Below are 144,179 nucleotides of genomic sequence, written 5' to 3' on the forward strand. Positions count from 1 at the left end.
AAGTAACCATGAGAAAACATGGGGTATTAGTTGTTGTTTTGGCCAAAAAAACGCAAGCTCGCAATCCACGTCACGGATCCCCACACTTGCGAGTATATGTCGGGAATATGGCCAGACAGCTCTGGAGTCCTTACCTTTGGGTAATTATAGTGCAAAATGTATTCCTATAGGTAACAAGTTTAAACTACTAAAATTAAACCCCACATGGCTTACACCTTCTGTAAAAAGGGCAATACATGACAAAAAAAAGGGCATTTAAAAAATACAAATCTGAGGGTACATCTGCAGCCTTTTTAAATTATAAAGAGCGTAATAAAATCTGTAAAAATGTAATAAAATCAGCAAAAATACAAAATGAAAGGCAGGTGGCCAAGGATAGTAAAACAAATCCCCAAAAATTCTTCAAGTATATAAATGCAAAAAAGCCAAGGTCTGAACATGTAGGATAGGACACTTAGACAGTGGTAATGGGGTGTTGGTCACAGGGGGATCAAGAGTTGGCTTAGTTACGAAATGGGTTATTCAGCTCTGTATATACAACTGAAGAAAGAGCGGCTGATGTAGCCGGTGCCAGTGCTGTTAATATATCAGTTGATATAATGAATTGGATGAATGTAGATATGGTCCAAGCTAAATAAAATAAATGTGCACAAGGCCCCGGGACCAGATGGGTTACACCAGGGGTGGGCAAACTTTTTGACTCGCGGGCCACAATGTGTTCTAAAATTTGACAGAGGGGCCGGGCCAGGAGCATTTGGAGGGAGTGTTTGGGCCGGATATACTAAAGCATTAAATGTAGTGTGTGCAAACCTCATAGCACAGTAAGAACACTACAACCCAATTTATTAACTGTCTTTCAAATGTGAAAAATAGCCCTTATCAGTTAATAAATTTGTCTCAAGGAATATGCAAGATATGGCATTTACATACTATTTCGCAGATACTGGGAGGAGGAAATGTAAATAGATTAAAATAACATACGCACTGTGATTTATCAAGAAAAAAGTTCTGTTGACTCTGTAAATTAGCTGCCAACCTCTGAGCAGTAGCTGCCCGTTCTTGTGTTGACTGCTTGCTAGCATAGTTTGCATGCTTCGTGGCAAAGTGACGGCTGATATTGTACTCTTTGAAAACCGAAGGGCTTAATGGTGACGTGAAACGAAGTGAAAATTAAAGTGAAATAAAGAGAAATACGCGCCACATTAACCCCTTAATGACCGGGCCATTTTGCACGTTAATGACCAAGGATTATTTTTTGTTTTTCCACGGTCGCATTCCAAGAGTCGTAACTCTTTTTTTATTCCGTCGACATAGCCGTATAAGGGCTTGTTTTTTCCGGGACGAGTTGTATTTTGTAATTGTACCATTTTTAGATGCTTATAACATATTGATTAACTTTTATTAACTTTATTTTAGGAGAGAATTGAAAATAAGCAGCTATTCCAGCATTAATTTTCACGTTATAAATTTACGCCGTTTACTATGCAGCGTAAATAACATGTTAACTTTATTCTATGGGTCGGCACGATTACAGGGATACCAAATGTGTAAAGGTTTTATATGTTTTTTCTACGTTTGCACAATAAAAACCCTTTTAGAAAAAAATTACTTGTTTTTGCATCGCCGCGTTCCAAGAGGCGTAATTTTTTAATTTTTCCGTCGATGTGGCCGTACGTGGGATTGATTTTTGCGGGACAATGTGTAGTTTTCATTAGTACTATTTTGGGGTACATAGGACTTATAGATGAACTTTTATTTTATTTTTTATGGGGGGAATGGGAGAAAAGAGAGAATTTTGCCGTTGTTTTTTGCGTTTTCTTTGGACGCCGTTCATCCGGCGGTTTAATTAATGTGTTCATTTTATTGGTCAAGTTGTTACGATCGCGGGGATACCATATATGTGTATGTGTGATTTGTTTTGACCGTTTTATTAAATAAAACCACTTTTTGGGGCAAAAAAGTAGTTTTATTTGACTTTGACTGTAATTTTTTTTATTTTTTTTTTCACAAACTTTAACGGTTTTACTTTTTTTTTTTTTAGTCCCACCAGGGGACTTCACTATGCGATATGCCGATCGCATATATAATGCTTTGGTATACTTCGTATACCAAAGCATTATTGCCTGTCAGTGTAAAACTGACAGGCAACCTGTTAGGTCATGCCTCTGGCAATCGCCTAACAGGCAGATGCTGAAGACAGACCTGGGGGTCTTTGTTAGACCCCCGGCTGTCATGGAAACCCGACGGCGACCCGCGATTTGTTTGCGGGGGCGCCGATCGGGAGACAGAGGGAGTTCCCCCCTCTGTCAAACACATTAAATGCCGCTGTCACTGTTGACAGCGGCATTTAATGGGTTAAACTGCCGGAATCGGCGCGTGCTTCGATTCCGGCAGTTGCAGCAGGAGCCAGGCTGTGTATAACAGCCGTGCTCCTGCCGCTGATCGCGTGGGTAAACTGTCAGTACCCGCGCGATCACAGGACGGATATATCCGTCCTCCTGCGCGAACTAGCAGCTGCTGAGGACGGATATATCCGTCCTTCGGCGTTAAGGGTCAACGGTCAATGTGTTTTGAGTGCGCCATCTATTGGGAAAACGTGGGCATTGCAGGGAAAGGGGAAAAAAAAAAGCCAGGTTTTTACTATTATTTGGACAAGTTCGGCGGGCCGGATTAAAAAGCCTAACGGGCCGTATGTGGCCCGCGGGCCGTAGTTTGCCCATGTCTGGGTTACACCCTAGAATTCTTAAAGAGCTTAGTTCAGTTATTTCTGTCCCACTTTTCATAATATTCAGAGTTTCTCTGACTGGTATAGTGCCAAGGGACTGACGCAGGGCAAATGTGGTGCCTATTTTCAAAAAGGGCTCTAGGTCTTCCCCGGGAAATTATAGACCAGTAAGATTAACATCCATAGTCGGGAAAATGTTTGAGGGGCTATTGAGGGACTATATACAGGATTATGTGACAAAAAAAAAAAAATAGTATTATAAAAGCGACAGCCAGCACGGCTTTACTAAGGACAGAAGTTGTCAAACCAACCTGATTTGTTTTTATGAAGAGGTGAGCAGAAGCCTATACAGAGGGGCCGCTGTGGATATAGTGTTTTTGGACTTTGCAAAGGCATTTGACACTGTCCCTCATAGAAGTCTAATGGGTCAATTAAGGACTATAGGTTTAGATAGCTTAGTTTGTAATTGGAATGAGAATTGGCTCAAGGACTGTATCCAGAGAGTTGTGGTCAATGATTCCTACTCTGAATGGTCCCCGATTATAAGTGGTGTACCCCAGGGTTCAGTGCTGGGACCACTATTATTCAACTTATTTATTAATGATATAGAGGATGGGATTAATAGCACTATTTCTATTTTTGCAGATGACATCAAGCTATGTAATATAGTTCAGACTATGGAAGATGTTCGTAAATTGCAAGCGGATTTAAACAAACTAAGTGTTTGGGTATCCAGTTGGCAAATTAAGTTTAATGTAGATAAATGTAAAGTTATGCATATGGGTACCAACAACCTGCATGCAACGTATGTCCTAGGGGGAGCTACACGGGGGGAGTCACTTGTTGAGAAGGATCTGGGTGTACTTGTAAATCATAAACTAAATAACAGCATGCAATGTCAATCTGCTGCTTCAAAGGCCAGCAAGATATTGTTGTGTGTTAAAAGAGGCATGGACTCGCGGGACAGGGATGTAATATTACCACTTTAAAAAAGCATTAGTGAGGCCTCATCTAGAATATGCAGTTCAGTTCTGGGCTTCAGTTCATAGAAAGGATGCCCTGGAGTTGGAAAAAAATACAAAGAGCAACGAAGCTAATAAGGGGCATGGAGAATCTAAGTTATGAGGAAAGATTAAAAGAACTAAACCTATTTAGCTTTGAGAAAAGACTACTAAGGGGGGACACGATTAACTTATATAAATATATGAATGGCACATACAAAAAATATGGGGAAATCCTGTTCCTTGTAAAACCACCTCAAAAAACAAGGGGGCACTCCCTCCGTCTGGAAAAAGAAAGGTTCAACCTGCTGAGGCGACAAGCCTTCTTTACTGTGAGAACTGTGAATCTATGGAATAGTCACCGCAGGAGCTGGTCACAGCAGGGACAGTGGATGGCTTTAAAAAAGGCTTAGATAATTTCCTAGAACAAAAAAATATTAGCTCGTCTGTGTTGAAATTTCTACCTTCCCTTCTCCCATTCCTTGGTTGAACTTGATGGACATGTGTCTTTTTTCAGCCATACTAACTATGTAACTGACCCTGGGCTATTTACCAATACGAGGGATCACGTCATTTGTCTTGGAATAAAAATGTACTGATCACGGTCTCAATTCTTCAGTGAAGCAGTAATAAAGACAGATAATCAGCCCCACAGAGATAGGTTTACAGATGATGCCCATAGAAATCTATAGAGGAGAAGGGAGGCGGAGAAGGGAGCAGCTACAGACATACACACGTGCTGCTGCTTCCAGTATTGGTGTTGTCCACACTTGCTGCGTATTTTCAGTCGGAATTGCGGATAGAAAATAACCCACGGAATACAGCAGCAAAGTGGGTGGGATTTAATAAAGGTCATCCACACACTGCGGAAAAATTCAGTCCATTAATTCACCTGCGGTGCTTTATTTTAGTTCCACAAGATGTGAATTATTGTTGCAGAAAGAGGACTGATTTCCAGCATCTTTCTGATGCACTGTATAATTTGCTGCAGAATTTCTTACAAGGGGTTAAAATGACATCACAGGAAAAACAAGAATTACTTACCGGTAATTGTTTCTAGGTGCGAATGACAGCACCCACATGAGGAGACAGCCCATCCCAGGACAGGGGACCTAAGGAGATAAAAAGGTTCAGACCCCTTCCACACCTCAGTGATTTGCAAGAAAGGAAGTACCCGGAAGAGTTAAACTAGGAATTCTGAAAGATAAAACAGAGATGAAAGGGACCCAAATCCGGTAAGTTATATCCCTATTCTGCCTAGGCCAGACTCTGTCCTTTACTCCGTGTGGAGTTCTATAGGTCAGAGAGAAGATTTTATTTGGCACGATGAGTCGGTTAACTAAGTGAGGGAATATATAGGGTGTTATCATGAGCACCAAAAAAACACAATTGCCGTTAAGTAATTCTCGTTTTTCCATCGCTCATGACAGCACCCATACTACACTAGTAGTCATCAGGGAGGGACAACAGCCTGCAGGACCCTGCTCACAAAGGAAGCATCTGCTCCAAAAAAAAACCTGCAGACGATAATGTCTAAAAAAAGTATGTGGAGAACTCCATGTAGCTGCCTTACAAATTTAAGAAAGAGAGGCTCCTGCTTTCTCAGCCCAGGAAGTGGCATATCTACAATGGGAGCAGAAGCAACCCAGGACAACCTATCCGGAAACCTGAAACATAAAGTTTCACACCTCTCCACACCTTTGTTTCCTCAGGTTTCCTGACCTGGGATGGGCAGTCTCCTCGCATGGGCGCTGTAATGACCGATGGAAAAAGAAATATCGCGAACAAACAGCCCCTGAAAAAAAACGCAGCAAAAATCCGCACTATTTTGAACGCAGGAAATGGTGCGAATTTTCTGCTAGTTGATGCGTAGATGCTGCTGAAATATTCACTACATTTGGACAAGCCATACATTTTCTGCTGTCTTACCCATTTGCTGTATTCACTGCTGAATAAAGGTCCTCCATGCAGCTTGTCTGTGTGAGAGATATAGGGGAGCAGGATCTCCTCTTCTGTGTGTGTAGTGTATAGGAGACATTACAACCGCTGTTCTCCACTCCCGCTGGAGTGGAATTAGGGGACAAATTACATATAGAAATAGTCTGCAGAGTGGAAACCAGCAAAAATAGTATTACTTCAGTGCGTGCGTGTACACACACACACACACACACATCTGAAACGAGTTAGGCTCCATGCAATTACAGACCCATTCCTTTCTATTGGCCACAGACACCTTTCAGTACTTTTACTGATAGGTTCTATATTTAGTGTTTTTTTTCAGTACGCACTCACGTCCTATTCTCGTCCGTAATTACGGAAAGGACTATGGGAGCTTCCGTAAATATGGACAGCTACGGATGTGCATCCATATACCGTCCATATTTAAGGAAGCGTTGCTATGCAACATGCTGATGACATCATATGCAACCTCCCTCTTTTTATTACGGATCCGTATATACAGCTGGAATACGGATGCAATACGGCCTGTATTTACGGACACCCTTCCGTATATACGGCTGAAACACCAATGCCTACGGATCCGTATTTACTGACAGTATTTCGGGATAGATGAAAATAAGGTCGTGTGCATGGGGCCTTACTCAGGTTACAAATAATGTGATGAGAAGTTTATATCTGGGGCATGATCCTAAAAAACAATTTAACTATTACAATCAGTCAAAATATGTATAAATTAAATTTATGTGACACAGCTTATTTGCTTTTTGATACTTTGTAAATTAAAGGAATTGTCCAGTTTGGGGGCTGTTTTTTATATTGATGACCTATACACAGGATAGGTCATCAGCATATGATTGGTGGGGGTCAGACACCCAGACCTCTGCATAAATCATCTGTTTTGGCTGCCTCCGGTCACTGGAAGCTGTGCAGGGGTAGGTGCCGGAAGCAGATTATAAACGGATGACCTATCCTGTGGATAGGTCATCAGCACAAAAAAAAAGACCCCAGACTGGACATCCCCAGTGCATATACAGTATGCAAGCTTTGCATTTATCATAAATTGTATCCCGACCAAGAAATCAAGAGTCCAATTTATTGTACTTTAGTTATACATTTATTGCTGCAGAGCAGGGCAATATTTCCATCAGCTATTCACAATTAGTCTTAATTCACCATACAAATTATCTTTCCTCCACAAGGAAAACCATCTCTCTAGGTGGCAATATTTTGAGTATATAAAATTCAATAATACAAGTATACAAAATAATCTGTGCAAGTCCAGCTTCACAATATCATCCAATAGAAAAATTATTCTATACTTAAATATTTTACACACAAGCAATAGTTTTCTGAAACATTGTGTATATATATATATATATATATATATATATATATATATATATATATATATATACACACACACACACACACACACACATACACACACAAAAAGCCAATATGTAATGTAAATATAGAGTTGTCTTGCGACCGCAAAACCATGCAGCAAACTAGTTAGCAGAAAAAAAATTCTTGTTTGAGATCACAAAGTTTAAGGCCAGATTGAACAAATCTGGCACTCTGTACGGAGTTGTGGTTTGCTACAACTGCTTACAATGATTACTTTTGTTTCATTTATGTAAGACATGTCTGTAAGGCCTCATCCACACGACCGTGTTCGGTCCATGATATACCAAGCGCATGTCGGCCGCATTCCCCGGACCGGACACAGTTCAGGGAGCCGGGCATCATAGTGATGTATGTCGCTGTGAGTCACTGCCGCCCCGCGGGACTATGGTCAAGTACTGAAAACGTGTTTTCACACCTCCCTGAACTGCGTTTATCACAGACCGAACACAGTCGTGTGCATTAAATATGCATGTTCACATTGGAACCTAATTTTGAAGTTTATATATAAGCAAGGTTGAGCTTTCTTTTCTTTATTAGACAATACAGATCATAAGTTACATCTGGTATTATAGCCCTGCATTACATTCAGGATCCAGCAAATGTAAATTTTTTTGGTACATACTGAAGCAGAAATGCATGCAGAGAGATCTGCGCTCAGAGGAGAGAAGAATTGCAAGCGCAGCCGGGGCTAGAAATTCAGTAACTGTGCAAGAGAAGTTCAAACAATTTTCAAAGTTTTTCAACCCTTCGTGTAAATTTTATCTACGTAAACTAACCCTGAATTACATCAATTTGATTTCATTTGTATCAATTATCTTAATGGGACATTTAGAATTTACTCTATATCCACTATAAAACTAGTGAAATGTAATATTCTCTATAAAAGTGGACACAGGCAGCTCATGTTGAAAACCTGAACAATTAAAAGACAAAATGGATATGCGGTCTAATACTTCGTTACATTTTTCAATAAAACTTTGACTAATACATAGTGTCCTATCTTTGTCCTGAGCGTATGTCTGGTGGTCGGAGCTGTCGCTCCCCTTCAGCCAGGAAGATCTGCATCGCTTTATAAAGCATATGCACTCCAAGCCGCCGGCGTCGTGTAGGTGTCCAAGTTTGGGCCGCTCCATAGTATACACCTTTCTTTTGATTGGTTAGCATTTTTAACCCTAAAAAAAAATAAAACAGTATACAAATCAGTATTACACATTTTTTTCCAAGCATAAAAAGAAATGTTCAAACTTTCCTTAACCCCTTCCCCGTGCTTGCATTCTGGGCCCTAATGACCAAGCCATTTTTTACGTTTTTCCATCGTCGCCTTCCAAGAGCTATAACTTTTTTATTTTTGCGTCGACATAGCTGTATAAGGTCTTGTTTTTTGCAGGACAAGTTGTACTTTTTAATAGCACCATTTTGGGGTACATATAATTTATTTATTACGTTTTATTAACTTTTCTTTGGGGGGGGATAGAAGAAAACCTGAAATTCCGCCACTTTTTTTGCGCCCTAAATCTACGTTGTTTACCGTGTGATATAAATAACACAATAACTTTATTCAGCGGGTTGTTACGATTGCAAAGATACCAAATTTGTATAGATTTTGTATATTTTACTACTTACAGTAAAAACACTTTTTTTTCAAAATTATTTGTTTTTGTGTCTCCATATTTGAAGTCATAACTATTTTATTGTTGTGCCGATGCAGTTGTATGAGGGCTTTTTTTTGAGAGTAGATGAAACTTATTGATCACTTTTTATCAAATTTTTTTAAAGTCAGGATTAACAGAAAACAGAAATTTTTCCATTGTTTTTTTTATTTTATTTTTTACGGCGTTCACTGTGCGGATTAAATAATGTAACTGCTTTATAGTAGGGGTAGTTACGGACGTGGCAATACCAAATATGTGTAACTTTTTTGCTTTATTGTGTTTTTTATTTTTTTAACAGTAAAGCATTTTGTAAGGGGAAAAAGTGGGTTTTTAATTATCACTTTTTTTTTTATTAACTTTATTCAACTTTTTTTTACTAGTCCCACTAGGACATTAATATGCGATCCTCTGATCGCTATTATAATACACTGCAATACTTTTGTATTGCAGTGTATTACTGCCTGTCCGTTTAAAACGGACAGGCACCTGCTAGGACATGCCTCTGGCATGACTTATCAGGCATTCACTACAGGCAGACTTCAGGGCCTTTATTAGGCCCCCGGCTGCCATCGGAGACACAGACACTCGGTGATCTTATCGCCGGGTGTCAGTGGTATGAGAGGGAGCTCCCTCCCTCTCTCCAAAACAACTCAGATGTGGCGCCCGCTATTGAGCACCGCATCTGAAGGGAGATTTGACAGCTCCCTGCTGTTTACTTTATTCTGATGCAGCGCCGTGAAAAGGCTATTGCATCAGAATAAAGCCAACTAATGACCGCCGTGATAAGGCTTATCGGCGGTCATTAAGAGGTTAACAGTTACAAGGTCTAAAAAGGCTAGATAATTAAATCTTCAAAAAACAGTAAAAAGTTGTTATTATATTACAATATATCATAATAGCTGTGCAACTCAGTGTATGTGCATGGGATATCCCGAACACCAGAGAGCGGTCAATCACATTGTAGTTCGACCACTCTCATGCAGTAGTATCAGCTGTTGGGACTGAAAACAAATAGGCTAAATGTTCATAAACGCCTGCTTTCGATACTAGCCAATAACACCGTTCCCGTCGCTCATTATAGAGTGAATCTGTAATTACAGCACCATGGTCCAAAAAACGTATGTTGATTGAGGAATGTAATGCAACTACATCAGTATACTTTACCACCAACTTTCTGCACGATTTAAAAAAAAAAAAACACAAAAAAAAAAACATAGGAAGCTTCATAAATATGGTGTACAGAACTTGCTTGCTGTTCAATGTATTATAGAACCCCTTCAAATTTCAAAACTATATATCAAGGATTGGGTTTCAGACAAAGGTCTGAAATTTATGGACGTCAGACATTTCAAACATACCATTAAGGTCATATATTGAAATGTAGTCTAACCCACACCTGGGCATGTGTGATATAAAGCGGCAACTATCATTACGCTTTTTAGTATTTGTATCACACGTTCTTACAGATTGTCGTTTCAAACACCTTTCTAACGTTGTTTTTGCATATCAAAGGAAATCTGCAGCTTTGTAAGTGTATCAGGTCTCAATTGTACAACCATAGCGCTAAGGCTACACAGTCTATCGGTATGGTGTGTGATTTATGGGGTGTACACGGGAAAACACCTTAGTTAGCAGCGGTTTGCGTCTGTTCTAGGTCATTTAAGTTTTTTGGGCTTAGCGCTGTTGATTCTTTTTTTAGTCTTATGCTTACAGACCTTGCTTGCACATGTTGGACAGTGGACTCTGTGCTAGATATCCCCAATAGGATGTCACCACTCTATACCGCACATATTTAAACCAGCACACTACAACACTAACACGTGTTCTCACTCGGAATGTTACAGGGCTGAATGAAGTGTTTCAACACAAAATGGTGTTTACCCATCTCAGTAGACTAAAACCACACAAGCTTTCTATACACAGACCCGCGGAAATAGGAGACTTGAATCAGTTAAAATCTCTATAGGTGGGTAAACGCACCACGACATTCTATACATAGAACTCTCAGGGGAGTAGCTATCCCCCTTCATAGATTGCTCCCATACACAGTCCATGATAGCAATTTATGTGCCAATGACTGCCTCTATAATGTGGTGACGGAGCCTCTTTAAATGATAATATTGTACTAGATTTAACATTTAGACTGCGTTCTCACTAAACATGTCCCTAGGAGCTACAATTGTTGGCTTTCTTTCCTTATATACAGGTAACTGTCCACCCAGTGCTCCAACTAGGTCGATAATAATAGAGCCCACTAAAAAGGACAATGAAATATTGCTGCCAAGGGCTTGTCCACAAGTAACTGAATTGCTGCAGAATTTTTTTGCAGCAATTCCATTGAAAGGAGCAGACTTTCCGATGCGGAATAAACGCACCATTTTCTGCGTTTTTAAATGCAAAAAATGGTGCGTATTTTGCTGCGTTTTTCCCAAGTCTGGGATGGTGACATCTCCTCTGGTCTGCAGTGGAAAGTGGACTGAATTGTGCCGTTTTTCAGATGACGTACATAAGTGACACCTTAGTCCAGGGACCAGAACCTGGAAGCGAAAGCTTCGCGATACAGGTCTACAAGACCAGGCTAAATGGTACCTAGATGCAATTGGTTGTCCGGTATTAGAAAAAAAGGGTCGGCTTTTTTCCAGAAACTGTACAACACGTGACCATACGCTGTGGCTGGTCAGGCAAACAAAGTTAAAGAGGCTCTGTCACCAGATTTTGCAACCCCTATCTGCTATTGCAGCAGATAGGCGCTGCAATGTAGATTACAGTAACGTTTTTATTTTTAAAAAACAAGCATTTTTGGCCAAGTTATGACCATTTTCGTATTTATGCAAATGAGGCTTGCAAAAGTACAACTGGGCGTGTTGAAAAGTAAAAGTCCAAGTGGGCGTGTATTATGTGCGTACATCGGGGCGTGTTTACTACTTTTACTAGCTGGGCGTTGTGTATAGAAGTATCAGCCACTTCTCTTCACAACGCCCAGCTTCTGGCAGTGCAGACACAGCCGTGTTCTCCAGAGATCACGCTGTGTCGTCACTCACAGGTCCTGCATCGTGTCAGACGAGCGAGGACACATCGGCACCAGAGGCTACAGATGATTCTGCAGCAGCATCAGCGTTTGCAGGTAAGTCGATGTAGCTACTTACCTACAAATGCTGATGCTGCTGCAGAATCAACTGTAGCCTCTGGTGCCGACACGATGCAGGACCTGTGAGTGACGTCACAGATCTGCACTGTCAGAAGCTGGGCGTTGTGAAGAGAAGTGGATGATACTTCTCATCAGAGCGCCCAGCTAGTAAAAGTATTAAAAACGCCCCGATGTACGCACATAATACATGCCCACTTGGACTTTTACTTTTAAACACACCCACTTGGACTTTTGCAAGCCTCATTTGCATAACTACAAAAATGGTCATAACTTGGCCAAAAATGCTCGTTTTTTAAAAATAAAAACGTTACTGTAATCTACATTGCAGCGCCTATCTGCTGCAATAGCAGATAGGGGTTGCAAAATATGGTGACAGAGCCTCTTTAATCCTCTCACAGTTGACCCCATCTAAACTTCTCATGACTGGCGCAACTAAGAATGAGAAATAATACCCAATGAATAGATTAGGGCCTGTTCACATCAGTGTTGGCTTTCTGTTCTGGGGTTCCGTCGGAGGTTTCCATCGGGTGAACCCCGCAACGGAAAGTGAAACAAACCACAGCTTCCGTTTCCATCACCATGGATATCAATGGTGACGGTAACATTGCTAATGGTTTCCGTTCGTCACCATTCCGGCAGGTTTCCGTTTTAACGATGGAATAGCGGAGTCGACTGCGCTATTGATGCAGTCGGAAAACCGGAAACCTGCCGGAATTGTAACGAACGGAAACCATTAGCAATGTTTCCGTCACCATTGATATCAATGGTGACGGAAACGGAAGCTGTGGTTTCAGTTTCACTTTCCATTGCGGGGTTCACCCGACGGAAACCTCCGACGGAACCCCGGAACGAAAAGCGAACAGTGATGTGAACAGGCCCTTAGTTATTTGTAGCGGAGAAGAGAATTCTCATTACTGTGAAGAGTAACTAAAAAGTATTTTTACTTTAGTGGCTCCTTCTTTGCAGGGGTTTTCCAGTCCCTAAAAATTTATGGCGTATCCTCAGGATAGGACATCAATAGCGGATGGGTCGGGGTCCAACTCCTGGGACCCCCCCCGCCTATCAACGGTTTTGACATCAAGGACAGACTGACTTTCTGCAGGAAGTACAGGTAGTGGACTGCAAAGGACTGAGGAAAAGCTATTTTCTCTGATTAAGCCCCCTTCAGAATGTTTGGGACATCTGGAAGACTTGGGATAAACAAACAACGCTCAGGCAAGGATCAGAAGGGCTGGGGCCTTCTAATAGACCGGGAAATCATGTGGGTTGATGATGATTTTCATGTGCGCGCGCTGGCCCTTCAAGAGCGGGCACGAGCACACACTACGGGACACAGCGTACCGGAGTGGAAGTGAGCACTGGCGTTTCCTAGGAAGGAGATGGGGACCAGCGCTCACAGATCCATGGCTGCGGGCGTCGGGAGGTGAGTGAACCAGACGGCCTGCGGCCATGGGAACTACAGTGTTCTAAGACTTTTAAATCACAGCCAGCAGTAACTTTTTCTGCAATTTGTGTTACAGTAGCTCTTCTGCGGGATCAGACCAAACGGACTAGCCATCATGTCCCACATGCATCAATTGGGCACTCGAGACACTGACGCCGGTTCAGTTTTCCCTTGGACCACTTTTGTCGTTTTAGGGTATGTTTACATGACCAAGTTTCAGACGTAATTCGGGGCGTTTTACGCCCTGAATTACGTCTGAAAAAACGGCTCCATTACACCGACAAACATCTGTCCATTACTTTCAATATGTTTTACGATGTGCTGTGCCGACGACCTGTCATTTTACGCGTCGTTGTCAAAAGACGGCACATAAAAAAAGACGTAATTGGAGCAGTTTTTCATTGACTCCATTGAAAAACAGCTCCAATTACGTCCGTAATAGACACCCCAAAAAACGCGAGTACGAGCAATTACGTCTGAAATTCAGGAGCCGTTTCCGCCTGAAAACAGTTCTGTAATTTCAGACGCATTTTTCGCTGTCGTGTGAACATACCCGAATTGTTATAGCTGATCAGTGTAGCCGATTGGGTAGCAGCAGTTTTTTTTTTTTTTGTTTTTCTTCTTACAGTTTTTATTAAAAACAAGTTCTAGTGGTATAGCAACCATTTCCTCTGCCACTCTCAAGGGAAATCTGTAACAAAGTTATGTTTTTTAATAGAGCCAAGTAAAAAAAATTAATGTATGATGAATCTGCCCACCTCTAAGACACATAGGGTGATGACACTTAGTGTTGGCCGTATGTGGCTGAAACCTATACCTACATGCAGTGGGCGCAGATTAAAAAAATTGATCGTTAATGGCCGCATGATTTTACAGGTAACATCGCAGTTGTACCCACAGAACTGCACGGACAATAACCATGTAAACCGCCAGGCGGTTTTACAGGTAAAAAAAATTCAGTCTTACCTGCAAAACGGAGAGGCCATGAACTATCAATTTGTCGTCCGAGCCCATCGCAGATGTGTGGTCTGCAACCGCATGTGGGGAGTACAAAAATACCCTTTTTTCATACATGGCATTGGGGGACACGTCCTAAAGCAGCCCCTGAATTGGAAAAAAGGACAGAAACTACTAGGTGGAAGAATGAGCCAATGCCACCTGCAACACCTTGCGGCAAAAGCTGCGTCCGCTGATGCAAAAGTGTTCACCTCGTACAATTTGTAAAAGGTGTGGAGATGGGAGCAAGTAGCAACCTTGCACACATGAAGATCCAAAATGTCGAAATAGAAAGCATCGAGGCACTCACCGACTTTGCAACAAATTGATTTTATTCAGGATCTTGGTCTATGATGTGGAATAAGCCTACAGCCATTTCGCGTGTGTACACGCTTTGTCAAGGCCCTCCAAGATCCAAAAGGTTGTTGGCAAACTGCCCAGGAAAACTTCAAACGGTTGGAGCGTGCAGTAACCCAGAAAGTAGGAATCAGTCCCTTAACCCGATGTGCCTTGGATATGGCTGAGCAAATCCATCAGAACATGGTCGCCTTGGTAGTCAGCAAACCCTTACGTCATTTGTCATTGATCACTAAGAGAGTGAAAAAGATCTCCCGAAAAAAAGTTAACAGACAAATGGCACGTACAGCATGGAGGGACCACTCCCTGGAATGAGAGGGTGAGACAAAAAGGAAGGATAATCTCCTCATTGAGGTGAAAGGAAGACGCCAGCCAAAAAAAAAAACACCTTGTCCTTGTGAAGAATGAGAAAGGGGGAGCCACAAGACAGACGCCGACTCAGACACTCGTCTGATGGAGGTCACCACAACCAGAAGAAAATTCGAAATAAGAAGAATCTTTGAGCGGCTCAAAGGCGAAAAGCTGAAGTGCATTAAATACCAAGTTGAAATCCCATGGGAGAGCAGGGGACCTTTTAGTTCGTAATGCAATGTGCTACATATTCACATTGGACTTGGTAGCCAGATGTCTCTGAAAGAGGATGGAAATGGCAGGGACTTTCAGGGTACTAAGGGCTAACCATAAATCCAGGCTGGACTAAAAGGAAGGGCAGTAAAAAAAAAAAAAAAAAAAGCCATGGAATGAATCGGTCTCTCATCGCACATTTAAAAAAAAAAAGAAAAAAAAAAAAAAAAAGCCTTCCATGTGCAGTGATAGATACAAGAGGACGACGGTTACCTTGTAGTGAACGTAGTTTGAATGACTTGGTCAGGCGGCACATAGGTTATAGTAGTGAAGGTTAAAAAAAGCGACACAGGTCCATCAAGTCCTACCTATAAATTCTACCATGTTAATCCAGAGGCAGGCAAAAAACCCTCATGAGAAGGATGCCAATTTCCTAATTAGCAGGAACATTTTAAATTGAAATCAAAAGAAATCCCCAGATCAATGTCACATCTCCAGAATCTAGTACTCAAATTGTAATATTATATTTTTCAAGAAAGGCATCAAGGGCCTTCTTGAACTTGCTCAATATATCAACTATCAAAATATCCTGTGGCAGAGAGTTCCATATTCTCACTGCTCTCACAGTAAAGAATCCCCGTCTGTTTATAGGAAAAAATGTTTCACCATTACAAAGAGGATGCCTCTTGGTCATGGTTAGGCCCCATGCACACGAACGTGCTTTTGCGCCCGCAATTCCCCCGAAAATCCACGTGAGAATTGCGGCTCCATTCATTTCTATGGGCCCATGCACACGACCGTGGTTTTCACGGAGACTGATCCAGGCTCATAGAAAAATAATGGAAGGGGCCATGTGCACGGCCAGCGATTTGCAGACGGCTCGCGGGTGACCATCCACGGCCGGCCGACCCGAAAATCACGGTAGTGCACATGGCTACGGTCGTGTGCATGAGGCCTTACAGTACTAGGTGTAAAAAGATCACTAGAAAGATCTCTGTACAGCCAATTATATATTTGTAAATTTTCCTTGGTCACACTTCTATGCACCTGTTCTAGTTCAGCTATGTCCTCCTTATACACAGGTGCCCAAAATTCTACACAATATTGCATGCGTGATCTGACTAGTAAATTGTATAGAAGTAAAACTATGTTCTTACCATAGGCACCTATGTCTCTTGATGCATTCCATGATTTTATTAGCCTTGGCAGCAGCTGCCTAGCACTGGCTGTTTGGGATATTGGTAGACAGTAAATTTAACCTAAAGTCTTTTTCAGTAGCCCCCTTACCATTTAATGCATAATTGTAGAATTTGTTTTCTTGGCTCAAGTGCATACCTTACATTTTTCCATATTAAACTTAAATTTGCCATTTCTCCACCCAAATCTCTCTGTAGTATTAGGGTATGTGCACACACACTAATTACGTCCGTAATTGACGGACGTATTTCGGCCGCAAGTACCGGACCGAACACAGTGCAGGGAGCCGGGCTCCTAGCATCATACTTATGTACGATGCTAGGAGTCCCTGCCTCGCTGCAGGACAACTGTCCCGTACTGTAATCATGTTTTCAGTACGTGACAGTGGTCCTGCAGCGAGGCAGGGACTCCTAGCATCGTACATAAGCATGATGCTAGGAGCCCGGCTCACTGCACTGTGTTTGGTCCGGTACTTGCGGCCGAAATACGTCCGTCAATTACGGACGTAAATAGTGTGTGTGCACATACCCTTAGATTATCTTCCTTTGTGTTGATTACTTTACATCATACTCTATATTGTGGTTGACGCGGGATGGGTATGTTGTATTAAATTTAATTCCTCCCTCCTGAACGACAGGGTAGTGTCCACCGACATTCAACACTCCCTTGATGAATACCTCAACACGACAGGGGACACCGAACCCTGCATTACATGGGAGGCACACAAAAGCGTTATACATGGAGTTCTAATCAAACAAGGAGCATGCCTAAAAAATTAATGCTACATAGCCATCACTACCCTCTTATCAGAGATTAAAACTCTAGAACGTTCACATAAATGTTCCTTGAAACGGAACATAAAATCTCCTTACTCCAAAAACGAGAAGACCTTAGGGCCCTACTGAGCTACCCTCTCAAAACGCAAACGCCATTTCTACGAGTATGGTAAGAAATGTAGAAAATCCTTCGCTAGGTCTCAGTTTCGCGATTATTATGCCACCTTGTATAATACATACTCTAATAACCCATCCACTCTCTCTAGTGACATTCGCTCGCGGATCAGAGCTTCTATAGCAGGCTCTGGCTGCCCCGCTCTTTCAGAAGACAATGTTACTACACCAGAAACTCCAATCTCAGAACAAGAACTGACCTATGCCATTAAACGTTCCTAAACGGGCAAAGCCCCCAGCCCGGACTGCTTTACGCTTGCATATTATAAAAAAAATCCTCAATACGCTGTTCCCACACCTTCTTACCTCCTGGGATTCCCTATCCTCCTCCTCGACCTTACCCCCTGATTCTCTCAGAGCACACACAGCAGTGATTCCTAAACCCGGCAAAGACCCCGCCCACTGCACCAGCTACGAACCTATATCCCTCCCTAATGTGGACTCAAAACGCTTCGCAAAAATCCTTTCCGAGCGCCTGCCACCCTTGTTGGGGGATGTCGTTCACTCGGGCCAGGCCGGGTTCATGTAGACAATACCACAAGTACCACAAGTACTATAAATCCCATTCATAGGGCTAAAAGATCGAGCACTCCACTTACGTTACGATCCACCGATGCCGAAAAGGCCTTTGACAAGGTTAACTGGATTTTCATGGAGGAGACCAGGCTCCAACTTGGTCTCAAGGCAAACATGATACGTTGGGTGCGGTCCCTGTATTCCCACCACTCTGCTAGGGTCTGAGTGAACGGCATTTCCAATATATAAAGCAACCAGATAGGGCTGCCCCTTATCCCCCCGCATATTACAGCTGACACTCCACTGTAACAGCCAGGACTGAAGCTAGCCTCCAATTCGGCCGTTTAACCCCTTAGATGCAGCGATGGTTGCTATGGCAACTGGAGGTGTAACAATGGCCTCCTTGTTTGCCTAGAACGGAAGCCTATTAGGCCCTGCCCGGAGGCGAAGCCCAATAGGCTTGCAGTCAGCGAATAGCGGACAGCTCGAATACACTGCACTATGTATGTAGTGGAGTATATTAGAATAGCAATCAGGGATTCGAGTCTCCTAGTGGGACAAAAAATAAATAAATGGTAAAATAAAAAAATAAAAAAGTTTACAATTTAAAACCACTAACCGCCTTTTGTCCCATAAGTAGTCCCTTATTATAGGAAAATACATTAAAACAAAGTGCACATTTGGTATCGCCGCATCCACAACGACCAAATAAAGATATCACGTTATTTTACCCGCACGTTGAATACCGTAAAAAATAAAAAACCATTCCAGAATCGCTGTTTTTTGTTCACCACCCCTCCTAAACAGAATAAAGTGTGATCAAAAAGTTGCATGTACCCCAAAATTGATTAAAAACCATTAAAAACCACAGCCTGTCCCGCAAAAAACAAAGACCTCTCACACCTTGCTCGCCAAAAAACTGAACTAAAAAGTGATCGAAAAATCGCATGTACCCCAAATTGATACCAATGAAAACTAGATTGTCCCATAAAAAATATGCACCAACACCGCTCCGGTGGAGAAAAAATTAGTTCTGCCATGTGGCCAAACAGCTGTTTAGGGCCACACATGGGGTATTGCTGTACTCGGGAAAAATGGAGTAACAAATTCTGTGGCGTTTTTTTTCTCCTTTTACCCCTTGTAAAAATAAAAAATTCGGCGCTAAAACGACATATTTTTTGGGAATAACATTTTTCATTTTCACTGCATAATTCTAAAAATCTATGAAACACCTGTGAGGTCAAAATGTTTACTACACCCCTAGATGTATGCCCTGAGGGGTGTAGTCCCCATAATGGAATCACTTCTCAGGGATTTCTACTGTACTGGTACATCAGGGGCTCTGCAAATGCGACAGGGCTCCTAAAAACCAAATCAAGCAAAGTCTGCATGCCAAGTAGCGCTCCTGCCATCCTAAGCCCTGCGGTGTGTCCAAACAGCAGTTATTGACCACATATGGGGTATTGCCGTACTCAGGAGAAATTGCTTTACAAGTGTTGGGGTGCTTTTTCTCCTCTTTTTCCCCTGTGAAAATGAAAAAAAATGCAACATTTTAGTGGGGGGGGGAAAAAAAAAAAAAAAAAAAAAAAAAAGATTCATTTTCACGGCCGAATTCCAAAAAATTCAGCAAAAAAAACCCCAAAAACTATATGCTCAAAATGCTCACTATACCGCTCGATAAATTCCTTGAGGGGTTTAGTTTGCCAAATGGTGTCCACTGTTTTGGCCCCACAAGTCCTCTTCAAACCGGACATGGTGCCTAAAATCTATTCTAATAAAATGAGGCTCCAAAATCCACTAGGTGCTCATTTGCTTCGGAGGCCGGTGTTTCAGTCCATTAGCACACTAGGGCCACATATGGGATATTTCGAAAAACTGTAGAATCTGGGCAATAAATATGGAGTTGCGTTTCTCTGGTAAAACACGGTCACAGAAAAAAAAATATGTAAATCGAAATTGACAAATTGTTTTTTGTACATTTCACCTCCACATTGCATTAATTCCTGTGAAGGGTTAAGAAACTTTCCAAATGCAGTTTTAAATACATTGAGGGTTGCAGTTTTTAAAATGGGGCAATTAAGGGGGGGGGGGGGGTTTCTAGTATAAAGGCCCCTCAGAGTTACTTCAGAACTTAACTGGTCCCTAAAAAAAATAGGTTTTGGAAATTTTCTTGAAAATTTGAGAAATGGCTGCTAAAGTTCTAAGCCTTGTAACGTCCTAGAAAAATAAACTGACTTTTAAAAAACTATGCCAACATAAAATAGACATATGCTAAATGTTATCTAGTAACCATTTTGTGTGGTATTGCAATCTGTCTTACAAGCAAATAAATTAAAATTTTGGTGTTTTTCCACAAATAAACACAATGTATCTCCAAATTTTACCACTATCAAAGTACAATGTGTCACAAGAAAATCTCAGAATCGCATGGATACATAAAAGCATTCCAATGTTATTACCACTTAAAGTGACACGTCAGGCTTGAAAAATTGTCTGTGTCCTTAAGGGGTTAATAGATTGTATTTTTTCTTCATCCTCCTCCACCATTGTACTGAGAGGGCCAACACTTTCAGTGTTAAGTTTTTTTATTTATGTATTTGATAAATATTTTTGGGTTATTTCTACTTTGTTCAGCAACGAGTCTCTCCGTTTCAACCTTTGCTGCCTTTGTCATTTTACACAACTTTTTTTAATTTATTGCCCTCTGTTTTATTATCGCGACCGCAGAATTTAAAGCATTAAAAAAAGGGGGGCAGCCAACTCATCGGTGCCTCCACAAAGCGATCGTTGGCTTTCAAAATGTGATTTTTTTTCTAAACAAAGCTTTTTCTTTGTAAAAGTAGTAAATTATAAAGAATTAAAAAATATATAAAAAAAAAAAAAACACGATAGAAATTTGGTATCACCTCAATAAACCGCAGAATAAAGTTACGTTGTCGTTTTTACCGCATGGTGAAAGCTATAAAAAACTAGACCAAAAACAATGGAGGAATCAGTTTTTTCCAATTTCAGCCCGCAAATTACTTTTTGCCCCCAGTACATTATATGGTACTTTAACCCCTTAATGACCGCCTATACGTGTTTTCACGGCGGCCATTAAGGGTACTTATGCCAGAGCGCCGCCTTTTCACGGAGATGCTTTGGCATAAGATAGCGCCCCACGGGAGGCGCTTAAACTCCATATACTCAGCTACGTCGGTAGCTGAGGCCTCGGAGCGCACACCGAGGACAGTTTTGTCCGGTCCCCGGTCACGTGATCGCCGTTATCACTGTAAAAACAGCGGCAGTTAGTGTTCGCTCTTCTCTCACAGAATATATTCCGTGAGAGGGAAATAGTAAAAATAAGAACCAGCACCCCTTAGACACCTGATCCCCCGTCCCTGATAAGCAAAATGGTGCACGCATGCGCAGTTAGCATATTGCCAATGCTGCCTGTGGCAGCATATGGCAAATAGTAACAGCCGGGGACCAATCTGAGTGGTCCCTGCTGACATAGTCACTGTGATATACCTATTATATTTATAAAATACAGCCAGGACATGGGCTGTGTCTTCCTCTCCCCTCACTGTAGTTGATCTGTGAGAGAGACACTATAACCAAATCCTGAGCTGTATAAGTGAAGTGAAAAAAACACAAACTTCAAGTCTGTGCCCCCTGATCACCTGTGTGAGCACAAGTGATCAGTGCGTTTTCTGGCAGCGTCAGGTTATATTACCGGTTAGCAAGTTTTACGTCTTTTTTCCTGCGCTGCTTTTAGTAGTCTATTTATCTACCGGTAGAAAAAAAAAAAAAAATATATATTAAAAAAAATAAAAAAATTTAAAAAAAAAAAAGTCAGTAGCCCGGCGGTTACAGTACTACCCAAATAATGGCTCAGAGAAGGTTTACGGTGGAGCAAGTGTACACCTGGATATGCTACGGCAGTTCAGGTAGTGACACCGACTGCTTCAGAGGTAGAACTTCTCAGACAGTGACGAGTTCTATTTCTACCTCTGAACCCCATACCCTATGGTGGTGGAATCAGTCGTCGCTGACGAATCCCCAGGTGGAGGGCCTAGTGTTGCAGGGCCTCCCGTGTTCTGGGATCCCGCAATATCATCCCCCCCCCCCCCCCCCCCCAGGTCCTGCAATCGTCAGCAACCCCAGGAATAAAAGTGGATGTTGCTAATTATACCCCTTTGGACTTCTTCCACATATTGGTCAGTGACCAAGTCCTGGAGTTAATTGTCCAACAGACAAATATATATATATATATATATATATATATATATATATATATATAGAGAGAAACATAGACCACAGCAACGGCACCAGGACTTCAGAGTAGATGAAAGCAAAAAGTGGATTTATTCACCTCAGTAAAGCAACGTTTCGGTTCAACAGGAACCTTTCTCAAGCCATAACAAACTAAACAAAGTGTCAAGTATTTATAGGAGGAGTATACATAAATTGGCAATTACATAATTAAATGCATAATACCATCAAAACATATACATAGAAATGTGTCAGTTATGCAAAACGACATAAAACATGTGCATAGTTCTCCCACTGTAAAGCATATAGATATCATGAGATACATATAACAGTGTGGTGGTAAACAAACAAAGTGCTATGATTAGGGGCAATTGTGAATGATTGGAAGCAGGCAGAGGCTCATTAAATCTAATGATATCTATATGCTTTACAGTGGGAGAACTATGCACATGTTTTATATGTCGTTTTGCATAACTGACACATTTCTATGTATATGTTTTGATGGTATTATGCATTTAATTATGTAATTGCCAATTTATGTATACTCCTCCTATAAATACTTGACACTTTGTTTAGTTTGTTATGGCTTGAGAAAGGTTCCTGTTGAACCGAAACGTTGCTTTACTGAGGTGAATAAATCCACTTTTTGCTTTCATCTACTCTGAAGTCCTGGTGCCGTTGCTGTGGTCTATGTTTCTCTCTATTTTCTTGGGGAATTGATTCACCCCCAGGTAACGAGCACATGGCCTGATTTTCTGGAAACCATTGGAGTGCTGTGTTCATCTACCATTGGACTGTATATATATATATATATATATATATAGTTTATTGCCCAGAAACCCACATCCGTCTACTCACCATGGACCCCCACTAGTGTCCGGGAGCTTACATATTTTAGGCCTAACGCTAAATATGGGGTTGGTCAAAAAAACAACTATCCGCTCCTACTGAGCATCAAGAGCTGTCCACACTACCCCTGTATTTGCAGCAGTTATGTCCCGACACCGATATGAATCCATAATGCGCTTAATGCATTATACAGATAACTCCCAAGTCCCCCAATGAAATGACCCAGGCTACAATCGGCTTATTAAATAGAGACCGTTAATTTCCCTCCTACAAGAATCTTTCCTCAAATCCTACACCCCAGATCGAAATTTATCGGTGGATGAATCCTTGATGAGCTACAAAGGCAGTCTTTCATTCCGGCAGCTCATCCCCTCCAAATGTGGCAAATATGGTGTTAAACTATATAAAGTGTGTGAGAGCACAACAGGGTACACCTGCAGTTTCTTGATTTATGAAGGCAAAGACCGCCAAGTTAATCCCCCAGGCTGCCCAGACACAATTGGCACATCCGGCAAAAGTGTGGGACCTAATGGTGCCATTCCTGCACCAAGGGTACACAGATCATTTTATAGCAGTGTCCCCCTTTTTAAATCACTCCATGCTGAAAATACAGGGGTCTGCGGGACAGTCCGTAAAAACAGTGTGGGATTCCCAAAGCAATTGGTGTCCAGACGTGTGGAAAGGAGGGTGTCAGTCGCACTGGCAAGCGAGGGGTTACTTGCAGTAAAGTGGAATGAGAAGGACGTTTATATGTTGCCCACTCTGCATCAAGACACCACGGTGGCAGTTAGAGAGAGGGGGACCAACGTGGAAAAGTGTAAGCCTATCTGTGTGACAGACTACAATAAATTCATGGGGGGTGTAGATCTGTCGGACCAGGTGCTTCAACGGTTTTTGGTGAAGCGGAAAACCAGGGCCTGCTACAAAAAGTTAGCAATCTACCTAATTCAGATTGCTACCTATAATGGGTTTGTGCTTTATAAAAAAAACAAAAACAAACAAGGAACGCTCATCTTCCTTCAGTTCCAGGAGGAGGTTATTGGAGCGTCTATTTGACTCCAATGCCCCTGGACAACCCTACGAGTCTGAGGATGTGCGAAGACTTGCAGAGCACAACTTTCTTCACCCAGTCCCTTCCGAGACACTAAGGTGCCCGGTTTGCAGTAAGCATGGAAGGAGGGGGGGGGGGGAATAGTCGCTTCTACTGCCCGGTGTGCCCATCTCAACCAGGACTCTGCAACTACCCATTTTTAAACGTACCGGACAGTTTACAATTGTCAATTTTATTTAGGGATTGCCAAAATGGGGGGAGGTCTTTTTAGGAAGCCAATTTTAATTTATATTTTAAAATTAGTTTGAGGGCTTTCCAGGTGGGGAGGAACTCTTTTGGGAGAGTTAATTAGGGATTTAATTTTTTCAGAAAATATTTTACCCCTTTCATATTTTTGATCATTGTGTTTCTTTTGACTGTTTTTATGACTATGTCCTGCCGATCAAAGCTGTTATTTTTATTAATATTTCTGCATGGTGATATCGGCATGATCTATTTTTTTTTATTTGGAGGATCACTAATAAATCGAGCTGTTCCTAATCAATACACTATGGGCTTTACTACATTCGGGTTTTCGCAGGACCTCTTGCACCCGACAATGCTTCTGGAAATACTGACAATTTTGGGGATTAGTGATCCTTTACTGTTCCTATAGATGTATAAAAAAGTATCCGGCACAACAATTTTGAAACAGAGATATTTTTATTTTGTTTTTAATGCCAGTGGCAGAGTTTCGGTCTAAGCGACCTTCATCAGGCACGGAGCCGTGCTGGAAAACTGCATAGACGAGCGCTAGTGGTGCGGATAGCGGCTGGCCGCTGTGTCATGGCGCTCCTATAGATGGTTTTGGACACTGCCCCTTTATATATACTTTAACCGATTGGTTATTTTGCGCACATGGCGGTTCCTACCTTGTCGGGCAGGGGCCTGTTATGGTGTATCATGTCACGTGGCACGTTCGTCCCTCATATAGGGATTGATGGAGCTAAAGAGACGTTTTACAACCAGTCACTGAAAAAAAAAAAAAAAAAAGCTTGTCATGACCGCCCTACAGGTGGTGTTCTACCATGTCAACAGACTGAAGTTTGCAATATAGTTGGAGACATTTTCCTCCATTTTTTTTTTTTACAATATTGCTCATCACTCCAGTACAGTTTATTTTTTTTTTCTCTGACTGATTTTATATTAGGAATTCTGTCCACAATGACATCATAATGGGACAGATGCGGGACAACTGCTTTTTTGCAAGACAGAGTCATAAGTACAGGCAAATACGAATATAGTGACATGCATGCATCCAGCGAGGGCACTGTGGCAGCATCCACAGAGGGCACTGTGGCAGCATCCACAGAAAGTGTAGTTTCCAAACTACACTTGAGGGGTGTAGTTTGTAAACTACACCAAACTCAAGGAATTCGTTTAAGGGTGTTGTGACCATTTAGACCCCCACCGTTTTTTCACAGAAGGTATTTGAATTGGGCTGTGAATTAACAAAAAATGACTTTTACAATAATATGTAGTTTTTTCTCAAAATTTTATATACAAGGAATAAAAATACCCCATTTTGTTGCCCAATTTGTCCTGAGTGCGGTAATACCCCATTTGTGGTGAAAAACTGCCATTTGGGCCTATGGGAGGGCTCAGAAGGAAAGGAGCGCTATGTGTTCTTGGGAGTCCAGATTATGCTGGATTCGTTTTCGGGTGCTATGTCGCATTTGCAGAGCCCCAGAGGTATCAAAGCAATGGAAAGCCACCAGAAGTGACCCAATTTTGGAAACTACACCCCTTAAGGTATTCATCTAGAGGTGTAGTGAGGATTTTGACCCCACCGGTATTGTGTAAAAGATAATGCGCAGCAGATGGTGCAGAGTGAGATTTGCAATTTTCTATACATATAGGCTATGTCAGTATCCGATATATTGTGCCCAGCAAGTGCCACTGAAGACATTCACCCCATAAACTGTAATGTGGGTTCTCCCAGGTACGGCAATACCCTACATGTGGCTGTTAGCTGCCTGGGCATACAGCAGGGCTCAGAAGGGAAAGATCAGGAGGATAAGCTGTGCGGAGTGCATCAGGGTAAGTAAAACTGGGGTAGATTAAAAATCAAGGAATGTACGATTTTAAAACACTTTCATACAGAGCCCTGGTTTTTCGGGACACGTGTTACATTAATATATTGTGTCCTTCCTTATCCCCCTCTTATAGCAGACTTTGCTCCTCTTTTGACCTTCTTACCAGTTTGGGGAACTTCTCGTTCTTGATAATCACCTCTTGAAATTCTGGGAAAGTTCCCCTCTGGCCTGTACATCGACGTAGCATGTACGCATTGTACAATGTCATATGTATGATGTAAACGGTCAGCTTCTTATACCACTCTCGATTTCCGCATGGCACTGTAGGGCTTCAGGACTTGATCTGACAAGTCCACCACTCCCATGTACCTATTGTAGTCCAGGATGCAGTCTGGTTTGGGGGTCTCTGTACTGGTACCTCATACAGGTGCATGGGTACTGGTGTGGCCAGGTATGGTCAATACAAGGATATCTCTTTTGTCCTTGTACTTGACACACAATATGTTGCTGCTGGATTGTGCCCTGCCCTCACCCCTTCTGAGTGTTTGCCCAAGCAGAGTCTTAGAAGAAATCTGAGAGGCCTCAATAGAAGTGCCGCATGCCACAGTACTTCTGGAAGTCAGGCACTTGAAGAGGGGGACGCTGGTATAAAAATTATCCAGGTAGAGGTGGTAACCCTGGTCCAGCAGTGTGTGCACCAAATCCCATCAAATTTTTGCATTAACTCCCAGTAAGTGGGGGCATTCTGGGGGTTGAATACTGGTGTCCTTCCCTTCATATATCCTAAATTTATAGGTATATCCTGATGCACTCTCGCACAGCTTATACAACTTCACATCATACCTTGCCCTCTTACTCACAGGTACTGGCGGAATTGAAGCCTCCCTTTACAATGTACCAGGGACTCAACAATAGAAAACACACTTCTTGGGGGTGTATGCTTGGGCAAACCGGGCAGTGAAATGGTCTACTAGGGGTCTCAGTTTATACAAACTGTCACAACTGGGGTTATCTCGGGGTGGGCACTGCTCATTATCAGCATAATGTAAGAAGCGAGGTATTGCTTCATAACGCATCCTGGACATGGCCATGCGGTACATCGGTGTGTGGTAGAACATGTCCGTACCCTGTAGGTCCTAATGGATTGCTTTTTCAGAAGCACCATGTTCAAGAGCAGTCCCCAGAACTTTCCCAACTCTGCTGCGTCTACAGGGGTCCACCTGTGGTATTGGGCATAAAATGATGTGGGGTTCTTGGTCATATACTGTTGGGCATATAAATTTGTCTGGGACACCATAAGCTCTAAGCTTTTACCCCTGGGGTGCCATTGTAATTAGGGATTTGGGGCTCGTAATGGTCTGGTGTCGGGGTGCAAATGGGTCACTAGGCTCAGGGGTTTCAACGGTTGCGGGGTCACTTCTCTCAGGGGTTTCATCTGTGGTGGTGGTAGTGGGGCGTCTCCTAGGGGGACCCTCCTCTTCATCACTGGATGAGGAGGTTGACAGACTCGTCGGATGGCGAGACTTTTTTTGTTTTTTGTCAGAGGCAAGAAACACATAGGCCTCTTTAGCAGAAAATGACCTTTGGGACATCTTTATTATTTGTGTGCTTAGACACGTGTATACAGCAAAAAAACTTTAGAAAACTTGAAACAAAATAAAAGTATACTTCCCTAACTAAAAGCAAGAGAATGCTACCTAAAACATTTTTTTTTTTTATATAGAACAAGTGGATTTCCCTGACACTAAACCTAAGTAGATTTTGTGTGAACTTCCCTGACACTGAATAATCTAGATAGGTTTAGAGCTTTCCTGGCGCTAAACCAAACTACGGTGACGGATTCCGAACACTAAACCGAACTACGGTGATGGATTCCGGACACTAAATTCCCCAACGCTGACACAAACAACTGATTTTATGTGAATTTGCCTGACGCTAAACCTAACTACAGTGATGGATCCCTAACACTAAACCGAACTACGGTGACGGATTCCGGACACTAAATTCCCCAACGCTGACACAAACAACTGATTTTATGTGAATTTGCCTGACGCTAAACCTAACTACAGTGATGGATCCCTAACACTAAACCGAACTACGGTGACGGATTCTTGACGCTAAACCTATAAACCTAACTATTGTGACTGATTCCGGACGCTAAATTGCCAGACGCTATACCAAACTACGCTTTTTGACGGTTCCCTGACACTAACTACCCCAAACTAGCTGCTAACTTTCTAAACTAACACTTTTTTTTTATTATTGTTTTTATCATATTTTATAAAGAAAACAGTAAAAAAAAAATAATCCCCAGGGACCCACAAATGTGGCCCTGAGGACTCAAAATTGGTCAGTGATAGAGATCACTGACCAAAAACATAGGCGACAAGGGGAACACAAGGACAGGAGTGGGAAGTGGATACAAGGTGGTAAAAGCAAAAAATTATATAGATTTGTTATTTTTTCTAACTGCTCTGACTGACTCTCCCCACAACCGCTCTCTACGACTAAGTAACTCCAACAGAGCGGGTGCGGCAGGATCGGAGGTCAGAGCATGAAACTATGAATGCAATTGCTGCTATTGGTCACTCATCACTGACTAACCAATAGCAGTGATCGCGGAGGCGGGACCACTACGATTGGTCCCGGCACACTGCTGATCGATAAAAATGGCGATGCATTTTCCCTATGATGTACTATTCAGTCACTGAGCGCGAACGATGCAGTCAGCATGACTGAATAATAAGTCACTGAGCGCGAAGGGGTTAATCAAAAACATTTAAAATTGTAACCTGTATTAGCATCACAAATTTAAAACCTAGATAGGATTTTGTGAGCAGGTCCCTGAATATGTAAATCCTAAATTTGTGTGGCCAAGTGCCTTCTAATAAAGGTTACAATTTTAAACATTGAGTGATAATAAACCTAGATACCGTATATATCGGCGTACAAGACGACTTTTTACACCCTTAAAAAAATGTCAAAAGTGTGGGGTCGTCTTATATGCCGGATATTGTCTACATTAGGGATGCACGTTGCAGCCGCACAGCTCAGTATAGTAATACATGAATGTATGGGAGCGCGGCTGCGGCTGTGTAATTCAGCCACAGCCCCGCTCCTGAGTCATGATAAGTTCGCGGGGTCAGGATGATGCAATGCGGCCAGCGCTGCACTAATGAGCGGCGGCACTGGAGACAGAACATGGCGGGCGCGCTACAAAACACCCCCATGTTCTGTCTTCAGTGCCTGAACTGCCGCTCATTAGTGCAGCGCCGGCCGCATCACCTCATGCTGACCGCGCGCGCACTTCCTGTCAGGAGCGGGGCAATGGCTGTATTACACAGCCGCAGCCCCGCGCTATAACGGCGGAGATCACAGAAACCTCTCATCTCCGCCGTTATTCCCCTGAATGCTGCGATCACAGCTGACTGCAGCATTCAGGGGAAAGTGAGAAGGGGGGATGCCCCTGGATCGCGTCACAGGGAATTCCTGTGACGCGATCGAGGGCCATACCATATATGGGCAGACAGCCCAGGGTCTATTGACGGACCCCAGGGCTGTCTTACCATATTTCATGTTGTTAGGACATACCCAAGTATGTCCTAACAACTGCCTGTGTATTATCCGTCCACAGGTTAATGTACTGGCACATATCTGATATATGTCAGTACATTAAAGTTTAAAAATAAAGTAAAAACAAAGTATTGTTAAATTTAAAAAAAAATACACCTTCACCTTTTTTACAATAAACATTAAAATAAAAAAATGAAATAAACACGGCTTTCATTCACTTATTAATGTGAGGCATGAGGTGCGATGAATTTACCCTCCATGTTCCTCACATTAATAGTAATTAACCCCATCATGTACCTCGCACATTAACCCAATATGACTGAGAAACATGATGGGATTAATTACTATTAATGTGAGGCGCGTTCAAAATTCATCACACGTCGCGCCTCACATCAGAAAACGGAAGAATTTTTTTTTTATTACTGTTGGCAAAAGTATCGAAATTGATATCGAAATCGCAATACTAAACGAAGTATCGGTATCGAAGTCCAAATTCTGGTATCGTGACATCCCTAGTCTACATATTGTCTACACACAGGTTGTGTGTTACCTTGTGAGCCTGCAGTCCGGTACACAGGCTCCCGGGATGCACGGAATCCGCCACGGATCTGAGGGAAGCCGGTATTAGCCGCCAGGGAACATCTCTGTAAGATGCTCTGGCCCGCCCTTTCCTCTCATTCCCTGCCTCTCAGATCTCGCGCGATGAAGCAGCCTATCTGCGCATGCGCGAGTTCAAAGAGACAGAGAGTCCTGGGTCCTGCCGCCGATGGCCATAGTGAAGCGCTCCTGCACGAAATGGTGAGTATATCTTAAATTCTATATTTTAAGGGTAAAAGTTCGAGGTCGTCTTATACGCCCAGTCGTCTTATACGCCGACATATACGGTATATTGGAATAGGTGGAGTCGAAAATATGTTTTTTGTAGCATTAAATAAATTCTACGGTTTATTAATAAATTTGACCCGCTGCCCCCCTCCTAGGTTTATTCTTTTATTTATGCACGTTGAGAATAGCAGTTAGGCTCCAACCACTAGTTCAGGGAAAATTCGAACTAGAGATCGAACAGAGGGGAAAACTGCTAAAAAATTGCAGAACACAAGTCATAATGGCCAAAACTTGTGTTATTCTTTATGTACAAAATACATATAACAGCTTATACTGAAAACTCACCTGATAGCTTAGGTACGCTTTAAAGTGGTTTTACCATAATGAATATTTATCACCTATCCGCAAGATAGGTTATAAATATCTGATCAGTGGGGGTCCGACCAATGAGACCAGCTTACCTGCGAGCCCCTAATGAGTGGATCAGTACTGCGCATGCTCGGCCACCACTCCTGCTATTTCTATGGGGCTGCCGAGCGCTATCAGAAGCCCCATCAAAATGAATGGCTCACAGAGACCGCAAGATAAACCCAGTCTCATGACTGGGGGGGGTCCCAGTGGTCTGATCCCCACTGATCAGATATTTATCACCCATCCTATGGATAGGTGATACATATTTCTCATGGTTGAACCCCTTTAACACATTCAAATCTTGATATGCCGGTTGTATTTACAGCGAAGGGCAACTGCTTATACATATAAAATGAGTAACTTACCAATTGCATCCACCATGCTGGCTTCTCTTGTGTATGCTTCTACCGGGATAGTGTTTTGGAAACAGTGCAGAGATAGCACACCTTGACCGCTTTTCCAGATATCCAGAATGTGCTGTACTTTAGAACAAGGCTAAAAAAAATAAATATATTATACTAAACAATTTAAATAAAAAATTCCTACTGCTTTGGTTCTTCATAAGTATTTTGGATGCAGCCTAAATTTACATTGGAATTGGAAATCTGGGAATGTAAAAAAAACAAAAAACACAAGAATATGTTTGGGTGAATGCTGGCACAGCCATATATATTCATGCCCCCGATACGGCTCCATCAGTGCTCGTCGACTGCGGCGGCTTGAAATAGGGGCAAGTCCCCATTTTATGAGGATGCGCTCGAGAGATCTAGAATAGGAATAGAGGACATGAGTCTCTGTTCACACGGTGTAAATTTTACGCTGATTCCGACACTTTATCCGTGAGGGAATCCGCATGAAAAACACTTCTAAAAAGCCTCCCATCGCAATCCGTATTCCGCCGCAAAAACAGGGTCGGGTAGTCACATGCTGATTATCCCCATTGGATGGGGGTAATCAGCATGCAGAAATACGGCTAATTTTACTGCAAAACCGCAGCAGAAACCCGAGGTATTGGGCACTGGATTTTACCAGCAGCTCTTTCCCTGTAATATCGTAAGATTTTCAGATAGTCTGTCAAAACCAAGAGGTTAAAGAAGCTTTCAGGCAATAACAACTTATCTTCTTACATCTAAACACTTTAGTCATGTTCAGACGTGGCAGATTTGCAGTGCGAATTCCGCACTGAAAATCTGCAGCAATTTACAGTACAATACATATGTGAAGAATTGAGGGAATGCTGGTTATTTTCAATTTTACAGGATTTTTAACAAAGGATTTCATCCTTTAACCTCTTAATGACCAGCCTATTTTAGACCTTAATGACCAAGCTATTTTTTACGTTTTTCCATCGTCGCATTCCAAGAGCTATAACGTTTTTATTTTTGCGTCAACATTTATTTTTAAAATTTGTTTTTGTGTCCATATTTGAAGAGCCGTAACGTTATTATTTTTTCACCGATGCGGTTGTATGAGGACTTTTTTTTGTGGGAAGACTTGTAGTTTTTATTGGTACCATTTTGGAGTAAATGCGACTTTTTGATCACTTTTTAATCACATTTTCTTAAAGTCAGGATTCACAGAAAACAGCATTTTTTCCGTGGTTTATTTAATTTTTTACGGCGTTCACCGTGCTGGTTAAGTGATGTAATAGCTTTATAGTCGGGGTCGTTACTGACGCGGCGATACCAAATGTGTGTAACTTTTTTTAACTTTATTTTGGTTTTTTAATACTAAAGCAGTTTGTAAGGGGAAAAAGTGGGTTTTTAATTTTAATTTTTTTCACATTTTTTTTTTATTAACTTTATTAAACTTTTTTTTTTTTTACTAGTCCCACTAGGGGACTTTAATATGAGATTCTCCGATCGCTATTATAATACACTGCAATACTTTTGTATTGCAGTGTATTACTGCCTGTCCGTTTAGCACGGACAGGCATGTGCTAGGTCATGCCTGCGGCATGATCTAGAAGGCATTTGCTACAGGCAGACCTGGGGGCCTTTATTAGGCCCCCGGCTGCCATCGCAGACAGAGACACTTGGCGATCTTATCGCCGGGTGTCAGTGGGATGAGAGGGAGCTCCCTCCCGCTCTCAAAAACCACTCAGATGCGGTGCACACTATTGAGCACCGCATCTGAAGGGTTAACCGGGTGAGAGCGATACTAATATCGTTCTCACCCGGCAGAGCAGGGACGCTCCCAGCCCTCAGCTACGTCTGGCAGCTGAGAGCAGGGAGATTTGACAGCTCCCTGCTCGGTTTACTTTATTCTGATGCAGTGCCGTGAAAAGGCGTATGCATCAGAATAAAGCCCGTTAGTGGCCGCCGTGAAAAGGCGTATTGGCAGTCACTAACGGGTTAAAAATGCATACAGTGAAATTCCCAACAAAATCGAGTGTCGAAATTTGCATGTAAAAAAAATGTGATTTTGTCGCATATTCTTTGCGGATTTGCAGTGAATTCTGCAGCAGAAAATATCTGCCACATCTGGCCTTACTCTAAGGGTACAAACATGTGGCGGTTCAGTTGCATATTTTTCCACAAAGTTTTTGCGGCAGATTTCACCCTTTTTTTTTTTAATTCGTTTTATTTAAAATGCTGCAGACAGGATGAAGGCCAAACAAGTGCACCAAGAAAAAAAAATAATAATTATGTTACATTACATGGGATACAGAAAGAAAAAAATAAATAAATCAGCAACATTCAAAAACTTATTTTTATAGTTTGTCAATAATAACACTTAAAACAACAATAAAACCTGTTGTCTATGCCATTAAAATATCACAATTATACGAGGAGTGTGCAATAGGCAAAGCGAATAAGGTTAGGGACATACTCCATGAGACAGAAGTTAATGTTCCTCTACATCAAAAGTCTCTAGAGGAGTATCTAACCAGGGACCCCAGACCTTGAAGAATTTATCCGGACATCCTCTATGTTGATATACTAATCGCTCATATGTTATCACTGTAGTAACAAGACCTCTCCATTGAGCAACTGAGGGCGTGTTATCAGCCATCCAGTGAATAGCTATAGCCTTCCTAGCCAAAAACAGGGTTTCTTTCAAGAAAATGTGCATGTAGTGTGGCCAAATCTCTTCATCTAAGATACCAAATAAAGCCACCTTAGGGGAAATGGGCACAGGGGACGGTAAAAGGGAGGATAAGAGGTAAAATATTTGTGCCCAAAAATCAGAAATATATGGACAGTTCCACATAAGATGCCAGAAATCTGCATCGTAACAATGGCATCTGTGACACTCCGTTGTGGGTATTCTACCCATTTTATGCAAATAGGGGTCAAATAGTATTGGTGTATAATATACAACTGTATCAATTTATTATTTATCGCTGGGGAAACGGACATATGAGAGCTAAACACGGCATCTTTATCTTCCAATGTAAGATCTGGAATCTGCCCCAACCATCTATCAAATACAGGCAACGGCACCGAAGTCTGCTTGGAAGAGAGTAAATGGGCGTATCGTACTGATATGAGGCCCTTAGGTCCCTGTAATTTCAAGATCCCAATAAGGGGATAGTCAGATATAACACGAATGTTCGGTGGAAACTGGGAGTGGACAGCATGGCGAAGCTGAAAGTATCTATACCACTGTACGTGAGGGAAGTCATGAGCCTCTCTTAACTGCAGGAGTGTAACAAAGAAGCCCTCAGCAAAAACGTCTCCGACTTGACCTACACCGAAGTCCTGCCAAAAACACGAGTCTGGTATGCTAAATAATGAAAGCAGGATTATTCCATAGAGGCAGTTCCGGGAGAACATCAGTATAATGTGATCTATTTTTTGCAGCGCACCATATTTTTAAAGCCATTCTATGTAAAGGGAGCAACTCTGCAGGTCGCGTAAAATGAGGGTATTCTAGGTAACTGATAAGAGAGTGTTACCCGCCACCAGAGAGGCCAGATACCTAGTCGAGTCTAACAGAGTCCCTAATGCCTCGCAACTGGCCAGCTAAATAATAAATGTGCAGGTCAGACAGTGCCATTCCCCCCTCTGCTTTGGGGCGCTGTACGGTAGTGAGTTTAAGTTTAGAACGAGAGGAGCCCCAGATGAATGTAATAAATAAGGAGTGCAGTGAAGGGAAATATGACTGAGGGACAGAAAACGGCATATGCTGCAGTATATACAAGCATTTAGGTTGGATAACCATCTTAATCAAGTTTATCCTACCAGCAAATCGACAATGGTAATTTAGACCACAACTTCAAATTTCAGGTTTGTGAGTTAGTAGTGGATCTATATTTGCAGCCATCACCCCATTGTGGTCCAGAAAATCTCAATTCCGAAATATGTAAACCGGCAAACCACTTCCAAACCACATTGTGACACTATCTGATCCAGTGGTGGAGTAGAGGCTGTATACATTATAGCTGATTTTTGCCAATTTACCCTTAACCCTGAAAATCTGTAAAAAGTGTCAAGTAAATTAACAGCCAGGCCAAAAGGACTCAGTAGGATTACTTAGGAAAAAGGACCATGTCATCCGCATATAGACCCACCACATTAGTGATCCCTCTCCACTGCACACCCGTTATCATAGGCGTAGATCGTAAACGAATCGCTATAGCCTCTATAGCTATCGCAAATAAGGCCGGTGAAAGAGGGCAGCCCTGACTTGTTCCTCTGGCAAGGGGGAAGGAGTCGGAAGGAATGCCATTAACCACTACACTACATACAGCTGGATCCAGGCTATATATTGGGGTCCAAAGCTGAAACGGCGAAGGCAGGCCCACATAAATGGCCATTCAACAGAGTCAAATGCTTTCATGGTATCCAATAGCCCATGGCATATTATGTGCCCTACCCACCTGTATGACGGTCTGTACTCACTTAGTATTAATAGTGGTAGATTTCCCTGGCATGAACCCAGTTTGATCCGGATGTATAATTGTCAATATAACCTGGTTTAGCCTTTTAGCAAGTATTTTTGATAAGATTTTATAATCTACATTAACCAAGGAAATCGGTCTATACGAGCTACAACACTCCGGATCTTTACCTGGTTTCAAGAGAACTATAAGAGAGGCGTCAAAAGATGGAGGGGAGAGAATGGGTTTCAATAGCTTTACGGAGAGTAGCCAACAATAAGGGGTTAACGTGCTCCTGATATTTTCTGTAGACCTCAATAGGGAGTCCATCAGGGCCAGGAGATTTATTAGACGCTATATCACGCATGGCTTCTTGGACCTCTTCCATGAGCAGAAAACAATCGATTCTCGAGAGAGTATGTCACCCAACTGAGTGGCAGGTATATTCTAAATCCTGAGGATGATGGTACCTCCACATATCTATCCAGCCCACATCATCTACTAACTGACTAAGCAGAGTATAAGGTGTCAAACACAAGGAAGCGCCATGTGAAAAATGATCCATATTAATATTCATCACCTGATTAAAGTCACCCATACATAAAACAGAGGAATTAGGTAATTGATGGGCAAATGCAATGGAAGCCTGGAGGATATATGCGTTCGCCTGCGGTGGGTTATAAATGCACAAAATGACAAGGTTTGGTATCAATTTCAGGATAAGCAAACACAAATCTGCCTAAAGGATCTCTACGAATCTGTACGGGGTTCCATTTCAGAGATGTGTGTATCAATAACGAGACTCCTATAGAATAGGTGGTATGACATGCCCATTGGACCCATGGCCTCTTCAAACAGTCAGATCTATCAGCAATAAGGGTATGTGCACACGAGAACTGTCTTTTACGTCTGAAAAGACAGACTGTTTTCAGGAGAAAACAGCTGCGTCGTTTCATACGTAAAAGCTCCTCCTCGTATTATGCGAGGCGTCTTTGACGCCCGTAATCTTGAGCTGCTCTTCATTGACTTGAATGAACGACGGCTCAAATTATGTTGCAAAGAAGTGTCCTGCAGTTCTTTGCCAAGGCAGTCAATTTACGCGTCGTCGTTTGACAGCTGTCAAACGACGACGCGTAAATGACAGGTCGTCGGCACAGTAAGTCAGCAAACCCATTCAAATGAATGGGCAGATGTTTGCAGACGTATTGTAGCCGTATTTTCAGACGTAAAACGAGGCATAATGCGCCTCGTTTACGCCTGAAAATAGGTCGTGTGAACCCAGCCTAAGAGGTGTTTCCTGCAAACTAATTAGGTGGGGGATTAGATCTTTTAAGTTGGGAAAAAACAGAAGTCCGCTTGGACACAGTCCCTAGGCCACGTACATTCCATGAAACACAATTCAAAGACATCACCATATCATCAGCAGCTGAAATATCTTATATAAGGCTAGTTGCCACAAGAGGGCGCCAGAACAGCAGAGGAGAAAGAAACATGAGGGCACATAACCAGGAACAATGATTCGTAGGGCATAGACCAAAGTAGTTACAACCACAAAACTAAACATGTTAACTTGTAATATTAGCCTGAAAGCAATCCTATAGCAAGACAGGAACAGGGTCGACATTCAGGTCACTGAAATGATCTGGTACCGTCAATTATGCAAGAAAACATTTTGTGGTCTCTTCTGTCTGGCCTGATGTAAAGCCATATGCCGATCTCGATAATTTAGCAGTCGGACCAGGAGTGGTCTCGGCAGGGGGCCTGGTAGTGGCTGTTTAGCGGGAACACGGTGTGCTCTTTCAACCACAGAGAAAGTGGAGAAAGCTGTCTCTCAAGTTGGTTTTGAGCCATTGTTCAATGTAAATTTCAGGAGACTGGCCCTCAGGCCGTTCAGGCAATGATGCGCAAGTTATTACGGCGCAAGCGATTCTCCAAATCATCAGTTTTAGATTGGCAAGCTTCCACCTTACGCTTAGTATCAGTGAGGGTAGTAGCAAGAGGACCAACTCTATCTTCCACCCGAGATAGTATCTTCCAACTCTCCCATACATCCTCTAATATTGTGCATGTTTTGAAGAAGCAGGTCGACATCAATCTTTATCTCATCAATTTTACCAGTCAGAGGTATTGCAGGCAACTATGGCCATCAAAAGTTGCATAGAAACTTGTCTGAAAGTGGGTTCTGGATCAGAATCCATCTCATGATGCGACTAGGAACCATCCTGTCTTTGCTTAGATTGTGAGGATCTCATCTTGCACGGAGGTGTGTGTGTGTGTGTGTGTGTGTGTGTGTGTGTGTGTGTGTGTCCAAGAGGGCTTGATTAGCCTGTTACAGCAAATGAGGCTTAAACAGGTAGTGTGCAACACGGTATAGCAGCTTGTCCCAGGTCAGGTAAAGTCAAAGAAAGTGCCCGCCGCCAGCAGTTATATATCTTACCCCCTGCAGCCACGAGGTAGAGTTCCAATGCAGCTAAGTGCAGCTCTTCCCAGCAAGGGAAGCCCTCTTCTTGCTCACCTCAGATAACATCTTCAAGCTCCAGCAGCGTAGCTCCGGTGCCAACAGACAGGCAAGAAGCAGGGGTAGTCAGGAGCTCACCCGGACAGCGGCACTCGGCGACACAGGCACTGGATATCGGGGATGGAGGTATGCAGCTCCACAATGTAAGGCCACAGACCACCACGCGGTCAGCCCACGAGCAGCACAGAGGGACGCCATCACCAGATGCCAGTCTTCTTAGTCCAGGATCACCGGAGAGACAATCTGAGTAGTTCAGCGACAGCTTAGCACCAGATCACATCAGGTCAGGATGACGGCAGGATTAGTTACGGTCCCCGGGAGCTCAGCTCATGCACGTCCTTCCATCTCAGCTGCAGAATTCACCCTTTCTAAATTGAAAAAATCCTCAACAGAAGGATTTGAAAATCTGCAGCATGCTCAGATTTCTGTTCGGCAAATGTTCTGCAGCACGTGAATTTCATTTCTTCAAATCTCATCAATGTGGATTGTACTGTAATCCACATAGCAGTACAGTACCAGCCGTAAGGATTGAGAGTAATACTTTGCAAGAAATTACACTCCTGTTTCGTTTTTTTGTCTTTGCAAAATGAGGGACTAACAATAAAACTTAGATACTAAAGATAAAACAGAAGATGCTAATCTTGCAGTTATTTCTCTGGTAACAGCAGAGATGATTCAAGCACTCTCATCCAGACCTCTGTATATTTGTGAAGTAGTAAAGTTAAGGTAAAATGTGGTTTCTAAAAAGGTGCTTAGTGGATGCTTCGATTCTTTTAAGCACCCATTGTATGTTCAGAAGAGTGAAGAGGTAAACTGGACATGTTGAATTGGCTAGCTACCACCAGGAATCTTTTTAGCCACTTGTTTTTCACCACTTTCTAATTGTAGAAGACCCTTATCTTTGGGATTTGTTATTTAAGTTAGCATGGTGTTTTGTTCCTGAAAATAGGTTTGGTTTATTTCCAGGGAACTAATATATATTGGAAAATTGTATAAATTGTAATTATATTAAAAAAAAAAAACATTTAAATTTGCAGAAACTGAATAACCCCTTCCTAACCACCCCACGTAGATTAACAGGCTGCAGCACTGGTCCTTTTGCCTGCAGCCCGTTAATCTACGTGTGCTCCTAACAGAGCACACAGGCGCTCCCCGCAGCCCAGCATCTCGCAGCACGGGCTGCTAGCAGCCTTCTTAATGGGGAAAATCATCAGGCTGGATCACAGCGGTGATCTGAACCAATTAAACCCCTTAAATGCGGCAGTCAATAGCGACCGCCGCATTTAAAGTTGTTAGAACAATATCGACATCGCGCTACACGATTGCGGGGGGCGATTGTTGCCATGGCAACCGGAAGCCTAACAAAGGCTTCCGGTCTGCCATCTATAGAAGGCGATTAGGTCCTGCCAAAGGCATGATCTAATATGCCCCCTGTCAGTGTGAATCTGACAGGTATAATATCCTGCAATACATAAGTATTGCAGGGTATTATAACAACGATCCAATAATTGGATCTTCAAGTCCCTAGTCCGTAACTGCCTGAACTATAAAAATATAATGTAATTTATCCCGCATGGTGACCGCCATAAAAAAACAATACCAGAATCGTTTTTTTGTCACTTCAGCGCCCCAAAAATTGAAGCAATAGGGATCAAAAAGTCGCATGTACTAAAAAAGGATACCAATGAAAACTTTGTTCTGCAAAAAACAAGCCCCCACACAACTTTGATGGAAAAATAAAAAAGTTGCGGCTCTTAGAATATGGCGAAACAAAAAAAAGGTAATATTTTTTTACAACCGTGCAAACACCGTAAAACATTAAAAAAAAAACAAAAAAAAAAAAACTAGATACATATGGTATCGCCGTAATCGCATCGACCCACAGAATTAAATATGTAATTTATAGCGCACGGTGAACACCGTAAAAAAAAAGAAGAATAAAAAAAACAATAGAAGTTCACGGCCTAATTGCACTAAATTCAGCAAAAAACTTCTGGGATAAAAATGCTCACTATATCCCTAGATAAAGTTTTTAGGGCTGTAGTTTCCAAAATGGGGTCACTTCTGGGGGATGTCCACGGATTTGGTCCCACAGGGGCTTTGCAAATGAGACATGACAGCCGAAAACCAATCCAGCAAATTTGAGCTTCAAAAGCCAAATGGCGCTCCTTCACTTCTGAGCCCTGCCGTGTGTACAAACAGCAGTTTATTACCACATATGGGGTAATGTCAGAATCAGGAGAAATTGCTTTACAAATCTTAGGGTGCTTTTTCTTCTTTATTCCTTGTAAAAATTGATAATTTCTACGTTTTATTGGAAAAAAAAAAAATGTAGATTTTAATTTTTATGGACGAATTCCACTAAATTCAGCAAAAACCTGTGTGGTTAAAATGCTCCATACCCCACGATAAATTCCTTGAGGTCTGTAGTTTGCCAAATGGTGTCTTTTTTTTGGGGGGGGGGGGTTCCACTATTTTGGCCCCATAAGACCTCCTTAAACCTGACATGGTGCCTAAAATATATTCTAATAAAAAGGAGGCCACAAAATCCTCTAGGCACTCCTTTGCTTCTGAGACCTGTGCTTTAGTACATTACCACACAAGAGCCACATGTTGGATATTTCTAAAAACGGCAGAATCTGGGCAATAAATATTGAGTTGTGCTTCTCTGGTAAAACCTTTTGTGTGAGGCTGGGTTCACACGACCATGTTACGTCCGTAATGTACGGAACGTATTTCGGCCGGAAAACATGGTCGTGTGAACCCAGCCTTACAGAAAAAAATGGATTCAAATTGATTTTCTGACAAAAAAAAAAAAAGGAAATTTCCACTCTACTTTGCTTTAATTCCTGGGAAACACCTAAAAAATAAGTTTTGGAAATTTTCTTGAAAATGTGAGAACTTGCTGCTAAAGTTCTAAGCCTTGTAACGTCCTAAAAAAATAAAAAGGATGTTCAAAAAACAATGCCAACATAGAAGTATACATATGGGAAATTTAAATCAGTAACTATTTGGTGTGGTATTGCTATCTGTTTTACAAGCAGACATTTAAATTTAGAAAAATGCAAATTTTCTCTAAAATTTGGTGTTTTTCACTAACAAATACTGAACTTATTGATCAAATTTATCCACTAACAAAGTACAGTATGTCACGAGAAAACAATCTCAGAATCGCTTGGCTAGGTAAAAGCATTCCCTAGTTATTACCACATAAAGGGACACGTCAGATTTGAAAAAAAATAGTCTGCGTCCACAAGGCCAAAACAGGCTCAGTCCTGAAGGGGTTAAAATAACCTCATCAGAAGACCTGCTCCCTATAGAAAATGTATCACTTATTTTTTGAGAATTAAGAATTCGTAGTGAAACAGGATTTTTGTACTTGCCAGTAAAACCCTTCTCATTGAATTCACTGGGGGACACAGTACCATTAGTATAGGCCGCTGTCACTAGGAGGCAGACTCTAGCTCCTCAGTTTGTACCAAGAGCAGTATGGGAGCAGAGAATGTTTAACACAATATGTTTCCAATGAGAAAAGCAACCTCAAGAAGCCCAAAAATGTAACCATAAAGAAATAGGGCAGGACCTGTGTCCCCCAGTGAATTCAACGAGAAAGGGAATTTACTTGTAAACACAAAAATCCTGTTTTCTCATTAAAGTAGTGACTGGGGGACACCGTACCATGGGACATCCTAAAGGGTGGGAAAAGCTATCAGCCATGCGAGCAGCGTAAACCATGGCTGCTTGCAACACCATTTGACCCAAACGGGCATCGGCAGAGGTCAAAGAATGGATCCGGTACAACCTTGAAAAAGTACGTACCGAGGACCAGGTGGCAGCTTTACAGCCCAGCAGGGAAGAAACCAGAGGAAGCGCCCACGGGGCGTCTGCTAACAAAAGCATAAGATCCACGTACCAAGCTCTGCGAAGCCAGTCTGGGGTCACCAGAATGACTGGGATTCCTGCGTCCTTGACCCTTTTCAGCAATTGAGGCAGGAGTGGAAGGGGAGAAAAAGGATAAAAAGGAGGTTGAAGGACGACCAGAGGAGAACCAGAGCATTGGCCCTGGGATCCCGGATTCTGGTGATAGAGGTGAGAGGTGAAGAGATCCACGTCTGGGAAACCCACCGAATGCAAATGAGGTGAAAATCTCTGGATGAAGAGACCATTCTCCGGTATCCAGGTGTTCCCAGCTCAGGTAATCCCCATTCCAGTGCTCTACTCCTGGGATGGGCACTGCTGAGATATTTTGTTCCACCCAGTGAAGGATCTTAGCAGTTTCCTTCCATACAGGTGTTCTCAATGAACTAGACTATCATCAAAAAGTTAATTTATTTCAGTGATTCAATTAAAAAAGTGAAACTCATTATAAAGACTTAAAACACACACACACACACACACACACACACACACACACACACACACACACACACAATCTATTTCCAGCATATATTTTTTTTCAATGTTGATCATTACAGTTAATGAAAACCCAAAAATTTTTGTCTCCGAGAATCAATTATATAAGCCCAATTTCTAAAATTATTTTTAATACCGAAATGTTGGCCTACTGAAAAGTATGTCCAGTATATGCCCTTAATACTTGGCCAGGGCTTTTATGACATGCTGCGTCACATAACATCGTGACGCTGCCTGGCATCAATATGTTGTATGAGCCGCAACTTGCAAAGGGAGCCGGAGGGGAAAAGGAGGAGCAATGAGGTGAAAAAGAGGAGCAAATCAGGTAAACAATTATTTTATTTATTTTTTTTACACTAAGGGTATGTTCACACGGCGGGGGTCCGTAACGGCTGAAATTACGGGGATGTTTCAGCCTGAAAACATCCCCGTAATTTCAGCCGTACCGGCATGTGCAGGCGCTTGAACGCCGCGTCAATTACGGCCGTAATTAGCGCTGCTATTCATTGGAGTCCATGAATAACGGCTCCAATTACGGCCAAAGTAGTGACAGGTCACTTCTTCTACGCGGGCGTCTATTTACGCGCCGTCATTTGACAGCGGCGCGTAAATATACGCCTCGTGTGAACAGACAAACGTCTGCCCATTGCTTTCAATGGGCAGATGTTTGTCAGCGCTATTGAGGCGCTATTTTCGGGCGTAATTCGGGGCAAAAACGCCCGATTTACGTCCGGAAATAGGCCGTGTGAACATACCCTAAAAGCCACACCCATTAGCAAACACAGAAATAAAATGGTACAACGAAGGTGATTAAGATTCATACCTGTTTGCCGATACCCTTGTAGTGAGTAAGTGCCTCGTATAAATGACAGTATGGCCGAGATCGCTTCCCTTTTCCTACGTAAAAAACAGCGCTGACAAAAGTACGGAAGCAATCTGGTTGAGATAGGTCACGACAACGAGAGGGGAGATTCCGAGTAACCCTAAGAAGAAAGAACTAATAAATGCCATTGTTCATAGAGAAATAATTTTATTTCTTCAAAGCACCGAATTCCTACTTAACCAGTGCTACTCCTTTTAGCTTTTTGATTTAATTAACAATAGTTGATTGGCACATATAAAACAGAAAAAAAAATGAAAAATGATTAAAACAATGGAAATGGAGTGTGTCCACCTAGCAAGTCATGTATAGTTTTTTTTAAATATTTCGACAGTGTTCACACATTGAACTAGTGTGACGTGCAGTCAAAACGTTCGGCATGTTAACACACGTTTTTACTGGGGTTTTGCGATGTGGTTATTATTAACCTTGAGGTTTTTACAGGTTAAACCATGTTAAAAACATGATTGCATGCCACAATACCGCAAAATGTGAACACAGCCTTATGTAGATTACCAACCCGCACATGTTTCTATCTTGAGTATTTGCCCCTCCACTGAGAAATTCTAACAGCTTATAAGGGTGTATTTGCAGTGTTCTATATTTTTTTTTCCAAACTTTCTATGCAGTTTTTGAAGCCAAAAGCAGATATGGAGCACAAGAGGAGAAAGTATAAAATGACAAACACTACTTCTCCCCTTATTTAAATCCACTCCTATTTTTAGAAAAACTGCATAAAAAAAACCTTAACAAAACCAGCTCAAAACCTGTACATGTGACTACACCATAGGTGCCGTTTTTAAAGCTAGAACTAGGAGCAGATAGGGGGGGGGGGAAATAAAATTAGACAAACCCCCCCTATATAAATTCCCCATCTGGTCTTGGCTTCAAAAACCGCCTTTAAATGGCACATGTGAAAGCACCCTAAGGCCGGGTTCCCACGTAGCATAAACGCTGCCGAGTTTCCGTGGAGCACTTACAGTAGCAGCAAAATGGATGAGATTTATAAAATCTCATCCACATGCTGTGGGAAAAAAAAAAAGAAAAGCTGCGAAAACGTTCATAAATTGACATGCGTTGCGGATTTTAAATCCACACACGTCGGTTTATGCTGCATTTTCGTTACATTTTTGTTCCGCGTTTTGTCCATCGAATTCAATCGGGATGTAAAGCCTGCAAAATATAGCCAAGTGTTGCGACTTTTACGGTGACACTTCTGTTCTGCCAAGCCAGACCCCTCGAATGACATCCATCCCATGAAGGCCTCATTTACACGAACGTGATATACGTCCGTGCGACTCGCGTGCTTTTCACGCGGTTCGCACGGACCTATACAAGTCTATGGGGGCATGCAGACAGTCCGTGAGTTTTGCTCACCGTGAGTGCGCTGAAAAAAAAAAACTCACGACATGTTCTACATTTCTTCGTTTTTCGCGCATCACGCACCCATTGAAGTCAATGGGTGCGTGAAAACCACGAAGGTCGCACGGAAGCACTTCCGTGCGAACTGCGTGATTCGCGCAAGAGCTGTCAAACAATGAATGTAAACAGAAAAGCACCACGTGCTTTTCTGTTTACAAACATCCAAACTAAGTGTCTTAGAGATGAGCGAACCGAACTGAATTTCACCGGGTTCGGCCGAACTCGTTTTGACCGAACCCGGCAAAAAATTTTGCGGTACGCAACGTCAGGAGACAGTCACTGTCCAGGGTGCTGAAAGAGTTACTGGTTCAGCACCCTGGACAGTGACTTCCGATCACAATATACATGAACGTGTGAAAAAAAAATAAAAAATAAGTTCTTACTTACGGATAACTCCCGGCTTCTTCCTCCAGTCGGACCTCCCGGGATGACAATTCAGTCCAAGTGACAGCTGCAGCAAATCACAGGCCAAGCACAGGCTGCAGCGGTCACATGGACTGCCGCGTCATCCAGGGAGGTGGGGCCGGATGTCAAGAGAGGGACGCGTTACCAAGGCAACGGCCGGGAGACCGGACTGGAGGAAGCAGGAAGTTCTTGGTAAGTATGAACGTCTTTTTTTTTATTCACAGGTTGCTGTATATTGTGATCGGAATTCACTGTCGAGGGTGCTGAAAGAGTTACTGCCGATCAGTTAGCTCTTTCAGCACCCTGGACAGTGACTGACGTCGACTAGCCTCATCTCTATGATGGCGGCTGCGCGAAAATCACGCAGCCGCGCATCATACACTGATGACACACGGAGCTGTCAAGTGCCTTTTGCGCACGCAAAACGCTGTGTTTCTTTGCGTGCGCAAAACACACACGCTCGTGTAAATGAGGCCTAACACACAGGATAACCCTACGGCTGGGTTCACATGACCTATTTTCAGGCGTAAACGAGGCATTTTACGCTTCGAATTACGCCTGAAAATACGGCTCAAATACGTCGGCAAACATCTGCCCATTCATTTCAATGGGTTTGCCGACGTACTGTGCCGACGACCTGTAATTTTACGCGTCGCTGTCAAAAGACGGCGAGTAAAATAACAGCGTCGTCAAAGAAGTGCAGGACACTTCTTGGGACGTAATTTGAGCCGTTTTTCATGGACTTCAATGAAGAACAGCTCCAAATTACGGCCGTAATTGACGCCTCGCAAAACGCGAGTACGAGCAATTACGTCTGAAATGCAGGAGCTCCTGAAAACAGCTCCGTAATTTCAGCCGTAATGGACGTTATCGTGTGCACATACCCTAAGGGTACACTACCGTTCAAAAGTTTGGGGTCACCCAGACAATTTTGTGTTTTCCATGAAAACTCACACTTATATTTATCAAATGAGTTGCAAAATGACTAGAAAATATAGTCAAGACATTGACAAGGTTAGAAATAATGATTTTTATTTTAAATAATAATTTTCTCCTTGAAACTTTGCTTTCGTCAAAGAATGCTCCATTTGCAGCAATTACAGCATTGCAGACCTTTGGCCTTCTAGCTGTTAATTTGCTGAGGTAATCTGGAGAAATTTCACCCCATGCTTCCAGAAGCCCCTCCCACAAGTTGGATTGGCTTGATGGGCACTTCTTGCGTACCATACGGTCAAGCTGCTCCCACAACAGCTCTATGGGGTTGAGATCTGGTGACTGCGCTGGCCACTCCATTACAGATAGAATACCAGCTGCCTGCTTCTTCCCTAAATAGTTCTTGCATAATTTGGAGGTGTGCTTTGGGTCATTGTCCTGTTGTAGGATGAAATTGGCTCCAATCAAGCGCTGTCCACAGGGTATGGCATGGCGTTGCAAAATGGAGTTATAGCCTTCCTTATTCAAAATCCCTTTTACCTTGTACAAATCTCCCACTTCACCAGCACCAAAGCAACCCCAGACCATCACATTCCCTCCACCATGCTTGACAGATGGCGTCAGGCACTCTTCCAGCATCTTTTCAGTTGTTCTGCGGCTCACAAATGTTCTTCTGTGTGAGCCAAACACCTCAAACTTCGATTCGTCTGTCCATAACACTTTTTCCCAATCTTCCTCTGTCCAATATCGGTGTGCTTTTGCCCATATTAATCTTTTCCTTTTATTAGCCAGTCTCAGATATGGCTTTTTCTTTGCCACTCTGCCCTGAAGGCCAGCATCCTGGAGTTGCCTCTTCACTGTAGACGTTGACACTGGCGTTTTGTGGGTACTATTTAATGAAGCTGCCAGTTGAGGACCTGTGAGGCATCTATTTCTCAAACTAGAGACTCTAATGTACTTGTCTTGTTGCTCAGTTGTGCAGCGGGGCCTCCCACTTCTCTTTCTACTCTGGTTAGAGCCTGTGTGTGCTGTCCTCTGAAGGGAGTAGTGCACACCGTTGTAGGAAATCTTCAGTTTCTTGGCAATTTCTCGTATGGAATAGCCTTAATTTCTAAGAACAAGAATAGACTGTCGAGTTTCACATGAAAGCTCTTTTTTTCTAGCCATTTGGAGAGTTTCATCGAACCCACAAATGTAATGCTCCAGATTCTCAACTAGCTCAAAGGAAGGTCAGTTTTATAGCTCCTCTAACAGCAAAACTGTTTACAGCGGTGCTAACATAATTGCACAAGGGTTTTCAAGTGTTTTCTAAATCATCCATTAGCCTTATAACACAGTTAGCAAACACAATGTACCATTAGAACACTGGAGTGATGTTTGCTGGAAATGGGCCTCTATACACCTATGTAGATATTGCATTAAAAACCAGACGTTTGCCGCTAGAATAGTCATTTACCACATTAACAATGTATAGAGTGTATTTCTGATTAATTTAATGTCATCTTCATTGAAAAAAAACCTATGTTTTTCTTTCAAAAATAAGGACATTTCTAAGTGACCCTAAACTTTTGAACGGTAGTGTATGTGCACACGATATCGACAATTACGGCTGAAATTACGGAGCTGTTTTCAGGAGAAAAAGCTCCTGCATTTCAGACGTAATTGCTCGTACTCGCGTTTTGCGAGGCGTCAACTACAGCCGTAATTTGGAGCGGTTCTTCATTGAAGTCAATGAAAAACGGCCCAAATTACGTCCCAAGAAGTGTCCTGCACTTCTTTGACGCTGTTATTTTACGCGCCGTCTTTTGACAGCGACGCGTAAAATTACAGGTCGTCGGCAAACCCATTGAAATGAAAGGCAGATGTTTGCCGACGTATTTGAGCCGCGTTGTCACGCGTAATTCGAGGTGTAAAACGCCTCGTTCACGCCTGAAAATAGGTCGTGTGAACCCAGCCTAAGGCCGGATTTACACGAGCGTGTGTGTTTTGTGCGCGCAAAAGGCACTTAACAGCACCGTGTGTCAGCCCCGTATGATGCGTGGCTGTGTGATTTTCACGCAGCCACCATCATTATGACACTCTATGTTTGTAAACAGAAAAGCACGTGGTGCTTTTCTGTTTACAATCATACTTTTAACTGCTGTTGCACGAATCACGCGCGTCACACGGAAGTGCTTCCGTGTGGTGCGCGTGATTTTCACGCACCCATTGACTTCGATGGGTGCATGATGCCGGAAAAACGCACAAATATAGGACATGTCGTGAGTTTTACGCAGCGGACACACGCTGCGTGAAACTCACAGTCTGCACGGCCCCATAGACTAACATAAGTCCATGAGAGGCGCGTGAAAATCACGCGCGTTGCACGGACGTATTACACATTCGTCTAAATAAGCCCTAAGTGTAGGTACGTTCACACGCCTTATTTTCGGCCCGTAAACCGCCGAAAAATTGGAAGTAGAACGCCTCCAAACATCTGCCCATTGTTTTTATAAACGGCCGCGTAGATTTGTATAGTTCCGTGCGAGCCGCGTGAAAACCACGCAGACTGCACGGACGCAAATCACGTTCGTCTGAATCCGGCCTTAGGGTATGTTCACACGCCCTATTTACGGACGTAATTCGGGCGTTTTACGCCTCGAATTACGTCCGAAAATACGGCTCCAAACATCTGCCCATTGAAATCAATGGGGTTACGATGTTCTGTTAACACTGGCTTTTTTTTTTTTACGCGCCGCTGTCAAAAGAGGGCGCGTAAAAAGACGCCCGCGTCAAAGAAGTGCATGTCACTTCGAGACGTAATTGGAGCCATTTTTCATTGACTCCATTGAAAACAAGCTCCAATTACGTCCGTAATTGACGCCGCAAAAGTACGAGCAATTACGTCTGAAATTCAGGAGCTGTTTTCGCCTGAAAACCGCTCCGTAATTTCAGGTGTATTGGACACTGCCGTGTGAACGTACCCTTAGGGCGGATTTACACGAACGTGATACATGTCCGTGCAACGCGCGTGATTTTCACACGCCTCGCACGGACCTATATTAGTCTATGGGGCCGTGCAGACAGTCCGTGATTTTTACGCTGCGGTCGTCCACTGTGTAAAACTCACATGTCCTATATTTCTGCGTTTCTCGCGCATCACGCACCCATTAAAGTTAATGGGGGCGTGAAAATCACGCACACCACACGGAAGCACTTCCGTGGGACGCGCATGATTCGTGCAACAGCAGTAAAAAGTATGATTGAAAACAGAAGAGCACCACATGCTTTTCTGTTTACAAACATACAGGGTGTCATAATGATAGCGGCTGCGCGAAACTCATGTAGCCGCGCATCATATGGTGTTGACACACGGAGCTGTTAAGTGCCTTTTGCGCACGCAAAACGCAGCGTTTTTTGCGCGCGCAAAACGCACACGCACGTGTAAATCCGCCCTTAGAGGCACAAAGAAGCTGCTTTGAATGGAAGCTGCTGAACAGATGTTATGAGGCATTTTTTGCCATGTAATTTGTACTTTTTATATGTACCTTTGGGGTAAGCATACCTTAGCGTTTAAACTTTTTTAATCCCTTCCCAAATTTGAATTCACCATTACTTAATTTTTTTTGTGGTAAGTACACCAGAATTAGTAACCGTATGTCTAGTGGATGGTGCAATGGCTGTGAACATGAAATCTGCAGCAGATGCCGACTGCAATATACAACCAATATCTCGCTACAACGGCCCAGAGCAGAGATAATTCAGATCCTGGCAGCTTAACCCTATAGCAGCTCCATCGCAACAGTGCCATTTATGTGGTTCGAAAGAGGGAGGGGGAATCCTACGGTCACTCCGTTGGTATCTCGCAACGCGATTGCGTAAAGGCCCCCAGGCTTGCCATGGCTATATGCCTATTAGGTCGTGTCAGTAAATAAAAGCATAAAATTAAAGTAAAATTAGAAGAAAAAAAAAAAAAAAAAAAACGTTCAACCCCTTCAAGCACCATGACGAGCCTTGCATTACAGCGGACACCTTGCTCCAACGGCCAGGAACAGCAATCGCGTTAGAAGACAGGGAGTGAAAAACAAATACGAAAAAAACTACATATAAACACTTTGTATCACTGCAATCATAACTACTCCTATACTAAAATTAACAATATTTATACTGCACGATGAACAATGTGGTAAACCCCCAGACGCCAAAAAAAAAAGTTAATAAAAACTAGCCCGTAAGTCATATGTACCCCAAAATGGTGCCAACAAAAATACAACACTTCCAACAAAAAGGCTCCCTCATACAGCTACATAGAAATAAAAAAAATAATGACTCAAAACGCAGGGTTGCAAAAACAGCAAGTGCTCTGTGAAGCATCCTGGTTCTGAGTTGGAAGGGTCCACTGTGAGTGGAGACTGCTGGTGTGCAGCATGTAAAACACAGGAGAGATCTCTGCTGCTGATATAAAAACAATGTAGTAAGATAGCAGCAATGTAAGAGGCTTCTTCTGTGTATTAACCCCTTTAGGACGCAGCCTGTTTTGGCCTTGTGGCACAGCTGATTTTTTCAAATCTGACATGTGTCACTTTATGTGGTAATAACTCCGGAATGCTTTTACCTATCCAAGCGATTCGGAGATTGTTTTCTCGTGAGATATTGTACTTTATGATAGTGGAAAAATTTGGTCGATAAATTCAATATTTAGTCGTGAAAATTTGCCAAAATGTCCATTTTTCTAAATGTAAATGTATCCGCTTGTAAAACAGACAGTAATGCCACATAAAATAGTCACTAGTTACCATTTCCCATCTACTTTATCCTTGCTTCGTTTTTTGAACACCCTTTTATTTTTCTAGGACATTACAAGGCTTAGAACTTTAGCAGCAATTTCTCACATTTTCAAGAAAATTTCAAAAGGCTATTTTTACAGGGGCCAGTTTAGTTCTGAAGTGGTTTTGAGGGCCTTATATATTAGAATCCCACAATAAATCACCCCATTTTAAAAACTGCACCCCTCAAAGTATTCAAAACAGCATTCAGAAAGTTTCTTAACCCTTTAGGCGTTTCACAGGAAATAAAAGCAAAAGTAGAGGGGAAATTGACACTTTTTATTGCCGAAATTAATTTGTCATAAAAAAAAATTCTGTAGCGCAGAAGCTTTTACCAGAGAAACGCAACTCAATATTTTTTGCCCAGGTGCTGCAGTTTTTGGGAATATCCAACATGTGGCCCTAGTGCCCTAATGGACTGAAACACCGGCCTCAGAAGCAAAAGAGAACCTACAGGAATTTGGGGCCTGCTTATTTTTAGATTATATTTTAGGCACCATGTCGGGTTTGAAGAGGTCTTGTGGTGCCAAAACAGTGGAAACACCCCAAAAGTGACCCCATTTTGGAAACTAGACCCCTCAAAGAATTTATCTAGGGGTATAGTTAGCACTTTGATCGCACAGGTATTTTGCTATATTTATTGGAGATAGTCTGCCTCTGGCAGCTGAGAGCAGGGAGATTTGACGGCTCCCTGCTTGTTTATTTTATCCTGATGCAGTGCCGTAAAAAGGCATATGCATCAGAATAAAGCCCGTTCGTGGCCGCCGTTAAAAGGCGTATTGGCGGTCATTAACGGGTTAATAGAAATTAACCTTTGCAGGACTGATCCTTTTTTGCTTTTCCATTTTCGTTTTTCACTCCACGCATTCCAAACGCTATAACTTTTTTATTTTTCCATGAATTGAGCGGTGTGAGGGCTTATTTTTGGCAGGACGAGCTGTAGTTTTTATTGGTAAAATTTTTTGGTACATGCAAATTTTTGATCACTTTTTATTACATTTTATTTAGAGCTTTGGTGACCAAAAAAACTGATTTTGGCGTTTTAAAATTATTTCTTACGGCGTTCATAATGCGCTATAAATGACAATTTTACTTTATTCTGCGGGTCGGTACGATTACGGCAATACCATATGTATATAGTTTTTTTATGTTTTGCAGCGTTTGCACAATAAAATCACTTTATAAAATAATTTCTTTTCTGTGTCACCATATTCTGAGAGCTGTAACTTTTTTATTTTTCAGTCAAAAAAGCTGTGTAAGCGCTTGTTTTTTGCGGGACGGGTTGTAGTTTTTATTGGTACTCTTTTGGGGTACATGCGACTTTTTGATCACTTTTTATTCTATATTTTGGGAGGGGTGGTGACCAAAAAATTGTGATGCCAGCATCGTTTTTAGTTGGTTTTTTTTTGCGGCGTTCACCGTGCAGTAAATATAACATTATAGTTTTATAGATTGGGTCGTTACGAACGCGGTGATACCAAATATATGTGTACTGTTTAACGGTTTCATTTTTTTCCTATAATAAGAGACTTTGTAAATATAAAAGATTTTTTTTTTCCTATACTTTTGTAAAACATTTTTATAAACTTTTTTCTTTACACTTTTTTTTACCTGCATCTCTGATCGCTGCTAGAATACATTACACTACCTAGGTAGTGTAATGTATTCCACCTGTCAGTGTGACATCACAGTCTACGAGCTCCGCATAGAACGGGTTAATTTAAAAAAAAAATCTGCGGCAATTAGCCGCTGATCGGCAACAGTGGAGTGTCAGCTGTCCGGGACAGCTGACGTCCTGGTTCCCGATGCACACTGTCACAGACACGGTCGCCGACAGTGTGCATCGCGAACGGCAGGGACGTCCTGTGACTGACAGGAAGTCTATCAGGAGGCTGGTCCTGATAGGCTTCCGTACACGGCAGACAGTGAGGCCATTACTTGGCCTCCGGTCGCCATGCTAGCCCGCTGCAAACCTCCCAATTTCATTGTGAGGTCTGCCGATGTGCTAGAAACCCCTAAATTGCGGCGATTGCAAACGATCACCGCACAATTTAGGGGTTAATTGCCTAAATCAGCAGAAATAAGCAGCTGATCGGCACACAGTGAAGTGCCAGCTGTCAGGGACAGCTGGCCTCCCGGTGCACACTATCGCCGACCGTGTGCACCGGGAACTGCGCAGTAACTGTACGTCCCCGTGCGCTAAGACACTGGCCACATGGACGTACAGTTGAGTCGTGTTGCGTCTAGGGGTTAAGAAGCAGCAGGAGAAAACGATTACTACTTACCCGCCTCCAAAAAGGGACAGGAAACAGGAACCAGTAATACCTGAGAGACATGATAGCAGGCCAAGAATTTCAATTATTCTTCCAACAAATTTATGGAAAAGGGTGGGGAAAAAAAACAGGTGCTGTCGTGGAGGTTAAAGAAAAATCAAACCACCGGTAAGTAATAATAATTTTTCCTTCTACACCTCCACCCGGGGGATAAAAAAGTTTTTTCAAGACTGTAAATCTTTACGGACAAAACGCAAGTCTTGGATGGACATTACGTCCAATCTATAGCATTTGAAAAAAAAAAAAAAGTGCTCGGACTTGACCAGATTGTGGCTTAACAGATCTGCTCAATTGAGGCAGAAGCACTCTCAGCCCAGGAGGTAGAAACATCTCTGGTCGAATGAACTCTAAGCAGCAAGGGACAACTGAATGTTTCTGTTCTTTCCAGCTAGATGACTTCTTACATCCAATATATGAAATTCCGCCTCCTTTTCATCTTTAGGGGAGGAACAGAAAGAAGGAAGGGATATCTCTTGTTGACCGTGAAATCTGGATACTAGCTTTGGAAGGAAGAATGATGAAAGGTCTTAGAATAACTATCTTCCAGAATGTTTAGATGACGTGGACTAGAAGAGACGAATTGTATTTCACAGACTCTGCGAGATGTAATCGCTAGAAGAAAAGCCATTTTCAAAGTCAGGAACTTTAATGAGGAATCTTTAACCCCTTCCGGCTCCTTGACGTCAGTATTAGGTCATGGTAACCATAGCGTTCGCGCTCCATTACCTAAGTACGTCTTGGGAGTAACGTCCGCTTTTTAGGGGTTAAGCTACCATCGCCAGCCTGCTACACGATAGCGGCCGGCGATGGTGACTATGGCAACCGGACACCAAAAAATGGCGTCCGGCTATGCCATAGACTGAAGCCTAGTGGGTCCTGACAAAGTCAGGACCCACTATGCTTGCGGTCAGTGAGTAGCTGATAGCTCTAATACACTGCACTACGCATGTAGTGCAGTGTATTAGAATCGCTATCAGGGCCTCCAGCCCTCAAGTGGGACAAAGTAATCCAAAAAAAAAAAAAAGGGTGTAAAAATAAGAAAATAAGTTTTAAAAGTAAAAAAATACCCCCTTTTTCCCTTATCAGTCCTTTATTATTAATAAAAATAGATAAACAAATAAACTATACATAATTGGTATCGCCGCGTCCGTAACGGCCTGAACTACAAAATTATTTCGTTATTTATCCCGCACGGTGAACGCCGCAAAAGAAAATAATAAACCGTACCACAATCACAATTGTTTGGTCACTTCACATCCCAAAAAATGTAATAAAAAGGAGGAGATCAAAAAGTCGCATGTACCTAAAAATGGTAATGATTGAAACTACAGTTCGTTACGCAAAAAATAAGTCCTCGCACGGCTTTATTGATGGAAAAATAAAAAAGTTCTGGCTCTTAGAATAAGGTAACACAAAAAGTGAATGATTTTTTACAAAACTTATTTTATTGTGCAAACGCCTTAAGACATAAAAAAAAAAAAAAACTATAAACATCTGGTATCGCCGTAATCGTATCACCCCGCAGAATAAAGTGAATATGTCATTTATAGCGCACGGTGAACGATGTAAAAAAATTTGAATAAAAAAACACTAGTAGAATTGCTGTTTATTAGTCACCACGCCACCTAAAAATAGAATAAAAACTGATCAAAAAGCCGCATGCACCCCAAGAAAACTACAATGAATTCCTCAAGGAGTCTAGTTTCCAAAATGGGGTCACTTTTGGGGGGTTTCCACTGTTTTGGCACCACAAGACCTCTTGAAACCGGACATGGTGCCTAATAAAAAAAGAGGCCTTATAATCCACTAGGAGCTCCTTTGCTTCGGAGGCCGGTGCTTCATTTCATTACCGCACTAGGGACACATGTGGGATATTTCTCAAAACTGCAGAATCTGGGCAATACGTATTAAAGGGGTTTTCCCAATCCTTTTTTTTTTTTTTTAAATCAATGCAATGTTCCTCTATTAATATATTAGTGCACTCTATCTTTTTCTTGATAATAAATGGTTTTAGTAACATTACTCCCTATTGTTTACCTTGAGAGGTTTGTTTTGCTCAGTAAGCTCATTCCTCTTCTCTTCCTGTGTTTCTCCTCCCTGCATGCACTGCTCTAGTCCCAGCATGCAATGTGCATGCAGCAGTGCACTTGCTCCGCCTACTACACCCAGCTCTACTAACTTCTGCAATCTCAGTCTTCATTTTGGTGCTCTCATTCTATTACTAATAGCACAAGCTGAAATCACTGGATATCTGCGTTTTTAACCTCTTAACGCCGAAGGGCAGATATATCAGTCCTCAGAAGCTGCTAGTTCGCGCAGGACGACGGATATATCCGTCCTGTAATCGTGCCGGTACTGAGACTGTACCCACGCGATCAGCGGCAGGAGAACGGCTGTTATACACAGCCTGGCTCCAGCTGCAACTGCCGGAATCGAAGCGCGCTCCGATTCCGGCAGTTTAACCCATTAAATGCCGCTGTCAATAGTGACAGCGGCATCTAATGTGTTTGACAGAGGGAGGGAGCTCCCTCTGTCACCCCATCGGCGCCCCCGCAAAGAAATCGCGGGTCGCCGTCGGGTTTCCATGGCAGCGGGGGTCTAACAAAGACCCCCAGGTCTGTCTTCAGCATCTGCCTGTTAGGCGATGCCGGAGGCATGACCTAACAGATTGCCTGTCAGTTTTACACTGACAGGCAATAATGCTTTGGTATACTAAGTATACCAAAGCATTATATATGCGATCAGCACATCGCATAGTGAAGTCCCCTGGTGGGACTAAAAAAAAAAATGTCAATCCGTTAAATAAAGTTGGTGAAAAAAAATAAAATAAAAATTAGTGAAAATCAAATAAAACTACTTTTTTTGCCCAAAAAGAGGTTTTATTTAGTAAAAGTGTCAAAACAAATTACACACACATATATGGTATCCCCGCGATCGTAACAACTTGAACAATAAAATTAACACATTAAACCGCCGAATGAACGGCGTCCAAAAAAAACGCAAAAAAACAATGGCAAAATTCGCTCTTTTCTCCCATTTCCCCCCATAAAAAATTAATCTATAAGTCCTATGTACCCCAAAATAGTACTAATGAAAACTACACATTGTCCCGCAAAAATCAAGCCCACATCGACAGAAAAATAAAAAACGTTACGGCTCTTGGAATGCGGCGATGCAAAAACAAGTAATTTTTTTCTAAAAGGCTTTTTATTGTGCAAATGTAGGAAAACATAAAACCTTTACATATTTGGTATCCCCGTAATCGTGCCGACCCATAGAATAAAGTTAACATGTTATTTACGCTGCATAGTAAACGGCGTAAACTTATAACGTGAAAATCAATGCTGGAATAGCTGCTTATTTTCAATACTCTCCGAAAATAAAAGTTAATAAAAGTTAATCAATATATTATAAGCATCTAAAAATGGTACAATTACAAAATACAACTCGTCCCGCAAAAAACAAGCCCTTATACGGCTATGTCGACGGAATAAAAAAAAAGTTACGACTCTTGGAATGCGACCGTGAAGAAACAAAAAATAATCCAAAAGGCTTGCTCTTTCTGAGCTTGGTGGTTAAAGTGGCTTGTGAACTAAGTGGAGTTCTAAAACCGGAGTTGAAAAGAGGAGTTGAAGCCCCAGTAAGTACTCTTCTTTTTCTTTGACAATTGTTCGCTGTTTTGGTGTAACTTGGATAATGGATAGCAAGATTGGAGGTTTTCTTCAGTGCACAGTTTGTCATATGTATACACGACTGGAGCCGGAGTTCCAGGGTGAATATCTCTGTGGCAGATGTGAGCATGTTGTTCACCTGGAAGCTCGCATTAGAGATCTGGAGGCGCAAAATGCAACACTGAGGAGGATAGACAATCTTGAGCTGAGCTTGCTGCTCACGGAGCATGCAGTTAGTGGGTTAGAACTGGAGGGTGAAGACATGGGTGAGCAGGATCAGGTAAGTAGCTGGGTTAATGTAGTTAGGGGCAGTAGAAAGGGGTCAAAGACAAGGAAGGCCGATCCGATTTCTGGCATTCCAAGCAAAATTGCCAGGTTGGGTGATGATGCGAGGGTGTCAGTCTCAGAAAAGGCAGCCCTAGTGGATACTGATCTCCCTAACAGCCGGGAGAAGAGCCCAGCTAGTAGTCGGCGGGATGGTAATGCAGGTAAGCCAAGACAATTGATAGTTGTACGGGATTCTATAATCAGGAAGACGGATAGAATAATTTGTCGCCAAGACCGCCTCAACCGATTGGTTTGCTGTCTCCCTGGTGCCAGGGTTCGGCATGTGGTGGAACGGGTGGACAAATTGCTGGGAGGGGCTGGTGATGATCCAGCTGTCGTGGTCCATGTCGGTACCAACGACAGAATAAATGGTAGGTGGAGGAGCCTTAAGAATAATTTTAAAGAACTAGGCTACAAGCTGAAGGGAAGGACCTCCAAGGTTGTATTCTCAGGAATACTGCCTGTGCCATGCGCATCACAGGAAAGACAGCGGGAGCTTAGGGAGTTAAATGCATGGCTGAAGTCTTGGTGTAGAGGAGAAGGATTTGGGTTCCTAGAGCACTGGGCTGACTTTTCATTGGGGTACAAACTGTATTCTGCAGATGATTTGCACCTAAATGGAAGGGGGTCCGCTGTGCTGGGGGAGAGAATTCTAGCTGGGGTGGCGGAGTATTTAAACTAGGGCTGAGGAGGGAGGTCAATGTAGAAAAAAAAGGGGTAGCCAGGTTAGAGAGGGGTCAGACTATATTGGTGGGGGGAGAAACAGAATGTGGGGAGAGGACTAGACAACAAGATAAGGAGATCCTTTTGTTACAAAACATCAGTGTAAATAAAAAGGACCGATTAATGTCAAATCACATTTCTGATAATAAAAGTGAAAAACTGACAGGCAAGTTAAAGTGTATGTTCACAAATGCCAGAAGTCTAGCAAGCAAAATGGGGGAGCTGGAGGCCTTGATACTGGAAGAAAATATAGATATAGTTGGTGTTGCTGAAACATGGCTGGACTCTTCACATGACTGGGCTGTAAATCTACAGGGTTTTACACTTTTTCGTAAAGACAGGACAAATAGGAAAGGTGGTGGTGTATGTCTGTATGTGAGAAGTGATATGAAGGAGAGTGTGAAAGAGACAATAGTGGGTGAAGACTGTGAGGAGGTTGAAACCTTGTGGGTGGAACTAGAAAGGGAGGTAAACACTGAAAAAATTACTTTTGGTGTAATCTATAGACCCCACAATATAACTGAGGAGATGGAAGGTCAGATATATAAACAGATGGAGCGGGCTGCACAGGCGGGTACTGTAGTGATAATGGGAGATTTTAATTTCCGGGATATTAATTGGTGTCATGGTTCGGCTTCAACTGCAAAGGGGAGACATTTCCTCAACCTGTTGCAGGAAAATTTTATGGGCCAGTTTGTGGAAGACCCGACTAGAGGTGAAGCTCTGTTGGATCTGGTCATTTCTAATAATGCAGATCTTGTTGGGAATGTCAATGTTCGTGAAAACCTCGGTAACAGTGATCATAATATAGTTACATTTTACCTATACTGTAAAAAACAAACGCAGGCTGGGAGGGCAAAAACATTTAATTTTAAGAAAGCCAATTTCCCCAGGATGAGGGCTGCAATTCAGGATATAGACTGGGAAGAACTAATGTCAAATAATGGAACAAATGATAAATGGGAGATTTTCAAATCTACTTTGAGTTATTATAGTGCAAAATTTATTCCTACAGGTAATAAGTATAAACGACTCAAATTAAACCCCACATGGCTTACACCTTCTGTGAAAGGGGCAATACATGACAAAAAAAGGGCATTTAAAAAATACAAATCTGAGGGTACATCTGCAGCCTTTGTAAAATATAAAGAGCTTAATAAAATCTGTAAAAATGTAATAAAATTAGCAAAAATACAAAATGAAAGGCAGGTGGCCAAGGATAGTAAAACAAATCCTAAAAAATTCTTCAAGCATATAAATGCAAAAAAGCCAAGGTCTGAACATGTAGGACCCCTAGATAATGGTAATGGGGAGTTGATCACAGGGGATCAAGAGAAGGCAGAGTTACTAAATGGGTTCTTCAGCTCTGTATATACAACAGAAGAAAGAGCAGCTGATGTAGCCGGTGCCAGTGCTGTTAATATATCAGTTGATATACTGAATTGGATGAATGTAGAGATGGTCCAAGCTAAATTAAATAAAATAAATGTGCACAAGGCTCCGGGACCAGATGGGTTACACCCTAGAATTCTTAAAGAGCTTAGTTCAGTTATTTCTGTCCCCCTTTTCATAATATTCAGAGGATCTCTAGTGACTGGTATAGTGCCAAGGGACTGGCGCAGGGCAAATGTGGTGCCTATTTTCAAAAAGGGCTCTAGGTCTTCCCCGGGTAATTATAGACCAGTAAGCTTAACATCCATCGTGGGGAAAATGTTTGAGGGGCTATTGAGGGACTATATACAGGATTATGTGACAATAAATAGCATTATAAGTGACAGCCAGCACGGTTTTACTAAGGACAGAAGTTGTCAAACTAACCTAATCTGTTTTTATGAAGAGGTGAGCAGAAGTCTAGACAGAGGGGCCGCTGTGGATAAAGTGTTTTTGGACTTTGCAAAGGCATTTGACACTGTCCCTCATAGACGCCTAATGGGTAAATTAAGGACTATAGGTTTAGAAAATATAGTTTGTAATTGGATTGAGAATTGGCTCAAGGACCGTATCCAGAGGGTTGTGGTCAATGATTCCTTCTCTGAATGGTCCCCGGTTATAAGTGGTGTACCCCAGGGTTCAGTGCTGGGACCACTATTATTCAACTTATTTATTAATGATATAGAGGAAGGGATTAATAGCACTATTTCTATTTTTGCAGATGACACCAAGCTATGTAATATAGTTCAGACTATGGAAGATGTTCATGAATTACAGGAGGATTTAAACAAACTAAGTGTTTGGGCGTCCACTTGGCAAATGAAGTTTAATGTAGATAAATGTAAAGTTATGCATCTTGGTACCAACAACCTGCATGCATCATATGTCCTAGGGGGCGCTACACTGGCGGATTCACTTGTTGAGAAGGATCTGGGTGTACTTGTAAATCATAAACTCAATAACAGCATGCAGTGTCAATCAGCTGCTTCAAAGGCCAGCAGGATATTGTCGTGTATTAAAAGAGGCATGGACTCGCGGGACAGGGATGTAATAATGCCACTTTACAAAGCATTAGTGAGGCCTCATCTAGAATATGCAGTTCAGTTCTGGGCTCCAGTTCATAGAAAGGATGCCCTGGAGTTGGAAAAAATACAAAGAAGAGCAACGAAGCTAATAAGGGGCATGGAGAATTTAAGTTATGAGGAAAGATTGAAAGAATTAAACCTATTTAGCCTTGAAAAAAGAAGACTAAGGGGGGACATGATTAACTTATATAAATATATTGATGGCACATACAAAAAATATGGTGAAATCCTGTTCCTTGTAAAACCTCCTCAAAAAACAAGGGGGCACTCCCTCCGTCTGGAGAAAAAAAGGTTCAAGCTGCAGAGGCGACAAGGCTTCTTTACAGTGAGAACTGTGAATTTATGGAATAGCCTACCGCAGGAGCTGGTCACAGCAGGGACAGTAGATGGCTTTAAAAAAGGCTTAGATAATTTCCTAGAACAAAAAAATATTAGCTCCTATGTGTAGAAATTTTTCCTTCCCTTTTCCCTTCCCTTGGTTGAACTTGATGGACATGTGTCTTTTTTCAGCCGTACTAACTATGTAACTATGTCATTAACGCGCAAAATGGCCCGGTCATTAAGGGGTTAAACGGTTTGAAGAGGTCTTGTGGTACCAAAACAGTGGAAACCCCCAAAAGGTGACCCCATTTTGGAAACTAGACCCCTTGAGGAATTCATTGTAGTTTTCTTGGGGTGCATGCGGCTTTTTGATCAGTTTTTATTCTATTTTTAGGTGGCGTGGTGACTAAAAAACAGCAATTCAATTTTGGTACAGCGTTCACCGTGCGCTATAAATGACATTCACTTTATTCTATGGGGCGATACGATTAGGGCTCATTTACACGAGCGTGTTATACGTCCGTGCAACGCGCGTCGCAGGGACCTATGTTAGTCTATGGGGCCGTGCAGACAGGTACGTGATTTTCACGCAGCGTATGTCTGCTGCGTGAAACGCACGACGTCCTATATTTGTGCGATGTTCGCGCATCACGCACCCATTGAAGTCAATAGGTGTGTGAAAACCACGCATGTCGCACGGAAGCAATTCCGTGGGACAAGCGTGATTCGCGCAACAGCACTGTAAAGGATGAATGAAAACAGAAAAGCACCACGTTCTTTTCTGTTTACAAACATCCAAACTGAGTGTCATAATGATGGCGGCTGCGCGAAAAGCACGCAGCCGCGCATCATAAAGGGCTGACACACGGAGCTGTTAAGTGCTTTTTGCGCACGCAAAACGCCGCGCTTTTTGCTTGCACAAAACGCACACGCTCATGTAAACCCGGCCTTACGGTGACACCAGATGTTTATAGTTCTTTTATGTCTTAAGGCGTTTGCACAATAAAATAAGTTTTGTAAGCAATCATTCACTTTTTGTGTTACCTTATTCTAAGAGCCAGAACTTTATAATTTTTCCATCAATAAAGCCGTGCGAGGACTTATTTTTTGCGTAACGAACTGTAGTTTCAATCATTACAATTTTTCGGTACATGCAACTTTTTGATCTATTTTTAATACATTTTTTGGGAGGTGAAGTGACCAAAGAATTGTGATTGTGGTTCGGTTTATTATTATTTTCTTTTACGGCGTTCACCGCACGGGATAAATAATGAAATAATTTTGTAGTTCAGGCCGTTACGGATGCGGCGATACCAATTATGTATCGTTTATTTATTTATATATTTTCATTAATAAAAAAGGACTGATAAGAGAAAAAAAGGGGATTTTTTTAACTTTTAATTTCTTATTTTTACACATCTTTTTTAACTTTTTTTTTTACTTTATTACTTTGTCCCACTAGGGGACATGAGGGCAGGAGGCCCTGATCGCTATTCTAATACACTGCTCTACATCCGTAGTGAAGTGTATTAGAACTGTCAGCTATTCACTGACATCAAGCATAGTGGGTCCTTACTTTGTCAGGACCCACTAGGCTTCCGTCGATGGCATTGCCGGACGCCATTGTTTGGTGTCCGGTTGCCATAGTAACCATCGCCGGCCGCTATCGTGTAGCAGGCCGGCGATGTTAACTTAACCCCTAAAAAGCCACGATCTCTATAGAACGCGGCTTTTAAGGGGTTAGACAGCGGGGACACAGCGATCGGTCCCCGCTGCAGGAGCTGCGGCAGCTGCTGTACGAGACAGCAGCTGTCACAGCTCCTGCACCTGTCGGGAAGACGGCCGAAACGGCCGTTATTCCCGCAACTTCGTATTCCGTCGTAATTTATAAGGGGTTACACATCTAATCTAAATCAAGAACTAAAATCTGATCCTAGAACTTTATACTGACCTCACTAAGGATGAATAAATATTTATTCCACTAGGACACTAACGCTACACACCTTCAACCTTGCGCATGCGCAGTGTAATATACACGGCCGCTGAAGACGCAGCCACATAATTTCACAGAGCATGCGCGGTGGAGTGTGTTCACCACGCATGCTCTACTAATCAGATAAAGAAGCACGTGGTACGGTTACGTCATTTTTGACGTAGCCGTACAGTGTGAAAGCCGGAAACCGGAAGCAAGGTAGCAGACCAAATGGACGGGTCTGCACAGGAAGTGCAGATTTTGCATTACTAAGGGGACGGTGACGGAGGAGGATATACGACGCTACAGCCATCTGATGAAACGTAAGTACATTGTAAAGTTATATATTTTTCATTGTTTTATTTAAATAAATTTAATTTTTTAGTTCCGGAAAACCCCTTTAAGTTGCGTTTCTCTGGTAAAACCTTTTGTGTTCTAGAAAAAAAAAAAATGGTATAAAAAGGATTTTCTGACAAAAATAAATATGTAAATTTCACCTCTACTTTGCTCTAAATTCCTGTGAAACACCTAAAGGGTTCATAAACTTTCTAAATGGTGTTGTGAATACTTTGAGGGGTCTACTTTCTAAAATGGGGTGTTTGATGGGGGTGTCTAATATATAGGCCCCTCAAAGCAACTTCAGAACTGAACTGGAACCTAAAAAAAAATATGAGGCAATACTTCGCTTCTCCTAATGAGCATTGCCTACTCCAAGACGACCCCAGTTTTGACCGTTTGTATAAACGGAGACCCCTATTAGACCATTTCAGTGCCTGGTTTTCCCAAGCATTCATCCCCGAGAATTGTTTTTCTATTGATGAGTCCTTGGTACATTTTAAAGGGAGGCTTCAATTCCGCCAGTACCTGCCAAGTAAGAGGGCAAGGTATGGCGTGAAGATGTATAAGCTGTGTGAGAGGGCATCAGGGTATACCTACAAATTTAGGATATATGAAGGGAAGGACACCAGTATTCAGCCACCAGAATGGACCCCCTTACTGGGAGTTAATGCAAAAATTGTGTGGGATTTGGTGCACCCACTGCTGGACCAGGGTTACCACCCCTACCTGAATAATTTTTATACCAGTGTCCCACTCTTCAACTGCCTCGCTTCCAGAAGTCCTGCGGCATGCGGCACTGCTAGAAGAAACCTGAGAGGCCTCCCTAAGACTCTGCAGGGGTGAGAGCAGGGCACAATCTAGCAGCAACATATTGTGTGTCGCGTACAAGGACAAGAGAGATGTCACACCAGTACCCATGCACCTGTATGAGGTACCAGTAGAGACCCCCAAACCAGACTGCATCCTGGACTACAATAGGTACATGGGAGGGGTGGACTTGTCAGATCAAGTCCTGAAGCCCTACAGCGCCATGTGGTGTGGTATAAGAAGCTGGCCGTGCACATCATACAGACGGCATTGTACAATGTGTACGTGCTATGTCGATGTGCAGGCCAGACGGGAACTCTCCGGGAATTTCAAGAGGTGGTTATCAAGAAACTAATATTTAGGGACCAAGAAGGGGGGACACCCAGTACTTCTGGAAGCGGGGCCACACGCATCGTACCAGGGCAACACATTCCAGGAGAAGTTCCCCAAACTGGCAAGAAAGGAAAAAGTCAAAAGGAGGTACAAAGTCTGCTATAAGAGGGGGATAAGGAAGGACACAATATATCAATGTGACACGTGTCCCGAAAAACTAAGGCTCCGTATGAAAGAGTGCTTCAAAATGTATCATACAGCCCTTGATTTTTAATCTACCCCAGTTTTACTTAGCCTGATGCACTCCGCACATCTTATCCCCCTCATCTTTCCCTTCTGAGCCCTGCTGTGGGTCCAATCAGCAGTTTATTACCACATATGGGGTATTGCCGTAATCGGGAGACATTGCTTTACAAATGTTGGGGTGCATTTTCTTCGTTATTCCTTGTAAATATTAAAAAATTCTATGTTTCTTCAGAAAAACAGTAGATTTTCATTTTTACAGACTAATTCCAATATAGTTAGCGAAAAATTTGTGTGGTCAAAAGGCTAACTATACCTCTAGATAAAATTCCTTGAGAGGTGTAGTTTCCAAAATGGGGTCACTTTTGGGGGGTTTCCACTGTTTTGGCACCACAAGACCACTTCAAACCTGACAAGGTGCCTAAAATATATTCTAAAAAAAAAAGGCCACAAAATCCACTAGGTGCTCCTTTGTTTCTGAGGCCTGCGTTTGTCCATTAGCACATTAGGGCCACATGTGGGATACTTAGAAAAACTGCAGAATCTGGGCAATAAAATATGGAGTTGCATTTTTCGGGTAAAACCTTCTGTGTTACAAAAAAAAAAAAAAAAAATTATTAGAAATGAATTTAGGCAACAAAAAAAATAAAATTATTTGTAACTTTCACCTCTACCTTGCTTTAATTCCTGTGAAACGCCTAAAGGGTTAAAACACCTGAATGCTGATTCGAATACCTTGTGTGCAGTTTTCAAAATAGGGTGACTTCTGGGGATTTTCTAATATATAAGGCCCTCAAAGCCACTTCAGAACTGAACTGGTCCCTGAAAAAATGGCCTTTTGAAATTTTCTTTAAAATATGAGAAATTGTTGCTAAAGTTCTAAGCCTTGTAAAGTCCTAGAAAAATAAAAGAACGTTCAAAAAAACGACGCAAACATAAAGTAGACATATGGGAAATGTTAACTAGTAACTATTTTGCGTGGTATTACTATCTGTTTTACAAGCAGATACGTTTAAATTTAGAAAAATGCAAATTTTTGCACATTTTCTCCGAATTTTGGAGGTTTTTCAGAAATTAATACCGAAATTATCGACCAAATTTTTTGACAAAGTCATGTCACGAGAAAACAATCTCAGAATCGCTTGGATAGGTAAAGGTATTCCGATGTTATTACCACATAAAGTAACATGTCCAATAGGCCAAAACAGGCTGGGTCCTGAAGGGGTTAAATAGTACCATTAGAAAAGTACAACTTGTCCCGTAAAAATTAAAGGGGTTTTCCCACATGAGACATTTATGACATATCGACAGGGAGCTACGCGGTTTTAACTCCCGACCATATAATCAAGAAGTGGCTGGGAGTCAGTGAGATCAGACAAAGCAAGAACGGGGTTTAGGGGACCCCGTTCTAGAGATAGGTGGGACCCCCATCTATCCGACACCCTATAGATATACCATAAATGTCTCATGGGAAAACTCCTTCAAGCCCTCATATGGCTGGATCAACGAAAAAAAAAAAAAAAAGGACTTTTTGAAGGTGGGGAGGAAAAACAAAAGCATAAAAACTAAAAATATTAGTCTGGTCCTGAAAGGATTGATGTAATATATTAGGAGGTTAAGACCAAAATCTGCCATGTGAAGCCCGACACAAATGGACTGCACAACTTGAACCACGAAATCCAACTATTGCCCACGGACTAAAATGAACAACCGTGCCACTGTCACAAATAGTGTCAGTCCTAATTTTGTAATAAATTGTTTTACCCAATGATAATTGGCACTATGTTCGTGTTACCTTATATATTTATATTCTCCAAATTCATCTGGCCCATGTTAGGCTACAATAAGCAAAAACACTAAAGTAAAAGGATAGGAAGTAGACTCTTACCTGGGATCCAGTAATAAGTAATTAAAACTAGATTTTAAGACACCCTCTCTCCACTTTCTCGTTTTATCTGGCTGGTCAAATTCTAGAGAAATCTGCGCCTCATCTTTATTGCAGTCTGGTATGTTAGAAGTGTGGAGGGCTAATGAAAGTTCTGGGCTATATTCAAAGAACAAGCCTATAATGGAAAATTAGAGTAAATTCCATATACTGAACAAAAAAAACAAAACAAAAAAAACCACACAAATCAGGTATATCAACTATATGGAGGGAAGTTTAAAAAATAAAAAATGGTTTGGATACTAAGGGAATAATCTTATGTAATTTGTGCAAACATCTTTAACAAGAAGCCTGCACAATATACAAATAATCAAATAGTAAGCTCATAAAAAGGGAAACATTTCATTACTGCTGTGGATTTATATTGTGCTCAAGCACAATACAAGGAGAAAAAAAAAAGCTATACATCTATAAAAAAAGTAAAAATAAACTGTGTCTTACCTGCTGGTCTATTGGAAGCTTGTTCCTTTAAACGTCTGTCTAATAATAAGATGCACATTTTCCGATTTTGGCTGTTTACTTGCCTAGGGTCTTCCCCAAGCCCTTCCAATCGGCTGGAAATTTCATCATTGGACAATCTGTAGAGCTCCACTGCCACTCTATTAGGTGAATTGATAGAACAGGCCTTGTTTATGGTTAGACTGTTAATTTTACAGTTTCTCCAGTCATATATTATGGTACTAGCTGAACTTCCTGCAGTGTCAATGCTGGACCGATCGATAGATGGCATATGCTTTTCAATAAGTACGTGTCCTTTTTCATTATCCTTATAGAGGTACTCCACAGGTTCCACTTGACTTCCATTTACTGGGCGTCCACCAGGTGATAATGGCACTTCCTGGCTGGCAGAATAATGGACTGTACTTCGACATGACTGTACAGTACTTTCATCAGCCTTTGGAATACAAGAAAGTCTACTGAAGCTGTAACGTAGAGCTTTACAACTATTTACTGTGTCTTCTATTAGTGTACTATGAAGAAAAGTTCCGTTGAATAAAGATGCAGGCAATGACTTTTCGTTCTTGGTAGAACTAACGCTTCTGTTTTTGTGATCAACAACAACACTAATATCAGAATCACCATCTTCCGTTAGCCACGCACTCTCAAAAATCCCTCCGTCAGAACAAGGTTCGCTAGTGGCTTGCTTCAACTGCAGACAAGACTGGAATTCGGTCTCTGAAGAAAGGTCATCTGTAAGAAAGTTGCTGATAGAGAGGGTGGTTTCTGGCTCAGAAAGGTTTTCCCTAGGATTCTGTGGAACTTTATTTCTAAAGGTCAACTCTGATGAATTCTTTACAACAGCATTATTGATGGTTTCAGACGTATTTGACATTTCAATTGGTTCACATAACACAATAGGGGAGCAGGAGCTCCTACTAGGCAGTAATTCATCTGGAAGATCAGGTGTGGAAGATGCCAGGCGGCCATCTGGACTCCTCACTCGCCTGCCTCTTTTAGGCATTTCCACACAGTCATCGAAAAGAGATGAAATATTCTGACGAAATTTGAAAAAATTAAGTCTGCTTTTAGTACGTGGTGTAAAGAAGGGACTTTTGTCCTCATCCTTTGTGGATGGGGACTGAAAATTTTTAGTTGCCAACATCATTTTTTTAAAGTCTTCATGAAGTTCAGAATCTCCTTTTCCATTCACATGATGTTCAGCAGATTCTACCATTAATGTGTCTTCAGAGGAACTAGAGGAGGCGAAACTCACATCTTTCACATTCGGGTTAAATTCTTGATTATGCTTTAGTGATTTTTTTACGCTAGTAACTGGAATTGTGTCAGGACATACCGCTTCTGATCCAGTCCTATGGCAGCTTTTGGTCAACAGTAATAATTTCCTTAACTGAATTTGCAAATCCTGGCTGCCATGTTCAGAAATAGTGGCTGTAACAGGCAGAGTTTGAGATGGTTTGGTGCACGTCATTTCGGAGGTTCTTACAGTTTTATTTGTACACTCAACTAGAAGTATTCCTTTGCTTTCGTTAGGCATGGTTTGTGTGTAAGCACCAGTTATTGCTTTATTTTCCACTGCTTTACATGCAAGTCCTAGTTCTAAGCTCGGTGTACTCATGGTTTTGCACATATAGTTGTTAGAAAGAACTGTTGCATCTTCTTTGCTTTGATTAAAAATATCATTTGAATCCTTAGAGGAATGGCCAATCCCACCTGAGGCCCCCCCTCTATCACCACTATCCCACAGGCTGGTGTTACAGTCACCCTGACAGCTGTACATCCTAATACAGGCTTCCGATTCTTCCAAATTTTCTCTTTCAGAAACATTACCACACACAATCAAAGTCTTTTCCAGGTTATCACCATTGCGTTCTATGTTGTAAGTATAAACATGGTCTGGAGTGGTCACATCCAATCCTTCCTGTTTACCGAAAACCTGAAAGTCTGTTCTATCGTCAAGGTCATTCAAGTCTAACTCTCTATTACTTTTCAAATTTTGCTTAACTGCTGAATCCGTATAGCGGCTTAAAGGATTGTTCAGTGTCATTGCCTCATTTACTGTATTTCTATTATTATTTTCCCAGTTATAATCCACCAATTGGGAAGTCGTAATGTTTTTGCTTATAGAGGAGTTATCGAAGGTTACGTCAGTAGAAAAGTTTTCACTACAGGGACGGCTTTGTGACGTCCTTATGACAGGAACCTCTACTTTTGTTTCGGTTGGCTTTAATTCCCAGTTATTGCTCTTGATTTTGATACGACTTATTTCCTCTTCTTTTCTTAAATCATCTTTAGTATGCAAGACTGGCATGTCTACTCGACTTGCTATTACTGCATCATCCATGTTGTTCCCTGGATCCACAGTTTTCGGAAAGGACATCATAGGAGAAATTTTGGTGCTGCTAAATGGAGAGATTTCACAGGTTGACTCAAGCAAGAGCGTGATGCAGCTCATTTCAGCAAGATCATCAGGAGAAGCGGAATAACTCTTGTGCCATCCTGTGAACAAAATCAGAGGATATGAATATGACATTTGATCCCTCCTTTGGCTACAAATGCACTTCAAACCTTAAATGCATTTTCCCTATATATATAAAACATACCTCCTAATTTAATCACAAAACCATTCTTCATTTTTATGTATTTCACTCAATAAAAGTTACGGTGTACCCATTGTTGCCCAGCATTATAGTCATTTCTCACAGGCTGCTTCTTCTCCTATGCTGCACAAGTAACCAGATTATTTTTTTTTTGTGAAAGTAATGTCAACTATAAAAACAGACTTTTGAAAAAGCTGGTCCCAGATGAAACATGACTGAACTAGAACCAAAAACCTAATCTCGCATTCGTAACAGTGCTGTAGAGTTGGAAACAGTTTATGTTCCATCAGGCCCAGAAAACCAGTGATAACTACAATGTTCACGTGGCGATAGAAAATCGGTTATCACCTCTCCTTTGTTCTCCCCTCTCTTAGACCAAGTATCGTAATGCTACCTGTTATCATACGGCGCTGAAGTCGGACAGTGGAAAACTAGTGGATTACCGACTCCACAGCCCTGAGTTGTAAGATCATATTTATATGGACAAAGCCACAAAGCAGATTATGTTTCAGGGTCCTTTGACTTCTTTTCAATTATCGTTTAAAAACACATGTGGGAACACAAGCCTTCTTGAAACTACTCCAGGCATTACACAGTGGTTGCTGATCCTGGTGAGCACAGAAAGGATTACAATAGCTTTGCTTTAAAAGGTATGTGACTCAAATGTGACTGAGAATCAATTCTATTTTTAGGTCAAATTAAATTTCCTGAAAATGAAGGTGCAAATGGGTCTAAGACGTGTGCTTATCTCTGAATGAGTCTGTAGATTGGACGTTATAGACTTTTCCAGTGAAGGTTTTAACCAATCACATTCACTGTCGCCCAGCAAAGAAAGTGAGACAACGGGACATGCTGTAAGCATGTGGAGAACATTGCTAAATTAGGTCTTCTAAAAATGCCTTAACACGCAAGATAGTTTGTTGCAGAATTTTCTGCGACTGAAAATCTATTTCATTCATTTGAATGGAACTTGCAAAAACCCATACACCTGCTGCAGAATCAACCCCATCCAGATGAATGGAACGGATTTTCAGTCGTAGAAATGACTGCAAGGCTGTGTTCCTACAAGGCACATTTGCTTCAGAGTTTGCCTGCATTTAAGTCAAACCAGATCCTGAAGAGGAAGCCTATTACGCTTTTCTTTATATATTTTTTTGTTTATGTTCCGTTCCCAGTTTTGGCTTAAAGACACACTGTCACCACATTATAAGTGCCCTGTCTCCTACATAAGGAGATGGGCGCTGTAATGTAGGTGACAGTAATGCTTTTTATTTAAAAAAACGATCTATTTTCACAACGTTAGGAGCGATTTTGGTTTATGCTAATGAGCTTTCTTAATGCCCAAGTGGGTGTACTTTTACTTTCGACCAAGTGGGCGTTGTACAGAGGAGTGCATGACGCTGACCAAGCAGCATCATGCACTCCTCTCCATTCATTTACACTGCACTAGCGATATAGATATATCACTATGTGCAGCTACATACACAAACCCTAACATTACTAGTGTCCTCATAATGAATACACGTGACCATCCAGCCTGGACGTCATGTGTAATCAGAATCCTGACACTTCTGAATCTTTTCTATGAGATTCCAGCAACGGATACGAAATCTCGCGAGATCACGGAGCTAAACGAGATTTGGTTTCACTTGCCGGAATCTCACAAAAAAGAGTCAGAAGTGTCAGGATTCTGAGTACACATGACGTCCAGGCTGGATGGTCACGTGTATTCATTATGAGGACACTAGTAATGTTAGGGTTTGTGTATGTAGCTGCACATAGTGATATATCTATATCGCTAGTGCAGTGTAAATGAATGGAGAGGAGTGCATGATGCTGCTTGGTCAGCGTCATGCACTCCTCTGTACAACGCCCACTTGGTCGAAAGTAAAAGTACACCCACTTGGGCATTAAGAAGGCTCATTAGCATAAACCAAAATCGCTCCTAACGTTGTGAAAAAAAGATCGTTTTTTTAAATAAAAAGCATTACGGTCACCTACATTACAGCGCCCATCTCCTTATGTAGGAGATAGGGCACTTATAATGTGGTGACAGAGTGTCTTTAACCCCTTCCCTCTTTAGCCACTTTTGACCTTCCTGACAGAGCCTCATTTTTCAAATCTGACATTTTTCACTTTATGTGGTAATAACGTCGGAATGCTTGTACCTATCCAAGCGATTCTAAGACTGTTTTCTCGTGACACATCGGACTTTAAGATCGTGGTAAAATTTGGTCGATACATTCAGTATTTAATTGTGAAAAACACCAAAATATAGTGAAAAATTGCAAAAATTAGCATTATCATCAATTTAAATGTATCTGCTTGTAAGACAGGCAGTTATAACACACAAAAATGTTGCTAATTAACATCCCCCATATGTCTACTTTAGTTTAGCATCTTTTTTGAACATCCTTTTATTTTTCTAGGACGTTACAAGGCTTAGAACTTTAGCAGCAATTTCTCACATTTTCAAGACAATTTCAAAAGGCTATTTCTACAGGGGCCAGTTCAGATGTGAAGTGGCTTTGAGGGCCTTATATATTAGAAAACCCCAATGAGTCACCCAGTTTAAAAAAACTGCACCCCTAAAAAGAATTCAAAACAGCATTTAGAAAGTTTCTTAACCCTTTAGACTTTTCACAGGAATTAAAGCAAAGTAGAGGTGAAATTTACAAATTTCGTTTTTTTTTTCTCAGAAATTCATTTTGAATTCATTTTTTTTGTAACACAGAAAGACACCAGAAAAATGCAACTCAATATTTATTTCCAAGATTCTACCGTTTTTTAGAAATATCTCACATGTGGCCCTAGCGTGCTTATGGACTGAAGCACCGTCACCAGAAGCAAAGGAGCACCTAGAGGATTTTGGGGCCTTGTTTTTATTAGAATATATTTTGGGCACCATGTCAGGTTTGAAGGACTCTTGTGGTGCCAAAACAGTAGAAACCCCCCACAAGTGATCCCATTTTAGAAACTACACCCCTTGAGGAAATTATCTAGGGGTATAGTGAGCATTTTGACCCCACAGGCTTTTTGCAGAATTTATTGGAAGTAGGCCGTGAAAATGAAAATCTAAATTTTAACCAATAAAACGTAGGTTTAGCTAATTATTTTTTTTTTCATTCACACAAGGACTAAAGGAGAAAAAGCACCACAAAATTTGTAGAGCAGTTTCTCCCGAGTAAAACATTACCCCACATGTGGTCATAAACGGCTGTTTGGACACATGGCAGGGCTCAGAAGGGAAAGAGCGCCATTTGGAGTTCAAATGTAACTGGAATGGTTTGCGGTGGCCATGTCACATTTGCAAAGCCCCTGAGTGGTCTGAACAGTGGAAACCCCCAAGAGTGACTCCATGTGGGAAACTACACCCCTCAAGGAATTTATCTAGGGGTATAGTGAGCATTTAAAAAAATGATTCAATTAAAAATCCATGGATGTGTGATAAACTTTGAAGCACTCCTTAATGCACAGGCCAGGTTTGTCGGGACAGGTTTCACAATGATAAGTTGTGTCTCGACTTCTCCCTCTTTTGTAACACACTTTACACCTTTTTTGGTCCTTCCCTTTTTACCAGTGGAGGGGATTTAGTCAGGAAAGTGTTGCCCTGGTACAATACGTGGACCATCGCATCTAGAAGTCCTGGAGCCCTCCCCTTCTTGGTTTCCAAATACAAGGGCCTTGATAACCGCTTCTTGAAACTGAAGGAATCTCCCAGTCCGGCCTGCACATTGGTATAGCACGTAAGCGTTATACAATGCCATCTGTACCATGTGTATGGCCAGCTTTTTGTACCACACCTTTGTTTTACGCATGGCACTGTACGGTTTCAGTACTTGATCAGAGAGATCAACCCCTCCCATGTACTTATTGTAGACGAGGATGCAGTCTGGCTTGGGGGTCATGGTGGTGCTACCTCGGACAGGGGTGCTGCCACTACCGTGTATTGTGGTCAACATAAGGACGTCCCTCTTGTCCTTATACTTGACCAGCAACAAGTTATCGCTGTGTAGTGCCCTGCTTTCTCCTTATCTTAGGGGTTGCCCAATCAGATTTTTAGAGAGGCCTCTCTGATTTTTGCGCACAGTGCCGCATGCTACAGTACTTCTGGTGGAGAGGCATTTAAATAGTGGGATGCTGGTGTAGAAGTTATCCACGTAAAGGTGATAACCCTGGTCCAGCAGTGGGTGCACCAAGTCCCACACTATTTTTCCACTAACTCCCAGGACAGGGGGGCATTCTGGAGGTCCTATCCTGGTGTCCTTTCCTTCATAAACCCGAAACCTGTAGGTGTACCCTGAGCTGCTCTCACACAGCTTGTACATTTTAATTCCATACCTCGCCCTCTTGCTTGGCAGGTATTGGCGGAATTTTAGTCTCCCCTTAAAATGTACAAGGGACTCGTCTATTGCTATGTTCTTTTTGGGGGTGTACACTTCATGAAATTTGGTGCAGAAATAATCAATCATTGGCCTGATTTTGAATAGGCGGTCGTATGTGGGGTCATCACGGGGCGGGCACTGCGCATTATCATTATAATGCAAAAATGTCAGAAGAATTTCAAAACGTGTCCGGGTCATTGCCATGCGGTATAATGGGGTGCTGTATAAAATGTCTGCACTCCAGTATTGCCTGATCTCTTTTTTTTTTTTTTTACTAGGCCCATATGTAGGACAAGGCCCAAAAATGTCATCATCTCCGCTGCCTCTATGGGGGTCCACCTAGCAAATGATAATGTGGGGTTTTGGGCTAAAAATTGTTGGGTGTATAAATTTGTCTGGGCCACCATTACATTAACAAAATCCTCAGAGAAAAAGAGCTTGAAATAGTCAATTTCTGCGAGGCCTACAGTTTCAAATCGAATTCCTGAGCTCCCTGTGAAATCTGGAATGTGAGGCTCATAATTATCAGGGGGTGGGTTCCACAGGGTATCACTCATTTGGGGGTTTGCCTCAGCTGATGTTCTGGGGCATCTTTGCGCGGGTTCCTCATCACTGGATGAGGATGATGAGGTCAAGAGGAATGGGGCAATATCCTCTTCTCCCTCGCTGGCCAATTCAGTGTCAGAGGCCAGGATGGCATGCCTTTGAGATGATTGGGACATTTTTATTAGGGGGGTATGTAGTGCTTCAATACGTGTAATATTCTTTATAGAGGTGGTTGTATATGTTGTGCTTTTACACGTGTAATATGAAATTTATAGGGAAAAAAAAAAAAAGAAAGAAAAGAAAATAGGTAGGAGAAAGAAATTTATTGTACGTTCAATAAAGAACTGTAAAAAAAAAAATAAAAAAAATTGAGCTACAACTGTCGCTACGCTATCAAAAATTTTGTGAACAAATCTCAGTTAAAATAAACTGCATGTCCGTCACTAAATGGACGCTGACTAGAAGATGTAAATTTATTCAAACTGTATAAAAAATATATAGCTATAAGTATTGCTATATATTTTTTTTTACAAAACGGACGTCAGTAAACGTCCGCTACTCTAATGCTCTTTTTTTTTTTTTTTTTACAGTTTTATAAAAAATAAAAAAAAGAAGACAAAAAAAAACCTGCGTAAACAAATTACCATTGAGGCCGATTATTAGACTCAGCACTCAGTAGCCGCAGGGCGCGCGCATAAAAAAAGGTGCAGTAATAAAAAAGGCCAAAAAATAAAACTTGCGGCAAAAAAAAAATTACCACGGCTGCTGATTCAGTGATGGCGGTCACTGATCAGCACTCAGTGGCCGCAGGGCGCACACAGGGAGGTGCAAAAATACAAAAAAAAAAAGTCCTGTGCCAAAAATTGGCGGTCAGTGATGGCGGTCACTGATTCGCACTCAGCGGCCAAAAGGACATAAAAAGGGAAAGAGGGGGAGGGGAGGGTACAGGGATAAGAAGTTTAGGAAAAAACAAGTGCTGCTGCTGCTAAAAAAAAACAACAAAAAAAACAAACAAAAAAAAACAGCAGCATCACAGATGATGATGATGATTCACTCTTCAGCAGGAAGCAGTCAGATGAAGACGTCACAACAGGATCGCAGCACAGAAGGCCTCAGAATCGGTAAGTATGGCTTCACAGACAGTCACACCAGCTCTGCTCACCGTTTCTAACCGGAATGAGGTGGGCAGAGCCGATGGAGGGTGTTTCAAACACCCGCCATGGCTGCGATTGGTTGGTCGGTGCAGACCGACCAATCGTAGCGATCGGGAGGGTGGCATCACTGCCAACTCATCATCGCTACATGGCAGGGATTGGTGCTGTCCTAGGCAGCACCAATCACCACCATATCACTGTGGCATAGTGATTGGCGAAAGCCGCAAACAGCCGCAATTGGCCGGTCTGAATTGACCGGACAATTGCAGCGATCGTCGATGCGGGGCGGATGAGCATCAAGATCTCATATACCTAGGTTGTTGTAAAAGTAAAAAAGAAAAATTATGGCTTTTGTAATTTGAAGAAGAGGAAAAAATAAAAATTTCGGCCTCCTGGGCAAATACAGAAACCAAAATTTTAGCAGTGAAAGGTTTAAATAATTATATAAACCTCCTTATTGGCATAATATTTTTATATAGAAATAAATAACAACATTACCGTGTATTTTACCTGGGTATCGATCAGAAAGTCTCTCTTTGTATTCCTGAAGAGCGACCACACACCTCCTGTTATTTTCTATTAATGCCAAGTCTAATGCAGTATTTCCATCCTGTGATACAAAGACATTATGGAAAAGTCTATAAACAGAAAATTAAAGAAAGAAAAATTTACTTTATAAGGCAGAATAAAGTAACCTGATCGCGAATAGAAGGGTCACCACCTTTCCGGAGTAAGAACACAAGAGCCTTACAACATCCCCAGGAAGCAGCTACATGCACTGGTGTCAGATCGTCCGTAGATCTAAAAAAAAAACAAAAAAACAGTCAGTGAAGCTTTCCGATAGTAGAACGCAATATAGCTCTACTCCAGAAGGCAGAAAACAGTCCCTCTAGAGCCATTAGTGGACTACCCTGTAAGTCAATGGCTAATCCTTTATAGAGCTTGAAACATGACTTAGATGAATAGGCAAACGAGACACCCATCTCTAGACAGTACGGTTTCGGAGTGGTTGTTCATCAGTACAGAGTAGGGTTCTGGTTGGCAGTGCTATGGCTTTGATGCAGCTCTTAGAAGGTACGGATTCTCTTTTGCGGAGATCCAGCTGGTAGATAGCAGAACAAATTAACCCAATTACATTCCCTTATGAAAAGTAAAAAAAAACAAACTTTAATTTCATTCACTTGCTATGTGTTCACGTATGTGTGATTGAAATCTGTTCTTATGGGTGTCTGTTCATTAAATGTAGCTTCAAAAGCAAGGTGAAAACATCAGGATGGTAAGTTCACGCGGAACGCAAATGTTGCGGATTTTCTGCAACAGATTGAGGCTGGAATTACACGAGCGTGTGCGTTTTGCGCGCGCAAAAGGCACTTAACAGCTCCCTGTGTCAGCATCGTATGATGCGTGGCTGCGTGATTTTCGCCTCCGCCATCATTATGACACTCCGTTTCTATACAGAAAAGCACGTGGTGCTTTTCGGTTTTCATTCATACTTTTTACTGCTGTTGCGCGAATCACGGGCGTCCCACGAAAGTGCTTCCGTGTGCTGCGCGTGATTTTCACACACACATTGACTTCAATGGGTGGGTGATGCGCGAACAACGCACAAATATAGGAGACGTGAGTTTTACGAAAATCACCGACAGTCTGCACGGCCCCATAGACTAACATAGGTCCGTGCGAGGCGCGTGAAAATCATGCACGTTGCACGGACGTATTACACGTTCGTCCAAATAAGCCCTTAGTTGTGGAAAATCCACAGCATACAGTAACAGCAAAGTGGATGAAATTTTAACAAATCTCATTCACATGCTGCGTAAAAACCCGAGCAGAAGAAAAAAAAAAAACAAAAAAAACAACCTGCGGTGCAGTTTTTTAATCCGTAGCAGGTCAATGGTATGTGTTTTATTTGCTTTTTTATTGAATTGAACGGGGAGATAAAACCCGCAACAAATAGATGTTACAATTGAAAAGCTGCAATTCCGCGGCAAAAAAAATAAAAATGCAACTCTGAAAGAAAAAAATAATATATATCTTATACTTACCCAGAATTCTGTGCTTCTTTGTCAAGGCCGGCCTCCTTGGATAACTTTACATCCCACATGCCAGCTGCAGCCAATGACAGGCTGCAGTGGTCACATGGGTTAAAACGTCATCCCAGGGCTGCAGAACGTCAGAGAAACACGTCACCATGGTAAGTATATCCATTTCATTATTCAGTGCAGCATTTCCGAGGAAGACATTCCAACCGAAAAACTGCACCACAATTTAGAGCGTTTTTTTTGGCCAGTATTCCCTGTGGCTGCCATGGCGGATACGCTGTGCACCTTAATGCAGCATATCCATCCTGTGTGAACGCAGCCTAATGGATAGGTGAAGGCAGAATAGGGTAGGGATGGCAATTATGGCCCAAATAAAAATCACGATTAATTCAACATTTAACCTCGATTACCATTATTGGACGATTTAGGGCACACACTTTGAATGCCACACCTCCATTTTGCATGCTACGCCACTGACTATAGGTCCCCTAAGCCTGATAGATATATATATATATATTTATTTTTTTATACCTCGACACTGCTCCCACACAGTAGAATGCCCCCATAGTGCCCCAACAACGTATAACGCCGCCCACAAAGTATGATGCCCCCATACAGCCACAATATTGCCTAATAAAAATAAAATACCATTGATGCATATATCTACTTATATCTTCATAAAATCACCAAAAATCTGAAAATCAAAAAAATAATGATAATGTAACTGTATAAAATACAGGGATTACACACCTTAAAAAGTGAAAGGGCACCCCAAACCCCATATATTTCCTGAAAGCCGACAACCTGACAATTACAGTTGATTTCTGCTGGAAGCTATGTTCACCTTCATGTAAGGCCTTATTCACACAAACCTATTTCTCGTCCATGTGCTGTCCGTTTTAGCAACGGAAAGCACACTGACCCATACCAGTTAATAGGGCTATTTACAATTATTTTTTCATGGTGCGTTTGTCCGTTGCGAGAAACTCACAGCTTTCAAATAAGCTCTGGATCGCAGCTCTAGCTACGATCCAGCCTGAGTTACAAACGTTAGTAGCAAGGACGCATCAGGTACCTTAGGAGGGAAAGGGTTTAGAAAAAACACTACAATTACTGTAGTTAAGCAAAAGTTGTATAAGATGGGATAGTTTGCAGAAGGATCAAAGAAAAAAAAAAAGTAATGCAAGTATGTGGCCATGGCTTTGTACCAATGGCACACACAGTAAGGGCTTGTTCACATCTGCATTGGCGGCTCCATTAGGGGCCTCTGAATGCAGATGTGAACAAGGCCCTAAAAAAATACACATCATACAATTCAAGCGAATCAATGCTTGTATAGTAGACACAATGGGGTGACATGATACACATATATAGAGTTGGATATTTCTATAGCAGGTTTACACGACAAACGTATTTATTAAAAGGAGTTTTGGGGGACTTCCGGGAGCCAGCGCTTTTAGCCGACTGCGTTTTACTTGGGCTCCTGCACCCAGCCGCTAACACCGTAGGCTGTAGCCAGTGGGACATTGCGTACACGCTTCGCAGATATCAGAGTCGGCTCTTATTTCATCCCCGAAAGAAACATCTGCTGCAAAACAGGCTGGACCGGAACATCCAGGCTTACGAGGGCAGCCATCTTTTCTATTCAGGCGGTGACACCCTGTGGGAGAGTGGAGGCCGCAAGAAGTAACAGCGACGGTATAGAAGCGCGCGCTGTGCCCATTTGAATGTTATTTAGCAGTCTTTGCACAATATAACCATTAAAGGGTAACGAAACGTTCAAACAACTTCTGACTTGTCATAAGTTTTGATTGGTGGGGGTCCAAGCGCTGAGACCCCCACCAATCGATAAACCGAAGCAGGCAGAATCGCTCATGTGAGCGCACAGCCGCTTAGCTTCTGTTCGGCTTTTTCCGGAAAGCCGATGTAGCGGAGTACGGGCTCATAGACTTTCCATTGAGTCCGTACACCGGTATTCACCAGAAATTCATGTAGTGAACTTAAACGAAGCGACTGCCGCTTCGCTTTAGCGAGTGGTGGGGGTCTCCGCGCTTTGACCCCCACCAATCAAAACTTCTGACATGTCACTATGGCATGTCAGAAGTTTATTGAAATCTGCCACCATTAATGTGGATAATTCAGTTACCATTGCCTGCTATATATATGGTCTCAGTGGATCACAGCATTATTCATCTATCTGCTGGTGCTATTCGGATTATGGACAACGTTTTGAGCGCTTTACATTGTATTGATAAGAACTTTTCGCAGATCTAGATTAATGCGCTTATTTTTTACCTCATATTTCAAGAGACTTCTCCCGATTTGTTTTGCTCACTTTGACAGTTTGGAGTAAAGACGCATAGTCTCCATGCGTCATTTTTCTACTGTTCTCATGTGAAAGCTCGCCAAAAGTGTTTTTTCTCCTTTTTGAAACATTTCTTAAATTTGATTGCTCTGGAACAATTGCAAATACACTGTGCCACTAGGTGGGGCTGTGGCCTCTCTTTAGTAGTTCTATCTGCATTGCAATTACTATGCGATCACACAGACGATTAGTGACCTTTCACTACTTTACAGAAGGATCTTACAGCATCGTTTTATATATATTGGCCTTCTGCTTCGATCATGGATCGTTAAATGGATACGGCGGGTTCTACAGCGAAGAGTAAAGGAGCGACAAAAAAGAAAAAAGAAAAACAACTGGCTCCATCCTTTCCAGGGGCCATAAAAAAAACAAAAACTGTTCGGTTACAGATTCACCTACTACTAAACAAGCAATTTCTGCTATTCTTATGCCAGCTATTGATGCACGGTTGGTGGCTTTACAATCTTCCTTGGATACAATGGTCTCAAGTAGTTGATCATTGAGAGATCAGATGTCGAGCAATGAGTTTGACTTAGAAGAGACCAGTCTCTCTCATGGCACACATATTGAGAAAGCTGAGGCTACTCTTAAAATACTACAAGAGAAAATAGATTTTAAAAAGCATAGCCCCAAAAATAATCTCAGGATCAACGGAGTGCCGAATTAGTCAAGCCTGCTGAGTCACTATGTTTCACGGCAGAGTGGATGCCAATAGCACTCCATCTTCCGCCAGATTTTCTGCCATTTGCGGTTGAGGGGGCTCACCAAATTGGGGTAGCACCATGAGATCCTCCTGCTAAACCCAGGCCTGTGATATTCAAGCTGTTGAACTATAAAGACAAAGTTTGACTTTTGGATGCATACTGAGAACATCAGCCATTACAAAACAATTGACATGCTCTACTTATGTGTCAAGATTTTTCTGCTGCTGTAGTTGCCAAGAGAGGTACTTTTCAACTAGCGTGCAAACTCCTTTATAACCGCCAAATCAGATTCAATCCTGCAGAGCTGCGCTTTACCCTGAACAGACAGACAGTCTCAACTTTTTGGTGACCTGGATGCTGCCATGATGTTGCTTAACCCCTTAGTGTCTAAGCCTGTTTTGGCCTTGTGGACAAAGCCGATTTTTGCAAATCTGACATGTGTTACTTTATGTGGTAATAACTCCAGAATGCTTTTGCCTATCCAAGCGATTCTGAGATTGTTTTCTCGTGACATGTTGTACTTTATGATACTGAAAACATTTGGTCGTTAAATTCAATAGTTATTTGTAAAAAAAAACACCAAAATTTAGAGAAAATGTGCAAAAATCTGCATTTTTCTAAATTGTAACGTATCTGCTTGTAAAACAGATGGTAATACCACACAAAATATTTACTAGTTAACATTCCCCATATGTCTACTTTATGTTTGCATCATTTTTTTAACATCCTTTTATTTTTCTAGGACGTTACAAGGCTTAGAACTTTAGCAGCAATTTCAAGAAAATTTCAAAAGGCTATTTTTTCAGGGACCAGTTCAGTTCTGAAGTGGCTTTGAGGGCCTTATATATTAGAAAGTCCCCATAAATCACCCCATTTTAAAAACTGCACCCCTCAAAGTATTCAAAACAGCATTCAGAAATTATTTTAACCCTTTAGGCATTTCACAGGAAATAAAACAAAGTATAGGTGAAATTTACAAATTTCTATTTTTTTTTTTTTACGAAATTCATTTGTAATACAGTTTTTTCTGTAACACAGAAGGTTTTACGAGAGAAACGCAACTCAATATTTATTGCCCAGATTCTGCAGATTTTAGAAATATCCCACATGTGGCCCTAGTGCGGTAATGGACTGAAACACCGGCCTCAGAAGCAAAGGAGCACCTGGTGGATTTTGGGGCCTCTATTTTATTAGAATATATTTTAGGAACCATGTCAGGTTTGAAGAGGTCTTGTGGTGCCAAAATAGAGGAAAGCCCCCAAAAGTGACCCCATTTTGGAAACTACACCCCTCAAGGAATTTTTCAAGAGGTATAGTTAGCATTTTTAGCCCACAGGTTTTTTGCTAAATTTATTGGAACGTGTCTGTGAAAATGAAAACCTACTTTTTTTCTGAAAAAACATACGATATTTTAGTTTTTACAAGGAATAAAAGGAGAAAAAATAAATCACCCCAACATTTGTAAAGCAATGTCTCCCGATTACGGCAATACCCCATATGTGGTAATAAAGTGCTGTTTGGACCAACGGCAGGGCTCAGAAGGGAACGAGAGCCATTTGGATTTTGGAGCGCAGATTTTGCTGGAATGGTTTTCGGTGCCATGTCGTGTTTGCAACGCCCTGGAGGGACCATAACAGTGGAAACTCCCCAAAAGTGACCCCATTTTGGAAACTACACCCCTCAAGAAATTTTTCTAGGGGTATAGTTAGCATTTTGACCCTACAGGTTTTTTGCTGAATTTATGGGAATTATGTCGTGAAATTGAAAATCAAAATTTTTTTCTAATAAAATGTCGTTTTAGCTCAGATTTTTTCATTTTTACAATAGATAAAGGAGAAAAAACACCCCAATATTTGTAAAGCAAACTCTTCTGAGCACAGCAATACCTCATATGTGGTAATAAACTGCTGTTTGGACACATGGCGGAAGTTAGAAAGGACGGAGCACCATTTGACTTTTGGAGCTCAAGTTTTGCTGGAATGGTTTGTGGCCCCATGTCACATTTGCAAAGCCACTGAGGGGCCAAAATAGTGCAAATATGGCAAAAGTGACCCCATTTGGGAAACTATACCCCTCGTGGAATTTATCTAGCAGTATAGTGAGCATTTTGACCCCACAGTTTTTTTTACTGAATTATTGGGATTATGCAGTGAAAATGAAAATCTACATTCTTTTCACTAAAATGTTGAGTTTTTTTCATTTTCACAAGGAATAAAAAGGAGAAAAAGCGCCCCAACAATTGTAAAGCAATTTCTCCCGAGTACGGCAATACCCCATATGTGGTCATAAACTGCTGCTTGTATACACCGCAGGGCTTAGAAGGCCAGGAGTGCTACTTGGAATGTAGATTTTGGTTGATTGTTTTTTGGGCGCCATGTCGCATTTGCAGAGCCCCCGAGGTACCCGTACAGTAGAAACCCCTGAGAAGGGACTCCATTTTGGAAACTTTACCCTTCAGGGTAATCATCTAGGGGTGTACTGAGCATTTTGATCCCACTAGTGTTTCATAGATTGTATTAGAATGAGGCAGTGAAAATGAAAAATTATTTTTTTTCCCAAAAATATGTCGTTTTGCACCCAATTTTTTTTTCCACAAGGGGTAATAGGAGAAAAAAAACAACAAAAAAAAAACACATAATTTGTTACCCAATTTCTCCCGAGTATGGCAATACCCCATGTGTGGCCCAAAACTGCTGTTTGGACACATGGCAGAGCTCAGATTTTGCTGGGCGCCATGTCGCATTTGCAGAGCTCCCTTAGGTACCAGAGTAGAGTGTAAAACCATGAGAAGTGACCCCATTCTGTAAACTACACCCCTCAAGGCATTTATCATTTGCCTGGACATATGACAGGGCTTAGGAGTGAAAGGCCCATGTGAGACCTATTTTGGTGATTTTCACAGCATTAGCCCACAATGGCAGGGCTCTGGGGTCAAATAGTAAAAACAAACACCCAAGTAGTGACCCCCATTTTGGAAACTGCACCCCTGAAGGAATTTTATTAAGGGGTGTAGTGAGCATTTTGACCACACAGAGTTTTTTCTATTAGAAATGAACGCTCAGTGGATGGTGCAAAGTGAAAATTGCACATTTCCACAGGTTTTAGTGCACAATATTTTGTGCCACTGAAGAAAAATACCTCAAACTGTTAAGCGGGTTCTCCCGGGTATGGCGATGCCATATATGTGGACGTAAACTGCTGCATAGGCACGCTGCAGGGCTCAGAAGGGAGGGAGCGCCATTTGGCTTTTGGAGCGCAGATTTTGCTTAGTGGTAATTTTTTGGGGGGTTTTGCTGGTATTTCAGTTTATGATGTGGGGGCATATGTAAGCTGTGCGGAGTACATTAGGGGCATAATAAGAGGGTATAATAATTGGGTAAATAAATAATTATCCACAGATGTGTGGCCGGTGTCGCACTGATAAATGGTGCCAGATCTTATCCGCTTTTGGACACTGCACATTTTGCGTCGCCATATTCTGGGAACCAGAACTTCTTTATGTCTTCTCCACCGGAGCTGCGTGAGGGCTTATTTGTTGCGGGACAATCTGTAGATTTCATTAGTACCATTTTGGGGTACATGCGATTTTTTGATCACTTTGTATTTAATTTTTTTGGCAAGCAAAGGTGACCAAAAACCTGCAATTCTGATGTTTTTTTATAAAAAAAAATTTACGCCGTTCGCCATGTGCCATGAATGACAATTTGACTTTATTCTGCGGGTCAGTACGATTACGGCGATACCAGATGTATATAGTTTCTCTTATGCTTTGCAGCGTCTGCACAATGAAATCACTTTTGTTTCAAATAATTTATTTTTTGTGTCACCATATTCTGAGCCATAACTTTTTTATTTTTCCGTCAAAATAGCTGCGGGAGGGCTTGTTTTTTTGCGGGACGGGCTGCAGTTTTTAATAGTATAATTTTGGGGTACATGCAACTTTTAGATCCCTTTTTTTATTCTGTTTTGCGAGGGGTTGTGTCTAACAAACAGCGATTCTGGAATAGTTCTTTTATTTAATTTTTTTACGGTGTTCACCATACGGGTAAAATAGCGTGATATGTTTATAGTTTGGGTCGTTACGGACGCGGGGATACCACGTGTACTTTTTTTTATGTTTTTTCCTATCATAAAAGACTTATTATAGGGAAAAAGGCTGTTATAGTGTTTTTTAACATGAAACTTATTTTGTTTTACTTTTTTATTAACTTGTTTTGTGTCCCACTAGGGAACTTGAAGACATGAAGCCCGGATCGCTATTCTAATACACTGCACTACCTACATAGTGCAGTGTATTAGAGCAGTCAGCTTTTCACTGACAGCAAGCCTATTAGGCTTCGCCTCCCGGCGGGGACTAATAGGCTTCCGTACTAGGAAGCAATTGTTAGGCTACGGTTGCCATAGCAACCATCGGAACACCCGCGGGTGTCGATGGTTGCCATTAGCAACCATAGGGTGCGATCTAATCGCTTAGATGCAGCGATAGCTGAATCTAAGGGGTTAATCGGCCGGATCGGAGCCTAGCTCCGGTCCTGGCAGTTAGAGCACGATGTCAGCTGTGACAAACAGCTGACACCCGCGCCCGTGGCAACCATCGTGGTTGCAGACAGGCTACAAGACACTTCGATGCATCGATCGCGTTGATCAATGCATCGAAGGAGTTAATCGGCCGGATCGGAGCCTAGCTCCGGTCCTGGCCGCTGCAGAGGGGTGTCGGACAGCTGATACCAGCGGTGATAGCGCTGGCTCAGCTTCTGAGCCAGCGCCATCATATACACACACGTCATGGAGCTGTGATTGGTCAGTCAAAGCAGACTGACCAATCACAGCGATCGCCGACAGGAGACCGCTGTGTATGGTCCCCTGCCGCCTTACTGTGCCGGTCAACTGTCAAACAGTTGACGGCACAGTTCTGTCACCTTGTCCTTTGACAGGGTGACAGGTTTTTAGCCAGGACGCACCGGTACGTCCCTGTGCCTTAAAGCCGTTCAATGCAGGACGTACCGGTGCATCCTGGTGCGTTAAGGGGTTAACCATTCTAGCCACACGTCTTCATCAAGATCCTCTATGACGTCTTCTCCTACTTGATCTGTGTTAAAGAGGCTCTTTAACCCCTTAACGCTCCATGACCTAATAGTAGGTCATGGAGTAAACACGCCGCCGTTCGTGCGTTCATGAGCTATGACAGCTGCTGTTTCAGACAGCAGACTATCACAGCTCAATGTGCAGGGACCGATCGCGGAGGTCCCCCGCCGATTAACCCTTTAGAAGCCGCGTTCATTAGCGACCGCGGCTTCTTAAGGGTTAAGCCACAATCGACGGCCCGACCCACGATAGCAGGCCGCGATGGCTACTATGGCAACCAGAATCCTAACAATGGACTCCGGCTACGCCATTGACGGAAGCCTAGTGGGTCCAGACGAAGTCAGGACCCATTATGCTTGCTGTCAGTGAGTAGCTGACAGCTCTGACACACTGCACTACGCATGTAGTGCAGTGTATTAGAATAGCGATCAGGGCCTCCTGCCCTCATGTCCCCTAGTGGGACAAAGTAATAAAGTAAAAAAAAAAAAAGTTCAAAAAAGGTATACAAATAAGAAAATAAAAGTTTTAAAAGCGATAAAAGTAAAAATCCCCCTTTTCCCTTATCAGTCCTTTATTATTAATAAAAATATATAAACAAACAAATAAACTATACATAATTGGTATCGCCGCATCCGTAACGGCCTGAACTACAAAATTATTTCGTTATTTATCCCGCGCGGTGAACGCCGTAAAAGAAAATAATAATAATAAACCGTACCAGAATCACAATTGTTTGGTCACTTCACCTCCCAAAAAATTGAATAAAAAGAGATCAAAAAGTCGCATGTACCTAAAAATGGTACTGATCGAAACTACAGTTCGTTACGCAAAAAATAAGTCCTCGCACGGCTTTATTGATGGAAAAACAAAAAAGTTCTGGCTCTTAGAATATGGTAACACAAAAAGTGAATGATTTTTTACAAAACGTATTTTATTGTGCAAACGCCATACGACATAAAAAAAAACTATAAACATCTGGTATCGCCATAATCGTATCGCCCCGCAGAATAAAGTGAATATGTAATTTATAGTGCACGGTGCACGCTGTAAAACAAATAGAATAAAAATACAATAGTAGAATTACTGTTTTTTAGTCACCACGCCACCTAAAAATAGAATAAAAACTGATCAAAAAGTCACATGCACCCCAAGAAAACTACAATGAATTCCTCAGGGTGTCTAGTTTCCAAAATGGGGTCACTTTTGGGGGGGTTTTTCACTGTTTTGGCACAAGACCTCTTCAAACCGGACATGGTGCCTATCAAAAAGGAGGAGACCTCAAAATCCACTAGGTGCGCCTTTGCTTCAGAGGCCGGTGCTTCAGTCCATTATCACACTAGGGCCACATGTAGGACATTTCTCAAAACTGCAGAATCTGGGCAATAAGTATTGAGTTGCGTTTCTCTGGTAAAACCTTTTGGGTTATAAAAATGGTATAAAAAGGATTTTCTGACAAAAAAAAAAATAAAATTTACATTTCACCTCTACTTTGCTCTAAATTCCCGTGAAACACCTAAAGGGTTCATAAACTTTCTAAATGCTGTTGTGAATACTTTGAGGGGTCTAGTTTCTAAAATGGGGTGTTTGATAGGGGTTTCTAATATATGGGCCCCTCAAAGCAACTTCAGAACTGAAATGGAACCTAAAAAAATAAAATAAATTAGGCAATACTTCGCTTCTTACATTATACTGATAATGAGCCGTGCCCACCTCGAGATGACCCCAGTTTTGACCGTTTGTATAAATGAAGTCCCCTATTAGACCGTTTCAGTGCCCGGTTTTCACAAGCATTCACCCCCGAGAAGTGTATTTCTACTGAGGAGTCCTTGGTAGATTTTAAAGGGAGGGTTCAATTCCGCCAGTACCTGCTGGGTAAGAGGGCAAGGTATGGCGTGAAGATGTATAAGCTGTGAGAGAGTGCATCAGGGTATACCTACAAATTTAGGATATATAAAGGGAAGGACACCAGTATTCAACCCCCATAATGCGCCCCATAATTACTGGGAGTTAATGCAAAAATTGTGTGGGATTTGGTGCACCCACTGCTGGACCAGGGTTACCACCTCTACCTTGATAATTTTTATACCAGCGTCCCACTCTTCAACTGCCTCGCTTCCAGAAGTCCTGCGGCATGCGGCACTGCTAGAAGAAACCTGAGAGGCCTCCCTAAGACTCTGCAGGGCAAACAAGAAGGGGGGGCACCCAGTACTTCTGGAAGCGAGGCCACACGCATCGTACCAGGGCAAAACTTTCCAGGTGAAGTTCCCCAAACTGGCAAGAAGGGAAAAAGTCAAAAGAGGTGCAAAGTCTGCTATAAGAGGGGGATAAGGGAGGACACAATATACCAATGTGACACGTGTCCCGAAAAACCAGAGCTCTGTATGAAAGAGTGTTTTAAAATTTATCATACATCCCTTGGTTTATCATTTACCCCAATTTTATTTACCCTGATGTACTCCGCACAGCTTATCCCCCCTCATCTTTCCCTTCTGAGCCCTGCTGTGTGCCCAGGCAGCTGTTAACAGCCACATTGAGGGTATTGCCATACCCGGGAGAACCCACATTACAGTTTATTGGTTGTAGGTCTCCGGTCAAAATGATCACTACACCTCTAGATGAATGCCTTAAGGGTGTAGTTTTTAAAACGGGGTCACTTCTTGCGGGTTTCAACTGTACTGGTACCTCAGGGGCTTCTGCATACATGACTTCGCACTAGAAAATCCCCAGTAGGCCAAATGGTGGTCCTTTCCTTCTGAGCCCTCCCATGGGCCCAAACGGCAGTTTATCACCACAAATGGGGTATTGCCGCACTCAGGACAAATTGGGCAACAAAATGTAGTATTTTATTTCTTGTGAAAATAAGATTTTTTTTTAGCTAAAATTACATATTGGAAAAAATATTTTTTTTAATTCCAAGCCCAATTCAAATAAGTTCTGTGAAGAAACTATGGGGTCTAAATGGTCACATTACCCATAAATTAATTCCTTGAGGGGTGTAGTTTCCAAAATGGGGTCACTTCTGGTGGGTTTCCTTTGCTTTGATACATCTAGGGCTCTGCAAATGCGACATGGCACCCAAAAACCAAACCAGCAAAATCTGAACTCTAAAGAACACACAGCGCTCCTTCACTTCTGAGGCCTCCCATGGGCCCAAACGGCAGTTTATTGCCACAAATGGGGTATTGCTGTACTCAGGAGAAATTGGGCAACAAAATGGGGTATTTTTTTCCCTGTGAACATAAAATTTTGATCACAAATGACATCTTATTTGAAAAAAAATGGCATTTTTTTTATTTCACAGCCCAATTCAAATAGGTGCTGTGAAAAAACTGTGCGGTCAAAATGGTAACCATAAATGAATTCCTTGAGGGGTGTAGTTTCCAAAATGGGGTCACTATTGGGGGATTCCTACTGTTTTGGCACCTCAACACCTCTTCAAACCTGGCATGCTGCCTAAAATATATTCTAATAAAAAAAGAGGCCTCAAAATGCACTAGGTGCTTCTTTGCTTCTGGGGCTTGTGTTTTAGTCCACGAGCGCACTAGAGCCACATGTGGGACATTTCTAAAAACTGCAGAATCTGGACAATACATATTTAGTAGTGTTTCTCTGGTAAAACCTTCTGTGTTACAGAAAAAAATTGAATAAAATTGAAATTCAGCAAGAAAAATGAAATTTGCAAATTTCACCTTCACTTTGCTTTAATTCCTGTGAAATGCCTGAAGGGTTAAAAAACTTTCTAAATGCTGTTTTGAATACTTTGAGGGGGTCTAGTTTTTAAAATGGGGTGTTTTATCAGGGTTTCTAATACATAGGCCCCTCAGAGATACTTCAGAAATGAACATATACCTTAAAAAAAGGCTTTTGACATTTTCTTAAAAATATGAGAAATTGCGGTTTATGTTCTAAGCTTTGTAACGTCCAAGAAAATTAAAATAAATGTTCAAAAAACGATGCCAATCTAAAGTAGACAAATCGGAAATGTGAACTAGTAACTATTTTGGGTGGTAGAACCATCTGTTTTACAAGCAGATACATTTAAATTCTGAAAAAAGCTTTTTTTTTCAAAATTTTCTCTCAATTTTGCCTTTTTTCACCAATAAACACTGAATATATCGACCAAATTTTACCACGAACATGAAGCCCAATGTGTCACGAGAAAACAATCTCAGAATCGCTTGGATAGGTTTAAGCATTCCGACGTTATTACCACATAAATTGAAATATGTCAGATTTCAAAAATGGGCTCTGAGCCTTAAGGCCCAAACTAGGCTGCGTCCTTAAGGGGTTAAGTCACCTGATAACTTTGATTATTTATGACACTTAATATCTTATGAAGCTTCTGGTCTGCTTTACCTTAACATGTTATTATAGTGGACCACATGTTCGTGGTTAACCCCTTCCCGACATTTGTCGAAAGTATACGACATGGAAAGCCAGTGCTTCCCGCAAAAGGTCATATACTTACGACAAATGTATGGCACCAGCTCAGAAGCGGAGTTGGTGCCATCATCCCTGGATGTCAGCTGTATCTGACAGCGGACATCCTGCTGTAACAGCGGGGACCGAAGTTAGCTTCGATCCCCGCTATTAAACCCTTGTATGCAGCCGTCTTATATGCAGGAGATGAGCCGGCGTCAGTGGTGGATATCAGCTGTATGTTACAGCTGACATCCACTTGTAACGGCGAGCTCCTGTCCCTGCCATTAACCCCTCAGATGCAGCGATTAGATGCAAACGCTGCATCTTTGTGGTTGCTAGCAGATCGCCAGCTGTGCCCTGCAATCGCACGGCTGCAGACTGCTATTATGACACCAGGAGACCCAACAATGGCCTCCAGATTTGCCATTACGGAAGCCAATTATGCCCCGCTCGTAGGCGAAGCCTAATCGGTCGACTGACATATCGAATACATTGCTTTAGTCCCACTAGGGGACTTGAAGGTCCAACTGTCTGACGTAGTGCAAAATGTAAAAAAAAAAAAAAAAAAAAAAAGTTATAGAAAAGAAGTTATAAAAAAAATAATAAAAGTTAAGTACATAAAACACAATCACCCCTTTTCCCTTATCTAGTCCTTTATTATTAAAAAAAATAAAACCATACATATTTGGTATCGCCACGACCGTAACATCCTACACTATAAAATTATTATGTTATTTATTCCACGCGGTGAACGGCGTAAAAAAAATAAAAAAAATATATTTTTTTTAAATGCCAGAATTTGTTTTTAGGTCACTTTGCCCTACACAAATTGCAATAAAAAGTGATCAAAAAGTCACATGTATCCAAAAACGATGCCTATAAAAACTATAGCTGGTCTCGTAAAAAACAAGCCCTCATACAGCTCGACGAAAAAATTCAAAAACTTATAGTTCTCACAACATGGCGACAGAAAAAATATTTTTACAAAAGTAATTTTATTGTGCAAAAAGTTGTAAAAAAAATTAAATAAAAAAAAAAGTGCTATAAATTAGGTATCGCCGGAATTGTACTGACCCGCAAAAGAACGTTAACATGTAATTTATAACGCATGGTGAACGCCGTATAAAAAAAAATAAAACCCCTAAAAAACTATGCCAGAATTGCTGTTTTTTGGTCACCTTGCATCTCAAAAAATAGGATAAAAGGTGATCAAAAAGTTGCATGTACCCCAAAATGGTACCAATAAGAACTACAGCTCATCCCGCAAAAAAACAGCCCTCATACCACTACGTCTATGAAAAAATAAAATTAGTTAAGGCTTCCATAAGTCAGGAAATAAAAAATATGCAGTTGTGCAGATCAGAGGGGAACAATTCGTCTGTTTCAAGAGGCGATTTGTCGGGGCCCTCAAATTAGGGAACCAGGAAGGGGGGGACCAAAACATATCTGCTAGAAGCGAGGGTACCCGTATTATACCAGGATAACACTTCCCAGCAAAATTCCCCAAACTGTGGAGTGTGGACCAAAAGGGGGATAAGAAAGGACACCATTTATCAGTGCGACACTGGCCTGTGCAGAAATGATTGCTTCACATATCTATGGATTATTTTATGGTTTACCCCATTACTATACTACCTGAATATGCCCCTGATGTACTCTGCCCTGCTTACATATGCCCCCACATTATAAAACGGAAACATCAAACAAAACTACTACCAAGCAAAATCTACACTTCAAAAGCCAAAAGGCGCTCCCACCCATCAGAGGCCAAACAGCAGTTTACTTTCACATATATGGCACCGCCATACCCGGGAGAACCCTTTTAACAATTTTTGGGGTGTGTGTCTACAGTGGCATAAGCTGGGCATGACATACTTGCCACTAAATTGGCAATTCTTGGGAAAAAAAATGTAAATTTTTACTTTGCACCATACGCAGCACATTTATTTATGGAAAAGCCCTGTGGGGTGATAATGCTCACTACACCCCTTAATAAATGCCTTGAGGGGTGTAGTTTCTAAAATGGGGTCACTTCTGGGGGGGGGGGGGGGTTCTTTTATTATTTCCCATCTGAGCCTCTGCAATTGTGAACCAATTCTGTGTAAATCGCCAAATTAGGCCTCAATTTCGCATGGTATTCTCTCACTCCTGAGCCCTGTCAAATGTCCAGGCAAAAGTTTAGGGCCCCTTGTAAGGGGATTCTAAAACCGGGAAACACAGCATAATAATTAGAGAGCGGTCTTGTTATGGTGGCACAATCTGGGCACCACATATTGGCATATCTATTGAAAAATCCCATTTTCACTCTGCAATATCGAATGCACACTAATTTATGTAAAACACCTGCAGGGTTAACATGCTCACTACACCCCTAGGTGAATACCTTGGTGTGTAGTTTCCAAGATGGGGGTCACTTTAGGGGGGGGGGTGGGGGTTTCCACTGTTTTGGTCTCACAGGGGTTTTGCAAATGCTACATAGCAACCAGAAACTGTGCTCCGAAAGCCAAATGGCACTCCTTCCCTTCTGAGCCCTGCCGTGTGCCCAAAAATGAGTTTATAACCACATATGGGGTATTCCCATACTCGGGAGAAATTGCTTAACAAATTTTGGGGATCTTTTTCTGCTTTATTTTTTGAGAAAATGAAAAAATGTTGCACTAAAGCTACGTCTAATTGTAAAAAAAAAAATAAAAAAAAAATTTATTTGTATAGGTGGTGCCAAAAGGAGAATCAGTTTTCGTATCTTAACCGCTTCCCGACCGCCCACAGTAAATTGACGTCGGCATTTGCTGGGCTCTGTGCAGCGCCGACGTGAATTCACATAAGAGGGTATAATAATTAGCTAAATAAATAATAATCCGCAGATATGTGGCCAATGTCGCACTGATAAATGGCGCCTGATCTTATCAGCTTTTGGACACTGCACAATTTCTGTCGCTATATTCTGAGAGCCAGAACTTTTTTTTATTTTTTTTTTCACCGGAGCCGTGCGAGGACTTATTTGTCCCGCAACAATCTGTAGTTTTCATTGGTACCATTTTAGGGTACATGCAACTTTTTGATCACTTTTTATTCTATATTTTTGGAGGGTTGATGACCAAGAAAATAGTGATTCTGACGTTGTTTTTTTAATAATTTTTTTTGCGCTGTTCACCGTGCGGGAAAAATATTATTGTTTTATAGTTTGGGTCGTTGTGAAGCGGTCATACCAAATATGTTCACTTTTTTTTTTTAACATTTTCATTTTTTTCCTATAATAAAAGACTCCTTATAGGAAAAAAGCATTTTTTGGTTTTTGTAACTTATAATTTGTTTTTACACTTTTATAAAACATTTTTATTACTTTATTTTTTACTTGAAGACTGGCAGCACTAATCGCTGCTATAATACATTACACTACCTAGGTAGCCTCCGGCTGGTTCTCATAGGCTGCTGTGCATGGCAGACCCGGGGACCGTTGTATGGCCTCCGGTTCTGCCTTCTAACCGACTGCAGCACCCGGAATCGGTCCCCGGGAATGTTTGTTGTAGCAACAAACTTTCCAGTTCGTTGCTACAACAAACTTTCCCTGTGATCACATGACCGGGACCTGAACCAATTAGGTCCCGGTCATGTCTCCGGGACCAGAGGCAGGGGTTAACAGCGCGATCCGGGTGTCAGCGCTACTCTGAGACACCCGTATCGCGCTTTTAACACCCACTGTATAAACGGGAGATTGTGCTGCTGACAATGATGCAAACTGGTAAGGACCAAATGATCGCATTACCCATCATGCGTCCTCATATAGTAAAGCATTGTCCCATTTAAGAGGGCCTGTTAACGAGCACCGATCGACATCTCGTCAATAGACGCTCATTATGTGCAGAAATCTCCCAACGTGAACCCACGATAAAGGGGTTGGGCCAGGAAAAAAATATTTTCTAAAAAGTGTCGTCATCCCCCAGCCATGTTTGAAAACCCCCTACATACTTTCAAACCAGTTTCCGTTTGATTTCAACCGTCACTGCTGCTCTGTTTGTTTAAATCACATGCTTCTGGTCCTGGCTGTTTCCGGTCTTGTAACCCACCATACCCATGATCCCTTGCTGCATCTGAGGAGACAGCTTACATTCACCCTTCCTCCCTCCACAGCATCTCAGCTATTTGCATACTGCCACACCCCTCTATGTTCACAGGGTCATTCCCTGCTCTAATTACAGTCACCCAGCTCCCTGCACTGTCACCCACACACGGACGATGCGGGGGTCATACCCACACACACGGACGATGCGGGGGTCATATACACGGACGATATAGCTCCATCATACCTGTATACAACCTATGTGTATTACCTCCATCATCCATGTATATAACTTCATAATGCACAGGGACGATGAGGGTCATGCACCGGGACGATGGGAGTTATATTTAGGGACGATGGCCCCATCATTCCTGTATATAACCCCCATCATCCCTGCATTTATATAATCCCTGTAATAACTGTATATACTATCATGGGGGGGGGGGCATGGAAGATGAGAGGAGACGGGCAGGCATGCTCATGAAACATCCGCCCAGCCCACTGCATGTAAATGTAGTTGATGACGCGCCGTGCCTTTCTCACCCGGAAATGCTGGCTGAGCAAAGACACGGAACGCCACAGGAAATGAAAAACTTACTCTCGGTGCGGTTCAGAACACAGTAACTCTGCCACAGGTAAACAGACATTATATTAGAAATGTACTTAAATATGTCCAATTAGGTTAAAATATAAATAAAATGGTTTCCTGGACAACCCCTTTAACTCATGACAAAGGTGAAGATCCATAACCTAAGAATACCTGACATTGGGATTTCCACCGTGCTGCAGAATCAGTGTCAAACATCTCAGGGCACACTCACTCTCCTTTCCTGAAGCAAGGTGAATGGCTGCAATGCCATTGGGAAGAACTAGATTTGAATCTGCTCCACATTTCAAGAGATTTTCAACCTCCCTGAGGAAAGACAAATGACCAGTTACACTAAAGTAGAAAATACACCATGAGCATGTTTGGAAATTCACAATGTGCATTTGCATTAAAGAGACTGTCACCACATTATAAGTGTCCTATATCCTACATACGGAGATCGGCGCTGTAATATAGATGACAGCAGTGCTTTTTATTTAGAAAAACGATCTATTTTTACCACGTTAGGAGCGATTATAGCTTTATGCTAATTAGTTTCTTAATGCCCAAGTAGGCGTGTTTTTACTTTAGACCAAGTGGGCGTTGTACAGAGGAGTGTATGACGCTGACCAATCAGCGTTATGCACTTCTCTCCATTCATTTAGTCAGCGCATAGTGACACTGCGTTGTTCACTATGTGCTGTCTTAGGTTATGTGCACACGACAACGCCAAATACGTCTGAAATTACGGAGCTGTTTTTAACATAATTTAACGCGCCGTCTTTTGACAGCGACGCGTAAAATGACAGCTTGTCTGCACAGAACATCGTAAGACCCATTGCAACCAATGGCCAGATGTTTGCCGACGTATTGGAGCCGTCTTTTCAGGTGTAATTCGAGGCGTAAAACGCCTCCAGTGCGTCTGAAAACAGGTTGTGTGCACATACCCTTATACGGACATATTAACGTTACTGAAGTGTTTAGACAGTGACTAGACAATCCTTCCAGCCAGTACGAGATGTCTATTCACAATCCCTGCACTTCGTTAATGTTTCTGTGGTACTTACAGCAGAGAAAGCGTAATCTCGCGAGATCACGCTGTAAATGACAGGTTACAGGGAGATTACGCTTTGCTCCAATTTAATGCTATGGGGAGTGATGTGAATATTAGCGTGGAGATTTTGGATCCAAAATCCAAGCTACATTAACCCCTTCCCATTGTAAACAACTTTCAGATTCTAATTTTAGTTTTTTCTGCAGGTAGACAGGGACACCTACCGTCATACATAACTACGATGCTAGGAGCCCGGCTCCCTGCACTGTGTTCGGTCCAGGTAACACAGCCGACATGCGGTACGTATATCACGGCCCAAACACGTTCGTGTAAATTAGGCCTAATAGTGCGTTTCTAGGTGCAGTTTTTGCATTTTGATACGGAAATAGGTGCGTTTCTACGATGCTGATTTTGGTGCGTTTTTTTTAAAAACTAGTCATATACAGTTCGCAAACGAAATTGCAAGATAAATTTACGTGCTGCGTCTTAAAATATGCACTGCAGGTCAATTTACGTGCAGAAAAAAAATCTGCAACGGCTAGATAAGATTTCTTGAAATCCCATTTATATTGCTGGTACTGTATTACGCTGCGGATTTGCAGGAAGAAAATACGCACAGCAAATCCGCACACAATATGCATTTAGCCTTAACGTATATTCACACACTGCAGATTTGTTGCAGAAATTTCTGCCATTGTAACATTCATTAAAAAGAACCTTTCACCAACTCATGCATGTGCAGTTCATTGCAGCATGTAATAGGCAAGGCTTCACAAACACTGTCTCACTTGAAATCATTTTTCTAACTTCCTCCGTTATTTACATATCGGTGCCGTTATATTTGGCGCCCGATAAATAAGCCCCTGAACGGTCAATGGGGCGTTTCTATCTAACTAAACGGCAAGGGGGTGTGAAGTCTTCGCTCTGACACTGTCCAATCAGTTACGGACAGTGCCAGAGCTGGTGGTTCTGCAGATAGCGCTCTCATGAACCTGTGTAATTTGCGGCGGAAAATACAACAGCAATACGTAGGAAATTCGCAGGTAAAAACCGCACCTAATCATGCGTTTTCCGGTGTGGTTATATGTTTTGTAACGTTTCTAGGCGCGTTTTTATCCTGCGGGTTGTGGTTTGATTTCCCAAAGCACTATGCAGATGCGTTTTCGTTTGCGAATTGTAAGATAAACGACAGGCTGCGGATTTTAAAATATGCACCGTAGGTCAATTTCCTTTCTTGGGTCGAGTTCCCACGGGTCAGATACGCTGCTTAAAAACTGTGCAGCGTATCCAATCTGCAACCCGCAGCAGCACCTTCCGTCTGAAAACACTGCACCACGATATGGTGCGGTTTTTCGAACGGCATTTCCATTGCAAAATGCAGGGCTGGGGTAAAGAAAAATTAAACATCCATACCCAATCCCTCTCATCTGCACGTAGTTCGGCTTCCTAAGATGACGTTACAGGCCACGTGACGCTGCAGCCTATGATTGGCTGCATCGGTCACATGGGGTGAAACGTCATCTCAGGAGGCCGGACTGCAGGAAGCGTTCTGGTTAAAGAGGCTCTGTCACCAGATTATAAATGCCCCATCTCCTACATAATCTGATTGGCGCTGTAATGTAGAGAACCGCTGTGGTTTTTATTTTGAAAAACAATCATTTTTGAGCAAGTTATGAGCTAGTTTAGATTTATGCTAATGAGTTTCTCAATGGACAACTGGGCGTGTTTTTACTTTTTAACAAATGGGTGTTGTACAGAGGAGTGTATGAGGCTGACCAATCAGTGACCAATCAGCCTCATACACTTCTCATTGTTCCAGCCCAGCATGATCCACAGCACAGTCTGATTGTGCAGTGAAAGAAGTAAACACGCCCAGTTGGTAAAAACACAATACACGCCCAGTTGGAAAGAAGAGAAAACACGCCCAGTTGTCCATTAGAAAGGCTCATTTGCATAAATATAAAATTGGTCATAACTTAGCCAAAAATTATCGTTTTAAAAAAACAAACAAAACGTTACTGTTATCTACATTGCAGCGCCGATCACATGCAATAGGAGATAGGGATTTGAGAATCCGGTGACCGAGCCGTAGGATTGATTTTTCTTTTCCCGAGTTACGATTTTTGCGGCGTACTCTATGCGATTCCGCCGCAAAAGTCGCAACACTTGGCTTTCTGTAGCGAGTTTTGCGTCCCCATTAAATTCAAAAGGGAAAACCCGCAAGAGAAACAGCATAAATTGACTTGCACAAAATTCTGTTGCGGAAATTCCGCAGCGTTAACGCTACGTAGGAACCCGGTCTAAAGGCCATTTTACACGGGCCAATGATCGGGCAAACTAGCATTTATCAGCCGATTAATGGGAAAACGCTTCGCGGCTGATCGCATCTTTTAAGCAGCACAAAATATCATCGTTGTCGGCATCACATCCGCCCGTGTAAACCGGGAGAAGTGCTGCCAACATGATGCAAATGCACGAGGACGAGCGGTCGTTCTTCCCAATACTAAACGATCAATGTTCAAGTTGCATTGCCGATCGGCACTCGTTTTAAAAGTAGTAAACGCGGACTGGGTTCACACTACGTTTTTGTTAAGTGTTGGTCTTTTTTTGTTTGGGTTAACGAACTCCCATTTTGAGACATGAGAGTTTATCTACCAAACAACATGCTAAAAATATAACAAAAACTCACAGTGTGAGCCCAGCCCTATATAACTCCATACTTTGCCTTTTTCACAAACTTTAGTTCTTTGAGGAACAGGTAAGGCTTAGCTCACATCTGCGCTGGGGTCCCGTTCCGACGGAGCTTTCCATCGGAACGGGACTCTGACTGACACAAACAGAAACCAAAAGGTTTCCATCACCATTGCTTTCAATGGTGACGGATCTGGTGCCAATGTTTTCCGCATGTCTCAGTTGTGCAAGGGTTCTGTAGTTTTGACAGAATCAACAGCGTGATTGCGTCAACACGACGGAACCCTTGCACAACTGAGACATAAGGAAACCATTGGCACCAGGTTCATAATAACAAATTTATAGTGTCAGTTATAAAAATAAAAAAAAAACGGAGGCACGAGGTATTGTGAATTTTGAACCGCCATGTACCTCACAATGTTAACCCAATGTTGTCCATTATGACTGAGGAACATGACGGGGTTAATTACTATAACGGTACGTTCACACGAGGTCATTCGGCCGCAAGTACCGGACCGAACACAGTGCAGGGAGCCGGGCTCCTAGCATCATAGTTATGTACGATGCTAGGAGTCCCTGCCTCGTTGCAGGACAACTGTCCCGTACTGTAATCATGTTTTCAGTACGGGACAGTTGTCCGGCAGAGGCAGGGACTCCTAGCATCGTACATAAGTATGATGCTAGGAGCCCGGCTCCCTGCACTGTGTTCGCTCCTGGACTTGCGGCCGAAATACGTCCGTCAATTACGGACGTAATGACCTCGTGTGAACATACCCTCAATGTGAGGCAGATGCAGGTTCAAAATTCATCACACCACGTGCCTCACATCAGAAGACGGAAGATTTTTTTTATTCTTTTTTTGTTATCGTTGGCAAAGTATCACTTTTAGTATCGAGTATCGCAATATTACACAAAGTGTCGGTATCGAAGTCCAAATTCTGGTATCGTGACAACCCGTTTGGCCTGTGAATATCAAACAACCAAAAAGCCAATATGCACAATCCCACTATGAGACATGTCCTCCTGTAAACATCTATCCCAATAGATCGAGCACACACAGGTGTAATGTGCAGCGAGAATAGAAATCCCAGTACTGTACTTGCTGAATGCAGTACCGACACAGCAGATGACGCTATATGTGGACGGAACACTCACTTGGCGTCTTCATTCTCCACCGCTTCACACAACTTTCCAGCTAAATCTTCCATTCTGCACCAGGATACGTCCGGGAGACCGTAGAACGGAGGAAATTACAAGGGCTCAAGGTGCGTGCAGAAAAGCTTCCGTGGTTGCATTACACGAGTGCGCCGCGACCACAATACTTTCCGCTTTTGCAATGCTACATTTATAGCCCGGCGGCATACAACAACGGGACACCGCGCTCTTTAGTTGCACTGTGATATATCAGGACAAGGCCATCGGTTCAAACTTCCCTCCTTTTCGCTGCTGTCTTCTCCCATTGTACACCACTGACTCCGCCCACTCCGGCCTCCAGCGCTTTTCTAGCGCCTCCTCGACCTGGCGTTGAACGCTCGCCGCATCACTGAGGCGGCACTGGGGGCAGCACCGATGGCAGCACCGATGGCTGTGGGAACATATAACTGCATAACCTCCATAAGAAACCAGACGCGGCTAGGGACATGACAAATCATCCCGCTGCCGCCCCGGTTTTCCTTGAAGCCAATAAGTGAATTCTGCTAGGTGAATTAGAGTATGCGTTTTTGTAATGTATGTGAATGGACAAAACGTGTAAATATGCATGTTCGGACTTGTCCTATATGTCGGTGCTCATGCAACAGGCAGTAGCACTGCATGGAGGGTGTATAGGGTGAGCTACCTCTGGCGCCATATGTACAGAGGGGACAAACTAAGTATTAGTTTTCTATTACCAATCGGTTAAAATATAAACAGATGCACAGCATAGTGAACTTCCTGTGTCTGATCGTCGTGGAATGAACAGGTAATACGTGTAGTGTATAATGGAATGAACGCATTCCACATAAGTAGATTCATTGATACCACTAAGGCCACGAGCATCTGCGCTGGATCGGCGGAGATTAAAAAGGGGAGTAGTGTGTAATTTTTTTTTTTTTTTTTTACCCTAACAACCACTTTATGTATTTCTCTACATGAGCACACACAACATAAAACAAATATAGTGAAATAAATTTAATAGCAGGTCACCCATTAAAGGGGTATTCAAGAAATCATAAATGATCACCTATTCACAGGGCAGGTATTCATTTTCAGTCAAGCATGGACCCGCTGCTTCGTTCGCTGTGTATGAGAATTACGGAAACAGCCGAGCGCTGTACTCTGCTGTTTCCCTTACTCTCCTACACTTTGAATGGGACGGTAGCGCACATGCTCGACCGCCGCTCCATTCAATGTCCTCCTCACTGCGGTCAAACAGTGAAGAGGAACTGGAGATTCCGATCCCCTGTTCCCACAATCCGTGGGGTTCCCAGAGGGACCTTTAACCCCTTCAGGACTGAGCCTGTTTGGCCTTGAGGACGAAGCCGATTTTTTTTCAAATCTGATATGTGTTAGCTTATGTAGTAATAACTTGGGAATGCCTTTACCTATCCAAGTGATTCTGAGATTGTTTTCTAGTGACATATTGTACTTTGTTAGTAAAAAAAAATTGGTCGATTAAATTCAATACTTATGTGTGAAAAACAAAAAAAAATTGTGAAAATTTGCATTTTTGTAAATTTAAATGTATCTGCTTGTAAGACAGACAGTAATGCCAGACAAAATAGTTACTGGTTTACATTTCCCATATGTCTACATTGTTAGGGTATGTGCACACACACTAATTACGTCCGTAATTGACGGACGTATTTCGGCCGCAAGTCCCGGACCGAACTCAGTGCAGGGAGCCGGGCTCCTAGCATCATACATATGTACGATGCTAGGAGCCCCTGCCTCTCTGTGGAACTACTGTCCCGTACTGAAAACATGATTACAGTACGGGACAGTTGTCCTGCAGAGAGGCAGGGACTCCTAGCATCGTATATAACTATGATGCTAGGAGCCCGGCTTCCTTCACTATGTTCGGTCCGGTACTTGCGGCCGAAATACGTCCGTAAATTACGGACGTAATTAGTGTGTGTGCACATACCCTTAGCATCGTTTCTTGAACATTCTTTTATTTTTCCAGGACGTTACAAGGCTTAGAACTTTAGCAGCAATTTCTCATATTTTCAAGAAAATTTCAAAAGGCTTTTTTTTCAGGGACCAGTTTCATTTTTTTTTTTGCCTAAATTAATTTGTAATACGTGGATTTTGGGGCCTCCTTTTTAATAAAAAATATATTTTAGGCACCATGTCAGATTTGAAGAGGTCTTGTAGTGCCAAAACAGTAAAAAAAAAAAAAAAATTCACCCCATTTTGGAAACTACACCCCTCAATGAATTTATCTAATGGCATAGTATTTTGACCCCACAGTTTTTTTGCTAAATGTATTTGAATTAGTCTGTGAAGATGAAAATCTATTTTTTTTTTCTGAAAAAACGTAGAATTTTTTACATTTCACAAGGAATAAAGGAGAAAAAACACCCCAGCATTTGTAAAGCAATTTCTCTGATTACTGCAATATCCCATATTTGGTAATAAACTGCTGTTTGGACCCACAGCAGGGTTCAGAAGAGAAGGAGCGTCATTTGGATTTTGGAGCGCAGAGTTTGGTGGATTCGTTTTCAGTGCCATGTCACATTTGCAATGAACTGGAGGGACCAAAACCGGGGAAATCCCTCAAAAGTGACCCCGTTTTGGAAACTACAACCCTAAAGGCATTTATTTTTGCTAAATGTATTTGAATTAGTCTGTGAAGATAAATCTATTTTTTTTTCTGAAAAAATGTAGACATTTTTAAGCTATGTTCACACGCTTAGCAAAAAACATCTGAAAAAATTGAGCTGTTTTCAAGGGAAAACCGCTCCCGATTTTCAGAAGTTTTTTAAGCAAACTCGCGTCTTTTACGGACATTTTTGGAGCTGTTTTTCTATATAGTCAATGAAAAACAGCTCCAAAAAAGGCTCAAGTAGTGACATGCACTTCTTTTTCGCGGGCGTATTTTTATGCGGCCGTTTTTAAAAACGGCCGCGTAAAAATACGCCCTGACGGAACTGAACACCGTATTTGAAATCAATAGGCAGATGTTTGGAGGCGTTCTGTTTCTGATTTTTCGGCCGTTTATGGCCCGAAAAACGTCCAAAAATAAGCCGTGTGCACATGCCCTTACAAGGAATAAGGCTGGCTTCACACGACCTATTTTCAGGCGTAAACGAGGCGTATTATGCCTCGATTTACGCCTGAAAATAGGGCTACAATACGTCGGCAAACATCTGCCCATTCATTTGAATGGGTTTGCCGACGACCATTATTTTACGCGTCGTCGTTTGACAGCTGTCAAACGACGACACGTAAATTGACTGCCTCGGCAAAGAAGTGCAGGACACTTCTTTGCAACGTAATTTGAGCCGTTCTTCATTGAAGTCAATGAAGAGCAGCTCAAGATTACAGGCGTCAAAAACGCCTCGCATAATACGAGCAGCAGCATTTACGTCTGAAACGACGCAGCTGTTTTCTCCTGAAAACAGTCTGACTTTTCAGACGTAAAAGACAGTTCTCGTGTGCACATACCCTTAAGGGTATGTTCACACGCACTAATTACGGACAATTCGGGCGTTTTTTGCCCCGAATTACGTCCGAAAAATGCGCCTCGATAGCGTTGACAAACATCTGCCCATTGAAAGCAATGGGCTGACATTTGTCTGTTCACACGAGGCGTATATTTACGCGCCGCTGTCAAATGACGGCGCGTAAATAGACGCCCGCATCAAAGAAGTGACCTGCCACGTCTTTGGCCGTAATTGGAGCCGTTATTCATTGACTCCAATGAAAAGCAGCGCCAATTACGTCCGTAATCGACGCGGCGTTCAAGCGCCTGCACATGCCGTTACGGCTGAAATTACGGGGATGTTTCCTCCTGAAAACATCCCCGTAATTTCAGCCGTTACGGACGCTGCCGTGTGAACATACCCTTAGGAGAAAAAACACCCCGGCATTTGTAAAGCAATTTCTCCCGATTACGGCAATACCCAATATGTGGTAATAAACTACTGGTTGGACACACAGCATGGCTTAGAAGGGAAAGAAATTTTTTTTTTTATTAAAAATTAATTAACCCTTTCTGGACGGATCAATTTTTTGCTTTTTTATTTTCGTTTTTCCCTCCCCGCATTCCAAGAGCCGTAACTTTTTTATTTTCCAGTCAATAGAGTGGTGTGAGGGCTTATTTCTTGTGGGAGGAGTTGTATTTTCTATTGACACCATTTAAAGTATCATTTAATGCACTGGGAAACTGAAATAAAATTCTTTGCAGGCTGAAACTGGAAAAAACTGCAATTCCTCCATTATTTTTTGGGTTTTGTTTTTACTTCTTTCACCGTGCAGTAAAAACGACAACTTACATTTTTTTCTGCTACTCAATACAATTACGGTGATACCAAATTGATATATACTTTTTCATATTTACTACTTTTACAAAATAAAAACGATTTGTTAAAAAAAGAAATTGTTTTGTTACACCACATTTTTTAAGCGCTAAGGTGACCAAAAAACAGCGATTTTGGCGTTTTAAATTCTTTATTATTAACGCCGTTCACCGTGCGAGTTAAATAGCGGTATATTGTAATAGTTCAGGATTTTTAGGGACGCAGCGATACCAATTTTGTGTATTTGTTTTTTTTTTACATTGCTTTAGCTAAAAAATGGGAAAAGGGTTTTCTTTTGTACTTTAAATATTTATTTAATTTTTTTCACTAATAACTATTTACTTTTTTTTTTTTTACACATTTTATTAGTCCCTCTAGGTGACTTGAACCAGCGATCATTGTAATTTTTACAGGCTCCTGTAACAGCGCAATCACTGTTCATGTCCCCTGTTCAGGTCCGCAGGTCGGCTGCATTTCCCGGACTGCGCACACTGCAGGGAACTGGGCTCTTATCGTCATAGTTATGTATGACGCTAGGAGTCCCTACCTCGCTGCGGGAAAACTGTCACGTACTGAAAACATGTTTTCAGTACGGGACAGTAGTTCCGTGGAGAGGCAGGGACTTCTAGCGTCATACATAACTATGACGATAAGAGCCCAGCTCCCTGCAGGGTGCTCAGTCCGGGAAATGCGGCCGACCTGCAGACCGTATATCACGGACTGAACACGCTCGTGTGAATCCGGCCTTAGTCCCGGGTGTCAGCTGTAATACACAGCTGACACCCACAACGTATGGCACAGGCTCAGCGCGTGAGCCCGCTCCATACATCAACCCCACACCACGACTTGCTATTAAGTCGTGGTGCACAAAGGGGTTAATGCGCAACGTATGGTGCAGTGTGAAAATTTAAATTTTCGGTTGATATGCCATTTGAGTGCACAATATGTTGAGCCCAGTTTGTGCCACTGAGGACAAATACCTCATGAAAATATTAATCGGGTTCTCCCGGGTATGGCGATGCCGTATCTGTGGACGTAAACTGCTGTTTGGGCACACTGTAGGGCTCATAAGAGAGGGAGCGCCATTTGGCTTTTGGAGCGCAGATTTAGCTTGGTATTTGTTCTGTTTGGGATTTTACTTGTATTTCAGTTTATAATGTGGGGGCGTATGTAAGCTGTTCGGAGTACATCAGGGCATAATAAGAGGGTATAATAATGGGGTAAATAAATAATTCATAGATATGTGGCCGGTGTCGCACTGATAAATGGCGCACGATCTTATCCGCTTTTGGAACACTGCACATTTTTTATTCTTCACCGGAGTTGTGTGAGGGCTTATTTGTTGCGGGACAATCTGTAGTTTTCATTGGTGCTATTTTGGGGTGCATGCGGTTTTTTTTATCACTTTTTATTCAATTTTTTGGCAAGCAAGGTGACCAAAAACCATAAATTCTGACAATGTTTTTTTTTACGTTGTTCACCCTGGGCTGTAAATGACAATTTTACTTTATTCTGCTGGTCGATACGATATGTATATAGTGTTTTTTATTTTTTACAAAAAATTCTTGAGTGTGAAAGGTCAACTCCCCAAACATGGGGGGGTGCACGCAGCAAAGAATCCAAGGGTGACGGGTGACAATTTCTTCGATTGCACCCTGCATAGTTAACCACCGCTACGGTGTAGCGCCGCGAGGCGGTTAACTGTCAAAGTACAGACGTAACTGCACGTCAAGGTGCGCAAAGTTACTGCTCAACTTGACAAGCAGTTACGTCAAGGTGCGGGAAAGGTTAAGATGAAAAGAATAGTATTTGGTATGAAAAAGGTCCACAACATTGCGCCAGATTTTTTAAGTCAAATGAGCCAGAATTCTGTCTGTAATTCTGCCATATATCTGTCTCACATGCCATATGCCAGGTTTATTAGGCCTTTTTGACACTTTTTGCGCCTCACTAGACCGTCTTTAAAAGCGCCTAGAAAATGGGCCTTAGCTTAGAGGTGTCCTAAAATGCGCCAAATTTATTAATGATAAATGCCACAATTTTGGTGCAAAATACTTGCGTAAAGTAAGCCAGCCAAGAGGTGGCATAAAGGTGTCTAACATGCCTAGCAAGATGCGCAAAATTTATCACACAGCATGCGCCACTGTGATAAATTAGGCACATCTTCCTTCCTGGTCTAGTTTTAAGGAGAACCTGTTACCCCTTCTGAGATTTCTAAATTAGTAAGTACTTGTAATCCACAATAAATAACAATTCTGGAACATATTTTTCTAGAACTGTGCGTTGTACCATTCTTCTGTAATTCCTGCTAGAATTTTAAGAATAAACTGACAACTAGGTGTTACCATTCACCATGTCAACTCTGTCAGCACTGATTGGACATTATCAGTATGTGTAAGGACACCCTCCAAACACCCAGTTAATTTATTCATAGGTTTCTGGGGGAGAAACCATACAACACAGAGTTCTAAGGAAAAATGCTCCAGAATTATTATTTCATGATGCACACAATTATTTACCAAAACAGACATGTCAGGATTGGGGACATGTCCCCTAAATTTCACCCAGTTAAAGGGGTTGTCCACTACCGGATAGGTCATTAGTACATGATCGGTGGGGTTTCGACACCCGGACCCCGCACCGTTAAGCCGCTCCGGCTGCCACCGAGCATCGGACGTACATGCCGGAAGCAGTTGGCTTCGGCCATGGAATGACAGCCAGCCTGCAGCTCTGCTCCTATTCAGTTCTACAGCACGGCCGCTATGTATAGTGGCCGTGCTGGGTTACTGCAGCTCTGCTCCTATTCACAACAGGAGCAGAGCTGCAGTACTACCGCATGGCCGCTATACTGCGACCGGAGCCTTCTGCTTCCGGCAACGACCACTGCATAGCTTCCGGCGCGCGGAGGCAGCCGGGACAGCTGATCGGTCTGGGTGTCGGACCCCCACCAATCATATACCGATGACCTATCCTGTGGGTAAAATACATCTGCCCAACTCTGTTTGGCGATAAAGGGAGTAGTAACTTTTTGTAGGCATTGAGAGAGAGATTGTAACGATGCAAAGTGAAAAGTAATAGATCTAGTACTGTATTTTTTAATATGTGCCAGACTTTTGCCATAAGTGAGGTATATTCTAGACAGGACTAAATATTGGAGGAGATTTATCAAAACTAGGGAAAAGGAAAAGTGCAGTAGTGACAACCAATAATATTTCTCCTTTTGTTTTGCAGAGGTCTTTTGGGAAATTAAAATAGTAACCTGATTGGTTGACATCTGCAGCTGCTCCCACTTTTTCTTTGCGCCTCAAGACACGACAAATTTATTAAACATGCACCTCTTAATAAATTTGTTGCATCTTACTCCTGTGGGCTTAAGACTGGCGTATGAAACGCCCGTCTTAGTACATTTCACCCTAAATTTTTTCATTAACACCTTTATCACCGCCATTATGCCTTTTAGCTCACTATGAGGTCTTATTCAGATGCATACGCTTTTTCACGCCATGTCGGAATAAGCCTGCATGGGTGTCCCATTCCGGGAGGAGCGGTTGTTTGACTTTCTAATAATAGCCGACCACCTGCTCTAACGGCTGGGATTGGAGTTACCTTTGATCCCCGCTGTTTAAAACTTTAGATGCCGTGGTTAATAGCGAACGCGGCATCTAGGTAGTTTACAGAGGTGAGGGGGCTCTCTCTGTCATCACTTGGTGGTCAGCAAAATCTAGAGCCGCCTATGGGTTGCCATCACACCCTGAGGCCCTACAATAGCCTGCCATGGCTGTATGCTTCCAAAGCCGACGGCCTAATAAACTGCCTGTCAGTTTTACACTAACAGGCAGTAATGCTTTGGTAAACGTAAGTATACCAAAGTATTAGGGCTTACTTAGATGAACGTGTAATACGTCCGTGCAACGCGCGTGATTTTCACGCGCCTCGCATGGACCTATGTTAGTCTATGGGGCTGTGCAGACTGTCCGTGATTTTTACGCAGCGTGTGTCCGCTGCGTAAAACTCATGACATGTCCTATATTCGTGCGTTGTTCGCGCATCACGCACCCATTGAAGTCAATGGGTGCGTGAAAATCACGAGCAGCACACGGAAGCACTTCCGTGTGAAGCGCGTGATTCGCGCAACAGCAGTTAAAAGTTTGAATAAAAACAGAAAAGCACCACGTGCTTTTCTGTATACAAAAAGAGTGTCATAATGATGGCGGCTGCGCGAAAATCACACAGCCACGCATCATACGAGGCTAACACACGGAGCTGTTAAGTACCTTTTGCGCGCCTAAAACGCACACGCTCGTGTAAATCTGGCCTTATAGAAGCGATCAGCAGATCACATACTGACATCTAGTGGGACTAAAAAAAAAAATATTGTAAAAGAAATTGTATTTAAAAAAAAAAAGGTGCACAGTAAAAAAAAAAATTATATTTTTTTCCCCCCCAAAAAGTGACTTTTTTTTTGTAACCATGTAAAAAAATAAAATAAGTATACATGTATGTTATTACTGCGATCTTAACACCCCGAACAACAAAGTTAACATGTTATTTAACCCCTTCCCGCTTTGGCCACTTTTGACCTTCCTGACAGAGCCTCATTTTTCAAATCTGACATGTTTCACTTTATGTGGTAATAACGTCGGAATGCTTTTACCTATCCAAGCGATTCTGAGATTGTTTTCTCGTGACACATTGGACTTTATGTTACTGGCAAAATTTGCTCGATACATTCAGTATTTAATTGTGATAAACACCAAAATTTAGCGAAAAATTAGCTTTTTTTCTCAATTTATATGTATCTACTTGTAAGACAGGCAGTTATAACACACAACATTGTTGCTAACTAACATCCCCCATATGTCTACTTTAGATTGGCATCGTTTTTTGATCATCCTTTTATTTTTCTAGGATGTTACAAGGCTTAGAACTGTAGCAGCAATTTCTCACATTTTCAAGTTAATTTCAAAAGGCTATTTTTACAGGGGCCAGTTCAGTTGTGAAGTGGTTTTGAGGGGCCTACACAATACAAACCCTCACAAGCTACCCCATTTTAAAACTGTACCCCTCAAAGTATTCAAAACAGCATTTAGAAAGTTTATCAACCCTTTAGACGTTTCACAGGAATTAAAGCAATGTAGAGGTGAAATTTACAAATTTAATTTTTTTTTTGCAGAAATTCATTTTTAATCCATTTTATTTTTGTGTAACACAGAAGGTTTTACCAGAGAAACGCTATATTTGTTGCCCAGGTTCTGCAGATTTAGGAAATATCCCACATCTGGCCCTGGTGTGCATATGGACTGAAGCACAGGCCTCAGAAGTAAAGGAGCACCTAGTGGATTTTGGGGCCTCCTTTTTATTAGAAAATATTTTAGGCACCATGTCAAGTTTGCAGGGCTCTTGCGGTGCCAAAACAGTGGAAACCCCCCACAAGTGGCACTATTTTGGAAACTACACCCCTTGAGGAAACTATCTAGGGGTATAGTGAGCCTTTTGACCCCACAGATTTTTTGCAGAAACAATTGGAAGTAGGCAGTAAACATGAAAATTGACATTTTTTTTTTCAAAGTAAATGTAGGTTTAGCTTATTTTTTCTCATTTCCATGAGGACTAAAGGAGAAAAAGCTCCACAAAATTTGTAAAGCAATTTCTCCCGAGTAAAACAATAGCTCACATGTGGCCATAAACGGCTGTTTGGACACACAGCAGGGCTTAGAAGAGAAAGAGCGCCATTTGGCTTTTGGAGCTCAAATTTAGCAAGAATAGTTTGCAGAGGCCATGTCGCATTTGCAAAACCCCTGAGGGGCCAAAACAGTGGAAACCCCCACAAGTGACCCCATTTTGGAAACTACACCCCTTGAGGAAATTATCTAGGGGTATAGTGAGCATTTTGACCCCACAGATTTTTTGCAGAAACAATTGGAAGTAGGCAGTGAAAATGAAAATCTACATTTTTTCAAAGAAAAGGTAGGTTTAGCTAATTTTTTCTAATTTCCACGAGGACTAAAGGAGAAAAAGCTCCACAACATTTGTAAAGCAATTTCTCCCGAGTAAAACAGTACCCCACATGTGGTCATAAACGGCTGTTTGGACACACGGCAGGGATCAGAAGAGAAAGAGCGCCATTTGGAGCTCAAATTTGACAGGGATGGTTTTGGGAGGCCATGTCAGATGTGCAAAGAACCTGAGGGGCCAAAATAGACAAACCTTATAAAAGTGACCCCATTTTGGAAACTACACCCCTTGAGGAAATTATCTAGAGGTGTAGTGAGCATTTCTCATTTCCACGAGGACTAAAGGAGAAAAAGCTCCACAACATTTGTAAAGCATTTTCTCCCGAGTAAAACAGTACCCCAGATGTGGTCATAAACCGCTGTTTGGACACACGACAGGGCCCAGAAGCGCCATTTGACTTTTGGAACTAGGATTTAGCTGGATATGTGTGTGGACGCAATGTTGCTTTTGGCATAATAAAGGGGTTAATGAAGCATGAAATTACTTATTTATAGATGTATGGTACTCTTTGAAGCAATCCTTGATACACAGGCCTGGTTTTTCGGGGCAGGTTTCACAGTGGTAAATAGTGTCTTTTCTTATTCCCCTTTTGGAACACACTCTGCACCTTTTTTGTGTCCTTCCCTTCTTTGCCGTTTTAAGCACTTCATTGGGGAAATGTTGCCCTGGTATAATATGTGGAGTTTCGCTACCAGCAGATGTGCTTGTGCCTGGTTCCCAAATAGAAGTGCCTTGATCACCACCTCTTGAAAGTTAAGGAATGTCCCTGTCCGGCCTGCACATCGGGATAGTATATAAGCATTATACAGTGCCATCTGTATAATGTGCATGGCCAGCTTTTTGTACCACACCTTTGTTTTATGCATGGCACTATAAGGCTTCAGTACTTGATCAGAGAGATCAACCCTACCCATGTACTTATTGTAGCCCAGGATGCAATTTTTCTTCTGGGTCACTGTGGTGGTACCTCGTTCAGTGACAGGGGTGCTGCCGATGCCATCAATTGTGGTCAATATAAGGACATCCCTCTTGTCCTTATATTTGACGAGCAACATGTTTTCGCTATATAGTTCCCTGCTCTCACCCCTTCTGATGCTTTGGCTAAGCAGTGTTTTAGGGAGGCCTCTCTGATTTTTGTGCACAGTACCGCATGCTACAGTACTTCTGGCAGAAAGGCACTTAAATAGTGGGATGCTGGTATAGAAGTTATCCACGTAAAGGTGATAACCCTTGTCCAGCAATGGGTGTATTAAATCCCACACTATTTTCCCACTGACTCCCAGGACTGGGGGGAATTCTGGGGGTTCAATAATAGAGTCCTTCCCTTCGTAAACCCTAAACCTGTGTAAATACCCAGATGTACTCTCACACAGTTTGTACAATTTAATTCCATACCTTGCCCTCTTATTTGGCAGGTATTGGCGGAATTTAAGCTTCCCCTTAAAATGAACAAGGGACTCGTCTATGGAAATATATTTATCGGGGGTGTACACTTGTGAAAATTTGGTGCAGAAATGATCAATGAGTGGCCTGATTTTAAATAGACGGTCAAATGTGGGGCCGTCCTGGGGCGGGCACTGTGCATTATCATTATAATGCAAGGATTTTAAAATTGCTTCAAAGCGAGTCCGGGTCATGGCCATGCGGTAAATTGGGGTGTTGTACAAAATATCCGCACTCCAGTATTGCCTAACCTCCTGGCTTCCTCACTAGTCCCATATGCAGCACAAGGCCCCAAAATGTCATCATCTCCGCTGCATCTACTGGGGTCCACCTAACAAATTATGAAGTGGGGTTTTGGGTTAAAAATTGTTGGGCGTACAGATTCGTCTGGGCCACCGTTAAATTAACAAACTCCTCAGAAAAAGACCTTGAAAAAGTCAATTTCTGTGAGGCCTTCAGTCTCAAACTGAATTCCTGAGCTGCCTATAAAATCAGGAATTTGAGGCTCATAATTTTCAGGGAGTGGAGTCCACACCGGATCAATAATTGGGGTTGCCTCAGCTGCTCTCCTGTGTCGCCTTTGGGGGGTTCCTCATCACTGGAGGAGGAGGAAACTAAAAGGAGTGGGGCATATTCCTCCTCTCCCTCGCTCGCCGAATCCGTGTCAGAGGCAATGATGGCGTATGCCTCCTCGACTGAATACATCCTTCTGGACGATTGAGACATTTTGATTTATTACAGGGGGTTGTGTGGTGTTTTTACACGTGTAATCAACTTTTATTATTACACGGGGGTGGTATTTGTAGTGTTTTTACACGTGTATAGTGAACAGAAATTAGAAGATGAGAAAGAAGAGAAGAGGAAAAAAAAAAAGAATAGAATTTACTGTACGATCGTCAGTTAGAAAAAAACAACTGAACGTCCGTCAGTAACTGACGCTATCTATTACTAAAAAAAAAACCTGTAGTCTAATTAACATGCTACAGTAAAACTAGGTTCTAAAAATTTACTGGACGAACGTCAGTAAAAAAACAACTGAACGTCCGTCAGTAACTGACGCTATCACTAAAAAAACTGGAGTCTAACTGAACTACGGTAAATTTCTACTAAAACTGCAGAAAAAAGTTGCTAGATATATCTATCTAGATCTAAAACTAAATGAACGTTTCTAACGCTGGCGTATGCTACCCTAACTCCCTACCTACTAGCTATACCTAACTACTATTATATTTAAAATTTTATATTGTATTAGAAAGAAAAATACCTGCGCCAGAAAATATGCTGATCAGTGATGTACGTCACTGATCAGCACGCAGCGCAGGACGCACACTATGGAAAGGTGAGGGTGAAAAAAAAACGAAAACACCTGTGTCAACAAATTACCACAGATGCTGATAACTAATCAGCAGTCTGTGGCCGCAGGGTGCACACTGGTAGATGGTGCAAATTTATGGCTGGGTTCACACGAGCACATTAACGTCCGTAATGGACGGACGTATTTCGGGCGGAAGTCCCGGACCGAACTCAGTGCAGGGAGCCGGGCTCCTAGCATCATAGTTATGTACGATGCTAGAAGTCCCTGCCTCTCTGCAGGACAACTGTCCCGTACTGTAATCATGTTTTCAGTACGGTACAGTAGTTCCACGGAGAGGCAGGGACTTCTAGCATCGTACATAACTATGATGCTAGGAGCCCGGCTCCCTGCACTGAGTTCGGTCCGGGACTTCCGCCCGAAATACGTCCGTCCATTACGGACGTTAATGTGCTCGTGTGAACCCAGCCTATAATTGGAAGAAAATGACAAAAAAAAAAAATTCCTGGACCAAAAGTTGAGCACAAATGCCGATCAGTGATGTGCGTCACTGATCAGCACGCAGCGCAGGACGCACACTATGGAAAGGTGCGGGTGAAAAAAACCTAAAACACCTGCGTCAACAAATTACCACAGATGCTGATAACTAATCAGCAGTCTGTGGGCGCAGGGTGCACACTGGTAGATGGTGCAAATTTATAATTGGAAAAAAATGACCAAAACAAAAAATTCCTGGAGCAAAAGTTGAGCACAAATGCCGATCAGTGATGGCGGTCACTGATCAGCGCTCAGCGGTCGCAGGACACACACGGGTAATTGGTGTGGGTGAAAAAAGGCACAAAGAAAGAACCTACGGAAAAAAAAAAAACACGGATGCTGATCAGTGATGGCGGTCACTAACCAGCACTTCGTGGCCGCAGGGCGCACACAGGGAGATGGTGCAAATTTTAAAAAAAAATCCTGCGCCAAAAATTGAGCACAGATGCTGATCAGTGATGGTGGTCACTGATCAGCGCTCAGTGGGCACAGGACTCGGACAGGGAGGGGGTGGGGTGGGAAAGGTGTGGTAGATTGGGACAGGGAGGGGCTGGATTGGGACAGGGAGGGGGTGGATTGGGACAGGGACGAGGACAGGGAAAGGGACAAAAAAATCTGTCTGGTCACAAAAAAAAAAGACTGGTGATAAGATAGAAGCAGCAAAAAGGCTCTCTTATTTTTCACACAGTAGTGCAGGACGCACTACAAATCCCAGTAAATCCGCAGCAGACACTCTCTCAACCGCTCTGCACGCTGCCTCAAACTGGAAAGGCGGCGTGCAGAGCGGTATCGATGTTCACAACACTCCCCGGTGCTCTGATTGGTCGGTCATTAAAGACCGACTAATCAGAGCGTTCCTAGAGGTGGCATCACTGCCACCTCCCTAGGTGACGTTGGTGGCGATGGGTGTTGTCTTAGACAGCACCAATCACCACTGTCTAACTGTGCCCTGTGACTCCAGAGCGCAGTTTTAACAAAAATTCCTGCTATTGGCCGTTCAGAATTGACTGACCAATAGCAGCGATTGCCGATGCGGGGGGGCCGAAACGGCACCCTGGGCGAGTAGTAGAGATGGTCTGCTGTCAGGGACAGCAGCCATCTTTATTTTGTCACGGTGCAATTAGCACCGATGACCGTTTCCCGTTGCGCAGTACCTATACGGTACTTTGCGGGAAGCACCTCCAGACAGCGCCGTATATATACGGCGGATGTCGGGAAGGGGGTTAAACTATATTGTGAACTTCATATAGCTAATTGCTTTTTTTCCCAATCCCACCCCTCAATAAAAGTTGTTAAAGTTAATCAATATGTCCCATGTACCCCAAAATAGTATCAATGAAAACTACATCTGCATATCGCTGCATAGACGGAAAAATTAAAAAGTTATGCCTCTTGGTATGCAGCGATTCAAATACCAATGATTTATTTTTGCTTCCCGCTCCTGGACGTACTATTAGGTCATGGTAACTGTATCGTTCAGGCTCCATAACCTAATAGTACATCACGGGAGGAACGGCCATTTCGGCCGTCCTCCCGACACATACAAAAGCTGTGACAGCTGCTGTCTTGTACAGCGGGGACTGATCACTGTGTCCCTGCTAATTAACCCCTTAAAAGCTGCGTTCAATAGCGATCGCAGTTTTTTAGGAGTTAAACCACCATCGACGGCCCGCTACATGGCGCCCGCCTAACAATGGCGTCCGGCTATGCCGTCTTCGGAAGCCTAGTGGGTCCTGACAAAGTCAGGATCCACTATGCTTGCTGTCAGCGAGTAGTACAGTGTATTAGAATTGCGATCAGGGCCTCCTGTCCTCAAGTCCACTAGTGGGACAAAGTAATAAAGTAAAAAAAAGTTGTGTAAAAATAGGAAAAAAAAAGTTTTAAAAGTAAAAATCCCCCTTTTTCCCTTATCAGTCCTTTATTATTAATAAAAATAAACAAATAAACTTTACATATTTGGTACCGCCGCGTCCGTAACGGCCTGAACTACAAAATAATTTCGCTATTTATCTCGCTCGGTGAACGCCATAAAAGAAATTAATAATAAACCATACCAGAATCACAATTGTCACTTCACCTCCCAAAAAATGGAATAAAAAGAGATCAAAAATTCTCATGTACCTAAAAATACTTTTTGAAACTATAGCTCGTTACGCAAAAAACAAGTCCTCACACGGCTTTCTTGATGCAAAAATTAAAAAGTTATGGCTCTTAGAATAAGGTAACACAAAAAGTAAATTTTATTGTGCAAACGCCATAAGACATAAAAAAAACGATAAACATATGGATTCGCCGTAATTTTATTGCCCCGCAGAATAAAGTGAATATGTCATTTATAGCGCACGGTGAACGCTGTAAAAAAAAAGAATAAAAAACAATAGTAGAATTGCAGTTTTTTAGTCACCACGTGTAAGGTCCATGACCACGGGCCGTCGGGTTTACTCACCTCCCGACGCCCGCAGCCATGGATCCTCATCTCCTTCCTAGGAGACGCCAGCGCTCACTTCCGCTCCGGTCTGCTGTGTGAAGGGTGCGCGCACAAAGGAAATCGTCATCATCATCAACTGCCATGATTTCTGTAAAGGATCTGCCAGGCACAGCTTCGGGGTTAACGCCCATAGATAATCAGTCTGCACCTGCTTCTATGTCTGTGAGACTGACTCCATCTTCCACCACTCAGGGTGGCAGGCTTAGGAGTGGGAGAGCCTATCACAGCCTGGCCAGACGGAGCTAGCTCCCGCCCTTTGTCTATACCTGCCTTTCCTGTTCGTCCTTTGCTTGTGATTCTTCTCGTTTGGTTTCCTGGCCCTGCTGCAGCTTCTTGTACCATTGTCCTTGCTTCATATTGACCCCGGCTTCCTGACTACTCTTCTGCTCTGCGTTTGGCACCTCGTACTCTCCTGGTTTGACTCGGCTTGTTCACTTCTCTTGTTGCTCACGGTGTTGCCGTGGGCAACTGCCCCTTTCTCCCCCTAGCTCTGTGTACCCTTGTCTGTTTGTCTGTCGTGCACTTATTGAACGTAGGGACCGTCGCCCAGGGCGGGTCGTTGCAAGTAGGCAGGGACTGAGTGGTGGGTAGATTAGGGCTCACTTGTCTGTCTCCCCACCCCCGTCATTACATAATCACAAGCCCATACCTAGTGTACCCTGGTCCCTGACACCACTATGGACCCCCTTGAGACCCTGGCTCAGCAAATGCAGGGTCTCTCCCTACAGGTCCAGGCCCTGGCTCAGAGGGTCAACCAGCCTGATGCTACCATGGTAGTCCCCCTCACCTCACCTCTTGAACCCCACCTCAAGTTGCCCGACCGATTCTCAGGGGACCGGAAGACTTTTCTCTCCTTTCGGGAGAGTTGTAGGCTCTATTTTCGTTTAAAGCCCCACTCCTCAGGTTCTGAGAGCCAGCGGGTGGGTATAATTAGGTCCCGGCTCCAGGAAGGGCCCCAAGAATGGGCCTTCTCCTTGGCTCCTGACGCCCCTGAACTTTCCTCCGTTGATCTTTTCTTTTCTGCTCTCGGACTCATTTATGACGAGACTGACAGGACTGCCTTTGCCGAGAGTCAGCTGGTGACCTTGCGTCAGGGTAAGAGACCTGTTGAGGAGTATTGCTCTGACTTTAGGAAGTGGTGCGTAGCTTCTCGGTGGAATGACCCTGCCTTAAGGTGCCAGTTTAGGTTGGGTCTGTCGAACGCCCTGAAAGATCTGCTAGTTATCCCTCTTCTGACTCCCTAGACCAGGTTATGGCTTTAGCGGTACGACTTGACCGACGTCTCAGGGAACGACGACTTGAACGTCTTGATGTTTTCTCCTCTGACTCCCCCATGATGCCTTCCTAGGTTCCGTTGCTTCGTTCCTCCCCGGAAGACTCGGAGGTACCTATGCAACTCGGGGCCTCCGTGTCCCCCCAACAACTTAGATATTTCCGCAGGAAGAATGGTCTCCGCTTCTACTGTAGGGATGACAAGCATCAAGTGAACAACTGTCCTAAGCGTAAGAATGCAGCCGGAGAACTTCCGCGCCTAAGTGATCATCGGGGAGGTCACTTGGGCGCACAGGTATTTCCCGTAAATATGAAACTTAATAAAATCTTGCTTCCCTTTCAGGTCTCTTTTGGTGGTAGGTCTGCTACCGGCAGTGCCTTCGTGGATTCAGGGTCTTCTGCTAATATCATATCTGTGGAATTTGCTATGTCTCTAGCTATGCCATTGATTGATTTGCCTAAACCTGTCCCGGTAGAGGGTATCGACTCCACTCCTCTTGCTAATGGTTATTTTACACAGCATACCCCTGTTTTTGAAATCCTTCTTGGCTCCATGCATTTGGAGCAGTGCTCTGTACTGTTGATGCAGGGATTATCGTCCGATTTGGTTTTAGGCCTTCCCTGGTTGCAGTTGCATAATACCACGTTTGACTGGAATACTGGGGATCTTACTAAATGTGGTAATGAATGCTTGACGTCATGTTTTTCTGTTAATTCTATTTCTCCCCCTGAGGAGGTGAACACGCTACCTGAGTTTGTTCAGGACTTCGCCGATGTTTTCTCTAAGGAGGCCTCCGAAGTGTTACCTCATAGAAAATATGATTGCGCAATCAATTTGGTACCAGGAGCTAAGCTCCCTAAGGGTAGGATATTTAATCTCTCTTGTCCCGAACGTGAAGCCATGAGAGAGTATATCCAGGAATGCCTGGCCAAGGGTTACATTCGCCCCTCTACTTCTCCGGTAGGTGCTGGCTTCTTCATAGGGAAGAAGGATGGTGGTCTTAGGCCATGCATTGACTACCGAAGCTTGAATAAGGTCACTGTAGGGAACCAGTATCCCCTTCCTCTGATTCCTGATCTCTTTAATCAGGTTAAGGGGGCCCAATGGTTCTCTAAGTTTGATCCATGGGGGGCGTATAACCTTATCTGCATCAAAGAGGGGGATGAGTGGAAGACTGCGTTTAACACACCCGAAGGTCATTTCGAATACCTCGTCATGCCCTTTGGGTTGTGTAATGCTCCCGCGGTCTTCCAGAATTTCATAAATGAGATTTTAAGAGACTACCTGGGGGTATTTCTTGTAGTGTACCTTTATGACATACTTGTGTTTTCCAAGGACTGGTCCTCCCACATTGAGCATGTCAGGAAGGTGCTCCAGGTCCTTCGAGAAAATAAACTGTTTGCAAAGACCGAAAAATGTGTGTTTGGGGTGCAGGAGATACCATTTTTGGGCCAAATCCACACTCCTCATGAATTCCGCATGGACCCCGCCAAGGTCCAGGCTGTGGCGGAATGGGTCCAACCTGCCTCCCTGAAGGCGTTACAGTGCTTCCTGGGGTTCGCTAATTATTACAGGAGGTTTATTGCTAACTTCTCGGTCATCGCTAAGCCTCTTACGGATCTCACTCGCAAATGTGCTGATCTCCTCCACTGGCCTCCTGAGGCTGTCCAGGCTTTTGAGGTCCTTAAGAAGTGCTTTATCTCGGCCCCGGTGCTGGTTCAGCCCAACCAAATGGAGCCATTTATCGTGGAGGTTGACGCGCCCGAGGTGGGAGTGGGGGCTGTCTTGTCCCAGGGTACCAGGTCCCTCACCCATCTCCGTCCCTGTGCCTACTTCTCCAGGAAGTTTTTACCCACTGAGAGTAACTATGATATTGGCAACCGCGAACTCTTAGCCATTAAATGGGCATTTGAAGAGTTGCGCCACTTCCTGGAGGGGGCTAGGCACCAGGTAACGGTCCTTACCGACCACAAGAATCTGGTTTTCCTAGAATCTGCCCGGAGGCTAAACCCGAGACAAGCTCGTTGGGCGTTATTTTTTACCAGATTCAACTCTGTGGTTACCTATAGGGCTGGGTCTAAAAATGTTAAGGCTGATGCACTGTCACATAGCTTCATGGCCAGCTCTCCTTCGGAGGAAGATCCTGCTTGTATTTTGCCTCCAGGTATAATGATTTCCGCTATTGATTCTGATTTAGTCTCTGAAATTGCGGCTGATCAAGGTTCAGCTCCCGGGAGCCTACCTGAGAACAAGCTGTTTGTTCCCCTGCAATTCCGGCTAAGGGTACTTAGGGAAAATCATGACTCTGCACTATCTGGCCATCCAGGCATCCTGGGTACCAAGCACCTCATTGCCAGAAACTATTGGTGGCCTGGGTTGCCTAAAGACGTTAAGGCCTACGTCGCCGCTTGTGAAGTTTGTGCTAGGTCCAAGACTCCCAGGTCCCGACCAGCGGGCTTACTATGTTCTTTGCCCATTCCCCAGAGACCTTGGACCCATATCTCCATGGATTTTATCACCGATTTGCCTCCATCTCAAGGCAAGTCGGTGGTGTGGGTTGTAGTAGACCGCTTCAGTAAGCTGTGCCACTTTGTGCCCCTCAAAAAACTACCCAATGCTAAGACGTTAGCTACCTTGTTTGTCAAACACATCCTGCGTCTCCATGGGGTCCCTGTCAATATTGTTTCTGATAGAGGGGTACAATTTGTTTCATTGTTTTGGAGAGCCTTCTGTAAAAAGTTGGAGATGGATCTGTCCTTTTCCTCTGCCTTCCATCCTGAAACTAATGGCCAAACTGAGAGGACTAATCAGTCTCTAGAACAATATTTAAGGTGTTTTATCTCTGACTGTCAATATGATTGGGTCTCATTCATTCCCCTCGCCGAATTTTCCCTTAATAACCGGGTCAGTAACTCGTCAGGGGTCTCCCCCTTTTTCTGTAATTTTGGGTTTAATCCACGGTTCTCTTCCGTTTCACCTGGTAGCTCCAACAATCCCGAGGTAGAGGTCGTTCATCGAGAACTGTGCACAGTCTGGGCTCAGGTTCAGAAGAACCTAGAGGCGTCCCAGAGCATACAAAAAAACTCAGGCAGATAGAAAACGTTCTGCTAACCCCTTGTTTATGGTCGGGGATCTGGTGTGGCTATCGTCTAGAAATTTGCGCCTTAAGGTCCCGTCCAAGAAGTTTGCTCCCCGGTTTATAGGGCCGTACAAGGTCATTGAAGTCCTCAATCCTGTCTCCTTCCGACTGGCGTTGCCCCCATCTTTTCGAGTACACGACGTGTTCCATGCCTCCCTCCTTAAACGCTGCTCCCCGTCCTTGGCTCCCTCGAGGAAACCTCCGGTCCCTGTTCTCACCCCTGAGGGGGCAGAATTCGAGGTGGCCAAGATTGTGGACAGCAGGATGGTCCAAGGCTCCCTCCAGTGCCTGGTCCATTGGAGAGGATACGGGCCTGAGGAGAGGACTTGGGTACCCGCTCGGGATGTTCACACTGGGATATTGGTCAGGAGGTTTCACCGTCGTTTCCCCAGTAAACCAGGTCCACTTAGAAAGGGTCCGGTGGCCCCGAGACTGACTCCATCTTCCACCACTCAGGGTGGCAGGCTTAGGAGTGGGAGAACCTATCACAGCCTGGCCAGACGGAGCTAGCTCCCGCCCTCTGTCTATTTATACCTGCCTTTTCTGTTCCTCCTTTGCTTGTGATTCTTCTCGTTTGGTTTCCTGGCCCTGCTGCAGCTTCTTGTACCATTGTCCTTGCTTCATATTGACCCCGGCTTGCTGACTACTCTTCTACTCTGCGTTTGGCACCTCGTACTCTCCTGGTTTGACTCGGCTTGTTCACTTCTCTTGTTGCTCACGGTGTTGCCGTGGGCAACTGCCCCTTTCTCCCCCTAGCTCTGTGTACCCTTGTCTGTTTGTCTGTCGTGCACTTATTGAGCGTAGGGACCGTCGCCCAGTTGTACCCCGTCGCCTAGGGCGGGTCGTTGCAAGTAGGCAGGGACTGAGTGGTGGGTAGATTAGGGCTCACTTGTCTATCTCCCCACCCCCGTCATTACAATTTCCTTGTCTATAAGAAGGCCCCAGGCCTTCTGATCCTTGCCTGAGCGTTGTTAGTTTTCCCAGTCTGTCTTGCAAATAGTCCCTTAGTGTTTCTTTTTCCAGTTCTTACCCGTGCCTTGTTACCTGTTCCTGTATCCCGTGCTGTTCTTGTTCCTGTGCCTATTCGTGTCGTCGTGCCACGTCCTGTGTAATTTGCCAGGTCCAGGGGAATCCGCCACGTCCTATGTCATCTGCCACGTCCGGAGGAACTCGCCACGTCTGGCGCAACCTGTGGCACCTTTGACAACGCCAAACGTGGCGGATATCTGCTGCATCCATCTCCATCTGTACCAGAGCTGCGGCCACTGTCTGGACTATCCAGGTACCCTTGTGCGGGACATTGTATTGCTGGGGTTTCCTGTTGTTTGGCCAGCTGCCTCCCCGCTACGGCCTAGTGGGTCCACTAACCCGCTACGTGACAGTACGCTCAGGCCATGGACCCCGCTGGTCAACCTGAGACTTTGACGACACAAGCCATGCTGGCTGAGATGGAGGATCTCCTGTCACGACAAGACCAACTCCTCCTGTCGGTGAACGCCATAGCCCATCGGCTTCTTGTTCCTACCACAGTCGTCACCGCACCCATTCCTGCTGTTCCCCCTGCTACACTTCCTGTCTGTACCGGTACCAATCCCCTGTGCTTCTTGCCGCTACCTCCACGTTACGACAGACCTGAGGACCTGCAGGGGATTTTTGAATTCGTGCCTGATCCACTTCAAACTACATGCCAGGTCCTTCTTTTCAGATGACGTCAGGATCGCCTTCATCATCTCTCTCCTTACTGGCAAAGCCCTGGCATGGGCTAATCCTCTGTGGGAACATCAGGGTCCCGAGACCCGTGACTTGCAGTGCTTCTTACAGACCTTCCGCTCGATCTTTGAGGAACCTGGGAGAGTTTCTTCGTCTGCTGCATCCTTGCTGACCCTACACCAGATTCAGTTCCGTATCCTGGCTGCTGAGTTAACCTGGAACAAGAGGCTTTGGTGCCCACATTCTGGCAGGGACTGTCTTCAAGGATTAAGGACAAGCTGGCTGCTCGCGATCTGCCAGAGGTCAGAGAGACCCCATTGCCTAGAATTGATTAGAGAGACTACCCTAGATGGAACGTTACCTAATAAAGCATTCTGTTCCAAATTTACTATTCCTGTGACCCTGGTATCCGGCGAGAGGACGCATCAAGTTTCTGCCTATCTTGACTCTGGTTCTGCTGCAAACTTCATCCAGAAAGAGCTAGTGGATCGTCTTCAGTTGCCCACAGTTCCCCTAGAGACATCTTTGGCTGTTGCCTCAGTTAATGGACTGCCTCTGCCTGATCCCATCGTTTCTAAAACCAAACCGTTGAAGCTCCAGGTTGTAGTCCTTCATTTTGAACTAATTTCTTTCCTTGTTTTGCCCAAGGCCATCAATCCTGTTCTACCTGGCCTGCCTTGGCTTCGACTACATGCCCCAGTCCTGGACTGGAATTCTGGAGAGGTTCTTCAATGGGGCTCCAAGTGCCTTGGTCGTTGTCTGTTGCAGATCCATCCTGTCAAGCCTTCTCTGCCTCAGTCATTGGCGGGACTGCCACCCCAGTTTGCTCAGTATGCAGATGTTTTCAGCAAAAGGGAGGCTGAGATGAGACGCTGCCTCCACATCAGACTTATAACTGCCCCATTGAACTGGTTCCTAATGCCTCTCTCCCCCGTGGTCGAGTATATCCTCTCTCCTTGAAAGAGAGTCTCTATCCATGTCGGCCTATATCAAGGAGAATCTGGATAGGGGTTTCATACGAACGTCTTCCTCCCCGGCCGGAGCTGGATTCTTCTTCGTTAAAAAGGACGGATTCCTTCGACCCTGCATTGACTACCGTGGTCTCAACCAGATCACGGTCAAGAACAATTACCCGTTGGCACTTATATCTGAGCGGTTTGATCGCGTTCGAGGAGCCAATTTTTTTTCTAAGCTAGACCTACAGGGTGCTTCTAATCTAGTCCGGATTCGCATGGCTGATGAATGGAAGACGGCATTTAACACCCGGGACGGGCACTATGAATACCTAGTGATGCCCTTCGGACTGTGTAATGCTTCCGCAGTGTTTCAGGTATTTGTTAATGATATCTTCCGAGATCTCCTCTATGTCTGTGTTGTTGCTTATCTCGATGATATTTTGATTTTCTCCCCAGATCCGACGACTCATCGGAGGCATGTCCGTCAGGTTCTACTACGATTAAGGGAGAATCATTTATACGCCAAGCTGGAGAAGTGCGTCTTTGAGAAGAGTTCTCTGCCCTTCCTGGGCTACATCATCTCGAATCAAGGTCTCAAGGTGGATCCTGAGAAAGTGAAAGCTGTCCTTGAGTGGATACGTCCTCAAGGCTTAAGGGCCATACAGCGGTTCCTGGGATTCGCCAATTTCTACCGGCAGTTTATTTCTAACTTCTCTTCTCTGACGGCTCCCATCTCTACCCTTACCAAGAAGGGTGTGAACGCCAAGGTGTGGACTCCAGAGGCAGAGTCCGCGTTTATTAGCCTCCAGAGAGTCTTCACTTCAGCTTCGATCCTCCATTATCCTGACGTATCTCGGCAGATCTCACCGGAAGTGGACCCTTCCTCTGTTGGAGCAGGTGAACTTCTGTTCCAGAGGAGCTCATAAGGAAAGGCAGTAGTATGTGGCTACTATTCTAGACTTTGTTCTTCTGCTGAGCGCAATTACTCTATTGGAGATCGGGAGCTACTGGCCATCGAATTGGCTCTGGAGGAGTGGAGACATCTTTTAGAGGGCGCTGCTCACCCCATCCTGATCTTCACCGACCACAAAAACCTTACCTACTCTCAGTCTGCTCAACGACTGAATCCCTGTCAAGCCAGGTGGTCGCTGTTCTTCACACGTTTCCAGTTTGTGCTCCACTACCGTCCCGCGGACAAGAATGTGAGGGCCGATGCCCTGTCCAGATCGTTTGAGACGGAAGACACGGTGGAGTCCCTTCAGACTATCATAGACCCGTCCTGCATCGTCACTGCTAATCCTCTGCAAGTTAGAAACATCCCTCCGGGGAGGACTTTTGTTCGGTCGGCAGACAGGAGAGGAATTCTCCGCTGGGGACACAGTTCTAAACTGGCTGGGCACCCTGGTGTCCATAAAACCCAAGACCTGATTGCTCGTCACTTCTGGTAGCCCACCCTACCTAAAGATGTTCTGGACTTTGTCTCTTTCACGGTGTGTGCTTCTAACCAAGTTACGCACTCCAAGCCTGCCGGCCTGCTTCAACCTCTGCCTATACCCAATGCCCCCTGGCAGCACATTGCGATGGACTTTGCCACCGACCTTCCCCCCTCAGCAGGATGCAACACTGTCTGGGTGGTAGTGGACCGGTTCTCTAAGATGGCACATTTTATCCTGCTGACCGGCCTACCCTCTGCTCCTCGACTGGCGAGTCTCTTCATTCTATACATATTTCGCTTGCATGGCTTGCCTCTTCTCATTGTGTCCGACCGGGGGGTTCAGTTTACTTCAAAGTTCTGGAGAGCCCTCTGTAAACCCCTGGATGTGAGATTGGACTTTTCCTCAGCTTATCACCCCCAGTCCAATGGGCAAGTTGAGAGGATCAATCAGATCATGGAGAATTATCTCCGCCACTACATCTCTTCACAGCACGATAACTGGGTACAGCTTCTTCCATGGGCCGAGTTCTCATACAACAACCACACAAGTGAGTCCACCACTTTCACTCCATTTCACATTGTGTACAGTCAACATCCTAGAGTCCCTCTTCTAGTGTCGACCACATCTCAAATACCCGCTGCTGACTCTTCATATGGGGACTTTTGCAAATCTGGCAACAGACCCGGTCCTCTATTTTGCTGGCAGTCGATCGCATAAATCGAAATGCAGATACAAGGAGAAGAGAGCCGCCTCAGTATCTTCCGGGTACTAAAGTCTGGCTATCCTCTTGGAACATTCGTTTGAACGGCCTTCATACAAGTTTGCTCCCAGGTTCCTTGGTCCTTTCGAAATTTTGCAACAAATAAACCCTGTCTCCTATAAGCTGCGGCTGCCTCCTGCCCTCAGAATCCCCAACTCCTTTCATGTGTCCCTCCTGAAGCCAGTGGTCCTGAACCGCTCCAGCAAGACTTCTAGTTCCATAGTTGCTCCCAGCGGTTCTACTGATGTGTTCGAGGTGAGGGAGATTCTGGACTGCAAGAGGGTAGGAGGAAGGACTCTATTTGGTGGACTGGAGAGGGTTTGGTCCTGAGGAGAGGTCCTGGGAGCTAGAAGTGAACCTCAGTGACCCTGCTCTTCTTAAAAAAATTCCTCTCTCGCTCTGGCCCCAAGAAGAGGGGCGTAAGAGGGGGGATACTGTAGCATCCATGGCCACGAGCCATCGGGTTTACTCACCTCCCGACGCCTGCAGCCATGAATCCGTGAGCGCTGGTCCCCCATCTCCTTCCTAGGAGACGCCAGCGCTCACTTCTGCTCCGGTCTGCTGCGCACAAAGGAAATAGTTATCATCAACTGCCACGATTTCCTGGTCTATCCTTGCCTGAGCGTTGTTAGCTTTCCCAGTCTGTCTTGCAATCGGTCCCTTAGTGTTTCCCATTCCAGTTGTTACCCGTGCCTTGTTACCTGTTCCTGTATCCTGTGCTGTTCTTGTTCCTGTGCCTATTAATGTCGAGTCGTGCCACAACCTGTGTCATCTGCTACGTCTGGAGGAATCCGCCACGTCCTGTTTCATCTGCCACGTCCTGAGGAACTCGCCTTTTCTGGCGCAACCTGTGTCATCCGCCACTTTTGGCGTGATCTGCTGCACCCATCTCCATCTGTACCAGAGCTGCGGCCACTGCCTGGACTATCCAGGTACCCTTGGGCGGGACATTGTATTGCTGGGGTTTCCTGTTGTTTGGCCAGCTGCTTCCTCGCTACGGCGGTACGGCCTAGTGGGTCCACTAACCCGCTACATGACACTACTCCTCTTAAAAAATCAAATAAAAACGTATCAAAAAGTCGCATGCACCCCATGAAAACGACAATTCCTCAAGGGGTCTAGTTTCCAAAATAGGGTCACTTTTGGGGGGTTTCCGCTGTTTTGGCACGACAAGAACTCCTCAAACCGGACATAGTGCCTAATAAAAAGGAGGCCGCAAAATCCACTAGGTGCTCCTTTGCTTCGGAGGCCCGTGCTTCAGTTCATTAGCGCACTAGGGCCACATGTGGGATATTTCTCAAAACTGCAGAATCTGGGCAATAAGTATTGAGTTGCGTTCTCTGGTAAAACCTTCTGTGGAAATGGAATAAAATGGATTTACTGCCCGAAAAAATAAATATGTAAATTTCACCTCTACTTTGCTTTAAATTCCTGTGAAACACCTAAGTGGTTAGTAAACTTTCTATATGCTGTTGTGAATACTTTAAGTGGTTTAGTTTCTAAAATAGGGTGTTTTATTGGGGTTTCTAATATATAGGCCCCTCAAAGCAATTTCAGAACTGAACTGGAACCTAAGAAAAAGAGGCAAACCTTCGCCTACATTATACTGATCATGAGCAGCACCCACCCCGAGATGACCCCAGTTTTGACCGTTTGTATAAACGCAGACCCCTATAAGACCATTCCAGTGCCCTGTTTTCCCAAGCATACTATCACAGTGCGAGGTGTGAACCCACTGGGCCGTACCGCGTAGCGGGATGGCAGTTGGCCAAACCGGTAAGTACACAGTTCGATAGTTCAGCGAAAGTACCTGAGGCAATCGTAGGCAGTGGCGAGGCGGGCACGTCCAGGACCAGGCGGCGGGAAGTCGTCCGGTGAGGCGTAGCAGGTCAGCGTAGGCTGTAGCACAGCACGGCAATATCACTAGGTAGAACGGAAACAGGATACGGGATACAGGAGCAAGGTACACTGGGAGGCTGGGAGACCATAAGCAAGATGAACAATGGAAAACTAACAACGCTCTGGCAAGAGGGCAGAGCCCTTTTTATAGCCCAGGGCATCCTGGGCCAGATTGCAGATTTACTGCAAAGACACGCGCACTGGCCCTTTAAGGCTGTGCGGGCGCGCGCTCGCCGGAGACACTCAGAATCCGGAAGTGAGTGCCGGCGCCTGACTGGGGGACGACGCTGCAGGGAGGTAAGCTGTCCATGGCCACGGCCGTCGAGGTTAACGACGGAACGACGGGCCGTGGCCATAGACGTTACACATACATCCCCGAGACATGTATTTCTGTTGATGAGTCCCTGGTACATTTTAAAGGGAGGTTTCAATTCCGCCAGTACCTGCCGAGTAAGAGGGCAAGGTATGGCGTGAAGATGTATAAGCTGTGCGAGAGTGCATCAGGGTATACCTACAAATTTAGGATATATGAAGGGAAGGACAGGAGTATTCATCCCCCAGAATGCCCCCCCTTACTGGGATTTATGCAAAAATTGTGTGGGATTTGGTACACCCACTGCTGGACCAGGGTTACCACCTGTACCTGGATAATTTTTATATCCGCGCCCCACTCCTCAAGTGCCTCGCTTCCAGAAGTACTGCGGCACTGCTTCAAGAAATCTGAGAGGCCTCCCTAAGACACTGCTAGGGCAAACACTCAGAAGGGGTGAGAGCAGGGCACATTCTAGCAGCAACATATTGTGTGTCAAGTACAAGGATAAGAGAGATGTCCTTGTATTGACAACAATACATGGCCACACTAGTACCCATGTACCTGTAGGAGGTACCAGTACAGAGACCCCCAAACCAATCTGCATCCTGGACTATAATAGGTACATTGGAGGGGTGGACTTGTCAGATCAAGTCCTGAAGCACTACAGCGCCATGCGGTGTGGTATAAGAAGCTGGCCGTGCACATCATACAGATGGCATTGTACAATGTGTACGTGCTACGTCGATGTGCAGGCTAGACAGGAACTTTCCTGGAATTTCAAGAGGTGGTTATCAAGAACCTAATCTTTAGGGACCGAAAATGGGGGGCACCCAATACTTATGGAAGTGAGGCCACACGCATAGTACCACGGCAACACTTTCCAGGAGAAGTTCCCCAAACTGGCAAGAAGGGAAAAAGTCAAAAGAGGTGCAAATTCTGCTATAGGAGGGGGATAAGGAAGGACACAATATATCAATGTGACACGTGTCCCGAAAAACCAGGGCTCTGTATGAAAGTGTTTTAAAATGTATCATCCATCCCTTGATTTTTAATCTACCCCAGTTTGACTTACCCTGATGCACTCTGCACAGCTTATCCCCCTCATCTTTCCCTTCTGAGCCCTGCCGTGTGCCCAGACAGCAGATAACAGCGACATGTAGGGTTTTGCCGTATCCAGGAGAACCCACATTACAATTTATAGGGTGTATGTCTCCGGTGGCGCATGCTGGGCACAATATATTGGACACTGAAATGGCATGCATATATAGAAAAATGCAAATCTCACACTGCACCATCTGCTGCGCATTACCTTTTAGACAATACCCGTGGGGTCAAAATGCTCAATAAACCTCTAGATGAATTCCTTAAGGGGTGTAGATTTTAAAATGGGGTCGCTTCTTGGGGGTTTCCATTGCTTTGATACCTCTGGGGCTCCGCAAATGCAACATAGCACCCGAAAACCAATCCAGAAAAATCTGGACTCCAAAGAACACAAAGCGCTCCTTCCCTTCTGAGGCCTCCCATGGGCCCAAACGGCAGTTTATCACCACAAATGGGGTATTGCCACACTCAGGACAAATTGGGGTATTTTATTTCTTGTGAAAATAGGAAATTTTGAGCCAAAACTACATATTATTGGAAAAAATAAATAAATAATAATTCACAGCGCAATTCAAATAAGTTCTGTGAAAAAACTGTGGGGTCTAAATGGTTAAGAAAAATGTAGGTATAGGGAGAGAGGAGGAAAGGTAGAGCATGGTGGACAATGTCGCCTTCAATTTTTTATTGATACCGACTAGTGTAGTAGGAGAAGGATTATACTGTGCTATGTCCCCTTTATTGCCACATTGTGTGGTACTTTGATTAAATTATTGCACAGTGTGATTACAGCTTTAAACAAATTCCACTGGGTAGGGAGCTTGTTGGCCCTACTACTCAGGTGGAAATAAACGAGGTGGTGCTGCAAGGGTTATTTTTGTATCTGTAAGATACCTTGCATATGCACACTACAGGAGGTTGTGTTCAAACTCTATGAGCAACTGCCTGATCATTGACTACCTTTTAAGCGTTGCCGCTCCAAACTTTTGGTGAGTAGCAGCGCAAAAGGATTAAAATTTTTGTGTCAATGAACAGTTAATTAGTCTTCAGATTGTGTTGTATTTGTTCTGTTACCAGCGTTGCTGTTCCATTCCTGGCTCAAGCAGCAGCTCGGCCAGCAACGCGGACAGAAAGCAATCTATCTCAGTGAGCAGCTGATCACCGAGTGCGTTTTGTGTTCTCAGCGTTGCCGCTGCGGTTCTTAATTATGCGGCAATGCAGAGAGACAAACTGCCTGTTGTGTTTTATTTAGTGTTCTCAGCGTTGCCGCTGCGATACACAATTCGGCGGCAATACAGAGACAGCAGCGTACGCTGTGTTTAGGCAAACAGACAGCCTGCCTGTTAGCAGTGAAAACTACTGGTTCGTGCAGTTGTAAGGATTGCTGTCTGTTTCCAGAGTATTGGCTGTGAGTGCCGCGATGTCATGGGCACTCAGCAACACACTGGTCTCAAGTGTCGCCACTACGTCCGTTCCCTCCAGCTGTCTGGAGCGGACTTGAATTCGGCAGGATTAGTTAATTATTATTCATGGCTCCAATCTTGCCCTGTGTAATCTGTAATCTTTTCCTACTGTCAGGGTCGGTATGTCCCGACGTACGTTTCACTGAACTGAGTCAGCTTCTTCCGGGGGCCTAAATGGTTACAACACCCATAAATGAATTCCTTGAGGCCAGTCAAGTTTTGTTATTTATGTGATACAGTGTCCCTGTGGATATCTGTACGTTGGGGAAACAACTCAAGAATGACGGTCACGTATCAATCAACATAAACAGGAGTAAAACGATTGATTTACCTGTTCCTGGAACATTTTATTGGTCTCAAACATAATGTCTCACAGCTAAGATTTAAAATAATTGGTGGAGTCTGTCCGATTAGGAGAGGGGTAGACAGAGAAAGGGCTTTGAAGAAGCTTGTGTTAAAATGGATATATGAGTTGGATACTCTTGAACCTAAAGGGTTAAATAGAGAGTTTAGGACTACAGGCATAGTCTAGACATGTTTCCCGTATATAGTTCTGGTCACATTATCGCAGAGGTTGAATTTAAGATTTAGTGCCCGACCTTTTGATTGTGTTCTCATAAAGAGAAATATTTTTTGAATGATAATTTACTTTGCTTTTATATGTTTATAGGTGTTCACAATTTTTATCGCATGTGTGTGAATCGAACAAAGAATACTTCTTACAAAGGATTCTCAGAATCAGTGAATATGACACTGTGATCCCCACCTTGGAGCCCTCTGCCCACTCCATCTTGGAAGCAATGATCCTTGTGTCCTGGACGGGGCGGACGGTTTTCTCTGATGAGGAGGAATGCAATAATAGAAAGTCTAAAATGTATTGGTATAACCTCAGTATGTCTATTCTTGTGTGTGTGTGTGTGTGTGTGTGTGTGTGTGTGTGTGTGTGTGTGTACTCCAAGAATTTGCTTAATTGATGTTGATAATATATTGAGAGAGTGCCCCTCTATTAATATTTTTGTACCTTTGACTGTTAATAATCTCGGGGTTACAGTATGGATAAGTGAGAATGTACCTAAATGTGACCTAATATATTATATAGAACTGTGATTGGTTCATTGATGATAGGGAAATGTAAAATAGAGCCCAATATTGAAAGGTCCGTTAGGTGAGACTAAATAAAATTATACTAAAGAGGTCTAGATACTACTAGTTAAATACCCGGGGTTTATATATTCATATGTAGAAATATGTTGGTCCCATCCGATTGAAGATATGGGTGGTCTTTTGTAGATCAGGTAGAACATAGTGAGGTTCCTGTCCGTCATACTATTCCACAGATGCAGGCGTAATATAGTGGGGACCTGCGCACGCGCAGTCGATAGGGAGCCGTTCTTTGCTCTCTATGGAAATAGTAGACGCTTGAAATGCAAAGTGGGGTATGTCACACAGATCTGCTGCATACAGATTACAAACACAGCTCTGCTACCTACACATTACACACAGCTCTGCTGCCTACGCATTAGAGACACACACACACACACCTCTGCTGTCCACACATTATACATACACACACACACATAGCTCTGCTGCCCACATATTGCATACACAGTTTTGCTATATACACATTACACACACAGTTCTTTTGTGTACACATAACATACAGCGTCACTATTTACATATTAGACACATACAGCTCTGCTACCACATTACACACAGATCTGCTGCCTACATAGTACACACACAGTGCTGCTATCTACACATTACACACACAGCTTTGCTATCTACACATTACACACACAGCTCTGCTATGTGCACCTTGCACACACAGCTCTGCTATGTGCACATTACGCACACAGTTCTGCTATGTACACATTACATGGGTGTTTTTTTGGAGATAAGGTAGAACATAGGGAGGTTCCTGCCCATCATACTATTCCACAGATGTAGGCATAATATAGTGTGGACCTGCGCATGCGAGTCAATAAGGAGCCGTTCTTTGCTCTCTGTGGAAACAGGAGACGCTTGATATGCAAAGTGAGCTATGTAGGCGCATGCACAATGGGAATCTTAGGACGCTGAGTTTTAGATGAGTTCGGAGTACTTTGTATAGATATGTTGTGTCGATTCACACACTTTTAATAAGGTTTTCTCACAAGGAACATGTGGAGATGTTTATAAATGTTATTATGGATGTATTTAATTTTTTAAGCACTTTGTTTACATGAAATGATGTACAGGAAATTGTCATGTATTTTGTACTATATAAAGTGTGCACTGAATCTATGTAACCATGCTTGATAAAGACCCATTCATGGGTTGAAACGTTGCAAGTGTTTTTATGCTTGGTAAATAAATCAAATACACTTCTTTGGATTATCTTGAATGCTGCAGTTCCTTTCTTCGATTGCATATTGATTGTCTCCCTTGGACCTGGGATTCTTTGCTGCGTGCACCACCCATGTTTGGGAAGTTGTCCTTTCACACTGAAGAATTTTTTGTGGCTGTGCTGCTGTTTTCCTGAATATGTTTCCAAAATGGGGTCACTTCTGGTTGGTTTTGATTGCTTTGATACCTCTGGGGCTCTGCAAATGCGACATGGCACCCGAAAACCAATCCAGCAAAATCTGCACTCCAAAGAACACAAAGCGCTCCTTCCTTTCTGAGGCCTCCCATGGGCCCAAACAGCCGTTTATCACCACAAATGGGGTATTGCCACATTCAGGAGAAATTGGGAAACTAAATGGGGTATTTTGTTCCCTGTGAAAATAAGAAATTTGGATAAAAAATTACATCTTATAGGAAATCATTTGATTAATTTCACAGCCCAATTCAAATATGTGCTGTGAAAAAAATGTGGGGTCAAAATGGTAAGAACAACTATACATTAATTCCTTGAGGGGTGTAGTTTCCAAAATGGGGTCACTTTTGGGGGATTCCTACTGTTTTGGCATCTCAACACCTCTTCAAACCCGGCATGCTGCCTAAAATATATTCTAATAAAAAAGAGGCCCCAAAATGCACTAGGTGCATCTTTGCTTCTGAGCCCTGTATTTTAGTCCACGAGCACACTAGAGCCACATGTGGGACATTTCTAAAAACTGCAGAATCTGGACAATACATATTTAGTAGTGTTTCTCTGGTAAAACCTTGAAATTCAGCAAGAAAAATGAAATTGGCAAATTTCACCTCCACTTTGCTTTAATTCCTGTGAAATGCCTAAAGGGTTAAAAAAAAACTTTCTAAATGCTGTTTTGAATACTTTGAGGGGTCTAGTTTTTAAAATGGAGTGTTTTATGGGGGTTTCTAATAAATAGGCCCCTCAAAGCCACTTCAGAACAGGTACCTTACAAAAAAGGCTTTTGAAATTTTCTTAAAACAATGAGAAATTGCTGTTTATGTTCTAAGCCTTGTAACGTCCAAGAAAAATAAAAGAATGTTCAAAAAACAATGCAAATCTAAAGTAGACATATAGGAAATGTGAACTAGTAACTATTTTGGGTGGTATAACCATCTGTTTTATAAGGAGATGCATTTAAATTCAGAAAAATTCTATTTTTTCTAAATTTTGCCATTTTTCACAAATAATCACTGAATATATCGACCAAATTTTACCATTAACATAAAGCCCAATGTGTCACAAGAAATCAGTTTCAGAATCGCTTGAATAGGTTTAAGCATTTCCAAGTTATTACCACATAAAGTGAAATATGTCAGATTTGAAAAATGGGCTCTGAGCCTTAAGGTCCAAACTAGGCTGCGTCCTTAAACTCTTCACGCGCTGCACCACAACTGTACGTCCTGCAGAGGGCTTGCTTCCCGCATCAGAACATACAGTTGCAGAGTAGTTCCCAGCACACACTGTCTTAACGGAAGGAGTCTGGGAAACAGCAGGTCAGCTGCCTCGACAGCTGACACTCCAGTCTTGCCGGTCAGCGGACCATCGCATCTGATTTCGGCAATTAACCCCATAAATGCATCGACAGATTGCGTTCGCCGCATTTAAGGGGTTTGAAGCACATTTGCAGCCCCCACAAAGTGATTGTGTGGGCTGCCAATGCTTGTCGTGGCAATCGGAGGCCAGACAATGACCTCCGGGTTGCCATGTACGGAAGCCTCCTCCGAGGCCTGCTGTCAGTGTGACTGTCACGTCACAATGACAGTTTGAATACATTACACTATGTAGGTAGTGTAATGTACTCTAGTAGCGATCAAAGCTGCAAGTTTATATGTCCCCTAGTGGGACAAGTAAAAAAATGAATAAAAATGTTTTTAAAAAAGTGTAAAAATAAAAGTTATAAGTTATATAAAAAAAAATGCTTTTTTTCCTATAATAAGACTTTCATTATAGGAAAAAAATGAACACATTAAAAAAAGTACAGCTTTTTGGTATCGCCGCGTTCGTAACGACCCAAACTATAATGTTAGTTTTCCCCGCACGATGAACACCCCAAAAAAAAATCATTAAAAAAACTACACCAGAATCGCTACTTTTTGGTCACCACCCCTCCCATAAAAGAGAATAAAAAGTGATGAAAAAGTCGCATGTACCCCGAAAATAGTACCAATACAAACTACAACTCGTCCCGCAAAAAACAAGGCCTTACACGGCTTTTTTTGCCTAAAAAATAAAAAAAGTTACGACTCTCAGAATATGGTGACACAGAATATTAATTTATTTTATAAAAAAGTGATTTTATTGCGCAAACGCTGCAAAACATAAAAAAACCTATATACCTATGGTATCTCCGTAATCGTACCGACCCGCAAAATAAAGTAAAACTATCATTTATAGCACACGGTGAACGCTGCAAAAAATAAACTAAAAAACATTGTCAGAATTGCTTGTTTTTGGTCACCCGGCTTGCAAAAAAATTTAATAGGGGTAAAACAGGTAAATTCTTGGATTATTACATTGTCGCCGCATGTCCAGCCAGCCCATCTGCTCCAGAAATTCCGCCAGGGGGGAGCCCGTAGAAACGTGTGGATGCTGGAAGTGGTAGATACAGCCCGACTATTACGAATGGTTGGCCTGCTATCCAGGCATGGGTGAATATATATCTGCCCTCCGGATCCTTCTGGACTGCATATGGCTCCCATCTATTTGATCTATGGATCAATAGTGACACACCTCTTGAGTATGAGTTGAGTGGGCTGCCCATTAGACCCACGGCTTATTCATCCAGTGTGTAGTAGATGGCGTAAGATGTGTCTCTTGTAGGCATATCATTTGGGGATTATGGGTGCAAATGAAGGAGAAGGTCAATCTCCTTTTGTGAGCGTCTCCCAGACCTCTTACATTTACAGACATAACCTTCAGTGTCATAATTAAAGCAGCAACGTAACAGTAACAAAACAAAACTCTGTGGAGTATGAACAAATGAACAAGTAGCGTAGGTAAAGTGTGTGTGTGTATATGCGGGTGTGGATTAGATACGTGTCTTCAGAGGAGTGGGAGGTGTAAGACACTTCCACCCCAAATTTGTCACACTACAACTTCCTATCACAGGTATAACAGCGTGGAGTAAACGGGGGATCATCTATATGTCATATAGATAATACAGAAAAGTAGTAGGTGTTGGTTAGCCAGCAACCTATCTTTCAGTAGGCTCTGATTCAATACCCTCAAAAAGGACAATTATCTCCCTCCCAGTAGGAGCAGTTACGGGTATTGTCAATATGTCCAAGTCCCCAGTGTTCTAGTACCTGACAAATCTTAATTCAAGCAAGCATAGAGCGTTCTCAGAAATACTGGGGGATAGTAGCTCCATTGAGCCATTGAAATATTGTGTTCTCTACTAGAGAATAAGACAACGGTGTATACTATGTAGTGAATTCTGCCGACAAGGTGTAGTGCAAGTGGGGTTATAGGGGAGGCAATCTCTGAGTATATCAATTTACAGTTATCCATAAGTGAGAGGAAATCAAGAGGTAATAATAAGAGCTGAGGGGTTCAAGCTACTCATCTGAAGTCTCCATGATGTCCGATGATGTGGCAGATCGGGTTGTCATGCCCATGGCTGTGGGCCGTCAGGCTCACTCACCTCCTGACGGCCGCAGTCATGGATCTGAGAGCGCTGGCCCCAGTCTCCTCCTCAGGAGACGCCAGCGCTCACTTCCGCTCACCTCGGCCGGGTCTCGTAGGGTGCGCGCGCACGCTCGTGCCCGCTCTTAAAGGGGCAGCGCGTGCACCAGACTTTCATGTTTAATTAGCCCATGAGCACCCTGGACTATAAGAAGTGCCCAGCCCCTTACTCCCATGCCTGAGAGTTGTTGTCTTACCCCAAGTTTGTCTATACAAATGGTCTCCTGGTGTCTTACAGTTCCCAGTGTTTCCCGTACCTGTATCCTGTGCCATCCTGGTCAAGTGCCGTACTGAGCTGTAGTCATGCTGTGCTGTATACCACGCCTGTCCTGCTACACAACGCCTGACGTCTGCCTGCTGCCTAGTCCCAGCCGAGCCTGCCTTGCTACTGTCCGAGCTGCCACAGGTACCCTATACGAACTATAGACTGTTAAATGCGCCCTGTTGGCCAGCTGCCATACCGCCAAGGTGGTACGGCCCAGTGGGTCCACGAACCCAACGCGACAGTGGTCAGTCGTACAGTCCAAACTGTTATGCAGCAGTGTCGTACGGTAGAAGGTACAAGGAGCACGTTTCATCGAAGTGGAGATCGGCCGATTGAAGTAATCCATTCATCAACCTCGGCAGGTGTATTGAAAAACAAAGTCTTGTCGTGATGAATAATCCGAAGGCGAGCTGGAAACAACATGGAGTAGATGATTTGGATTTCGCATAGACGTCTTTTAACTTGCACGAAGGAAGCTCATGTTTTTTGTAGAGCGCAGAGAAATTCGGGATCAATAATATAGTAGCGTTCTGGTAACGGAGTTCCCCCTTTTTCCGAGTGGCAAGATAGTGTCTTGATCCCGGCTATTGAGTAGCCGCACCGGGATAAGTCTTGGAGGGGCTTCCGGTGGGTGAGGACGTTCCGGCACCCAGTGTGCTCTCTCTACGGTGTATGAAGGTGATAACACTGAATGAAGGAGCATGGATCTTTGCCCTCTCCAGCAGGCCCAGGATTCTTATATTGTTTAGGCTCAGGCGATTCTCCAGATCGTCCGCTCGCTGCACCCACTGGTTAGATGCTTTTTCCAGTAAGGTCAGTTTAGCCGTTTGTGGCGTCGTCACATCCTCTATTCTGGAGTTTCGTTCCTCCGTCTTCCTGATTCGGTCTCTTAGGTTTTGCATCTCCTGTCTTAGGAGACCTACGTCAGTCTTTACCTCTGCTATTTTGCCTGTCAAAGAGAACATGAATTGCTGGATTGCGTCTAGGAATTTGGACGAGACCTATGTCAGGGTAGGTTCTGTTACACCCTCCGAATCGTTCAGCTCTCCTTCAGAAGAGGAAGCTGGGGAGGATGCCTGACCATCGGTGCCATCTTGGGGAGAAACCCACGCAAACTCTTTAAGTCGCTCCGCCGCCAGGGATTGCCGGGTGCAATTCATCCTCCGGTGGTTTCGTCTGCGACTCCTCTTATCATTCGGCTGAGAAATTTTTGCTGTGAATATCGGCAGGATAATGGCTGGAAAACTTAGCTGGTATCGGAGCTCTTAAAGCTTGCGTTTGGTCATGCCGGCAGTTGGCCACACACCCCGTCCATCCTTCTTTTTAACGAAAAAGAACCTGGCTCTGGCTGGAGAAGAAGATTCCCGGATGAACCCCCTGTCAAAGTTCTCCTTAACATAAGCCGACATGGCCTGGATCTCTGGCAAGGAGAGAGGATAGACCCGTCCACGAGGATGGGAGACGTCTGGGAGCAGCTCGATAGGGCAATCGTAGGGACGATCAAGAGGAAGAACTTCTGCCTCCTTTTTAGTGGAGGCGTGCAAAGCTGGCATAATGTGTGGGTTCTCCAGAGAGTGTCCGAGGCAGTGGGGACAGAACAGGACGAATCTGTGGCAGGCAGCAATGAAGGCACTTGGATCCCCATTGGAGGACCTCTCCGGAGTTCCAGTCAAGAACTGAAGCATGTAGACGAAGCCAAGACAGGCCCAGCAGAATAGGATTGATATATTTTGGCAAGACGAGAAAGGCAATATATTCAGAGTGGAGGATTTCGACATGTAGTGTCAGTGGTTCAGTGATGGACAAAATAGGCTCAGGCAGTGGTAGTTCATTCACAGAGGCAACAGCCAGGGGTCTCCCCAGAGCAACCGTGGCCAAATGGAGACGATCTACTAGATTCTGCTGAATAAAATATGCAGCCGCTCCGGAATCCAGATAGGCAGAGACGGTGATTTCTTTTCAGAGACAATGGTTACTGGAATGGATAATGTGGGAGAGTATTTGGCACTTGGTTGTCGTTCCACCTAGGGTTGTCTCTTGAACCAACCCTAGGTGCAGGAAGTTAACCGGCTTTTGTGGACATTGACGAACAAAATGGCCTTTGTGGTCACAATACAGACACAGACCTAAGATCGGACGACTTGATTCTGTCCACCTGCATTGGCTCTTCATGTAGAACAACTGGAGAAGTTAGCAGGGTTCTATGGAACGTGGGTTCCAGTCTATCGGACTGTCTGTCCCGCCGAACCTCCTGAGCACGTTCCTGGATCCTCATGTCAATCCGGGTCGCCAACAGGATAAGGTCATCCACTACATACAGGGGGGTCTATATGTGGGGTACTAGCTACAGGGGTGGTCTGTATGTGGGGATGTGGGAAACAATCTACAGGGGTGTCTATATGTGGGGATGTTGGCCACTATATACAGGAGGATCTATATGTGGGCCACTATCTACTGGGGGGTCTATATGTGGGGCACTATCTACAGGGTGGTCTATATGTGGGGCACTATATACAAGGGGAGCTATATGTGAGACACTATACAGGGGTGGGCTATATGTAGAGCACTATATAGGGGAGCTATTTTTTTTTAGGGCACTTTCTATAGGGGTGGGCTATATGTGGACACTATATACAGGGGTGGGTTACCTGTGGAGCACTACCTATAGGGGAAGCTATATGTAGGGCAGCACGGTGGCTATGGGGGCACTATCTACAGGGGGCACGGTGTGTGTGTGTGTGTGTGTGTGTGTGTGTGTGTGTGTGTGTGTGTGTGTGTGTGTGTGTGTGAGACAGTGTATGGTACTATTATAATCAGGGACACAGTATTATAGTTAGAGGTGCAAGAGGTGTTGAGAATTTTTACTTTGTTTATAGATGCAGAAATGTTTTAAAAGTGAGAAGCTGAAGACATCTGAGCAGAAAACTGCAGAAATGGGTCATGGCCGGTAGAAATCCATCATAGATGTCTGGAACGGAGGGAGAAGAAAAGAACTAGAATCTGAGACGTAACCGGTGAGTCACTTAATGTAAATGTTCATTCTGCCTCTAATCAGCAGTGTAGTCACTGTATGATCCTGAAGAGTCACATAGTCCTGCCTCCAAACCCACCTTTCCATGTTTGAGTGACATCTCCCTGGCTGATACAACTTTCTCGGATGCGCCATTGCCTTGTGGCACTATACACAAGGGGGGGGGCTGTGTGGCACTATACACAAAGGGGGTTTGTGTGGCACTATACACAAGGGGGAGCTGTGTGGCACTATACACAAAGGGGGTTTGTGTGGCACTATACACAAGGGGGAGCTGTGTGGCACTATACACAAGGGGGGGCTGTGTGGCACTATATACAAGCAGGAGCTGTGTGGCACTATACACAAGGGGGAGCTGTGTGGCACTATACACAAGAGGGAGCTGTGTAGCACTATACACAAGGGGGAGCTGTGTGGCACTATACACAAGGGGGAACTGTATGGCACTATTTACAAGGGGGAGGGCTGTGGCTCTATCTACAGGGGCTGAGTGTTGTGCAATCTATAGGGGTCTGTGTGTGGCACTTTCTACTAAGGCGGGGGCTGTGCTGTACTTTCTACTAAGGGGGCTGTGTGGCACTATACAAGGGAGGGGGGCTGTGTGGCACTATACAGTGGGAGCTGTATAGCGCTATATACAGTGGGGACTTTATGGCAATATCTACAGGGGGGCTGTATGGGGAGCGGTGGCGCTATCTACAAATGGTTGTGACACTGTCTATAGGCGGGGCTATATAGCACTGTCTACAGGGGGGCTGTATGGCACATTCTACAGGGCGCACTATTTATAAGTTTGACCTGGGGGGGGGCGGTCAAGAGTTTGCTATGGGGCCCAGTCTTTTCTAGTTACGCCCCTTGTACAAGCTGTGCGAGAGTAGCTCAGGGTACACCCACATTTTTCGGGTTTAAGAAGGGAAGGACTCCAGGATTGAACATCCAGAATGCCCCTACCCCCGTCCTGGGAGTTAATGGGAAAATAGTGTAGGATTTGGTGCACGCACTGCTGGACCAGGGTTATCACCTTTATGTGGATAACTTCTACACCATCTATCCATTATTTAAATGCCCCTCCACCAGAAATACTGCAGCATGCGGACCGTGCGCAAAAACCAGAGAGGCCTCCCTAAAACCTTGCTTGGCCAAAGTCTCAGAAGGGGGTCAGAGCAGGGCACTATGCAGCGAGAACGTGTTGTTTGTCAAGTACAAGGACAAGCGGGATGTCCTTCTCTTGGCCACAATACATGGGAATGGCAGCACCCCTGTCCCTGTACGAGGTACCAGTACAGTGACCCCCAAGCCAGATTGCATCCTGGGATATAATAAATACATGGGAGGTGTTGATCTTTCTGATCAAGTGCTGAAGCTGTATAGTGCAATGCGGAAGACAAGAACGTGGTACAAAAAAGTGGCCGTGCACATTGTACAGATGGCATTGTATAACACTTACATGCTATCCCGATGTGCAGGCCAGACAGGGACATTTCTTCAGTTTCAAGAAGTAGTTATCACGGCACTTCTATTTGGAAACCAGGAAGGAGAGGGACCAAGCACATCTGCTGGAAGCGAGGGCGCCTGTATTGTACCAGGGCAGCACTTTCCCAGCGATGTTCCCAAAACTGTGAAGAAGGGAAGGACCCAAAAATGGTGCAGAGTGGGTTCCAAAAGGAGGATAAGAAGGGACACCACTTATCAGTGGGACACCTGCCCAGAAAACCCTGGCCTGTGCATAAAGGAGTGTTTCAAAGTGTACCACACATCTATGAATTATTAATTTTATTATTCATGTACCCTTTTTCAATATCACCTTATTATACTCTGATACACTCCGCACAGCTTACATATGCCCCCACAATTACAAATTAAAATACCAGCAAAATCCCCCAGAAAATACTACTTCTTATTTTTACCTCTAGCTGGAGATGCCCTAAGGGGTGTAGTTTCTAAAATGGGGTCACTTTTAGGGGGTTTCCACTGTTTTGATCCCTCAGGGGCTTTGCTAATGCTGGAAAGGAAAAGAGATGATCAAGCGCTGTATAAGGTTAAAAGGGAAATTCTGTTCCCACTTTTATTGACAAAAAATGATTTAAAAATAGAACAGAGACGCAGTCTCAAGGAGAGGAGTAGTGTGGGTTAGTACCCGAGCCTACGCGTTTCGAACACGTGCAGTGTTCTTATTCCTGGCAAAGAATGTGAAAGCCCTATGTGTCTGTCTCATTTATATGCATCGTTGGTGGATGAAACGGGTCGATGATTGGACGTCAGTAATTAGTGAAAGTCATTGGCAAAGGAGTGACCCCGTATGATTCGAACGTAAGTGAGGTTCGTTGTTATTAACTAATGAGTATAAAATTGTATTGATAATAATTTGTCTAAATTAGGAAAAAATATGTATAGAATAAATGCTTGAACTGTCAGTGGTAAATTCATATTAGGACAAATGTAGTATCCAATTGTATGATCCTTCACCAACGATGCGAAAAAGGAGTACAGAAACACATAGCCGTGAAGACACTCTTCAATATACAACAGACAATTTTGATAGAAAAAACACAGAAATAGAAACAAACAGACTATAATGCAATGCTTCGTTACATGGTTCTTCTAGGTATATATCAAGTGTATGATTAAAAGGATGTGGGGTACACTTGATTATGTGTGTAACAATGGAATGTAATGCACTGTCTGGAAAGTTAAAATAGAAAGGAAAACACTTTCTAATATATAAAAAAACGGGATGAGAAACTCGCTTATCCTCTAAGCGACAAATGTGAAATATTGTCATAATTTTAATGCACTAAGTTACATAACAATATGTCTTTGGTGTATGCCTAATAATAATATTTATTATGTGATTATGTGGGAAAGAAACAAATATTAGCTCTAAAAAATCAGAGACGGTTCAGCGTAAGGGGTTTATATTGTCAATCTAGTCCTTCATATGAAACAACTTTGTTTTTTCTTGCAGAGGTATTCAGGGAAAACTTCCACAGAACAAGATAGGAGCCAAAACCAGGCCCGAGAACGCTATGTCTGAATGGTGAGTCAAATTGTGTTGTGTTTTATTATGTATACTAGCGGTACATCTCATGGTTTAATGATGTTTAATAGTTTGCAGAGTATTTATTTGTGTATCCCTGAAAATAACTGGTAACTTAGACTCAATAGGTCTGAATGTATTTAAAAAAAAAAAAGAAAAAAAAAATATAAAGTAGATATATTATGAACTTTTTATTATTACATATATAGTCATATTTTAAATTGCAGCTTGTGCATTCAATGATATAAACTATGTATTCACTATTACAGTTTATATAGGATTTAATTGGAAAATTTGTAGTTTCTCTAGAATTAGAGAATTGTTTTGTGACTTTGGAAAACGTGCATACCTTACATGGATGGGTACCACACTTAAAGTAACCTTTATGTGATAACCATGTTGGTTTTGGATTGTTTAGTGTTAGAAGTGAGGGAGACAACATGTTTCCTAGAGTTGGTGCTCTCCGTGACACCACTCTGCAGCCATTCTCTAAGACCTTTTCCAATTTGGTATCCTCATAGAGCAGAGGAATGTATTTAAGAACCATGTTTTTGATAATGTTGAATTTGGTTGCTAAATTGCAAAACTAGAGTGGGTATATTGGAATTCATAGTGTAAGATTTATTTGTTTCACTGTCATTTTCAATGGACAGAAGGGAGTCCCTATTTTTGGATCTGACTATTGTTTTGGCCCTTTCCAGTGTCCATTTTTTATATCCACATTCTTTTAACCTTTGACATATATTGGACTCTTCTTTAGTGAAACCTGTTTTTAGGCTACAGTTTCTCTTGGCCCGTGTCAGCTCCCCTACTGGTATTGCAGAAATGGTGTGTTTAGGGTGACAACTGGCAGCGTGCAAGATGGTATTACCGGAAATTGGTTTATGGAAAATTTCTGAACATATTTTATGACCCGTTTTGGATGTTAACTTGAGATCAAGAAAGTTGATGGAAGTGGAATCATGATTGTGAGTGAATCTAAGATTCAGATCATTGCTGTTCAAGAAGGTCAGAAAGGTTGGTATGGCAGACACATCGCCCTCCCATATGAACAAGAGGTCGTCGATGTATCTGCCATACCAGTGTATGGATTTTGCACAGAGATTGCTGGTGGAAAATAAAAAGTGCTCTTCTCACCATGCCATGACCAGATTGACCATGGACGGGGAGAACTTGGCCCCCATAGACACCCCTCTTTTTTGTAGATAGTAGGTTCCTGCGAAGTGGAAATAATTATGCATCATAAGGAAATTAGTCACCTCCATCAGGAAAGTTTGGAGTGTCTGGTCGTACGTACTATACTTGGACAGATGATACATGAGAGCCTTTATGGCAACTGAGTGAGGAATGCTAGTATATAGGGAAACTACATCGCAGCTAAGCCACGTATAGTTATTATTCCAGATTTTGTTGTGAAAAATCGTCAGGACATCCTTCGTGTCCCTCAGGTGGCCGGGTACTCTGGAAACTAGTTGCTGGAGAAATTAGTCCAGCCACTCAGATGTTCTCTCAGTCAAAGATCCAATGCCCGAGACTATGGGCCGCATGGGAGGAGGGGTAATTCCCTTATGCGTTTTGGGTAA

General features: G+C 43.1%; 1 protein-coding gene across 1 annotated transcript; it reads right to left on the minus strand.

Annotated features, from left to right (window-relative positions):
- Positions 1-7,518: 7,518 nt before the first annotated feature.
- ANKLE1 (ankyrin repeat and LEM domain containing 1) lies at positions 7,519-100,601 on the minus strand. Its single transcript, XM_075863175.1, has 9 exons — positions 99,994-100,601; positions 95,268-95,420; positions 76,525-76,630; positions 76,340-76,439; positions 67,127-69,643; positions 66,629-66,803; positions 43,534-43,693; positions 31,320-31,449; positions 7,519-8,264 (listed from the first exon to the last, which is right to left on the minus strand). The coding sequence occupies exons 1-9, from the start codon at positions 100,044-100,046 to the stop codon at positions 8,089-8,091; spliced, it is 3,570 nt and encodes a 1,189-aa protein (XP_075719290.1). The 5' UTR covers positions 100,047-100,601; the 3' UTR covers positions 7,519-8,088.
- Between the last annotated feature and the right edge of the window lie 43,578 nt (positions 100,602-144,179).

The sequence above is a fragment of the Rhinoderma darwinii genome, chromosome 1 (assembly GCF_050947455.1).
Source record: "Rhinoderma darwinii isolate aRhiDar2 chromosome 1, aRhiDar2.hap1, whole genome shotgun sequence".
NCBI classification, from domain to species: domain Eukaryota; kingdom Metazoa; phylum Chordata; class Amphibia; order Anura; family Rhinodermatidae; genus Rhinoderma; species Rhinoderma darwinii.

Coding starts and splice junctions, on each gene's coding strand:
- ANKLE1 (XM_075863175.1), bottom strand. CDS start 100,046: ATGGAAGATTTAGCTGGAAAGTTGTGTGAAGCGGTGGAGAATGAAGAC. Junction 66,804..67,126: donor AGCTTCCAATAGACCAGCAG/GTAAGACACAGT, acceptor TTTCCATTATAG/GCTTGTTCTTTGAATATAGC. Junction 31,450..43,533: donor ACAAGGGTATCGGCAAACAG/GTATGAATCTTA, acceptor TATTTTTTTTAG/CCTTGTTCTAAAGTACAGCA.